The 144,179-nt window shown below is 39.0% G+C and overlaps 1 protein-coding gene across 1 annotated transcript; it reads left to right on the top strand.

The window, feature by feature from the left end:
* Positions 1 to 2,015: 2,015 nt before the first annotated feature.
* LOC145979561 (alpha-tocopherol transfer protein-like) lies at positions 2,016 to 114,078 on the top strand. Its single transcript, XM_083112534.1, has 7 exons — positions 2,016 to 2,084; positions 63,987 to 64,159; positions 66,982 to 67,141; positions 75,799 to 76,051; positions 80,403 to 80,513; positions 101,807 to 101,915; positions 113,820 to 114,078. The coding sequence occupies exons 2-7, from the start codon at positions 64,021 to 64,023 to the stop codon at positions 113,969 to 113,971; spliced, it is 924 nt and encodes a 307-aa protein (XP_082968660.1). The 5' UTR covers positions 2,016 to 2,084; positions 63,987 to 64,020; the 3' UTR covers positions 113,972 to 114,078.
* Positions 114,079 to 144,179: the final 30,101 nt, after the last annotated feature.

Consider the following 144,179-nt stretch of genomic DNA (forward strand, 5'->3'; position numbering starts at 1 on the left):
GGGGCGTTACACCCACACCCCCTATACGCCTTCATGGCGTGGTGCTAAGCACAGGGGAGCACTTTACTTTTACTTTTTACTTCTTTACGTTATTCTAAGTAGTCGTGTACATAAATCTTTAGAGGGGTCTCCCCGATGGTGCAGTGGTACCGCCGTCGCCTTGTAATGAATAGATCCCGGGTTCGATACTCAGTGGAGTCACATAGAGGTTCGGGTCCTACTTTAAACTTTAGGTCTAGTCCCGATTAACTTATCTTCCTTAGTACTGCCATTCAAAGCCGTATGTTCCCAATCTAATCTCGGCGGAAATAATTGATTACTTCACTTTTTGTGCTGCTTTTGGCTAATTTGCGAAGATGGGTGTGAGTGATGATGTGATGAAATTGATGAATGGACACTCACAAACATCCTCGAATCCGGGACCCTGGCGTCGTAGCGCAATGTGCTAACCACTCCATCACGTGGGCCGGCTTTCGGCGGAAATAAATAACCCTCATTGACCGATACTGGCAGTCACATGAAAGAGAGATGTGAAGAGGATAAGTATAAATTGCTGATTCTCCTTCCCGCTTGAACGTAGATAAAGCCAAGCTAATTTCACAGTGACCTCCATCCCTCTTTTCCAAGAACTCCGCAACTAACTGACCCAGCATTAGTGCGGCGAGGGTTAAAAACATCCACTACCACCAGTGTTGCCACAATTGAAGGGCACAAGTTCCCTTTCCAAGGGGCAAAATTTCCCTTTTTGGAGCAATTTTTCCCTTCACCTAAGCAAATTATATAATAATAATAATAATAATAATAATTAGTAGTAGTAGTAGCAGCATTATTAGTGGTGGTGGTGGAAGCAGTAGTAGTACGTAGTTAAGTATTCATTGAATTCGTTATTCGTTTGAATAAGTAACATTTTTAGGAAATTCACATTTCAGTTTCATCACTTCCTGACCAGATGTCCCAGGTTTGCATCCTGCTCAGGAATCCATTTAATTGTTAATCCTCATCGTTACTATGTATCCAAAGATGCATAAAATCACAATAAACTTAAAGGAGCAGAAACAAGTAGGAATAGCAAAATAAATAAATAACAAAAATGTGGATATGAAATTCGAAATTAACATAAACAGTAGTAATGTAGTCAGATGGCCTTACAATTTCCCTGCAATTGTGATATTTTTCATCAAAACTCCCTTTTCCCTTTTGGCTAAAATTTCGGTCCGAATTTCCCTGCAAAAGGGAAATTTCCCTTCATGTGGCAACACTGCCTACCACAATCTTCAAGCAAGATTTGGCAATGAATGGTTTATTTCCCACAGCGTTAACTAAGCAGTTCCCAGGAGGGTGGGTTTTTATCCAGTTTTATCCTAATCTGTCACAAGAAAGGGTGAACGAACTTTTAGAAAGTACAAATGTTGAGACGGGCTGTTGCACGCTTTTCTAGCCACTGAAAACCTTTGGTCGGCTCAGCCCTATTCATTATTCGATAATTTGGATGAGAGAAATCGAGTTGCCTGAAGAATATTTGAAATTACTGTTATTGTTTTAAGCCTACTTTAAACTCATAAGGTGAATCGGGACTGGACCTACAGTTTAAAGTTGGATCCACTGTGCCTCCACCGGCTATCAAGACCGTCCCACTTGAATATAAGACGACGAGGCTAGCACTAGGTTATCTGTGAGGCCCTGAATATTGTTTAAGACAATTCACGTAAAAACGTAAGTCAGGATAGCAATCTTTATGAGATGCAATGTGACGTACTTCCGCCTAATTTTACACGAATAAATTAAATGTTTCCCTGTATCTATGTGCGAAAGACTGCTTATGTGTGAAGATAACTGCTAACAAAGGATTGTGAAATGTTTTCTCTGTGTTTCGATGGTAGGGAATGTTGGGAAAGGCATAATTTTTAACACGAACTTACATATTTGTATATTATTCTCACGCATCAACCTTGAGACTGATAATATCTAATCATCATGGCCGCGGGGAGCGAGATTTTGAAATACCTTTAGGAAATGAAATATAAATGGCATCACACTCCATGTAGTGTTGCACTCTGTTCTCTGAGCTCTTATAAACATTTCAGGTAAGCTTGAAAATATTTTACTCTGGACTCTTCTGGAAGTAAACTAAGTGCAATAATAACTGTAAATATTTATATGTCATTATCATAAATTTTTTGTTGTTCTTTTTACTTCGCATTTCTAACACTTTTGAGTATGATTGATTTCGTTTAATTTACAAAGCTTTTCTGCCATTTTTGGTTATTCGTGAAGATGAGAATGTGCAATGGTTTGATTAAATCGATAAAGAGAAACCGGTTGGAAAAATGTTGTGTTTATATGGTATTTCATTTTTGTTAGACTCTTACATTGGAATTGCAAAAATCTGTTTATCAAAATATTTTATCATGCATTACCTAATCTATAGGGAGACAAATTTATGTTAAATAAAAACTGAGGAGAGCGGTAAATAAAATGTTAGATCAGCGGTGGAAAAAAAAATTGGCACACACTTTTTCATTATGAGAGAAAACAACATACAAAAGAGTTATAAATTGATAAACTACTTCATTTTTATATACTGTACACATACACAAGTACTTAGCTGTCCAACCAAAAAGAAAACATCAACACAAAATCACTTCATTTCTAAATTGCATATCTCAAGTGATTTATTCATTGTCTGTATTTAAAGGATATCCTTGCTGTCCAACAAATAAAATAATCACTACTGAACATACACAAACACATGTTGAAAATCACATGATGATAAACAAAATTCATTCATGACTGAACACAAATGACACCACTGTTTCCCTTGATGTGCGGGAACAAACTAATCTAATCGCTGCTACAGCTAGCAAGTTCAATGAAACTGGAAGTTGAGTAGACATTCGGGGGAAGAAAGGAATGCAGCTTGACAGGGAGCGAAGTTTTCGAACTGAGATTATGTGCATGGGAAATCCCAATTTGCAGCGTCTTCCTGATGTGATCGAAGATAAAACGTTCTTCAGCTTCAAGTGGTAGGAAACTTTAGGCAGACGTTTCGTTACAAATCGATAGTTTGCGCGCACAACCTCGATTGACGGTTTCTGCGTGTTTTCTACTCAATGTGATGATATTTCACGATTATTTCGCGAAAAGCGTTCATTTCGTGGAAAAGCACACATTTCGCATTACTTCGCGAATAAAACTCATGCATATTTCATCATTTGGGGTGTAGTTACGTGCAGAATGTTCAAAATTGCATGTTTTTTTTTGTTTCTTTACATTTCGCGATTTCGCACGTCGCGAAAATTCAATGTCCCTACTAATCTACCATACCCTCCCTCCCCCATGGTGGAAAGACAAGAAGGTGGATGCAACGCGGTCCTGGAAACTCTCCCTTCCGACGTATGACGTCATCTGCGTTGCAGGAGAGGGTCCCGTTCTTCTGTAGGCAGGAGAGCAGGGAAGCGTTCTTCGGTAAATAAAAACATTCCATTAGTTTTTTGAAAATATGGAGGGAATATTTAAGAAAGCATGTACCTTATAAAGTTAAAAATTAACCACAAAATATTTTCTAGAGTATAATTGTTTTAGTTAGTCGTTAACAGGGAACGGATTTATGTGTAGTAAAAATGTGCTAAATATGAAATTATATATTTAGTTACTTTCACGAGAATGCAAAAATGTACCTTTTTTAATAATCTAAGACACTACACGAGATACATGAAATACAGTACGCTTACATTGACCTTAATTGCAAAACACCACAAATTGTGTTTTCATTATCTGTTTCCAAAATAATAAACTAACTAACTAACTCCCTAGCCTTCTTAAACCCGAAGGTTCATGGCTGCAGCAACACAGGCCTTCCATCTTTCCCTATCTTGAGCCAGTTCTATATACTCTTTTCCATCCCTACTAATTTCCTTTAGGTCCATCTCAACGTTGTCCCTCCATCTTCGTCTTGGCCTTCCTACAGGTCTCTTACCATCAGGTTTCCCAACAAGAATCCTGTAAACTCCTCTTTCCTCTCCCATTCGTGCCACATGACCTGCCCACTTAAGTCTTCTTGATTTAATTATTCTAATAATATCTGGACATGAATACAAATTATGTAGTTCTAAATTATGTAACCTTCTCTACTCACCTGTCTCCTCGTCCCTTTTAGGTCCGAAGATTTTCCTAAGGATCTTATTTTCAAATACTCTCAATTTATGTTCCTCTTTCAATGTAAGGCACCAAGTTTCACATCCATATAATACTACAGGCAAAATTACTGTTTTGTATATTTTAACTTTTAGTTTCTTAGATATTAAACGAGAAGACAAACGTTTATGAACAGAGAAGTAACATGCATTTCCTGAATTAAGCCTACTTTTTATTTCCTCTTTAATATAATTTTCATTTGTTAATATTACTCCTAAATATTTGAATTTGGAAACTGGTTCAAACGAGTTGTTATCAATAATTAGATTTTGATTATTACCTAACACTTGGTTTCGGCCTGTAAGCATATATTTAGTTTTCTCTTTGTTAACTTCCAAACCTATCTCTTTAGCAGTTTTGAAAAATATTTTAGCATTATTCTTAATTGTATTCACATCATCCCCCAGTAGGTCTACATCATCTGCGTATGCTAACAACTGAGTCACACCATTTAATTTTAGACCTTCGTTAGTTTCTTTTACCTTCCTAACAGCATATTCTAAGGCAAAATTAAAGAGCAATGGAGATAATGCATCTCCTTGTTTTAACCCATCATGAATTGTAAATTTGTCAGACACATTAGTACCCACACGAATTTTACTTTCTGTTTCACTGGTGCATATTTTTATCATACTAAGAAGCTTCTTAGGTATTCCAAACTCTACTAATATATTATATAATTTATCTCTTTTGACTGAATCATATGCTTTTTTGAAATCAATGAATTGCTGATGGACATTTTGATTATATTCCCACTTTTTTTCAAGTGTCTGTCTGATGTGAAAATTTTGATCTGTAGTTGATCTGTTACGTTTAAATCCACATTGATAATCACCTATAATTTTATTAGCATATGGGGTTAGTCTTGTTAAAAGAATGTTAGATAATATTTTATATGTTGTTGAGAGTAGACAAATTCCACGGTAATTATTGCAAAATAAAATTACTAAATATTCGAACGTGAATTTTCTTCTGTTGTCTCTTAAGATGGATTTTTGTTGATTAAACCTGCGTTCAGTATCACAAGAAGAAATAAGAGTGTGTTTGAAATTTGTCGGTTATTCGCAAGAAAGTCACCCAAATCATTCAGTCACATGGGGACATGTAGTTATTGAGCGAATATGGAGTATATGTTGAGAAATGTTCTGAAATATTGAAATAATATGTAAGAATATATAAAATATGAGCCAAAACCTAATATATGTACAAATGTGGAAAATAATAACTGAATTTTTTGAGTCTTTTTGCTATGATGTGCAAAGATAATATAAAATATAACTGTTTTCAGCTTCATACATAAATATGTATTTACATGAAAATCCTTCATTAAATTCATCTTACTGTCAAAAGTATTCCTTACTAATTACATCTTAATATAAGTCGTCCTGTGCCTTCTATTAGCCATACTAAGACATTTCGGTGGTTTTGAGTGGTGCAAAGGCGACCTAGTTACCAAAGGATCCGGATTTGATTTCCTGTTTGCGGTGTAAGTAGTGACCCTTGCAAAGGACATCCAATTATCAAGCATTTTGCGGACTGGCGGGGCTCTGACGTATAGACTCACACGCAACTTATAGTGCGGGAGGCCTTAGAAAGAGCGTTTCGCGGGCTAACAGCAGACGTCGCTCGCACACTTTGCCGATACTCTCGAGTCGTCTGCTCCTCAGCTGAACAAACAGGCCGAGGTAGCAAGAGGCAGAGGTCACTCACCCTTCCAGAAGGGTGCAGCGAGCTAGCTGTGGCAACCGGGCTCGCTCATTCGGGGACCTGATTGGTTCTCGCAGACACACTCCCATATTGTCGTCTGCTGCAAGCCCGCGAAGCGATCTTCTTAAGGCCTCCTGCACTATAATCAACTGTGCGGTTGAGTGTTGTGTAACTTGTCCTGTGTGCGCAGTTCCCCTTCACACCTTCAGCATTTAATTAACTATGGTACGTTTAGTCTTCAGACTTCAGTGTAGTATTTGACTCGGCTGTACTTTTAGAAAGTGGGGTAGTTTAAAAACGAAGTTTTGTTCTTCGCTAAGGCCCTGTTTTAGTCTAAGGGTCTTTCCCCTTATTAAAGAACGGGTGCAAATAGTCAATGTGCTGACGCCAGGTCCAGGGTATGAGTATACCTTTGTGGGTGCAACTCATAATTCATCATCACCGTAGCCAATAGTGGCAGAAAAGCGATATGAAATTTTAAAGATGAAAAAACACATTTTAACCCTACGCTGACACAATTCTTACCAGCTCTCTTACATTTTAAAAGCATTTTTTCCCATTTCAGTGCTTCTCAACATCTCTGTCCTCACATCGTGGACTTCTTAGGCAGGAATACAAACATGCAGAGGAAGGGGGATAATTCATTCTTGCATTATCATTTTAACAAAGTTATTTAGGATAAGAGATTCAAGATTTAGTCCCTGTAGATATAAACACGGGCATGCTACTGTAAGCATGTTATGCGATTCGGAAGGCAAAGGTATTGGCAATTACATTAAAGGTCAGGAGTCAATCAGAGGCCCCGATTTCTTTTAGTCGTCACTTTCCTTTATTTTAGGTTAATTCCATCGTAGATTAAAATAATTAAGAAATAAATATTTGGAATACACTAGGCAAAGTCGAAGTGAAAAATTTTTTTTCATATAAAACAGTGCAAGTCAGTTTCGTAAGAAATTGTATGTTCGGCACCTCCGCGCTGGCGTAGTTGTAACGTTGCCGCCTTGTAATCAATGGGTTCCGGGTTCGATATCCCGTCGAGCCACATTGAGGGTGGTTCGGATACCACTTTAAACTGTAAGTCCAATTCCAATTAGCCAATCTGTGCATAAACTGAAACAGAAATTGTAGGAAACATAGCGTATCTGTTAATACTATAAAACATTTTTCATGTTGATCTCGAAAATTAGCATTTAGATCTGCTATTCTGTAATAAATTACATGAGCAATATTAATTTGAACAAAATAAGAAACTGTTATACGTAATATATTTATATTTATTTATGAGACTGAAAACAAGTAGAAGATACAGTCATTGCATTCAAAAATGTTGGGCAAATAAGGGGCAAATTTTGACTTTTGTCTTTAAAAAAATCCGAGAAATTATCGTAAGTAATTTTTTTTTCTGAGTACAGATTTCGAGACTTTGATGCGCAAGACACCTCGATTGAACTAACAAGGTCAGTCAAAGACTCTAAAACTATTTTCTAATACGTCGTTCGGATCATTGAGGCAACTCTTTTTCTGATTGAAGATGAGTTGAAGATTTGTATGATCTTAAATTTATCTGTAGCATTTTCAAAGTTCTCTACAACTTTGGCCATTTTTGAGGCTGCATTTTTATTTGGTCCCAAATGCACACATGCATACACGCACACGCACGCACACACACACACACACACACATACACACACATATATAGCTTGTTAGTGAGTGCGAGAGAAAGAGACAGAGAACAGAAAAATCATCCATGCCCGTTAGTGTCACCAACTACGTGCAACATTATACAGTCTTGTTATTGTACATGTAAACCTGAAACGAAAGCAAAAACTTTTTCGATGAGAGAAATTACGTGGTAAATGGAACGGTTTGATGTAATTCAGTAGCATGCGAAAAACCTCAAAAGATATTTTTATTCAAGAATTGAACCTCGTTCAGTCGTTGTGCAACCTGGAAAATTTTAATCCTGAAGTTTTCGTTTATTTCACTACCTATCCCCTACCTCATCCACTTATAAATTATCACTAGTTTTCTCTCATCTTCCAAATCGAAGGCAGTAATTCACTACTCTCAAATCTGGAAACTAAAGGCTACTACTCTTGACAGAAGAAGGTTCGTTGTCAAGGGGTTGATGGATTGTTGTTACGTACTTTTGCATTGGTGTCAGCCTTGAAACTGACAGGAAAATAATCCGCACTCGACATTTGTTCCTTTTGGTTTTCTGTAACGATTACTACAGCCAGAAATGAAGGGGGTGCGGTCCACTAGCGCACAAAAATGTGAAAGTTTGGGCTTGTGGTATATGAAAGTTGCCACGAGCGCACAACATCCAAAGCTGCGATGCCACAACTACTATTGTGTAATGGCTGGTCTTTGTAGAGGATCATTTAATTGCATAAAAAAGTCAAATATCAAGAAGTATTACAATGTTTATTATAACAAAGTTTCATGTTAGGTTAGGTTAGGTTCCATTCGTTAGACACTTTCGACTATGTCTCTGGGGTCTGCTGGTGTATCCGTCCTTTTGCGGCGATACGTTGCCCGTTTTCCGCGTTCTTTCAAGGGATCCCAGCCGGGGTCTCTTGAAAGGCAAACACAGTTGACACAACGTGGCAACATCGCCATGGATTTTGTGCGCCCGTGGTATACATTTTTAACCATAAGCGCACGCAGCCTTTTGTTTGTGCTCTTCCAGACTATAGACAAATGAAGGGCACATTTATGCATTTTCGCTTTCGCAATATATTTACAATCTCGAAATGAACGTAGAAAACATACACTTCTCTAATTCAGTGTAATACACAACAGAACAACCGGGAGCAGCGCTTGTCACCTTCTGAAATAGATCCTGTGTTGTCTTTTAGTCCCTCAAATGACGTCAGGGCTTTGACGTTCCGCTGAGAGCCATGAGCCTGCATCTACCTGTTAGTGTCTTTCCACCATGACCCTACCCTAACCAAACCTAACTCCAAATCCCATTGGCATCTTATTTTAAAATGCTGTACAGTTGTTGATTAATAGTGTATGAAACATACTCGTAAATAATAAGTTAATAGACACGTTTTTGAGAAAATTGCTACAAAAATTTCTATATACCGCCTTCAATTGTTTTTACCCTGACATATGCATGTAATATTTTGTATGAAAGAGCACTTCAAGACCTTTCCAACGCAGTCTGATACACTTCTGTAAGTGTTCTGATTGCCAAAATGTTGCAATTTAAAATTAACAAGATGCTGAAAAAAATAGCGAACTGTCATATTATGCACTCCTGTCATTTCAGGAAAAAAAAGATGTGGATCTTCAACTTTGTATATTTTCCTACCTCAGGTAGCACTTTCAGTATGCCAAATTCCAAATTAATCAAAACGTGTTAGGTTGAAAAGTATCTTTTCATTGGTTGATTTCACATGGAATTGCCAATTGTCTATATTCTCTAAATGTTTTTGAAATCTTGCCTGAAAATACACACCATTTTCATAGCTGGCTGTATGAAGTCTGCAGTAAACTTTACTCAACCTAATGAGGGCCCTCATTCATGAAATTATTAACTTTGCCCTTGTCCCTACCCCTTGGAAATCGAACAAATGATGATGTGAGACCATTTCTCCGGAAACATCCTTTGCTGAAAGAGCCTCTTTATGATTTTCCTGCCCGTTACGCCATCTTGGAGTTTGTATTTATGACCTCGTAAGCAATCTGTACCTGGTGCCTTTCTGCTTTGAGAGAGTGAATTGGTAGTGATATTCACTGTCGGTTAGTTCTTCATCTAGAATTTGTACGAGAGTACGCAATTAGGAACGTCATTTTCGGACTACATTTATATCTACATCATTTTCTCCCATTATTGTATTAAAATGACCTCCCTCTTAGATTCCCTTCGCTGTTGCATGGTCTCCTTTATCTCTTCCTTACTCCAATTTTTCCCTTTCTTTGTAATAGTGTAGCATATAATTTGCGGTCTGTCCCATACGTCAATCCTTTTATTTCGTTGCTGACATTGTACAAAAATCTATGTCCCGGTCATTATTTTTCCTGAATTTGAACTTTTCATTACATCATCCCCTCTTTGGTGATTTCTTTATGTCTCGCCCATCCTGTATCATATGTTTGGCCGCCCTCATCATGCAGTAATAATTAGGGAACGGATTTTTAGGTGCCAAGAGAGAGGGATTTAGGACTTTATAAATTGAATTTTAATATTTTTGAGGTGCTTAAAATAATGAACAGGCATAAATATTAATTAGTAATAATTTTATGAAATTACTGGTTTTTAGATTCAATTCGTATACAAAAGTTACTAATTTTAGTGCAATATTCTTTGATTATAGAAATGTAAAATTTGTCCAATGTAAGAACTTCATCATATTTTGAAGCACTGCACCAGCAATTTTCTCCGTGGTGAAGTTCTTCCAGTCGTCCGTGAGCAGGCACTTGTACAGTCACGGACACTTCTGGGTTGTAACAATCCCATTAACTTTCAATGTGATCGTTACAACCCAGAAGTGTTATAGAGAACTTTCTCTCCATGTCAGAGGATGTTATTGGTGCAAACTTCATAAATCCAAATGCTCCTGAATCCCAAGGGGGTTTGGGACTCCACTGGTAAGGTCGTTGCATTGTAACGAAGGGGTCGTAGGTTCGATATTCGTTGGAGACACATAGTTGTTCGGATCCCACTTTAAACTGTAGGTCAAGTACCGATTAGTCTATCTGAGTATAAAGTGTGCTAGAAAACTCAACCTCAAAACTCAAACCGCAGGCAGGTTTGCAGTAGTATTCTCTCTATGATGAACAGCATGTATACTACGGCAGTTGTAGTTTCCGGCGCAAACTCTCCTCTTTCAACTAAACTGTTGTGTCAATGGAGGAAAGAGGAGAAGTGATTGGTCACTTGAAGGTTTGCCTTTCGTACTAGTCACAACCGGGACTCGGAACAGCCAAACAACCAATTCCATATTCTTGGAATCTTCCTGCCCTCTCATTCTCTGTTAGAGGCCGGGATGAATGCCGGCCCTGTTTTACGCGTAACAACTCAATGATTCTCTAGCTAGAATTCCGTCCGAAAACAGCCCGCATTTTTTGTTTGGCATTCTACACCTACGGCCCCTTTCATTGCCTGGGACGTGCATCGTGTAACAAACGAGAACGCCTCATTCAGTCAGTTCGCTCCACATTTTTCAATTTCGTGATGCAAGCTGGAAGATGGCGGATATTTGGACAGACGTTGACATCCCTTGCTGTTGAATTATCTCTTTTGCCACTCGGATTCGTTCAAGGTGTCAAAGTTTAATTGTCTCAAACCTTTGTGGTGGAAATTAAGTGTCGTTCTTAATAGAATGGCTTAAAAAGCCTTTTCCAAGCCAAAATAGGACTTTTAGTCATGATAGGAATTTATAGGCCATTTAAGCATTTATACGAATTTATAGTTAATCTAGGAATTTTTAGTGCCTATAGAGTTTCAGTAGAGGGCTTCTGTGTACATGAAACGCAAATATCTCAAAATGGCACCCGTCTAGGATGTTGCAAGGATAAAGTATGGACCTAGATTATTTTCCATTAATAATATAATATATATTTTACAGCTTCTTCCCCTGAGTTAATAATTCCAACATTTGATTTAACATTGGTTCTGATATGTTTTCTTTTAAAATTTCGGAGAATTTTATGTACAATTCATCAGGCAAGTAGCGAGGGATAGGTTGGAGAGGCTGAAGCCTAGGGTGCCATTCAAAGCTCTTTTTTAAAAAAATATTAAGTCACACTTGAAATTTTCTTTTCCCCAAAGTATAGTATCAATACTGAGTTTTAAAAAATGTTGTTTAGACGCTAACACATGACAGAAATATCCTTGGATTCGGTAAATTGTTTTCAAATCTTGAAATACAGTTTAACCCATATTACTTGCAATGAGATTTTCTTTTATTGCTCATTTCAAAACTTGTAGGATGTAAATATCACAAACCATCGCATAAGAAGAACATATAGAAGGACGTACATAAAATGTTAGTGCGGGGGATAAGATCACATTACGATCCTGTTATGGGCGCTAAAATATCCAGCTAGACTGGCCTTCATCCTTCTATTGACGCCTCCGCACTGCTTAGGAGCTGAAGTCGCCTGTCATAGTCGCTTCGCCACCACCGTAGTCCAGAGTTACTACTAAATTGCTTTCAGTTCTCACATCCACAAGAACATCTGCTATGCTTTGCTTTAGGACTTTGGGAATTAGAAAATGGTTTATTACCATAGCACCGTTCTGTAGGTCCAGTCAGGATTAGCCTTTCTGTGCATAAAGTGGACTCAGAAGAACAAATCAAGCAAACAAACGATAGAACACTTGCAGTGTTGTATGTAAAAATTCCCTCCCTGTCCTCTCAGACCAAGAAGTCCAATAACGTCCTCTCATCCGCTTTCACCTACGAGTCTTTTGCCTTCCCTGGTATGAAAAATCCAGCCATCCTTCGATGTACCTCCTCGACAATGTCCACACACACACCTAGAATCATCATTCTAATTCTTGCATTGGGGTCCTATACAATTAGAATACTTGAGTCCGAATACTTTTCCTCTGCCTCGTGAAAAATTATTATTAAGCACTGAAAAAATATTGTCTCAGTGTTTAGATCCTGTTAGTAGATTATAAACAGCTTCGACATACAATTTTAACCTTACCCCTCCCCATTTCCCTAATACAAGGACAGTCTGCATACTTTATAGACGTTCCTCAGACAAAAAGAATCCAATCATGCTTGGAGTTCAGCAGCGTTTCTCTCCCTTCCCACTCCTCTTTGAAAAGTACCATCAGCCCTCCAACGTTAAGCCTCCCATTTGCTTTGGAGGGCTACTCAGGTTTACTGTAAGAAGAAAATATCGAACGACTGCACTTAGGCTACAACTATTTATCCATCCATATATATTATTAAGCACACAGTGCTTTTTACTTTATGAAAGAAAGGTTCCTGTACTCTTCAAATTGGTTTATTATTGTGTTTTTCTAAAGAACTCAAGGCCTTTGGAGGGAGGCTCAATGAAGGAGACGTTTAGCCATCCCTGTAATAAGCAAATATTGCCAACTCCTGTGTCTCCTTCTTTCCTTGCATGTTCTATCTAGATTTTGACCATTTCTTAGTTGCAGTATCTATTTGTTTGTGATTACTTCCTTTCTTCTTTATCATTTCTTTTTCCAAGTTTTCGCTCCCATTGTTATCTGTTTCTTCTTTAATTTTTCTCACTATCAATATTCTGCTACTTGCTTTTTTCCTCTGCCTCTCTATCTGATTTTCTCTTAAACTTCTCTTTTCTTCCTCTCGCGTTCTTATATTTTCAATATTTCTTCCTCTATCGCTTCATTCATTTGGACTCTCTCTATGTGTGTGTGTGTATGTGTGTCTCTCTTTCTCTCTCAATACACTATTCCTTGCCAAGGTCCGTTGACTTGTTTGCCGCCTGCTTTGGAAGGTCTGTTCATAACGACCCTTTTGATCAAGCCGAGGTGGTTGTAAAACTGTGACGTCATAGGGATGGCAGATCGCTGGGGAAAGTTGTTTCTCTGTTCTTTCCTTGCACTTGTATTCGTGTATTTCCAGTAATTTTTTTATGCGATTCATATTGTAGTGTCTGGGTGACAATAAATAATGTCTCACTGTGCTGCAAGAGCAAGTATATATTAAGAAAACGAAAAATACCCATATTGCTTACCTTATATTTCCGTCCGATGAGAAGTTCCGAGCAAATGCTACTAAAAGACAAATTTCAGGTTCCTATTTTTCTTTTTATACCAGTGTGTTACGAATGTAATTTAAAATCCGAATTAGTAAGAATTACAGCAAAGAAGAGCATGAAGAACGATATGTTAGTGACGATAACAGTGTTCTTGCAAGACTTGTGTAGTGGGGATTGCCAAATGCGGACTTTTTTTTTACGGAGTATATGATATGTCTACCATGCGGGAGACTCGGGTTCGATCCCCGGTGGGGGACAACCGGGATTTCTTGCACATGTTCAAGCATCTCCGTCGGCCAGCAAGCATAGTATAAAGTGGGTGGGTACCTGGAGGAAACTCCGGGGGATTAAAGCGACCAGGGGCATGGTGCTGATCACATCAGCCCCACCTTCGGCCGTGGTCAAGATAGTGTGGAGTCCTAACTTCACACCCCCTATACGCATTCATGGTGTTGTGTAAAGCACATGGGAGCACTTTAATTTTACTTACGGAGCATATGATCTTGAAATGATGAAGACGATACCTCCAGGTACGGAGCATATGGTCTTGAAATGATGAAGACGATACTTAAAGTACAGCACACTGAGAGCTTCATTAATAAATTTGACCTGAAAAATGGAAAGTGGTTATAAACCTCTATCCCCGAAATTCAGATAGTAAAATTTTGGAATGGAGATTTTCAATTTTTCGGAATCCGGATATTTTTTGGCCATCCTTAGTGTGAAGGCAAGATTGCTAGGAAAAATGTTCTGAGTAAGTGTTTGTCAGATCGAGAACAAACATCTTGATTAGTGTTATCATTCGTCTGTTCAATAAAAAAAATGGTAAATACAAAACAACGGAAAGTACTTCGTGTTTTGTCAAGGAAAAAAATATTTTCTTTCGAATTCTATATTTGAACCGCAGGATCCAAAAATTAAAAGGACAAATACCATGAATTGGATCCCGTGCTGCTCTTTTTCCAATTCTTTCCAGCAGTAACCGTGGGTAAATTTGTGATTTTGATTACTTATATTTTTTCTGTGCACCATCACATTCATGTATTCTGTGTAAGTTGTATTGCGATGCTCTTAAATATGTGTTTTGTTTTAAAAAAATCATACAACAGCGTTGAATGATATACAGTGTTTGAAATAGCAGACACTCTGAGAAGTCTCATCCTCGTAACGTTACACAGACCCTACCGGGGCTGTAAACACGGGCCTGGTAAAAAGGCGAGTTATGACCAGACTTTCAAGAGCGGGGGAAACTAGCGGTCTACGCACCTTGATTCCTTGCTATATTCATTCTCTGGCTTCTATATTTCTTTCTCATTTCTCTATTTTTCTCTCTTTCGCTTCCCTATATCTTTCTACTTTTTTCGCTTCCCCCTCTCTGTGTGTGTCTGAGGTTGTGTGTGCGTTTATCCTGTTTCATTATTTCCTTTTGTCTTTCATTTATGTTACCCTTGCCAATCCTACTCTTTATCTCTCTCTCTCTTTCTGTGTTTTTGCGTCGCTTCTCTAATTCTCATTCTTTCTCTCACTCTCTACCGCTTCTTTCATCTCTCATTTTCTATCTATTAAGCAGTTCTTCTTATCATGTCATGTAAACATGATGTCAACATGTCTAACTTAAGGAAGCAGCTGTTCGATTTTGATAACCTTTTGGAATTTTTTATTTTGCGGTTGTTCATGTAAGAACTATTTAGAATTATGTGGTATGTTCATAAATTATCGTGTAGTCATGTAGTTACACACTCATTTACTTTGTTAAAATTAAACATTATTATTATTTTTATCCCCGATAAGGTGACGGTATGGCGTACTATTCGTACTGCCAGAAAAATAGCACTCCATATATATCAATAAAAATATATAAATATATATATACACATGTGTGTGTTGGTGTGTGTGTGTGTGTCTTCCTCAGTGATAGAGTAGTTGTCTTGTAATCAAGAGGTCCCGGGTTCGATACTCGGTGGAGGCACGCAATTGTTGGGATCCCACTTAAAGCTGTAGGTCCAGTCCCGATTAGCCTTTTTGTGCATAAAGTAAACTAAAACACCAAATCAAAATTAATCAAATCAAATGTGTGTGCGTGCGCGCACGTGCGTGCGTGCGTGTGTGTGTGTGTGTGTGTATATATATATATATATATATGTATATATATATATATATATATATATATATATATATATATATATATATATATATATATATATATATATATATACATATACAGGGTGATTCTAAAGGTATAGTACAAACGAAAACCACAGATACCTCCCATGAAATAGAGACGAAAGTTCCTCTTCCACTTTGCCGAGAGATGCCTCCGTGAGGAGCTAGACAACGCCGAAAACGTGTGAAAATGAACTTCACACCTCTGTACAGCCAGTACCAGTGAAGATAGAAAGGCGGAACAAACGAAGTCAAAAGGAACACCAAAGTCGCCCATCCGAAAAACACTAGGCGGCAGCTGCGCAACGCATGCGCATGGGGTTCCACAAAGGAAATAGGAGTGTCCCGCAAGACAAGTGAAGGGAAAGGGTAGCGATCGACAACGATAGGGACAAAAGAAGCAATGAAGCATGAAATAACAATTGCACAGCGGGAAACAAACACATGCAGCGCGTGGGGAGTCCCCAAACACAGTGGGGAGACACCGCAGCGAGAACAAAGCACGGTTCAACAAAAGAGAAAGAGGACCGGACGGGGAATGGTACCTGTCAAGGAGACAACAAATGCGGGACGAGGGATTCCCCGTAGCAGCACCGAGGGGATGTCACACAGAAGTCGTGCGCCAGCAGGACAAACACAGCAACTACGGGCACATGAGGTTTATTGCCACGCAAAGGTGCACTTACAGATAGGAATAGTACGTAGTACGTAGTCGTACCCCGGACTGACGTTGTTACAAAAGTTGCTCAAATTGACGACCACCACATTCAATGCAGGCATTGCAGCGTCGCAGGAAATTCTGGCGAACCCTATCAAAAATCCCTGGCATGGTACACACCTCGGCCGATGCTGCAAGTATCCGAGCTACCAATGTTTCCTTGTCAGGCACCGGGGTCTCGTAGACGAGTGTTTTCACATGGCCCCACAAGGAGAAATCCATTGGTGTGAGGTCAGGCGAACGGGCGGGCCAGGGGACGGGGCCCTCTCTGCCGATCCAGCGCTGTGGGTAGGTATGGTGCAAAAGGGTTCGCACTGTGCCATCAAAATGTGCAGGCGCTCCATCCAATTGAAACCACATACGATGTCGCACGTTGAGGGGTACATGTTCTAGCAGCTCTGGAAGGAGTGATGCAAGAAAGGTGCGATAGAGGCGGCCATTTAAACGTGGTGGCAGCAGGTATGGACCGATAACCTGTTCATCGATGATACCTGCCCAGATATTCACTGCAAACTGGGTCTGATGGTGCACCTCGACTGCTGCATGTGGATTTTCATAATCCCACACATGGCTGTTTCGGCAATTGAAGATGCCCTCACGGGTGAATGTTGCCTCGTCCGTGAAAAGCACATGGCGCAAAAAACGGGGATCGTCGGTACAAAACTGCAACAGTCGTTGACAGAATTCCACACGTCGTGGGTAATCCCCAGCCTGCAACGCGTGGACTCGCTGTGGATGATAGGGATACAGCAGATCATCATGAAGGACACGCCACACTGTCGACTGTGATACTCCCACTGTACGACGTGCAATGCTACGGGTGCTAGTGGACGGTGTGTCGTCCACGCGAGTAAGTACGTCCTCCTCGACCGCCGCGGTGCGCACATGTCTTGGGTGACCGACATGATGGCATGCACGTAACACACCCGATTCACCAAGGGTACGGTGCACGTTCGAAAACAACCTGCTGTCGGGTTGTCGCCTCTCCGGATACCGTCCGCGATGAAGGCGTGCAGCTGCTCGGCCATTGCCATCTGCAAGGCCGTAGACAAAATGCATGTCCCTCAGTTGTACAAATGTGTAGCGTTCCATGGTACGGTGAGGATAGTGCCAATTATGGAATACTGTACTGCAGTGGACAGGTGGCACACACACACACACTGGTCACAACGGCTTCGAAACAACGTACTCAATTGTCGTACGTCAAGCACACCACCACCGCACCGGCTCTTTCACTGACACGCTCCCTGACGCTGCACTTCCAATCAGCCCACACGTCCGCACGGCGCTGTGGTACAATCAGCTGACGTTCCTGAGCCACCCGTGCCTGTGCTCTTCACTACCTGACCACTGCCGTCAGGTGGGGCCATGTACTCTGGGGCCTTGTCATCGTGGAACACATGTAGCGTCCTTCATTCTTGCCCCATTCACCCACAACACGTACTTCGTCCGTCTTGCTCGAGCCGACGGGGAGCACTACGTACGATCGTGTGGTGTTTGTGTACACCAATGTGGGGTAACCCAGCAGTTGGACAGACGTGCATACCCCCACGTAGCTTCATTACACGATTGTCCCACGCAGTTTATCTGTCCAGCCTTGATCGGCCCGGTCTCACACCCACGCGGCAGTGTGCGGCTGCGGTGGTGTCAGGCCACGCTTGGTTTCCGAGCGGAAGGCTGCGGCCGAGGAGGGACTCGAGTTGTTCCGCTGGGGTTGCGCTCGGAAGCAAGCAGCCGCGTCAGGTCTGGGAACGGTGGACCTGGTGATCGGGATGGAAACATTCCGACCTCGTCCATTAGTGTCGTTCACCGTACGGAGTGGTGGGGTCCGTACGACACTCCAGCAGCCTTTCGCCCGCTCCCACCCAGCGATGTGCCTCCGGCTTCATTTCTAAGAGGCTGATTGGGCCCCATTACGACGTTTGTTACAACGTCAATACGGGGTACGTGGTTCTATCTGTACGTGCATCTTTCATTAGCAATAACCTCCTGTGCCCGTAGTTGCTGTGTTTGTCCTGCTGGCGCACGACCTCTGTGTGACATCCCCTTGGTGCTGCTACGGGGAATCCCTCGTCCCGCATTTGTTGTCTCCTTGACAGGTACCATTCCCCGTCCGGTCCTCTTTCTCTTTTGTTGCACCGTGCTTTGTTCTTGCTGCGGTGTCTCCCCACTGTGTTTTGGGGACTCCCCTTGCGCTGCACCGCCAGCGCCGCCATTTCTGCCCCGAACCATGTACGCGTCTGTTGCCTGTCGAGTGTCACGGACCACTTTGCTTGCATTCTCGGTGTCTTTTTACATCCTCCGTCGTCCTCCCGTGGTTCTGCAACCCCGCACTACTTTTCTCGACTGCACTGCTTCAGTCATGGTGTTTGTTTCCCGCTGTGCAATTGTTACTTCATGCTTCATAGCTTCATTTGTACCTACCGTTGTCGATCGCTACCCTTTCCCTTCACTTGTCTTGCGGGACACTCCTATTTCCTTTGTGGAACCCCATGCGCATGCGTTGCGCAGCTGCCGCCTAGTGTTTTCGGATGGGCGACTTTGGTGTTCCTTTTGACTTCGTTTGTTCCGCCTTTCTATCTTCACTGGTACTGGCTGTACAGAGGTGTGAAGTTCATTTTCACACGTTTTCGGCGTTGTCTAGCTCCTCACGGAGGCATCTCTCGGCAAACTGGAAGGGGAACTTTCGTCTCTATTTCATGGGAGGTATCTGTGGTTTTCGTTTGTACTATACCTTTAGAATCACCCTGTATATGTATGTATGTATGTAGACGACCCTTTTCTCGTATTCGATCTTTGTCTAAGTACAGTATAAGAAATATTTATGATACTCCCAACTCCTGTGTGTATATAGCTAGTAAGTTCATTTCTTAAAACGAATCTATAACTTTGACTATAATGCAAGCAAATTTATCCCTACATATTTTAGGAAACTATTCCAAAGTTATCTGATGCAAAATTTAGAATACACAATACTGGAAGCAAACGAAAGAGCCGTTATTATTTACCCTCAATGGAACACAACAGCCAGTATTTTACGAAATAATGTTAGTCATGTGCGAAAAGTTTGGTACACGATATCTACAAATTCTTGTGTTAGAAACCAGTAAATTAATTTCGCATGATATGATATGCTATTACAAAATTAAAGGCTACATTAATTAGCTTATGGGAACCATTAAAGTTATTTTATTGTAGAGAAGAAGCCACAGGAAATTGTATTTTATGGGAATTTATTTATATGAAACAAATTTCTTTGGCAAACCATATGTATTAGTGCGCTGCATAGCTGCATGAGGTCAAAGGTTCGAAAACTGGCTCAGAATAGTTTGTTGTTTTTCTAAACTCATTATGATATCCGCCGGCCTCCTTGTGTAACATGAGGCAGTGTCCACGTCACAAACATATATTATCTCAATATTTTTTGTGTATATATATATATATATATATATATATATATATATATATATATATATATATATATATATACTTTTATATGTTAATAGTTGATTACCTAGTAATGTGGAACACGCCTCGTATATAAACTATACATCCTGGCGTAAGTTATAAGTTCCAAGAGTTTGTTCATTCTGCCAGCAAGCCGAGTTGGAAGTTGTTTTTATGTAGCAACAATGCAGGAAAGCTACCGTTATGGTGTAAGCACCAGGCAGCTACGATCTTACGAAAACGATGTCACGGGAAAAAAGACGAGAGATTAGGCTGCTGTCTTTCCCGTTCGATATCTGTCGTGTCGCTTGGCGGACAGTAATTAGACTTGTATCATAATAATCCATGATTCTTTGGCTGCAGGACATTATTTTAAGAATTTAGCTACGTGGACGCAAAATAAAGTTATGCCCGCGCAAAGAAACTGTATGTATTTTTTTACTTAACATTTTTCATGTTGCATTTTTTTTATCTTTCTTTGTTAGCATATCGCTAGGCCGTTGCATGGAGAAGAGGGGAGCTGAATGAAGCCATACTCTTTGGTCAAATTAAGTACAGTGTATAATGTTTAAATTCCATTGTATATTTAATAATCACAAAAGGGTAAAAGTAATAATTTGTACGTGTAACTAATTATGTTCCTCATTGATACTTTATTAATTTGTATTTTATGGTGATGTAATAAATATATAAAGATAGATGTATTAAAATCCATCGCGGCACTCAGGAATCAGATATAAGCAGCGAAGCTCGGTGACTCGCGGCCTTTTGTACTCGAAACCCTGATAAACGCAGAACTCGTATAACATTATTTTCTTTAATGACCTGAACTTCTGCTTTTGTATCCACTTCGATATTAGAAATTAGTTCATTCTGTGATCACCTTAGGACAGTTACTTAGCTCTTCTGGTCAGAAGGTGTATATTCTCTCTGTTCTATGCTCCTGGTCAGGAGATACAGTTGAGAGAATTGTGATTGTCCTGAGATATGCCGGTAATTTTGGGATCGGCCGGTAGACTGTTGGTAGACAACGTTTCTAACCCAGGTCAAGGTACACCGTTTCTTATTCCGTGGTCAGGGAAGAATCTTCAGTTCTCTGGTCAGAAGCTGGAGAAAGAAAAGGAAGTTGGATACTTAACTGGATATCGACGGAACCTAGTGGGAAGAAGGATTGCCCATTGCTTGTAGGATCTAGGTCAAGATCTATAAGTAGATTGAGAACCCAGAATTACAACGGACCTTTCATTGAGAACTGAAGCAGCCGGATTACCCAAACCCTGGGACGAGGACTTCCAAACTCCGAAGGGTTACTGAGTGTGAAGCCGAGGGTCAATAGACCAACCAAATAACGCTCCAGGGGAGAATCCTTGCACCTGGCGTAATGATTAGCACCAAGAGCGTCCGCAGACGGGAGCCAGGGGGACGTTTGCCCCTCTAAGATATCTACAAAGACTTCATATAATTTAAATTTTGAAATTGTTGCTTGAAAACATGGACGATGCGTGCCGTGAAAGACAGCAAATTAAGTGCCTTTGCAAATTGTCCAAATGTTGTTGATGCTTTACGATAATTCTTTTAACTAGGTAAAAGCATCACCCAACTTTTCTCCCACTTTAAACACTGCTTCCCCTCCCACTGAGAAAATAACGCACAGGCGGCCTTGGTAAGCACAGCGCGATACGGCGCCACAGGTCTCGAGTTCGAATTCCGGCCAGGGCATGGATGTTCATCAATTTCCTAATATCATCACTCATCCTCATAGTCGCGATTAGCCAAAAGTGGCAGAAAAGTGACGCTAAATGACAAAAAATTGAGAAAGCTTATGTCATTGAAAAGTGTTAAGACCTGTAGCAGAATAGTTAAACTTTTCATTACTCAAAATTGAAAATATGAAAGAATATTCTGAATACCAATTTCAATGGACAAATGGATAGGAAATAGCTCAAGTACGTTTCGAAGGCATATTTGTTTTTCCTGGGCACTTCACCTTGCCATTAGTCATTTGCATGCTATGAAGCGAAGTAATAAGTAAGGTTGCTACATTTTCTGTGTGAAATCTATACTTCGTAACCCCATTGAAATAGAACACTTTAAATGTGACGAAATGGGCCTTGGAGTAGTGAGAAAGGTCAACAAGACTTTAAAAACTGTTTCTACGTCATGAAATTTACGTAAAATACATATCGAGTAAATTACCTTTATATTTCTGGCTGTGAGGTAAGAATTTACTCCAATTAGACACCTCTGATTCACTTTACAAATCTAGATTGCTTTACATGTTCAAGGTTTATCTTTCTCTTGTACACAATTTCGTAAGCTGAGAATAGTTCACAGCTACGTAAACGTTACCCTTGAATTTCTTACTTAAGAATGCAATGCACGCAACAAAGAAGGAAAACCTGTGTGAATTATAATCGCTTGATAATTACTGTGATGAAACGAAATTTCGTGAAGTCATGTAGGCTGTTCATCTCTTGTTAGTTTTCTTTCCAGGCTCAATTTACATAATAAATTAGGCAACCCAATTCACTGTGGTGTTTTCTGTTCGTTGCTTGACTATGGGAATAATATTGCTATATCCAAGTAATATGGAACAGTTCAGATTCCAATGCAGAGCGGAAACTGTTTGTTTATTTACGTTTCGTTTATTTACGTCTAAAGAATAGTTTTTTTATGAGTTGTATGAGTTGTTGTTTTAAGTCCACTTTATGCACAGCAAGGATAAACGGGACTGGACCTACAGTTTAAAGTGGGATCCGAACCACTATGTGCCTCCACTGGGTATCGAACCCGGAACCCCTTGATTACAAGGCAACGACGCTACCACTGCGCCATCGGAGAGGCACAATAGTTTTTATACATTGGTCTATTGTTAGTATAATTAGAATACTTTGAATACGTCATACTTAGTATGGCGTATTAGAATAGTGTAATGGCTACCGTTTGACATTAGATAATCAAGGGGTCTCGAGTTAGATTCCTTAAGTAGACACATTGCTGAGTGGTTCTTATCGCAATTTATACAGGGTGATTTTTTTAAAACTCATGGTTTTCTTTGTCGTGTAAAATTTGTAAATGAAGTATTATTTCCATGCGGTTTGTGGCAAATGAATAAGGAAGGATGGGAGATTTATTGGAGTATGTTTACTGGTTTATATGCATCCAGGTAATATCGCCCACGCCTCAACAAAAACAGCAAATATTCACCAGTGTACCTTTCGCGTCTATTTGGTCTGGGGGTTTGGATGCAGTGCGGAGGTTTAAGTTTCCTCCTGTTGATAGCACCGTTGTCATTGTCAACAATAACCAGGAAACTGAGCTCTTATATTGTTGTGCTGGAAAGTTGTGTGCTTTTGCGTAATTTTTGTGCTGAAAAGTTGCGTTATTGTGATCAGGACACACAGTAAGAATGGTGTACTCCTTGCAGGAACGTGTGTTTATCGTGAAAAGTTTTTGGAAAAACTGATTCTGTTGTTGCTACGCAAAGGGCATTTAGAAACAAATTTGCCTCACGTTCTGCCCCAGACATGAACACAATATTGTTGCTAGTGAAGAAATTGGAAGAAACAGGATCGCTTCGGAGTGAGACAGGGAAGCATCGGACCCCGCGGGCAGGTGTGGAAGATGTCAGTGGTAGACTCTTGAGGTCGGCCAAGAAATCTGTCCGTCGTTTGTCACAAGAAACCGGCTATAGCTATTCAACATGTCAAAAGGCAGGGAAAACTGAGAAACTAAGGTCGTACAAAATTACAGCTGTTCAAGAATTGAAGGATCCAGATAAAGTTAAACGTGTAGATTACTGTAATTGGTTTTTAATGTTTACTGTGCGTAATCCTGATATTCTGAAAATAACGTAAACGTAAACCCCAACGTAAATAACTATAAACCCCATAGTGTAATCGAAATTCCGTTGCACTCACAGAAAGTTGGGGTATGGTGCGCTGTCTCAGCATCACGTATAGTGGGTCCAATCTTCTTCAATGAAACAGTGAACACAGAGCGGTACAGGGCAATATTCATGGAATTTGTTGAAAGTTTGGACGACATTGAACTCACACAGGGTTATTTTCAACAGGATGGTGCTACATGCCATACATCGCATGACAGTATGGCACTGATTGAAAGTTTCTTTGCGAATAGGGTTATTTCAAAGGGATTGTGGCCTCCGAGGTCTCCAGACTTAACTTCACTTGACTTCTTTCTGTGGGGCTTCCTAAAGGGATGTGTGTACAAAAACAACCCTACATCCCTGGAAATGTTGAAGCAGAACATTATCACTGAAATTGCGAACATTAGCGCAGAAACACTATGTCAGACAGCCCTTAACATGGAACGGCGTGTTCGACTTTGTTTACAGGAAGGAGGGCAACACTTTCAGCACCTTTTTTAAAGGTGAGATGTTATGTCATATGTCTGTGCCATAATTTTTATGTTTTATTTATGTTTGAGTGAATACAAAAAAAGAACTCATTTTCATTAATTCAGTTTAGCTAAAATCCAATACTTCAATATTATTGTAGGGTACACTGGTGATTATTTGCTGTTTTTGTTGAGGCGTGGGCGATATTACCCGGGATGCATATAAACCGGTAAACATACTCCAATAAATCTCCCATCCTTCCTTATTCATTTGCCACAAACCGCATGGGAATAATACTTAATTTACAAATTTTACACAACAAAGAAAACCATGAGTTTTAAAAAAATCACCCTGTACTTTAGGCTCACTCCGTCTTGCTTCGATGGACGTAGGGCTCACTGAAAGAGAATGCATTGACGTACATTCTGATCATTCTCAACGCATATTTTATAGAAGCAGAGAATTCCACTTTATGCTCATGTAGGATATTAAAAATCTTAAAAATATATTCTTAACTTTAACGTGAAATGATTTTTTTTGTATTTTCCTCTTTCAAAATACAGGGTGTTCATAAAGTCCCGGTACCATTATAGAAAAACATAGCTCGGAAACTACATACAACAGAACAATGCTGTTGATTTGAAAATGACCATAATCTGTTGATTTGAAAATGACCATAATTTTTCAACAATATGGGGCACCCCCTCATTGGTCAAAGGATGTTCGATTTCTTCTGGATAGACATTTCCCTGGCAGGTGGATAGGCCGTGATGGACCTATTCCTTGGCCACCGCGCTCTCCTGATATCACACCCTTGGATTTCTTCTTCTGGGGGTATGTCAAAATTATGTTTACCACACTCCTGTTCCAGATGTTGCTACTCTTAGAAGAAGAATAAAATAGAGTATCCTAACTGTTACTGAGGAGTGTATGGGCAGAAGTGGATTACCGCCTTGATGTTCTGAGAGCAAATAGAGGGGCGCACATTGAGGTGCATGGCATATAAACGTGGAGAGTTGTAGCTCATTTTGCTATCAACAGCATTGTTCTATCCCATGTAGTTTCCGAGCTATGTTTTTGTAATTATACCGGAGCTTTATTTTTTTATTTATTTTATTTTTATTTCAGAAATTGAACGCAACAGGTATATTACCCATTAATGGCGTTCATTATACAATAATTTTGTGATAACATTATTGAAATATTGCACAGATGAATGTAGTATATAGACAGAAAACATTTAACAAACATATAAATCTTAGGTTCTATCGTAATTTATGTAATTTTAGTATACTCCTTTTCAAAATTGCGGTCGGGCAAAATAAGTCCACACTGTTTTCACTTTTGATGGTATCATTAAATGTTTTACACATATTCCAAATTGGGGATATTGTCAGAGCGTTGGTTCTATTACGACGCAGGCTGAAGAGTTGCGTTCTTGGTCGTAATTTGCTTGAGGGGACGTAGAAGTCGAGCTGTGACAGGGCGAAAGGAGCTTCGATGAGATTATTTAAAATTTTGTGGAGGAAAATGAGCTGATGCATGATGCGTCTGTTGTTGAGAGTTGTTAGGTTATGAACACCCTGTGTATGATTTCATATGAATATAACTGAGCACCTACTAATTTCTCAACTTTTTAAATAATTCCTTTTTTTTTAAATAATATCGCTGTCTCCTGCTCACACAGGGTGCACTAACTGCCTCAGTGCCTGCTTCTTCAGCAGACTTGTGTCCACACTTTGACTTGAGTAATACTGCGCGGAGAAGGTGCTTATAAATCAATGTACGAAGTGACAGCATACATATGTAATTCACAAGACCATATATAAAGTTTATAGTAGGTGGAACCCAACGTTCTAGGCCTGTCCTTTGACCTACTTTTCGCCTTACGACATTTTACTATAAGGCTGTCTCCTCTTACGATATTTTTCTGTAAGGCGTAGTAGGTGGAACCGGCGATTCTAGAACGGTCCTTTGACCTACTTTTCGCGCGCAGTGTTGCCAACTCCTCACTCGAAAAAATCACCAAGGTTTTTGTTTTTGGGTCTAACCTAACCTAAAGCAAGAAACTGGCAACCTTGCTTGAGGTATTTTCTTGCAGTGTTGCCAACTCACTCGAAAAAATCACCAAGGTTTTTTTCTTGGTCTAAGCTAACCTAAAGCAAGGAGCTGGCAACCTTGCTTGAGGCTTGCCTTACAGTGCATAAAGCAAGGTTGCCAACCCACTGCTACTTTTGCCATAGCCTTTTACAAGAAAAAAAGAGAGAGGGAAGAGTTAAACAACCGACAGCTTACCCACAGCCTTTTTTGCTCTAACCTAACCTAAAGCAAGGAGCTGGCAACTTTGCTTGTGCAATCAACCCCGGTTGACCGCCCTCAAATAAAAATCAGCGTTGCCAACTCCTCACTCGAAAAAAAATCACCAAGGTTTTTTTTGGTCTAACCTAACCTAAAGCAAGGAGCTGGCAATTTTGCTTGAGGCTTGCCTTACAGCGCATAAAGCAATTTTTGCCAACCTACATATACTAAACAAGGAGAGCCGGCACTGCTGTAAAAGAGAGAGAGATGGGTGGATGGCAACGCAGTATGTGTGTGCGTGTGTGTGTATAATATGTAGCATTATTAACTAGAGTGTGTTGGCAATTTACTTACAACTAAAAAAAAAAATAGAGATGCCAACGTTGGTGTAAGATGAAGAGAGAGAGAGAGAGAGAGATTTATGGCTGGCAACAGTAATGAGCGAATGCGCCATATCGTAATTTTCCAACTCCGTATATTGTGATTTTTGTAAACCTCTCTCGGGGAAACGATGTGCCACACACACGCGCGCGCGCGCCTGTATTGTGACGCAAACAAACAAATAATAATTGTTGTTTTTTTAGGATACCTGGCCCCTATAACCTCGCGAGGGTGCGTGGTGCCCAACACAGTTCTAATGGCCACGGCTAACAAAGTCATGCCTCTGTAGAGTTTCACGTGTTTTTTTTTTCTCAAACTTCTATGAAACTCTACAGAGGACCTCCGTAATGCATGCAACGTGTACTAACGACTCTAGTATTATTTTGATGTTGTGATATTTTTTGGATATAGAGTTTTATTGTGAGATATAGATAAAAATAATTATGTTTATTATAATATTTTCTTGATGAAGATGGAGAATGTATGTGCGTGTGTTACAAATAAAGTTGCATGCTTTTTTTCTAGTGTGTGTGTATGTGTTTTCGATGTTTCGACACCATGTGAAACGATAAAAAAAGAAAGAATTTTATTGTTAATTTTCTTGTGTAAAAACAACAACAAATTTTTTTGTGCAAATTCTGATTGTCTCGTGCTATAGTGATGAAAAAAAAAAGATATTGTAACTGATAACTAATGAAATTGACATTTGTAACTGATCTGAACTAGTGAAATTCGTATTGTGCCATTGTAACTGATTGTGCTAGTACAAAAAATTTCTTATTTGTGCAAGAAAAGATGTTAAAAAAACTGTTAAAACTGCTCTGTGACCCTCTCGTTCTTCACGTCGTAGGCGAAGGACTTCTCTGCGACCAGGATGACGCTGCACAGAGTATCCTCGGGCAAGGCATCGTGGAACTCGCAGACGACCTTGATGTTGGTGCGATCGTTGACCACAACCTTCTTCCTCTTAGATGTATTGATGACGAACATCGGCCTGCGGATTTTGAATTCGCTGGGCGTGTAGTACATGTCCACGCTTCCCTCGGTCACGCGTTTGTAAGCCGTGTAAGCTTCGTAAAGTTTGAGGTAATCATCTTTGGTTATGTCCAGGTTGTAATTCTCGCGCGGGAACACTTCGTTGCGTCCATTCTTGAGATAAACGTTCTTGATCTTGCAGTCGTCGAATTTACTGGAATCTTTTTCCTGATTGTTATTGCGCCCGGTCTGAAAGAGCACTACGACGAAATCTGGCATGTCGAACTGTATGTTGTTGAACTGCGTCGTCACGTCGAATTCCATGTGACTTCCCGATGCCACCTTCTGTACGCACTGGTAACTGTGAAAGTGAATCGCCACCTGCGGACTTTTCAAGATCTCCGCTTTGTACTTGAGGGCGTAGTTTGTTTCGTATTCCACGATCGGCATTCTCAATTCCATGCTCCGGATGACGCACTTGGCTGCTTCGGGTAAAGTGTTGGCTATCGGCGTGGTGCCGTCCGGACCTAAAGTAGCGTATCGCATTAGTGCGTCGTTGTCGTTGGCCGCTCTTCGAAAGGTGACGCGCAGTCCTCCCTTCCACATGATCTCCTTGTAGTCGGAGAAGAATCCCGGCAGCAGACGCATGGGAAAGAGCACCGTGTGACTTCTCGTCGATATTTTGGTTCCGGCTTCGAATCCCCCGGCCTGGTAGTACGCTGCGTCCGTTTTGGATAATTTCAACGTTCCCACTGCCGTCGACGTGATGCCTGGATAATCTATTCTGTCGATGACGGTGTTGTGTTTCCTCACCTCCACCTGCGAGAACAGGTGAGGCACGAAGTTGTCCACGAGTATCAAGTTTGCTGCTGCGGGAAACGCGTCTCCGCTTTCTTTCTTCACCACGTCGAATTGAAGGTAGAGGTCCGCTCTGTGAGGATGAATGAACCCGTCGCCTACGTCCACGTCGTATTCGATCTCCCTGTTTGCCTCGTTGAGATTGGCGAACGTGCGACGGTTGGGAGGGAAAGATTGCAATTCGTAACTTTCGATTTGCTCCATTTTACATGTATGGTTATTTATTATACGTTGATCTCCACGATGGCCGTCGTAGTGGCACCTGCGAAATCCACCACGTCTCCTTTCTCGTTCGTCACCACCAACTCTATGTCGTCTATGCGGTTGCGACATACTGGAAAATAGATCGGCGAAGAGGGCGTGTAGATGATCGGTTCCATGAACTCGGAACTTGGTTTGAAAGTGGCTATGATTCCCGTCTGCTTGTGACTTCCTAACAATCCGTCCGAAGATTTCGTGATCATACCTTCGGCCACGTTACAGTGTACGTTCAGAGTCTCTATGGCCAAGAATTTAGGAATGTTGGTTGCTACGTGCTTGATGCCAGCTTCGAGTTTGGTGTCGTTCTCGAAACCTAAAAGTTCTCCCATGGTGCCCAGGTCCACGGTCTCCGTAGCGGATAGGATTTCCACTCTGTGCGTGACCGAATTTTGAGAAAGGTATGTGCCTTTGGGTAATTGAGCTTGCAAAGTGGAAAGATTGTATTGTCCTGGCGTGACGACGATGTGTTCGCTTCCGACGCTAATTTTGTTGTTGTGCTGCGTAACATTGGGTATGAGGTACATGCTGTAGAATGCACGCAGAGCCACGGATTTAGGATAGACGATGTCGTCGTGCAGCGTGAGTTTCAAGATTGAAGATTCGCTCGTGAGATGGAACACGCCCATCCTAGTGATGCTGTTTGAGGTTCCACAATGCTTTCTGGAAATCTTCGACCGTAGGGTTATTTATTTTAGAGAGAAACGCGAGCACGGAGAGGCAGAGATGACCGCAGTTCACGTCTCCGAAATCTTGAATGCGTTCGTCGTTGTAGTATATGGAGGTTTTGTTCGTTTTCAGGTAATGGACTAAATTTGTAGGTGGAACACCTCCGAAAGAATCGAAAACGAATGCTTTATCATTGTCGTTTTTGTGGTAACATATCCAATGCGTGCCTGGATTTTCTTGACCGTCCAAGTTGACTACTCCGCATTCTCTTCTTTTGACGCTTGAAGGTAACGAGTCGGACATGAAAACTCCTCTGAAGTGTTTGATTTGTAACGGTTCGATCAGAGATTCAATGTCTCGGTTGGTGAGTGCTTCTGTTTCTTTTTTCTAAACTTTTTCATCACACCCTTCCCCTTCTTCTCCATGGCCAGGTTGTGACGTTTCTGTTCTTCCAACTCGGCCTTGTTCTTCTTCGAGTCGATGACGGTTTTCGCGATGGCGGCACTTCCGCCGGCCAAACTTCCAACGGCCCCCAATGCTGCCAGGATGGCCGGGATGCTGAATATGAAACCTCCGATCTTTTGCTGTTTCCGCGAACGCTGCAATCTTTTCAATTGAGGTGTGCTGAGCAGTAATTTCATTCCATGTCCTTTCGACAAGCAAGAACGTTTCTTCTCGCGTTGTTTCTTGGTGAGTAACCCATCGAGGGCACCTAGATTTTTAAGATTGGAGTATGGTATCTGGTACACGACACCCTTGGGCTTCATGTTGATGCTCTATGTGTTATTTTCACGGTATGTTATTTATATATATATTCTAAGATTTTTTCTTGTGTAGTTTTTTACGGTATGTTATTTATATATTTTCAAGGCCTCGCAGTCGTTACACAAATTCTATTACGTGCTTCGTTTTCTTGCCAAGAAGTTCCTTTGTCCCCTTGTACACAATTCGAGTTTTGTTCTCGATTAAAATAGATAGCTTCTCGTCAGATAACATGTTAGCGTATCGATCTGGTAAAAATAGACTGTATTGTGCGTTGAGCAACAGGCGTACCTTGGGACCATACTGGGTAGAAACGATTGAACCGGAAGTTATCGTGTAAGGTTTGTCGACTTCCAATTCCTGAATTTTTACATACTCGACTGACAAATTTAGCATTTGTTTTAATGCTTGGAGATCACTTATTTTTTCAGTCGTCATATCAAAAAAATTTCAAAGTGTTAGAGAGAAATTTAATTGTTTTTTCACGATGCGTGTTATTTATATATACCGAAGATTATTTATTTATATATCAAGTTTTTTTGACACGTATATATATTATTATTTTTTTAACAGAGGAAGAAAGTCCGTGCTTCGGAAAACGCGATGATGTGCGTAATAACATCTTCCCTCTCCTGCATAGACTTGTACCAATCATCAGTATACCGTCTTCTTCCCTGCATTGCCACGTGCAATTCATCGAACCTATCGTTGAATTTCTCCCCTGCGGCCAAAAGCAGAATGTTGAGATCACCGCACCTCAGGCCACCGATCTCCCGAAGACGGTCCTTGAGAACCATTTCACAAGGGATGCGAAATTCCGGCGTTGTTCTTGCTATGATCACAAGTTTATTAACATCTCCGTTAACTACCTTTTTGAATATTTTAGATAGTAGTTCGTGCGGCAAATCAGTTATGCAAGCCATGTTGTTATTATTATTATTTTTTACGGTATGTTATTTATATACCCCAGCCCAATTTTTGTTTCGTGTTCATGGCGATGGTGGTGCCTAGTGCGGCGACCCGTTCACCCAGCGATGCGTCTCTGCTCACGAACCTTTCGAAAGCTGCGTGCTCTAACTTTCTGTCTGCTTCGTGACGTGCGTCCAGATCCGTCTGCGTGGTGTTGTAGGCGATGTCGTGATCTTTGCATGCGGCGTCCAACGGATTCACACCCTTGTCTCCTCTCTCCAATCTTTTCTCGAGTTTGGTACCCGGTCCGCAGTACTGGTAGCCAGGTAGATGCATCTCGAAAGGTAACTTGTTGATGATGTCGTTCACGAGTCCCTTTCCTTCGGCCACGTTCCAGAATTTCGGAGGCAGCGTGTTGATGATTTTCATCAGGTAACCTATGCCCTTGTCGTCGTTCACGATGAAGTTGGAAAGTTTCGTGCTGATCATGTCCACGATGCCAACCTTCTCGTTATAGAAATTACGGTTGCCTGCATTCTCTTCGCCGGCTATCACCAACAATCGGTCCACGAGTTTCCTAACGTCGTCCACCCAAACGAATTCTTTGGGTAACGTGTTGTAGCGTTTGACGAAGCTGCCTGTTTTGACCTGGTTCCAAATCGGTTTGATGAGATTCCTGTACTTCTCGCCGCTGCTCGATTTTACCCTATTCTGCGAGGCGTCGTTGTTCTGGTACAAGGCATCCGTTATGATCAGAATTTCCTTGTAACTCTGGTAATCTTCGTCGGTGTAATCTTTCGGCTGCTTTTTGGCAACGAGTTCCCACAGTCCCACCGTACCCGGATACCTGGTCCAACTATCCTTGTCGCCTAAATTGACTTTAATGTCGTTGCCTTCGAAGGTCACCTTCGATTTCCCAATCTTCCACACCACACCGCCGCCTTCGCTGGTTTCCATGCTAGGATACAATCCGAACACTTCATCCTTGTCGAATTTCCCCGTGCTCAGGTAGTCTCGTGCCAAAGGTCCCAACTCGATTTTATCCGAAGACGACGTGCTACCAATGGCTCGACGTCGTGCAGGTGCATCCTTCAGTTCGAACGGTGTCGAAGGAATGCTTGAAATGGGCGTGGGTACGGCGTAACTTTTAGCTGCGAGCGGTACGAGTTCATTAATCAAATTTTTATTTTGTTCCGTGACACTTTTAATTTCTTTACCTAGACTGCTGATGGCATCGATCACGGGTTGATCCTGACGTTTCTTCTCTTCGTAGAATCCGCGATTCTCGGATTTCCAACCTTTGAAGCGTTTCGCGAGGTAATCGCGAAGCTTGAGATTTTCGTCTTCGATTTTTCGTTTCGTCATGATGTTATTTATATACGTCGTTTCTCACAACGTTGCAACGTTTAGAAAGTCGTTGATTTTGTTTCTGTATTTTCCCTCGTTGGGTTTCCTCGTCATGTCGATCGTAGCGAATCCGAAATCGTCACCGTTCCAGCAAGAAGAGCAGCGTTCCGAAAATTGATTGTAGTTCATGTCTCCGCCTACGTAGTCATCGTACGCGTGCTTGAGGTTGGTGTGATCTTGACGAAACAAACATATGAAATTAGCGTTGTCGCGTACTAACTGTTTTGGAATTTTGGAAAACGTTTGAGCTAGGTAAAAGCAATCCATTCCTTTGTGACGACCTTGCGTGAAAAAGTTGCGAATTTCATTTTGATTTTCCAGGATGGCGTCGTCGAACACAACAACTGAATTTTCACGACAATCGTCGAGTGGTTTTATTTCCGAAGCGAACGTTGCAATATCCAGACCATCGTACAGTTTCATCAGTTGCTGGTATTTGGATTGCTCCAAACTTTTCGAGAACACGTACAGGTGCCTGTTCTTCCAATCTAGCCAATTCGGTGCGAGGAGAAAATTGTCCACGAGCAGTGTCGTTTTCCCACACCCCGAAGGACCTACGATCAGACAGCGGATGCTGTCGGGAAGCAACTCACCGTTCTTTTTTTTCGTTTGACTTTCCGGATCCGGTAGACGCTTCACCACGTTCCACGTACTTACAAGATCACTTCGTCCGCGTCGATCCAACTTTTTTCCGGAAGTCCCAGCCATTTGACAAACAGTTTGTCACCTTTCCTACGCAATATTTTCTCGATGAGGTACGTGTCGGGGTGTTTTGTTTTAGAGAGTTCCTCTTCGTAAAATCTTCCTTTCAAAATCTCGCCGCTACTATCTTTTATTATATACGTGTGTCGGTTTCCGGGTAGAACTCGAGCCACCGTAAAAAGTTCCGTGCTCCAATTTTTTGTGAATCCCTTCTCGAAGGTGCGTTTGAATTTGCTGATCCTCACCTGGTCTCCAATTTTGTATTTAGCTTTTTTTGTCGTGGGTGTGTACTTTGGACAGTAAACTGTAGAAATTAAACGCTGCTCGTCGGACTTGGTAACGTCAACTGGCTTCATGCCTATCGTTCTGTGTACCGCGTGATTATAGGTGTCGACGAGTTCCGGCAGGACGTCGACCCATTTGTAATTTCCCCGAAGCGTGAATCGCTTCCACATGTGTGTTTTCAAGGTTCGATTAAATCTTTCCACGATGCTGGCTTTGATGTGACTGAAGCTCGAATAATGTCGAATCTTGTGTTTTTGAATAAACTTTTGGAATACAGCGTTGTAAAATTCTTTACCGTTGTCCGTTTGCAGAAACCGTGGTCGTCTGCCACCGCTTTCGCGAAAAATTAATTTGAACGCTTCCGTGACGCACGTTCCCGTTTTCGCCTTCAAAGGTAGAGCCCATGCGAATTTCGAAAACGTGTCTATGACTGTGAGAAGGTACTTGTTGCCCTTGTTCAATTTATGCACGTTTTTCAAATTGCCGCTACTCATCTCCACGAGGTCACTTTGCCAGAGGTCGTCGATGCCCTTGGTTACCACAGCCAAACGTTCGTAGTTACGGCGTGCAGGTTTATGCAATTCTTCGACGATGGCTTGCCTTGACATTTTTTTTAGAGATTACGTTTCAAGAGAAGCACAAGCGTGATGGGATTCAAAGAGGGTGGCACTTCGCTCGTGTTTTGAATGATCAGCTTATCGCCGGCACTCACGTCGAAAACGGTGAGATCTTCGTCTTCGTGTATTTCATATATGTTGCGCGTTTCGTTCCAACGTGCCAGAGGAATGTTTCCTGCTTTCTGGACACCACGATTCGATATCAAAGTCATGGTGGGAACGCTAGCTTTTCTACCGTGAGACCAGTACGAAAATTCGTTTATGTGAATCGTGCCATCGAGGAGAAACTTGTAGTACGGATGATAAGGATGTAACATGTACAGTTTGTTACCTTCGACGAACGTGGAGATTCTCTGTTGATTGGGAACGCTGTTGATTTCGATGGCTTGCAGAGAATGCAGTTTAGCGAATTTAGTGTCGACGCCTACCCCCACACCCCCTATACGCCTTCATGGCGTGGTGCTATGCACAGGGGAACACTTTACCTTTTTACCTTTTGCCGAGCAGATTACTGTGAACTTGTCCGAGTTTATTTTCGATGGGTAGCAAATGCTCGACTATGGTATCCGTTACGGTAGAAAACGACGGTTTGATTTTCACTTCCACGTTCAACTGCTTGTAGCTTTCGTTGAGTTCTTGCAACTTGGCACCGAAAGAGACCAGCGTCGATTCATGCGTTGATTCCAGCACTCCAACTTGATCTCTGATGTTGACGACAATACTCTGAAGGTTCTCGACTTGATTCAATTTCGAACTTTTCTCGGTAAGATCGTTCACGATGCTTCGCATCTCGGTAAACTGCATGTGAAGATCGGCGACGCTCTGCGAAGTGGGCAGCATCGACACCAGCGAAGCAAGTTCGTCTCGAATCTGTTCCACGTTCGCCGTTTCCGTTTCCAATCGTTTCAGCATACGTGATATGTTCCTTTTCAAAGCATGTAATTCTTTGGAGGTGGGGAGATTGGCCACTTTACTCTCGAGATCGCTCAACGAATTTTTGATGTCGCTCGATTCGGATAGTGCCGTCACGGCCGTTTTCAATTTTTCCAAATCTTCGCTCGAAGGTACGCTCGTCCGTAACGATTCCAAGTCACCCTGTATGTTGTCCAGTACGTGATGAAAATGAGCGAGATTGGATTCGACGTTCAAATTTTCTAAATATTCGATCTTCTGCTGAACCGTGCTCAACGTGTCTTGAATGCTCGTCAACGCTCTTGCTTCAGCGTGAATATTTTTAATTTCTTCGTTGATCAACTCCAGAGACGCCTGAAGCGTAGCGATGGTGGTTTGAATGTGTTCGAAATCTTGATAGGCCTCCAATTGAATTTTTATGTTCGCGACGCTCTTGCCGATGACCTGCAGTTCGTCCGACGATGGTAGGTTCGTCATTGTATCTTCCAAAGTCTGAAACTTGGATTTAATTTCTTCCAACGTGCTGGTGAATTCTTCTTGTAATTTGGAAACGACGACATGCAAGCGTTCTACATCTATATCGTTCACGACGGTTTGAAGTTCAGAGAAATTCTTTTCTATTGCGGAAGTTCGTTCTTCGATTTCGAGTTTCAATTTTTCCAAATCTTCATTTTTCGATTGAAATTGCTGTAATTTGGCCAAATCATTTTGAAGCGAATCCACGCTCAACTGTATATTTTGAACGCTGTCGTAAGAAGGTACGTCGACATAATTTTTTATCAGCGTCTTCAGTTCGGAATCGATTTTCAGAATGGGGTCGAGACATTGCGTTTGGAGCGTAGCGATTTCCGACTCTAAACTTTTGTTTAAGGTCTCCTGCAAAGCGATCAAATCGGTCCTCAACTTTTTAATTCGGACGTCCAACATGAGAATCTCTTCTGCGTGGTCTACACGCTTGGTGTTGCCGAAAATGTCGTTAGGCATTTTTGGTTAACGGTTATTTATAATAGGATAGACGATTCGTAATTCTACGAAGAGAGGAATAAGTTTGTCGTAATCTCCGAGGAGTTCCATGTAAAGATAATCTCCTGCAGACACATCGTACGTAATGTTAGAAAGCATCTTGTCGTGCTTGATTCGAAAAATGTTCTTGCCGGTAGATATTTTGATTTCGCCTACGTTTTCCGGATTCACGGTGATTTGAAGTTTCCCACCGATCGGAATTTCGTAGAAATGTAAATTGTTATTAAAAACATAAAATATCTTGCCCACATCCTCATCCAATTTCGTCCAAATGCTGTTGAGGTGAATGATCAACAGACCGTTGAGTTTAGTTAATACGGAAGGTAGAAATTCATGATCTGTCGTCGTGTGGTGTACAGTCTCCATTGTTTGCTTTCGGAAACCAAAGAGATTCATGTTGGTTATTTAAGAAAAAATTGAGAACGTATCTAATATAAATAACACCACAAAAAAATGTGGAATTTTTAGTAACCATCTTTTTTTTTCTTAGCAAAAAATGGAGAAGAAGGAAGCGAAACGTGCATGCGACCAATGTGGGATATATATATCTATTTCTAACTTGAGAATACATCGGAAGAATGTGCATGGCGAAGGATCAAGTAAGAGAGAGCTCGATGTTGACGATCAAGCGCCACGAAAGAAGCAGAAGAGTGCCGGCGAAAATATTCGAAATATTTTAACCGAGGAGACTTTCCGATCTGAAGAAACATCTGATCCAAACAACTTTTTTCGCTCGGTCAAAAGCAAGTTAATTTCGTCTATCACCGAAGCTTTGTTGCAATGCTCGTTGAAAATCCACCTCATCGTTTCCGTCATTTACGAAAACGTAAAAAAAGAGCGAGAAACTTTCCATCATTACACTGGTGTAAAGAGCCTCCACACCGCCGACGTCGATGAGGTGGATGCCATTTGCAACCAGATGATTGACGCTTTGTTGAACAAGCACGAGACTTTCCAAGAACGCGGATCGGGTTGGACACTTTGCGGTTCGCCTCACACTTTAACTTTGAAGGTGGCACGATACAACCCGATGGGAGCATCCAGCTACATCAATTTGCCCCCGGAAATAGAAAGTAAAAAAGCCATCATCAACATTCAAAATGAAGATAACAGATGCTTTTTGTGGTGCATCATTGCCGATCATCACCCAGCCGATGATCACAAACATCGTTTATACCACTACAACAAGCCAGAATATCTCTCAGAATTTGAAAAACCTATGGCTGACATTAATTACCCCGTAAATCTACGAGACATTAGTAAATTTGAGGCACAGTACAAGACAGATAAAAACGAAAGTATAGCAGTACACATCTTCGGATTAGACAAAAACAACACCATCTACGTTCTCAGACACAGCAACATTAAAAGTAATCGCGTCATCAGATTACTCCTGATCGAAGATGATGATAATTATCATTACTGTCTAATCCAGAATCTTCCAAAATTAATAAGAAGTCAAATTACCACAGATCACCATAAAATTGGAGTATGCGACAGATGCCTGAGTATATTCTACGGTCAAGGGAAAAAAAATGCTGATGAAGAACTCCGAGATCATCATGAAATGTGCAGTAAACATTCGGCTACGACTATCAAAATGCCTTCTCGAGACATGACATTTTCCAACTACACCGCATTACTCTGGCATCCCGTGGTGATATGCGCCGACTTTGAAAGTTTCCAACTTCCACTCGCCACATGCGAACCGAATCCCAGCGTATCGAGCACCACCGAAATTCTACATCACGAAGCCTGCGCTTTTGGATTGATGGTCAACAACACAGGCAATGTTATTTTACATCGTGGCAATGATGCTCCACAAAAATTTGTTCAAACCTTGAAACAGATGGCCATACGATTCGCTCCTCTACTAAGAGAAGACAAAGCAATGGAGCCTCTTACCCAGGAAGAGAAGGAAGCATACGACCTTGCCTCTCAGTGTGATGCGTGCGAATGTAACTTCACCCTCGAAAATATCAAAGTTCGCCACCACAATCATCACACGGGAAAATATGTGGCCCCCCTGTGTAACAACTGCAATCTACAAATCAAAAAACCAAATTTTATTCCAGTATTCATTCACAATTTGGAGGGCTACGACGCCAAAATCTTCATAAAGGAGATGGGATGCGACGCTCAACCCATTAGCGTCATAGCTCGCACCAACGAGAAATTCATTTCATTCAGCAAGAAGGTGGATGATGGAAATGGCAATCACGTAGAAATTCGCTTCTTGGACTCCTACAACTTTCTGTCTTCGAGTTTGGCGACACTCGCGTCTCAACTCACCGACGATGATTTGGTCGCCACCAGGAAATGTTTCGCCGACCAACATTTAGCACTGTTGAGACGCAAGGGTGTTTACCCCTACGAATACATGACGGATGCTTCCAAATTCTCAGAAACATCGTTACCACCGAGAGAAGCATTCTACAGTCGTCTTAGCGACACCTGTTGCACCGAAGAGGACTACCGTCATGCTCAGCTCGTCTGGTCTACATTCTCTTGTCAAACCATGGGTGACTATCACGATCTGTATCTGAAACTGGATGTTACGCTATTGAGCGATCGTTTTCATCTCCATCGCTCGAGAGGAGTGGCAGCATATGGTTTGGACCCCGCTTTCAGCTACACCACACCGGGTTATTCTTGGCAGGCGATGTTAAAATCCACGAAGGTGAAGATAGAACTCATCAAAAACATCAATCAATTTTTGTTTGTCGAAGAAGCAAAACGTGGTGGAATCGTCCAGTGTCCCCTTCGATACGTCAAGGCCAACAATCGATATATCGGCGATTTCGATGCGGGGAAACCGACAAACTTCTTGGCATACTGGGACATGAACAACCTGTATGGTTATGCCATGTCCGAGCCTCTGCCCATCGGAGAATACGAATGGATGAGCAAGCAGGAACTTCAAGATTGTTTGGAATGGAGCGAAGATCATGAAAATGGATGTTTCCTGAAAGTAGATTTGGAATATCCTGCATCGCTTCATCGAGAACACCATGGATTTGCCATGGCACCTGTGATGGAAACGGCTCCGGAGAAAAAGCTGATGCTCACCTTCAAGAGCAAGGAGAATTACGTGGTGCATTATCGTCTCCTACAATTCTACCTCCAGCATGGATTGGTTTTGAAGTGCGTGCACTCGGGATTGAAGTTTAAACAGACCAGGTGGCTAGCACCCTATATCGACGGCAACACTCAACGTCGAGCATCAGCTTCTTCTTCCGCAGACAAAGACCTATACAAGTTGATGAACAACAGCATCTACGGCAAGAGCATGGAAGATGCGAGGAAAAGAAGAAATATCAACTTGGTCTCCGACCCGAAGAAAATAAACAAGCTCGTCGCTCAGCCCACGTACAAGAACTTCACGATACTGAGCGACACGTTGGTATTGATCGAACGTGCTCTCCGCCACATAACATTCGACAAACCAATCGCCGTGGGAGTCGCAATCCTCGAGTTGTCGAAGCTGGCCATGTACAAGTTTCACTACGACATCATGAAACCACGCTATGGAGAGGCGATCGAGGTGGCGTACACCGACACGGACAGCTTCGTGTACAACATCCACACCGATGATCTATACGAAGATCTAAAAAGCATGAGCCAGCATTTCGACTTCTCGAACTATCCCAAAGATCACGCTCTCTTCGACGACAGCCAGAAAATGACGATCGGGAAGATGAAGGATGAAGTTAACGGCCGCATCATCGCAGAGTTTGCTGGTCTTCGAGCGAAAATGTACGCCATCAAAATTCAGGATGAGACCGAAATAAAAAAGGCAAAGGGGGTGGGGCGTTCGAGCACAAACAAACTGACCGTAGAAGATTACAAGTCGTGCTTGTTCGACAAAAAAATCAAACGCATGACCGAACATCGGATCACGAGCACCATCGACCAGTTGCATACATCCACGATCAACAAAGTGGTGCTTGATCCCCACGACACCAAATTAAGGTTGCTGGACTGCAACATCCACACCCGAGAATGGGGATGCCATGACGAGGAAGAAACCTGCTCGCACCATTAGACTTCTTCATCAAAAAAGTACGTATTATTTCTTGCACCACTTTTTTTTTTTTAAAAAAAACAATTATTCGCACTTATTTTTGCATTCACATTTTTTTATATTTTTCTATTATTTTTTTAAAGAAAAACAATCATTCACACTTTTTTTATATTTTTCTATCGTTTTCACACTAATTTTTGCATTCACATTTTTTTTTATATTTTTCTATCATATTATGTACACTATTTTGAGGATATTTTTTTCTTTCAGATGCAGCACCCTACGCAAACTTTTTTACTTCTTACACTTTCTATTCTTAACCAAAATTTTTTCTTCTCTTCAATCATAAAACACACACATTACACACAGAGGTCCTCTGTAGAGTTTCATAGAAGTTTGAGAAAAAAAAAACACGTGAAACTCTACAGAGGCATGACTTTGTTAGCCGTGGCCATTAGAACTGTGTTGGGCACCACGCACCCTCGCGAGGTTATAGGGGCCAGGTATCCTAAAAAAAAAACAATTATTATTTGTTTGTTTGCGTCACAATACAGGCGCGCGCGCGCGTGTGTGTGGCACATCGTTTCCCCGAGAGAGGTTTACAAAAATCACAATATACGGAGTTGGAAAATTACGATATGGCGCATTCGCTCATTACTGTTGCCAGCCATAAATCTCTCTCTCTCTCTCTCTCTTCATCTTACACCAACGTTGGCATCTCTATTTTTTTTTTAGTTGTAAGTAAATTGCCAACACACTCTAGTTAATAATGCTACATATTATACACACACACGCACACACATACTGCGTTGCCATCCACCCATCTCTCTCTCTTTTACAGCAGTGCCGGCTCTCCTTGTTTAGTATATGTAGGTTGGCAAAAATTGCTTTATGCGCTGTAAGGCAAGCCTCAAGCAAAATTGCCAGCTCCTTGCTTTAGGTTAGGTTAGACCAAAAAAAACCTTGGTGATTTTTTTTCGAGTGAGGAGTTGGCAACGCTGATTTTTATTTGAGGGCGGTCAACCGGGGTTGATTGCACAAGCAAAGTTGCCAGCTCCTTGCTTTAGGTTAGGTTAGAGCAAAAAAGGCTGTGGGTAAGCTGTCGGTTGTTTAACTCTTCCCTCTCTCTTTTTTTCTTGTAAAAGGCTATGGCAAAAGTAGCAGTGGGTTGGCAACCTTGCTTTATGCACTGTAAGGCAAGACTCAAGCAAGGTTGCCAGCTCCTTGCTTTAGGTTAGCTTAGACCAAGAAAAAAAAACCTTGGTGATTTTTTCGAGTGAGGAGTTGGCAACACTGCAAGAAAATACCTCAAGCAAGGTTGCCAGTTCCTTGCTTTAGGTTAGGTTAGACCCAAAAACAAAAACCTTGGTGATTTTTTCGAGTGAGGAGTTGGCAACACTGCGCGCGAAAAGTAGGTCAAAGGACCGTTCTAGAATCGCCGGTTCCACCTACTACGCCTTACAGAAAAATATCGTAAGAGGAGACAGCCTTATAGTAAAATGTCGTAAGGCGAAAAGTAGGTCAAAGGACAGGCCTAGAACGTTGGGTTCCACCTACTGTTTATATATCTCTTCTAACCAAAAACTCAATATGCTGACCAAGGCAGCATTTAATTGATTTTAAAACATAAACTAAACGTTACGTTTCAACCTAATAGCAATGTCTTCTTCAGATTCTGAACCAAATACAAATAAAATAAGGTACAAAACAGTGTTGAAAGAACATAGGGATGATGTACGACTTAAGAGAGAATGAGAAATACCATATTTAGGCACACGAGAGAAACAGGACATGACATAGAGTGGGATGAGGTTAAGCAGATAGGAAGGGAGAAGAGAGAGATACTAGTGAGAAAATGGGAGGAGGCCAAGAAAATAGAGAAAAAAGGGAAAGAAGACACAATGAACTGAAATGGGGATCTGAAGATAAACAAAGAATGGGAGAAGGTGTTAGAAAGAGTGGAAAGGACAAGACCGAAGGAAGAGAGAAGAAGGAAAAGGATAGAAGAAAGAAAGGATAAGGAAAATGAGCGTAAGATAAGGAGTCCAACCACGTTCCAGATGAAAGGAAATGTTTATCTAAATCGCCTGTCAGGTGAAACAACAGTTGACAGGAGAAGGCCACCTACTGGAACACCTGGAAAGGAATGTTCCAGAAAAACAACTTTGTAAGAATCTTGTGTCTGGAGGGAAGTGAATTTTGTGTGTATATATATTCACCTTATTTTGTACTTTATTTCATTTGTATTTGGTACAGAGTCTGACGAAGACCTTGCTAGAAGGTTGAAACGTAACGTTTAGTTTATGTTTTAAAATCAATTAATTTCTGTCTTCGTCAGCTTATTGCGTTTTTGGTTATCATGGAAACAAGGCTTAATGGTGTTATCATCTCTTCTAAGTCCGAAAATATTCAAAAGAGAACTTTAGTCATAAAAAAATGCATTTAAGTCTTCAGCATCCACCTCATTACAGTTGAATGATGAGCTTTGAATCGTACTTCGGCATGCAAAATTAACTCTCCATTGGTACACGTGTTTCAGAGTAACCCTCCGTTGATGTACGTGTGAGCAGTAGCGTACGCAGGATTTTATCAAGGTGGGGGGGTTGGTTTATTTCTAAATCTTTCTCCAAATTCGCACTACCATTGTCTTTTTGTACTTTAATTAAATAATTATGGGCATAATTAATTAATAATACTTATAATTAATTATCTGAATTACTACTAATAATACTACTAATACCGCTACGACTATTAAGTAATAGAGATCTACATGTATATAGTATTTGTATTTATGAAAGCAATAGAACGAAATTACTTTCTAGTCATTCTATTTTCATCAAATTCTGGGAGCATTTTTTTGTTTCTTTGTTACGAAATAATTGTCTGGTCAACTAGGTGAGACATTTTAAGTGTGAAAAAATCAATAAAAAAAAGAAAATATATTAAAATAAATTGAAATAATCAAAGTATGAAACTCATCCAAGGAGCTGCGGTGGTGTGGTCGGTAGAGTGTCTGACAACCACGTAGGAGATCTGGGTTCGATTCCCGGAATTGGTTGGAATTTTTCCAGCTTCTTCCCCGCATGAATGTTCCCGATAATTCACATCTGGATTGTCTCGCTGATCTTACCAACAAACATTTTGCAATAGTTAAGCTTATTGTTGTTTGAATAATTGTCTAGTCAACAAGTTGAGACATTTTAAAGACACATTCAAACGTACCTCGGTAAACAATGGGAAGGCGGACTGGTGACTGCATTAGTAGTGTATATTAGGCGTTTCAACGCAGTACTTAGTAGGTATTGTCTTTTTTTATCAATTGAATATCACTTTTTGACATATTTTGACAATTTTTTGTCGATGTTTTAGCGTTTGACGATTTTTCAGTGCAATTTTCACCGCATCTCATTTTTTTTTTACTCGTACTTGGTAGGTATATTATGATCTTACGTGATACAACTTAACCTATCCTTTTTTTACGATTATTTAATTTTTTTACGATCCTAAGTGATATAACTTAACCTATCATTTTTTTTATTTATGCACTGTTTGAACGTCATCATTTGAGGATCATATTTTGTAGGTATTTTTTTTTTATCAATCGAATATAAGTTTTTGACATATTTTGACAATTTTTTGTCGATGTTATAGCGTTTAGCGATGTTTTAGTACAAATTTTCACTGCACTCATTTTTTCCATTTATACTTGGTAGGTATATTATGATCTTACGTGATACAACTTAACCTATCCTTTTTTTACGATTTTTTAATTTTTTTTACGATCCTAAGTGATATAACTTAACCTATTATTTTTTTATTTACGCACCGAACTAACCTACAAGGGACTCTGTTTGTTTTAATATTTTAGTATTATAAGGTTTTCACAAATTTTATATAACCTAAAATGTGTTGGATGTTGATTTTTAGTATGTGGCAATTTTTTATGAATTTTAAAACTGTTCCGTCACCCTCTCGTTCTTCACGTCGTAGGCGAAGGACTTCTCTGCAATCAGGATGACGCTGCATAGGGTATCCTCGGGCAAGGCATCGTGGAACTCGCAGACGACCTTGATGTTGGTTCGATCGTTGACCACAACCTTCTTCCTCTTAGATGTGTTGATGACGGTCATGGGTCTCCGGGCTTTGAATTCGCTGGGCGTGTAGTACATGTCCACGCTTCCCTCGGTTACGCGTTTGTAAGCCGTGTAAGCTTCGTAAAGTTTGAGGTAATCGTCTTTGGTCACGTCGAGGTTGTAATTCTCGCGCGGGAACACTTCGTTGCGTCCATTCTTCAGATAAACGTTCTTGATTTTGCAGTCGTCGAACTTGCTGGAATCTTTCTCCTGGTTGTTATCGCGCCCGGTCTGAAAAAGCACTACGACGAAATCTGGCATGTCGAACTGTATGTTGTTGAACTGCGTCGTCACGTCGAATTCCATGTGACTTCCCGACGCCATCTTCTGCACGCACTGGTAACCGTGAAAATGAATCAACACCTGCGGACTTTTCAAGATCTCCGCTTTGTACTTGAGGGCGTAGTTCGTTTCGTATTCCAACACCGGCATTCTCAATTCCATGCTCCGGATGACGCATTTCGCCGCTTCGGGTAAAGTGTTGGCTATCGGCGTGGTGCCGTCCGGACCCAAAGTAGCGTATCGCATCAATGCGTCGTTGTCGTTGGCCGCTCTTCGAAACGTAACGCGCAGTCCTCCCTTCCACATGATCTCCTTGTAGTCCGAGAAGAAACCCGGCAGCAGACGCATGGGAAAGAGCACCGTGTGACTTTTCGTCGATATTTTGGTCCCGGCTTCGAATCCCCCGGCCTGGTAGTACGCTGCGTCCGTTTTGGATAATTTCAACGTTCCCACTGCCGTCGACGTGATGCCTGGATAATCTATTCTGTCGATGACGGTGTTGTGTTTCCTCACCTCCACCTGCGAGAACAGGTGAGGCACGAAGTTGTCCACGAGTATCAAGTTTGCTGCTGCGGGAAACGCGTCTCCGCTTTCTTTCTTCACCACGTCGAATTGAAGGTAGAGGTCCGCTCTGTGAGGATGAATGAACCCGTCGCCTACGTCCACGTCGTATTCGATCTCCCTGTTCGCCTCGTTCAGATTGGCGAACGTGCGACGGTTGGGAGGGAAAGATTGCAATTCGTAACTTTCGATTTGCTCCATTTTTTTTTCACTATGTATGTTATTTATTATACGTTGATCTCCACGATGGCCGTCGTAGTGGCACCTGCGAAATCCACCACGTCTCCTTTCTCGTTCGTCACCACCAACTCTATGTCGTCTATGCGGTTGCGACATACTGGAAAATAGATCGGCGAAGAGGGCGTGTAGATGATCGGTTCCATGAACTCGGAACTTGGTTTGAAAGTGGCTATGATTCCCGTCTGCTTGTGACTTCCTAATAATCCGTCCGAAGATTTCGTGATCATGCCTTCCGCCACGTTGCAGTGTACGTTCAGAGTCTCTATGGCCAAGAATTTAGGAATGTTGGTTGCCACGTGCTTGATGCCAGCTTCGAGTTTTGTGTTGTTCTCGAAACCTAAAAGTTCTCCCATGGTGCCCAGGTCCACGGTCTCCGTAGCGGATAGGATTTCCACTCTGTGCGTGACCGAATTTTGAGAAAGATATGTGCCTTTGGGTAATTGAGCTTGCAAAGTGGAAAGATTGTATTGGCCTGGCGTGACGACGATGTGTTCGCTTCCGACGCTAATTTTGTTGTTGTGCTGGGTGACGTTAGGTATGAGGTACATGCTGTAGAATGCACGCAGAGCCACGGATTTAGGATAGACGATGTCGTCGTGCAGCGTGAGTTTCAAGATTGAAGATTCGCTCGTGAGATGGAACACGCCCATCCTAGTGATGCTGTTTGAGGTTCCACAATGCTTTCTGAAAATCCTCGATCGTAGGGTTATTTATTTTAGAGAGAAACGCGAGCACGGAGAGGCAGAGATGACCGCAGTTCACGTCTCCGAAATCTTGAATGCGTTCGTCGTTGTAGTATATGGAGGTTTTGTTCGTTTTCAGATAATGAACTAAATTTGTAGGTGGAACACCTCCGAAAGAATCGAAAACGAATGCTTTATCATCATTTTTGTGGTAACATATCCAATGCGTGCCAGGATTTTCTTGACCGTCCAAGTTGACTACTCCGCATTCTTTTTTTTTAGCGGTTGAAGGTAACGAGTCGGACATGAAAACTCCTCTGAAGTGTTTGATTTGTAACGGTTCGATCAGAGATTCAATGTCTCGGTTGGTGAGTGCTTCTGTTTCTTTTTTTTAAACTTTCTCATCACGCCCTTCCCCTTTTTCTTCTCCATGGCCAGGTTGTGACGTTTCTGTTCTTCCAATTCCGCCTTGTTCTTCTTCGAGTCGATGACGGTTTTCGCGATGGCGGCACTTCCGCCGGCCAAACTTCCAACGGCCCCCAATGCTGCCAGGATGGCCGGGATGCTGAATATGAAACCTCCGATTTTTTGCTGTTTCCGCGAACGCTGCAATCTTTTCAATTGAGGTGTGCTGAGCAGCAATTTCATTCCATGTCCTTTCGACAAGCAAGAACGTTTCTTCTCGCGTTGTTTCTTGGTGAGTAACCCATCGAGGGCACCTAGATTTTTAAGATTGGAGTATGGTATCTGGTACACGACACCCTTGGGCTTCATGTTGATGCTCTATGTGTTATTTTCACGGTATGTTATTTATATATATATTCTGAGATTTTTTTTGTGTAGTTTTTTACGGTATGTTATTTATATATTTTCAAGGCCTCGCAGTCGTTACACAAATTCTATTACGTGCTTCGTTTTCTTGCCAAGAAGTTCCTTTGTCCCCTTGTACACGATTCGAGTTTTGTTCTCGATTAAAATAGATAGCTTCTCGTCGGATAACATGTTAGCGTATCGATCTGGTAAAAATAGACTGTATTGTGCGTTGAGCAACAGACGTACCTTGGGACCATACTGGGTAGAAACGATTGAACCGGAAGTTATCGTGTAAGGTTTGTCGACTTCCAATTCCTGAATTTTTACATACTCGACTGACAAATTTAGCATTTGTTTTAATGCTTGGAGATCGCTCATTTTTTCAGTTGTCAGAGTGTTAGAGAGAAATTTAATTGCTTTTTTTTTTACGATGTGTGTTATTTATATATACCGAAGATTATTTTTTACGATGTGTGTTATTTATATATCAAGTTTTTTTTACGGTATGTTATTTATATACCCCACCCCAATTTTTGTTTCGTGTTCATGGCGATGGTGGTACCCAGTGCGGCGACCCGTTCACCCAGCGATGCGTCTCTGCTCACGAACCTTTCGAAAGCTGCGTGCTCTAATTTTCTGTCTGCTTCGTGACGTGCATCCAGATCCGTCTGCGTAGTGTTGTAAGCGATGTCGTGATCTTTGCATGCGGCGTCCAACGGATTCACACCCTTGTCTCCTCTCTCCAATCTTTTCTCGAGTTTGGTACCCGGCCCGCAGTACTGGTAGCCAGGTAGATGCATCTCGAAAGGTAACTTGTTGATGATGTCGTTCACGAGTCCCTTTCCTTCGGCCACGTTCCAAAATTTCGGAGGCAGCGTGTTGATGATTTTGATCAGGTAACCTATGCCCTTGTCGTCGTTCACGATGAAGTTGGAAAGTTTCGTGCTGATCATGTCCACGATGCCAACCTTCTCGTTGTAGAAATTACGGTTGCCTGCATTCTCTTCGCCGGCTATCACCAACAATCGGTCCACGAGTTTCCTGACGTCGTCCACCCAAACGAATTCTTTGGGTAACGTGTTGTAGCGTTTGACGCCGCTGCCTGTTTTGACCTGGTTCCAAATCGGTTTGATGAGATTCCTGTACTTCTCGCCGCTGCTCGATTTCACCCTATTCTGCGAGGCGTCGTTGTTCTGGTACAAGGCATCCGTCATGATCAGAATTTCCTTGTAACTTTGGTAATCTTCGTCGGTGTAATCTTTCGGCTGCTTTTTGGCGACGAGTTCCCACAGTCCCACCGTACCCGGATACCTGTTCCAACTATCCTTGTCGCCTAAATTGACTTTAATGTCGTTGCCTTCGAAGGTCACCTTCGATTTCCCAATCTTCCACACCACACCGCCGCCTTCGCTGGTTTCCATGCTGGGATACAATCCGAACACTTCATCCTTGTCGAATTTCCCCGTGCTCAGGTAGTCTCGTGCCAAAGGTCCCAACTCGATTTTATCCGAAGACGACGACGTGCTGCCTATGGCTCGACGTCGTGCCGGTGCATCCTTCAGTTCGAACGGCGTCGAAGGAATGCTCGAAATGGGTGTGGGTACGGCGTAACTTTTAGCTGCGAGCGGTACGAGTTCATTGATCAAATTTTTATTTTGTTCCGTGACACTTTTAATTTCTTTACCTAGACTGCTGATGGCATCGATCACGGGTTGATCCTGACGTTTCTTCTCTTCGTAGAATCCGCGATTCTCGGATTTCCAACCTTTGAAGCGTTTCGCGAGGTAATCGCGAAGCTTGAGATTTTCGTCTTCGATTTTTCGTTTCGTCATGACGTTATTTATATACGTCGTTTCTCACAACGTTGCAACGTTTAGAAAATCGTTGATTTTGTTTCTGTATTTTCCGTCGTTGGGTTTCCTCGTCATGTCGATCGTCGCGAATCCGAAATCGTCACCGTTCCAGCAAGTAGAGCAGCCTTCCGAAAATTGATTGTAGTTCATGTCTCCGCCTACGTAGTCATCGTACGCGTGCTTGAGGTTGGTGTGATCTTGACGAAACAAACATATGAAATTGGCGTTGTCGCGCACTAACTGTTTTGGAATTTTGGAAAACGTTTGAGCTAGGTAAAAACAATCCATTCCTTTGTGACGACCTTGCGTGAAAAAGTTGCGAATTTCATTTTGATTTTCCAGGATGGCGTCGTCGAACACAACGACTGAATTTTCACGACAATCGTCGAGCGGTTTTATTTCCGAGGCGAACGTTGCAATGTCCAGACCATCGTACAGTTTCATCAGTTGCTGGTATTTGGATTGCTCCAAACTTTTCGAGAACACGTACAGGTGCCTGTTCTTCCAATTTAACCAATTCGGTGCGAGGAGAAAATTGTCCACGAGCAGTGTCGTTTTCCCACACCCCGAAGGACCTACGATCAGACAGCGGATGCTGTCGGGAAGCAACTCGCCGTTCTTTTTCTTCGTTTGACTTTCCGGATCCGGTAGACGCTTCACCACGTTCCACGTACTCACAAGATCACTTCGTCCGCGTCGATCCAACTTTTTTCCGGAAGTCCCAGCCATTTGACAAACAGTTTGTCACCTTTCCTACGCAATACTTTCTCGATGAGGTACGTGTCGGGGTGTTTCGTTTTAGAGAGTTCCTCTTCGTAAAATCTTCCTTTCAAAATCTCGCCGCTACTATCTTTTATTATATACGTGTGTCGGTTTCCAGGTAGAACTCGAACCACCGTAAAAAGTTCCGTGCTCCAATTTTTTGTGAACCCCTTCTCGAAGGTGCGTTTGAATTTGCTGATCCTCACCTGGTCTCCAATTTTGTATTTAGCTTTTTTTGTCGTGGGTGTGTACTTTGGACAGTAAACTGTAGAAATTAAACGCTGCTCGTCAGATTTCGTAACGTCAGCTGGCTTCATGCCTATTGTTCTGTGTACTGTATCATTATAGGTGTCGACGAGTTCCGGCAGGATGTCGACCCATTTGTAATTTCCCAGAAGCGTGAATCGTTTCCACATGTGTGTTTTCAAGGTTCGATTGAATCTTTCCACGATGCTGGCTTTGATGTGACTGAAGCTCGAATAATGTCGAATCTTGTGTTTTTGAATAAACTTTTGGAATACGGCGTTGTAAAATTCTTTACCGTTGTCCGTTTGCAGAAACCGTGGTTGTCTGCCACCGCTTTCGCGAAAAATTAATTTGAATGCTTCCGTGACGCATGTTCCCGTTTTCGCCTTCAAAGGTAGAGCCCATGCGAATTTCGAAAACGTGTCTATGACGGTGAGAAGGTACTTGTTGCCCTTGTTCAATTTATGTACGTTTTTCAAATTGCCGCTACTCATCTCCACGAGGTCACTTTGCCAGAGGTCGTCGATGCCCTTGGTTACCACAGCCAAACGTTCGTAGTTACGGCGTGCAGGTTTATGCAATTCTTCGACGATGGCTTGCCTAGACATTTTTTTTAGAGATTACGTTTCAAGAGAAGCACAAGCGTGATGGGATTCAAAGAGGGTGGCACTTCGCTCGTGTTTTGAATGATCAGCTTATCGCCGGCACTCACGTCGAAAACGGTGAGATCTTCGTCTTCGTGTATTTCATATATGTTGCGCGTTTCGTTCCAACGTGCCAGAGGAATGTTTCCTGCTTTCTGGACACCACGATTCGATATCAAAGTCATGGTGGGAACGCTAGTTTTTCTACCGTGAGACCAGTACGAAAATTCGTTTATCTGAATCGTGCCATCGAGGAGAAACTTTTAGTACGGATGATAAGGATGCAACATGTACAGTTTGTTACCTTCGACGAACGTGGAGATTCTTTGTTGATTGGGTACGCTGTTGATTTCGATGGCTTGCAGAGAATGCAGTTTAGCGAATTTAGTGTCGACGCCGAGCAGATTACTGTGAACTTGTCCGAGTTTATTTTCGATGGGCAGCAAATGCTCGACTATGGTATCCGTTACGGCAGAAAACGACGGTTTGATTTTCACTTCCACGTTCAACTGCTTGTAGTTTTCGTTGAGTTCTTGCAACTTGGTACCGAAAGAAGCCAGCGTCGATTCCTGCGTGGATTCCAGCACTCCAACTTGATCTCTGATGTTGACGACAATGTTCTGAAGGTTCTCGACTTGATTCAATTTCGAGCTCTTCTCGGTAAGATCGTTCACGATGCTTCGCATCTCTGTAAACTGCGTGTGAAGGTCGGCGACGCTCTGCGAAGTGGGCAGCGTCGACACCAGCGAACTAATTTCGTCTCGAATCTGTTCCACGTTCGCCGTTTCCGTTTCTAGTCGTTTTAGCATTCGAGATATGTTTCTTTTCAAAGCGTGCAATTCTTTGGAGGTGGGGAGATTGGCCACTTTACTCTCGAGATCGCTCAATGAACTTTTGATGTCGCTCGAATCGGATAGTGCCGTCACCGCCGTTTTCAATTTTTCCAAATCTTCGCTCGAAGGTACGCTCGTCCGTAACGATTCCAAGTCACCCTGTATGTTGTCGAGTACGTGATGAAAATGAGCGAGATTGGATTCGACGTTCAAATTTTCTAAATATTCGATCTTCTGCTGAACCGTGCTCAACGTGTCTTGAATGCTCGTCAACGCTCTCGCTTCAGCGTGAATATTTTTAATTTCTTCGTTGATCAATTCTAAGGACGCCTGAAGCGTAGCGATGGTGGTTTGAATGTGTTCGAAATCTCGATAGGCCTCCAATTGAATTTTTATGTTCGCGACGCTTTTACCGATGACCTGCAGTTCGTCCGACGATGGTAGGTTTGTCATTGTATCTTCCAAAGTCTGCAACTTGGATTTAATTTCTTCCAACGTGCTGGTGAATTCTTCTTGTAATTTGGAAACGACGACGTGCAAGCGTTCTACATCAATATCGTTCACGACGGTTTGAAGTTCAGAGAAATTCTTTTCGATTGCGGAAGTTCGTTCTTCGATTTCGAGTTTCAATTTTTCCAAATCTTCATTTTTCGATTGAAATTGCTGTAATTTGGCCAAATCATTTTGAAGCGAATCCACGCTCAACTGTATATTTTGAACGTTGTCGTAAGAAGGTACGTCGACATAATTTTTTATGAGCGTTTTCAGTTCGGAATCGATTTTCAGAATCGTGTCGAGACATTGCGTTTGGAGCGTAGCGATTTCCGACTCTAAACTTTTGTTTAAGGTTTCCTGCAAAGCGATCAAATCGGTCCTTAACTTCTTAACTCGAATATCCAACATGAGAATCTCTTCTGCGTGGTCTACACGCTTGGTGTTGCCGAAAATGTCGTTAGGCATTTTTGGTTAACGGTTATTTATAATAGGATAGACGATTCGTAATTCTACAAAAAGAGGAATAAGTTTGTCGTAATCTCCGAGGAGTTCCACGTACAGGTAATCTCCTGCAGACACATCGTACGTAATGTTAGAAAGCATCTTGTCGTGCTTGATTCGAAAAATGTTCTTGCCGGTAGAAATTTTGATTTCGCCTGCGTTTTCCGGATTCACGGTGATTTGAAGTTTCCCGTCGATCGGAATTTCGTAGAAGTGTAAATTGTTATTAAAAACATAAAACATCTTGCCCACATCGTCATTCAGTTTCGTCCAAATGCTGTTGAGGTGAATGATCAACAGACCGTTGAGTTTAGGTAACACGGAAGGTAAGACTTCATGATCTGGTATGGTTTCCATAATGATCTGTTTTTTGAAACCGAACAAATTCATAGGCATGCTGGTTATTTATTCTCACAACGTTGCAACGTTTAGAAAGTCGTTGATTTTGTTTCTGTATTTTCCGTCGTTGGGTTTTCTCGTCACGTCGATCGTCGCGAATCCGAAATCGTCACTGTTCCAGCAAGAAGAGCAGCGTTCCGAAAATTGATTGATCAACAGACCGTTGAGTTTAGATAACATGGAAGGTAGAAATTCATGATCTGCCGTGCGGTGTACAGTCTCCATTGTTTGCTTTCGGAAACCAAAGTGATTCATTGTCCTTGCTAGTTATTTATTGTGTATGTGAGATAGTTAATTTTTTTTATTTTAGTTATAGTTATTTAAGTTTATTTTTTTTCATTTGCATTGCCTACAATTTTTACTAATTTCTAAACGATAGTGTCCCCAAGGCAACGTGTGGATTCCACAAGACAAAATACATCTTTTATCGTCATGCGGATCTAATGCTACTTTCCTAACTTTGTTTGTTGTAATCACGTGGTCTACACTTTGGATTCTTTGTTCTATGCTTAGTATCGTCGATTGTGAGTAAAGGCAATCGATGTAATCGTGGAAGGTGAGTTTGTTCTCCACCGTATTTTTGCCCACACCTTTTGCTTTCTTCGTGACGCTACTCTCTGTTCTCATGGCATACATCTTCGAACGCAAACCCGCGAACTCGACAATAATATCACCGTTACATTCATCTTTCAGTTTACCTAGGACTTTTTTGTTGAGGGATGGAATTCCAAATCTGTTGGGTTGAGGGTACGCAGAAGTATCGAAATACTCAAGCATGGAAGGATTTTTTATGTATTCGTATAGGTTGGGTGTTTGTATGCTGTAAATGAAGCTGTCGGTGTCCGTGTACAAAAGTGATATTTTATCATTGTAAAAGGGTTTCATCACGTCGTAATGAAATTCGAACATGTAAAGTTTCGACAAGTCGAGAACCGTTGCGCCAACGTAAATTGGTTTTCTGAATTTCATCAATTTTATATGTAGATTGAAAAGTGCTAAATTCTCGTTGTAAATTTTTCTCGACTTGAATCTAGGATCGGCTATCCACTTCCGACATTTATTCTTATCGGAAATTAATTTCACGTCTACGTGCTTTCTAACATTCTCCATGGTCTTTCCGTACACCGCATTGTTCATTAATTTAAAAAAATCCTTGTCTAAATCGGAAGTGGCAGCTGTTCTATGTTGTGTGTTAGTTTCTATGTAAGGTCTTAACCACGTGGAATGTTTAAACTTTAGTATTCTTCTAACATTTACTATCTGAACACCCTTCCCAATCAAAAACCGGAGATTCTTGTAGTGGACGACGTATCTCTGTTTAGGGTCCAATGTTAACAAAAGCTTGTCTTGAACCGAGTCGGGTGGACATTTGATTTCGGGAGTCGGAGGCAAATCCGAAAACGTGTCGTGCTGGTGGTCGGAGAATTGGAGATCTACCTCTGCGAAGAAACCACACTTGCTATCGTCGAAATGAATAATGTCTATCGAAGTGGGATCTATCCATTCGAATCCCCCGTAAGGAAGTTTCTGAACCATGGCATGTCCGTAGAGATTATTAACGTCGGCGTAGAAGATGTAAGTCGTTGCACGATTTGAATCGTAATCTTCTTTCATGTGTACGTTATTAGCTTTTGCATGTCTCTGTACGCATTGCACCATTCCACCCCGTATCCCTCTTTCGATGAATAGCAACATGTCAACGTCCGATATCAGTTCCAGCTTGACCTTTGTCTGGAATAACATTGCCGACCACGCTAATCCCGGTAGACTGTAGAAATACGCTGGATCTAATTTGTAAATATTCGTTGCCGTTTTCCTGAACGCTTGAAAAACATCCGCGAGTATCGTCACGTCTAATTTTAAGTAGGCATCGTGGTAGTCTCCGAGTGTCCTACATTCTAATTTCTCCCACATGAGTTGCGCGTGTTGGTATTCTTCGTCCGTGATTCCTTTCTCTCTGAGTCTGCTGTAAAATTCTCTTGGAAGTGGAAGAGCGTCGTCGTTAAATTTAGAACCATCACTGACATATTCGTAAGGATAAATCCCTTTACGTCTAACGAGTTCTATGTCTACGTTGGGAAAACTAGCTCTAGTTATTTTAAATTGATCGTCGGTGAGTTTGTTCGCTAAAGCATCCAGACTTGCAGAGAGAAATCTATACGAATCCAGGAAGCGCATCTCGATTGTATTTTTCGTTCCCGGAATCGACACTTGCTTGCTGAGACTAATGTAGCGTTCTTCATTCTCGGCCAAGACACCTATACGTTTCGGATCGTAGCCAAGATGTCTCACAAGGTGGTGAAAATCATATCCGCTTCCGTTGTGAAAGAATATGGGGATGAATTTAGGTTTCTGGATTTTAAGATTGCACGTGTTGCAAATTCCACCTATGTAGTTTCCGCTGAAATGATCGTGGTGGAATATTTTTTTGTTCTCATCAGTGAAACTTTGATCACATACCGGACACACCTCAGTGGAATTGTAATTTTGAAGTTCATTTTCAGTTAAAGGTGCCATCGGTTTTGATGTAAGCAGTACGCTACCAATTACCTCAACCTCCTCCACCATTTTTTCCAGGAAGTGTTCGATTACATTTGGCCCGCGGTATATATATGCTTCATTTATTTTATCACGTCGCACAACAACATAGCCGAAACTATTAGGTTGATGAAGCTGGTACGGCGTTGTGGAGGAAAGTTCGGGATCCGGTTCGCAGTAGGAGAGTGGTTTGAGGAACGCCTCGAAATCTGCGACGATGATTGCAGGATGTTCCAACAATGCCTTGTGCATTTTGAATTCTTCGACTTCGTTCGTTTCGGGCATCAACATTCTAGCCGGTCTGTTGTCGCCGCAGTAAATTTTATGTTCGGCAAGTTTCTCGATAGCAATTTGACGTCCGGTGTATTTTCGATAATCGAGTTGTTTTTGATCGTCGAACGTGGTTAGGCATCTCGGACAAACTTCGATGCAATGTTCATGCTTGGTAGTTTGACTTTTGACCAAACGTGATAGTGAACGAATTAGCGTGTAGTGATGAACATCCTCGTTTGAAATTAGAAGGAGATTAATCACACGAGCATCGTCATCGTCGATATCGCTTATCCTGACGGGATGCACGAGATATTTATCTGACGTGAAGGAATATACATTAATAGCGATGCGTTTTCCGGCACGATTTTCGAACTTTGTTATATCCGACAATGTCACCGGGTATTCGATGCCAGACATTACACTTTCAAACTCGGACTCGTATTGTTTGTAATTAGAAACCTGTTCTGGATGATTTGACCAATGAACAGGATGCAGTGCAGCCAATATACACCAGAGAAAACACTTGTTATCGCTGTTCTGTATATTTAACACAGCCCTCTTGTGTTGAATGTTCGGTGGAAGAGGAACGTAGCTGGATGCGCGAAGAGGCGAGAATCGGTTCACGTAAACAGTTAACGTGTGAGGACTTCCACACAGAGACCATCCCGACCCTTTAGCCTCGAAATCGTCATGTTTCTTAACCAGCTCGTTGGAAACTTTATAATAGAAGTTGTCTAAATTTTCGACGTCAGCAAAATAAAGAGTCTGGTTTTTTGTACGATGATAAAAAATACTCGTTGTGCCATCAACTTTCTCGTATTCGGAAAACAGAACAACGTATACTTTTATAGAGTTGTTTTCAAGTTTATCTTTTAAAATATTTAGTACAGATGTTTTTGTTTCGTCCAAGAAACTAAGGATGTCACGGCCTGGTTCTGACTTAAATGAGAAATCCTGGAGTTGGTCGTTGAATGCAGATCTAATTGGTTTGCGTTCATTGGATAATTTAATTTGCTTGGAAGTGGAAGCTTCCGTTTCTGAATTATCGATTTTCCTTTTCGATGCTTGTCAGGTCGATGGTTTGCAAATTTTGAGATGTTTACTAAAATTTGCAATGCTGATTATTTTTCCGCATCGAGCACAGGGCTTAGAAGGTAACGAACGATTAATTCTCGAACCTGTTTTGCTACATCTTGCCCTGTGTACCGATAAATTGTTCCTTGAGAATAGCTTCCCACAAGTAACACATTCAGTTTTATCATTTTTACGATTGAAACTGGTGGTGGATGCCATTGCTTTCTCCAAAATCACAGAAATCAAAAAGTCTAGTATATAGCGACACAATTTTCAGGTATGTTATTTTATATAGAATTTCTTGGAGTGATTACAAAACTCAAAAATTCAATCTACTGTAAATAGAATTTCAGGTATGTTATTTATATAGAATTTCTTGTGTGCGAATACAAAAACTCAAGAATTCAATCTACTGTAAATACAATTTTCAGGTATGTTATTTTATATAGAATTTCTTGGGGTAATTACAAAACTCAAAAAATGAATCTACTGTGAATATAATTTTCAGGTATGTTATTTTATATAGAATTTTCTCGGGGGCGAATACAAAACTCAAAATCCGAGACAGTCCAGTTTAACGTGTTCATATTTGAAAAAAAATTGCAAAATACCCCGACAACGTTTCAGCTACTAGGACCTCATTACCATGAGCCTAATCCTAGTAAGCCACATACACACCTGTTCTTCGTATCGCATATGCTAGTAAGTCAGATGACATATTGGGAGAATCACATTTCCCCCAATGATCCCACCACAACAAACGTCGCACATGCTAGAAGCGTCACATCAAGCTTCAGGTATGCATCGTGGTAATCACCGAAAGTTCGGCAACCCAACTCGACCCACATAGACTGAGCATGCTTGTACTCCTCGTCGGTAATACCTGAACCTCTCAACTGGCTGTAGAACTTATCCTGGGGAGGCAGCAACTCTTCTTCGAACTTGGAAGGGTCTGTGACGTATTCGTAGGGGTAGACCCCTTTACGTCTGATGAGTGCGACATCTAAGTTCGGGAAACTTGATGTAGTAATGGCTAGTTGGTCGTCTCTGAGCTTCCCAGCAAGAGCATCGAGGCTTGCCTGGAGGAACCTCAGAGAGTCGAGGAACCGAAGCTCGATGCTGTTGCTTGAGTTGGGGATCGGCACCCACTTGCTGATGCTAATATAACGCTCCTCGTTCTGCGCCAGGACATTGATTCTCGCATTGTCGTACCCTAGATGTGTAACCAAGTGATGGAAATCATATCCCGAGCCATTGTGAAAAAAGACCGGTATTTCATCAGACGGTTTCTTATACTTGCAGCATAGCACGGCATAGAATTTAGTGGAGTATGTAGCCAATGCATCGTTGAGGATGGATATTATCTTAGCTCGCTCGCTCTCCAGAAAACTACGCACATCGCAGAAGCTGTCTGATGTTATGTTAAAGTCTTCTAATAAATGCTCAAACGCAATTCGGTCTGCTTTCTTCGTCAGCTTGACGCATTTGGTAGGTGGCGATGCATCGAGGGAGGTTACTTCTACCTTTCGCTTGGAAGGTTGCGGTAGTGATGTTCCAGTGCTCTTGCAAGTAAGCTGGTGTCGCTTGAAGTAGTCAATAGAAAAATTGTTTCCACACTTAGAGCACAGTTTGGTCGCACATATTCGCTTTCCCGGCACACAAGTACGACAGTGCCTTTTGAAAATTTTTACTTGACACAGTAATTTGGCACGTAGGGCAATTTTTTTCAGAACGCATAATGCAGAGATTTTTTGGGGGTATGTTATTTAATACCAAATGCTGTGCAATGCAAAATATAATTGCTCACTTTTTTTAACTATTTTCTATGACCTTACTTTGGTTTTTTTTTTTTTTCGCCAAATTATATGCTTCTAGTCTCCTATACAATACAATATACGTACAGTATATTGTCAACGGTATTATATTTGAGCGAGCCGCTTGTTGCCTAAACACTACAGCTCACAGGTCGGGAAAATCTGACATGAAAGCAGATAATACGCTTATCCTTATTTATATATAATTTTCACGGGGCGTACAATATTGTCAGCGGTATTATATTTGAGCGAGCCGCTTGTCGCCTAAACACTACAGCTCACAGGTCGGGAAAATCTGACATGAAAGCAGATAATACGCTTATACCTTATTTATATATAATTTTCACGGGGCGTACAATATTGTCAACGGTATTATATTTGAGCGAGCCGCTTGTCACCTAAACACTACAGCTCACAGGTCGGGAAAATCTGACATGAAAACAGATAATACGCTTATACCTTATTTATATATAATTTTCACGGGGCGTACAATATTGTCAACAGTATTATATTTGAGCGCGTCGCTTGTCACCTAAACACTACAGCTCACAGGTCGGGAAAATCTGACATGAAAGCAGATAATACGCTTATACCTTATTTATATGTAATTTTCACGGGGCGTACAATATTGTCAACAGTATTATATTTGAGCGCGTCGCTTGTCGCCTAAACACTACAGCTCACAGGTCGGGAAAATCTGACATGAAAACAGATAATACGCTTATACCTTATTTATATGTAATTTTCACGGGCGTTCAATATTGTTAAGAGCGTTAGTTTTTGTAGAGCTCTCTTTTTTCCATCTTTCCTCTATACAGTAAAGCTGTAGAAGACACAATTAGCTAACCTAGCATACAAAATACTTTCCTAATTAATATGGATATTGTCACACATTCCTCTTATTTTATACTGTTGTAAATAGAAAAAATTATGTACGGTAAATGTTTTGTATATTATAGGAAAAAAATACAAAATATCCTCCAATTTTAATTCGAATTTTATCGAATTTTTACATATTTTCACGCCACCACATATTGTCCTATTTGCTTCTTTTACTTGCCTTGCTTAATTAACTCTCGCTAATTAGCATTTTTTTGGAAGAAGTCAACTAGAACAACATATGGCGGTATGAGAAATATGTAAATTAAAGAACATTTTAGCAATATATGGGCCCTAGCAATTAGCTTCGTCGACTAAGAGTACTCCTTCAAACATCTTCAGCTAGATCGTATTACTACGCGAGGACGTTTAAAATTTTTGGGTGTTGAAAAAGTTTGACCCTACTTTTTATTTCTATTGTTTGCTAATAGATGGCGCTAATAGTACCCCCTCCCCTCCCCTCTCCCCTCTTCTCCTCTACTGTATGACAAATAGCACAAACATAAAAATCAAGATTTTGGAGAGCAAAACATAAAATTTGCATGCATCTGATGTCGAACCGGGAACTTTTATCTTTCGGGGAGTCAACATTATTTTTTACTCAGTCGTCATATAACATGAACACACGCAAACATTCACATGTGCTTTTATTATTTTGTGTTCGGTAAGTACAAGTATATTCTTACATAAATTATTGTTTAATTTAATAAATTGTAAACTCAAAACCTGCTAAACTAACGCTCCTTCTATCTATTGAAAGCGAATGTTGCGTGCATGCGGAAATAACACAGAAAAAAAAAGCGGATGGAAGCAATTTAAAATCACTGGGGCAAGGTCAGTTTTACGAGAGCGTAAAAACATGTGCTTCCATTCAACTTCGAAAAATAAGAATGAATGTGTGCATACAGAACACATATGCTTTCTTTTCACAGTTATAAAATCATATAAATTGTGCATGAAGTAAGTTACGGGAAGGCTCTCTCTTTTATGTCTGTGTATATGTTGTACAATTAGGTACAAGTTGTTGTACAATTAGGTACAAATTGTTGTACAATTATTTCCCCCAGTTGCCCAGTTGGAGTTGGGGGCATAACACTGGTACTATTTGTAATCACAGTGCTTACTCATGTATTTTGTTTAATATTTTATTTCAAATTCACTGTCAGAAACTAGTGTTGTTAGTTTCTGCATGTAGGTTTATTTACTCTGTTGGTTGTCACTGTCAAGTTTTTAGTATTCGTACAGCATAAAAAACTATAACCCCCCTCTCAAAATATATACATTGTATACGCCAAGATGCTCAATAGCCTGGCAACACATCATGAAAAAACATGCCAAGAAGACCCAGTGGGTTTATAAGTCAGTGCTGCCAATTCCTATTTGTAGGTTAGCTTAGCCAGTAAAAGATCATATAGTAGAATTTTTGTAGAGTGGGTGTTTGCGAGTTCCACGATGCCTTGCCCGAGGATACCCTATGCAGCGTCATCCTGATTGCAGAGAAGTCCTTCGCCTACGACGTGAAGAACGAGAGGGTGACGGAACAGTTTTAAAATTCATAAAAAATTGCCACATACTAAAAATCAACATCCAACACATTTTAGGTTATATAAAATTTGTGAAAACCTTATAATACTAAAATATTAAAACAAACAGAGTCCCTTGTAGGTTAGTTCGGTGCGTAAATAAAAAAATAATAGGTTAAGTTATATCACTTAGGATCGTAAAAAAAATTAAAAAATCGTAAAAAAAGGATAGGTTAAGTTGTATCACGTAAGATCATAATATACCTACCAAGTATAAATGGAAAAAATGAGTGCAGTGAAAATTTGTACTAAAACATCGCTAAACGCTATAACATCGACAAAAAATTGTCAAAATATGTCAAAAACTTATATTCGATTGATAAAAAAAAAATACCTACAAAATATGATCCTCAAATGATGACGTTCAAACAGTGCATAAATAAAAAAAATGATAGGTTAAGTTATATCACTTAGGATCGTAAAAAAATTAAATAATCGTAAAAAAAGGATAGGTTAAGTTGTATCACGTAAGATCATAATATACCTACCAAGTACGAGTAAAAAAAAAATGAGATGCGGTGAAAATTGCACTGAAAAATCGTCAAACGCTAAAACATCGACAAAAAATTGTCAAAATATGTCAAAAAGTGATATTCAATTGATAAAAAAAGACAATACCTACTAAGTACTGCGTTGAAACGCCTAATATACACTACTTGCATTATTGTCCACCTAGCCTTTGTCTATACATTAGCCGCTTACAACGAACCAAGAACTTTCTTTAGTTAATTCTCATTGTTCACACACACACACACACACAAAACATGTTCATTGAACACTGGCTTACGTAGAGGGGTGGTTGATGGGGTTACAGCCCCTATCCAAATTTTGAGAAAATCAGAATTTTCAGATAAAATCCATTAAGAACTTTAAAAAATCAAAATATGTAAATGCGAAACCTCTTTTAAAGTGAGTCCCGATTACCATTTTGAAAACAATTTTAATAGACTCAAAAGCTCCAAATTTACGAAATATTTTATTACGCACCCTGCCCTCCAAATCGAAGTCATGTACTATCCACATTTACTATTCCAGCCCCTCCCGAAAAAAACAATCTTGCGTATACCAGTGTATTGAACATTGTTACAACTGAGATACAAAACAACTTTTTCCTCTTTTAAATCATTTTTATTTTCAAGAAGTCGTGTTTATTTTCAAGGCATTCACTCTGAAAGACGCGTGTGTTTGGAATGCAGTGCTTTTCTCCGTGCTGCATAGAAATAATAATTCAAATTATTATTATTAGTAGTAGTAGTAGTAGTAATACTAATAGTATTGTCACAGATCTTTGATTGTGATAAATTGGCCATTTTGATTTTTTTCCACAGCATTTTCCATAATATTTCACAAGTTTAAACCCCGTACCCTCCTCCTTTGCGTACGCCACTGCGTGTGAGCGTGGCGCGCACGTTTGAATTTCGTGTTTTTTTTGGCACTTTTTAGAATATCGTTTTACATTTATCACATTAAAAATAGTTTATAAATATATATTGCCTAACATCACTTACATGTTAAAATTTCTCTTATTTATTACATAATGACAACATGATCCTTTATTCCAATATTACTGATTACCTAATGTGAGATACATTTATTTATTATGGAAAATAACATTTTTTGTAATTCTATTTGGAATATACTTTTGATATAATTTGCACAAGATTAGGAATAAATTAAATATTATTCACGTGTTAAAGAGAGAGATGTACATTCTACTTCGTAGTTTCATCTTGCCCAGTATATTGAGGGAAAAGAACACGTAAAAATAGTCTCATCCTTACAAGGAGTTTGATCCGCGTTGCTACCATTTTCAATAACTCCTCAACAACATTATCATCTGTGACCTGACAATCAAACAACCTGGCCACATCTTCTCTTTTTGTAATCACTCGGTTCAGCAAGCAATGCTCGGAACTGCCTTTCTTCATTCGTAACGAAAATCAGGTTTCAAAGTTCATTTCAGCCAGGAATAATGACAGTAATAAGTCAAATAAAATAATTACTGAAGAATCAAGAGAGATAACAGTGATACAACATGAATTCAGTCCACACAGATATAAAATATGCCTGTAAAAAATAGTTACGCACTTGGTATACGTGTGAACGCGGCGCTCACAACACACGAACTGTCATCAAAATGACATGTCTGTGCAGACAGAGAACCGTAGGAGTGCACAGACCCTCTGATTAGGGAGGCACAAGCCTTGAAAGTTCAGTCGGGAAAGAAGAACCTCATTTTATCTCACTGCTTTGGTTTTATTGCATTGCTGAGTATATGTGTCTCTATCTATATACGTATGTGTATGTGTGTGTGTGTGTGTGTGTGTGTGTATATATATATATATATTATTTAAATACAGTACATAATCAATTCATCCGCCCCATAACAAACCAACAGCAAAAATTATATCAATTGTCTGTAAACGTGCGCGCTCCTTTTCCTCCAAACCAAACTGTTGTAGCAGCAACTGTTTGAAGTACTTAGTTGTACTTACTTCCCTCTGGTAGTTTACAAAAAAATGCGAGCGAAGCGTCATTCCGTGATGTGGTCCGGAATAGTTATTGTGTATCACTGAAAACAACACATTACTATAGCATAATATTTAGTTTACTTACTGAATTGTTCTTTCTTATTGAGTCATAATGGTAACTTCAACTACAAGAAAATTCCAAATATTACATGATATTATAAAATTCGAAAATGATGTTGAAAAATATGAAATACAGTGATTACCGTCTTCAAAAGTCTACCTTTTTTCAAATATAAGCCAAGTAGATAACTCGAAAGATATGAATAATTCGTAGTCTAGTAAAATAAATTCAGGTCGAAGATATTTTGCCGGTGGTGAAGCATGACATCTACCCTGGAAACACAACTGGCCAATAATTACGTGTCTTCTTAAAAGTTAATCAATTATGAATTGGGTTTGAGACTGTAGTTTGTTCAGCTAATATAAATATCGCATCACCATTTTGCTTTGTTTTTCAGGAAATATTCAATTGCGTTTCTCACTTAAGGAGCAATGTTTTTCGCAGAGTTTAATGAAAAAGAGGAGGCACGCCTCCGGAGTCTATTCAAAGAAGACCCGGAACAAATCCGGAAGGACATGGAGTATCTCGGGGACTGGTTGCAGAAGCAGCCCCACTTGCCACACGACATGGGTAAGAATAAACACGTAGATATTCACAGCAAAAGCAATTCATCCAAATTGCTCACTCTTTATTCTGAATAGTTCCTCAATTGTTTTATAATTGGGGCTTTCATGTCAAAGTGTCCCTGAGCCTCAATTCTTAAAATTAATTGCAAGACTGTGACTTTATCTTATCCTGTGAGTGAACAATCTAAAATTGTATTTTGCATAAAAAAATCAAGTACAGTAAAAAATCGTTAATCCGGACTAATGGGGCGATAAGTTCACTGGCTTAACAAAAGTCCGGATTAACTGAAATAACCTAATAGAACAGTAGAAACTGCATTAAAACTCCGTTTATAGCAAAAAGAAACACGTTTATTATGGTGTATTTAAAGGGCATAGGCCTAAATACAATATACAGAACAGTACAAAGTCTGCGGAAACAGAACTTCATTAGTGGTTGACTGCCTTTTCTTTGGGAAGTTCTCTTGTTGACTTCTAGCCACATTTAAAACCTTGCACTCTGCTTTTTTTTGTCTTATGCCTGTCCGGAGTAAGTGAAGTCCGGCTTATAGGGGTTCGGATTAACGAGGTTTTACTGTATTATACATAATAAAGGTAGAAAGTAGAAGCTTTTTCACATATTGTTTGTTTATTTTAACTTTTATTTTACTTGTATTTTGTATTGTGTCCCACACGCCACACGCCACACACACACACACAAATGTAGTAAACATTTCTCATTCAACTGTTACATTTCCCCCTCAACTCCACTAGAATATTCGAAGGTCAATTACGTTCTCTCTTTGTCTTAAATAATTTATTTTTCATCATTTGACAATTGAGGACTAAAAATGGTAAACGTTGTAAGTGCCAAAAGCGAAAGTGTTGGAAAATTGCATCGTTCCGCACTTCAGCCCGTAAGAACGTTCACACTAGTGACCTCTTTACATGCCCTTTAAACTACTTAGAGGGCTACCAACCACTTTTCACGTTTACCACATTATAAAGCAAGGCACATTTAACAGTTTAACGGCAAAAACTGTGTTTGAATTATTGTGACACTTACAGCGTTTACCAATTTAATATAATTAAAATAAATCTCTTATTAAGTGAAGAGGCAGTGTTTCGTCTGTCCCACTCGTGACCCAAAATTGTTCACTTATAGCTATAAAGCTGGGAAAGTATTTTAAGGGTAGTTGTGTTCAATCAACAGTGTTAAGTTTCATATTTAATTGCACAAAACTGTAAGACAAATGTCGCATAACTATCTGTAGAATAGTTACTTTAGTATAAAAAATGAAGTTAGCGTGTCCCACCCGTGAGAATGGAATGCTCCAATATTAGTTTATTAAGGTTTTATTTCGAGTTGGAAAGTCTACGTTTTTGCTCCTATGATCCGTAAACGATGCAAGGAACATTTCAATAGTGTCCTCATACGTAGCAAAATGTTATAACAGTGACGATTTTTTAATATCATTGGACATATTGTGAGAATAGTATTAGTACATGATACTCGATGTATACACAACTGCTAAAGTTTCTGAGATATTATACTATACCTTCATCAGGTTCTTATGATTGAGTTATGTGATTTTCTTAGCAGTTTTATTGCGATATAATGCTGCAAGCAGTGATGTGCCTCTACGCGTAAACAACGATAGTCTACATTCTACACGTAGACTATTTTATACACGTAGAGTACGTAATCTATGTTAACAACATGGCGAAAGGTGATAACTTAGCAAAGGGTGTCGTGGAATTAAAAGAAAATTATACTGCGTATCAGTTGCTGATGTGTAAAGATAACTTTTCATACTTTTTCTTCCAAATTCGAACAATTTCTCACCTAGGAAGGAACCTAATATAGGAAATATTCTAGTGTTTTATGGAAAGAAGACCACTCTTGCCTCACGACTGCCATGTGTTGTTGTTTTTTGCATACTATTTATCTTCTTCCATAGTTGATAATAGAAGAGAAGTGAAATTTTTTTGTAAATAGGATTCTTTTAATTTTGTTAGGAACCAATATAGTTGAAAATGTCATTTTCCCTTCATGAAACCCTTGAAACTTAATTTTAATGCACTTTAGATTGTTTACGTAGTCTATGTAAACTACAACCCAATGTAATCTACGCGAATATTACGTGTAGACAACGCATGTAGACGTAAACTTATAGTCTACTGCACATCACTGGCTGCAAGGCAAAGACTGCGTCAATATTCCGTATTGAGGGGTGCTATGGTATTTGTATTTCATACACCCACCGAAAAAAATATCATTTTTATATTTATTGTTCTTATAAATTATGACTTAGTTTCTAATTATTATTTGTAATAATAATATATATTTATTTGCAGTAAGATTTCACTTGGATTTATATTTGCATTATTTATTGTCCATTCTTATAACTATACGGAGCAATTACAAATATTGAAAGTGTAATGCAGTCGGTAAGTACGACTGGCCCTCAAGGGCTATTGTGCCACGGGCTAAGTTTATTTGCATATCCTTAACGAACTATTATCTTAATGCATCCAAATTGTTTAAAGGACAAAATCAAAACATTAGAGATGTTTAATTTGTGTCTCCCAGCTACACTTTGATCTTACTTGTTTAAAATTGTTGCCGCTGTGAAGGCTATATGTGTAATCAAGGGGTCCCGGGTTCGATACCTGGTGGAGGCACAAGTGGTTCGGATCCGACTTTAAACTGTAGGTCCAGTCCTGATTAGCCTTACTGTGCATAAAGTGGACTTAAAACACCAAATCAATCAATCAATCAATACAAGTGAAGAATCAAACAAATGTAACGTTTTTAAATTAGTAATTCAATTGATGCAATTCCAGATAACACCATGTTGTTAAACTTCCTTCGTGGCCGGAAATACAGCTTAGAGGATACCAAGGAGAGGATAGACAGATTTTACACTTACAAAGGAATGCTGCCAGAATTGAGTGCAAACTTGGATCCTCTATCACCTGACATGAAACGTTCAATGGACAATATGTAAGTACATAAGAAATAATCTATTTGTTTTTCACTATCGTACATCAGGTTCTAGCACGTATTTATGGAGCCATCCTTACATGTTCTCTAAGTGTAGCACACTTGTAGCACAAGCGTGATTCACGTGATTCACTTGCATGTGTACTATCATACAAACACGATATTTCATCCAAATTATTTTTTCTGTGGTGCTACATGCGATTTATTTGAGAGTTGTTCAACGACTGTTGTAGTTACCATGCTTTACATGAAATGATAATACCAAAATTAGTGATCACATAGGCCTACCGCTTTTTCAAGCTGACTTATGACGTCAGTTCAATTATATTTTGACATTAGAAATTTTATAGAAACCAGGATACCTTGTAATACAAAACTGAAAGCCATTAATTATTTTATTCAATAAACAATAACTTGAGCTACTTGTTCTAATAAGTTTTTGTTTTTCTGTATCACGATTATTTTGTTTTGTCTATGTCTGAAATGAACGCCATTAGAAAAGTATAGTTCTTTGCTTTAATGGATTAGTATTTAAAAAAAAATAAGTTCTGAATGGTTGTGATTAAAAATAACTTCCTTATCTCTATATGGAGATCAATATTCGTAAAATAAAATATTTTTGTGAACTGTTTTTCAGTTTCACATATATACCTGACACACAGAAAGATCGAGGCTGTATATATTACCTCAACATGCCGAGCAGATTGCGATTCACAAACGTCTCCCTTCATACAAAGTTGTGTTACGTAGACCATCCAAATTGCGTACAATGGCAATATTCGATTTCTGTGATTAAATAAGCAATACATACATAAGTTTTAATTCTCTGTTTTAAAGACAACAATTATGACTCTTGTAACTTTCTGTTATATTTATCTTTAACTTGACATTAAAGAATGATTTCAAATGTCCATAAGGCTTGTTTTTAATAAATTTTATTGAAATTTAGCTATTATGGATTAAAATAGTTGCAATTTCGAATCAAGAACACATATTTGAAATAAAATATCAACAATATAAGAAATTGCTTTCATCAAAGTCACAAACATAATAAATACGAAAGTTAATTAAATTGCAAATAAGTAATTAAGTCGACCATAAAAATATCCGAACTTTTCAAATGTGCATTACAAATTTATGAAAGAAATATTTGATAAAAAAACTAAATATTTCCGAATAATTAATACGATTCACCGGATCATATCACATATTTCTCAAGTGCAAAAAATTTTTAACGTTGCATGTAAAGCATGGTATCTTAAAACAGCCTTAAATGCGCATACGCTATTGAAAATTAAACGAATTTCTGTAACTACAGTTATTTATGTATACTAGGAGGAAATTACATGCTTCTCTATTAGATTCCAGTTCACATCCGGGTACGAGAGTAAAATTTATTTCCAAACTGCTACATGTAAACAATGTTATATACAGTAGATACCAATTTTACATGAAATAGAATATTCATGGCCATGCACATTTTGCTCACTTCTGCATCGGTATACTCTTCATTCTACTCGTTCTTTTTCGGTGTTACATATTCCGGATCTTTATGGGAATCATGTGTACTTACTAACATGTTCTCATCTTCGCTGTGGCGCAAATTCCCGGGAACTTTCTGAGACACGTTGTAATTTAGCAATCGAGGTTCGGCCGCCATTTTTGTTAACTTACCATACTTTACAAGAAGCACCTGGTGATACCATAACATAAAACACGTCTAGCTCTGTCATCTGTTGACGTAAAAACACTACGAATACTGTTCGACTCCATTTACGATGGAAAATAATCAAAATGTCACTTACCATGTTTTACTCCCGTGTCCTTCAATTAATATTTTTACGAACAAATACAAAAACATAGCATATTAGATGTATTGGAGAAGAGAATATATCCAGTAAGTACATTATCAACTAACTAAATAACTACCCTTCTTAAACGCGAAGTTTCATGGCTGCAGCAACACAGGCCTTCAATCTGTCCCTATCCTGAGCAAGATCTATACACTCTTTTAGATCCCTACCAATTTCATTTAGGTCCATCTCATCATTATTCCTCCCATCTTCCTCTTGGTATTCCTACTGGTCTCTTACCATCAGGTCTCCCAACAAGAATCCTGTAAACTCTTTTTTCCTCTTCCATTTGTGCCACAAGGCTTCTTGATTTAATTATTCTAATAATATCTGGATATGAATACAAATTATGTAGTTCTTAAGTATGTAACCTTCTACACTCAAATGTCTCCTCATCCCTTTTAGGTCCAAACATTTTCCTAAGGATCATATTTTGAAATACTCTCAATCTATGTTCCTCCTTCAACACTATCAACATTTGTATAATACTGTTCTACAGCGGCAAGGAAGTGAACATATATGCCACATAATATATATATTTTTATGTGCCTGTTTTCTACCACTTTTGACTAATCGCGGTAATGAATGACAATCAGATGATATTGGGGATGAGCTTTGACAGAGAACAATCGTTTCCAGTCGAGACTCGAAGCCCGGACCTTCAGTGTTGAAATCGAAAGCTGACCTCTTAACATACTCAGCACACTATCCAACGGCAAGTTTCAACTGCGTTTACTATGCAACTGCTGAATATTACATGGTTTCTAACCAAAACATGGCACAACATTAAAAGGGGTGCGAAGCGAAACTGGACATCCAGTTTTCCAAATCCAGTTCTGGCCTTAAAATTCATGCAGAGTATTTTCCCCCCATTACCCTTATTTAGCGTCGCTTTTCTCTCAGTTTAGGCTAATTGCGACAAAAAGAATGAGTGGCGATCAGAGGAAGTAGTAGGACACACGAAGAACACTTATCCCCTGGTCTGAACTCGAACCTGGGAATTTTGGGCGCCTCTGATTGCGCAGTGGTAACGTCTTCGCCTTGGAAGCAAGTGGTCCCGGGTTGGATACCTGGTGGATTACTTGTAGATCGAGTACCGTTAGGAATGGCCAGATCCGGATCCTGGCGGATCCGGTTGGTTCCGGATCCTAAAATTTTTCGGATCCGGAATTTTCAGATCCGGATCCGGTACTTGCGGATCCGGATCCAGAACTTTCGGATCCGGGTCCAGAATTTTCGGATCAGGATCCAGAATTTTCGGATCCGGATCCGTTTTGCCATCCCACATGCGCTTCTTTGGAAAGTAAGAATGTGCTTATAACATCTTTGGAAAGTAAGAATGTGCTTATAACATATTGTTACCTGCTAATATACATACGAGTATATATATAATATACATACATATATATATATATAGTGTGTGTGTGCGCGTGCGCGATTTGTAATTAATTAGTACACTTACAAGGGAGGTATAAGTCTCCCCCTCCGATTTCCATGAAACTTGGTAGGTGTATAGACGCCCCCCCCTCAAATGTCAAGATGAGGAGAAATTGAAGTGGGGATCTGACCCCGAAACCACGTAAATATGGCATAGGAAGGAACAGGGGTCATAGGGCCTCTCTATACACCTGTCAAATTTCATGGGAATCGGAGGGGGGCACAGGGGTCAGATGATCCCCACGTCAATTTGTCCTCATCTTGACATTTGAGGCCGGTTTTGCCACCTAAAACAGTTTTTTAGCCGAAACAAAAAAAAAAGACGTATTTCTTCTTTTGGGCCCCTCTATACACCTGCCAAGTTTCATGAAAATCGGAGGGGGACACAGGGGTCAGATCCTTATTTCAATTTGTCCTCATCTTGACAGTTGAGGGGATTTTGACCCCTAAAACAGTTTTTAGCTGAAACAAAAAAACACGTAATTCTTCCTTCGGGCCCCTCAATACACCTGCCACGTTTCATGGAAATCGGAGGGGAACACAGGGGTCAGATCCTTATTTCAATTTGTCCTCATCTTGACATTTGAGAGGAGGTTGCCCCCTAGAACAAATTTTTTGCCGAAACAAAATAATACGTATTTCTTCATTTGGGCCCGTTTATACACACACCTGCCAAGTATCATGGAAATCGGAGGGGGGCACAGGGGTCCGATCCTCACTTCAATTTGTCCTCATCTTGATATTTGAGGCGGTTTTGCCCCCTAAAACCTTTTTTAGCTGAAAAAAAAACACGTATTTCTTCTTTTGGGCCCCTCTATACACCTGCCAAGTTTCATGAAAATCGGAGGGGGACACAGGGGTCTGATCCTTATTTCAATTTGTCCTCATCTTGACATTTGAGGAGAGGTTGCCCCCTAGAACAAATTTTTTGCGAAACAAAATAATACGTATTTCTTCATTTGGGCCCGTTTATACACACACCTGCCAAGTATCATGGAAATCGGAGGGGGACACAGGGGTCCGATCCTCACTTCAATTTGTCCTCATCTTGACATTTGAGGCGGTTTTGCCCCCTAAAACAATTTTTTTAGCTGAAACAAAAAAACACGTATTTCTTCCATTGGGCCCCACTATATACCTGCCAAGTTTTATGGAAATCGGAGGGACACAGGGGGTCAGATCCTCACCTCAATTTGTCCTCATCTTGACATTTGAGGGGGTTTTGCCCCCTAAAACCGTTTTTTAGCTGAAACAAAAAAACACGTAATTCTTCCTTTGGGCCCCACTATATACCTGCCAAGTTTCATGGAAATCGGAGTGGGACACTCAGATAACCTCCCTTGTTAGTCTTACACTTTGTAATTATTTAACACTGCACATATTATAATGTTTTATTTTAATTTGTAAAACTAACTGTAGAACAATTGTATAATTTTTGTATAACATTTCTATCTTGTTATATGTGTTAAAGGTTTCATCCTGGAATGGAATGTCTCACATTTATGTGTGTTTTAATTTCCAATACATTCGAATGAATACATATTCGTTTCAATGGCATTTACAAAATCACCTCTGACATTTTTGCACGAGTGTGTTAGCCGATGCGTAGCAAAGTATTGTAGGAACAACACTTGAAAAAAATTCTTGTAGGACTAACTAACGAAAAATTTATTTGTAATCGAAGATCATAATACCTTTTAAGGTGTGGTAATATTATAATGGGATTGAGATCCGAAACTTTCGGATCCGGAACTCTCGGATCCGGATCCAGATCAGGAACTCTCGGATCCGGATCCAGATCAGGAACTCTCGGATCCGGATCCAGATCCGAAACTTTTGGATCCGGATTTTTCGGATCCGGATCCGTTTGGCCAGCCCTAGTACCGATCAGCCTATCTGAGCATAAAGTGGACATAAATCTAGAACTTAATAAATGAAAATCATCGAACTCGGGAAGGTTGGTAGCACAGTCGAAATTTGACCACTTAATAGTCTTTTAATTATATTTATGTTTTATAACATTATATATATATATATATATATATATATATATATATATATATATACACACACACACACACACACAGGGTGCTCGGAAATTTCCCTTACAAACTCCTAGGGCTAGTAGAGGGGACTCAGTAGACAATATTTGGAATAGGGACCCATGTCCGGAAATGTACAGTTTCCGTGCTACAATCATGACAATTTGTCGGATGTGCCTGTGTTGGTATGCAACCGGGTAGGCAGTACATGACGTCAGAAGATCACCTGATAACCTAAAGTGACATAATTTATTACAACCATGTCAAATGAGGTGTTACGTAAGGTACAGAAGTGAATGGCGTGTGACTCAGTCCATAATAGAAACCAATTTATTTGGTAACAATGCCAAGGGAACAAAAAAGAAACGTACTGTTCATTGATCAACACCTGTGTGGACAGTGGAACGCAACAATTTGTAGACGTCACGTGCCATCAGGTGATCTTCTGTCGTCAAATACTGCCTACCCGGTTGCATACCAACACAGGCACATCCGACACATTGTCATGGTTGTAGCACGGAAACGGTACGTTTCCGGACATAGGTTCCTATTCCAAATATTGTCTACTCAGTCCCCTCTACTAGCTCTAGGAGTATGTAAGGGGAATTTCCGAGCACCCTGTATATACACACATTAAAATGTATTGTATTTATGTAAGTAGCACTTTCCTTGCCACTCTCTTTCTCATGTTCTCACTAAAATTTGACTTCCTTCTCTCCTTTTCTCTACATATATATGCCTTACCCAGGAGTTGAACAACGGCTGTTAAATTTCTTGTACAGGAATGATTAGAGCTTACGTTCACTTATTACAGTGTATTTACAGGTATGTCAAAAGGATATGAATAGAATCTCGAGTCCAACGACCATACGTACTTTATGTTAATAGAATTCACGACAGGTGGAGTGTAAATGTTGAACGATATCATCTCAGCTTTCGTTAATACCGGGAAAGGTCGCTAGATGGCACTGGCCTTTCTTCATAAGAAACCGAAAGTTCTGAAGTTACGTCTCACCTGTCTGTTACTTAAATGATAAGATCAATTTCATTGTTAATTAAGCATCACTGTAATATGTTTTAGATCTGAGTCTAGCAAGTTTTTAGTTTTTCAAAGTATACGCAAAAGACGTTGTGTCGGCGTACGCAATGGGACAATTAGGTCAGACGTTGAGTTGACCGGGTTCCGCAATCTGCACACGAAAAATGATGCAATAGAATCTACAGAATATTACAATTTTATGCTTTTACGAAAGGTGATTGTTAAAAATTACTAATGTTTAAAGTATACACAGGTATCCTTAACACACCAATGCAAATATTTATATCAAAAGCATTAGGTGGAATGCCATTTAGGCAGTTGACAAAAGTGTTGCACAAAAGAGAAGAAAATAACTTTTGTTCCCGGTAGAAGATGGTGGACAAGGTGGTATGTAAATAGCGTCCAGAGGTAGAAATCATTTTGGTGTCACCGTTCGTGCAACATATGGATGTATATGGTGGTTCATCCTTCAACTATGAAGCCATGGAGAATATAGTGTAACGTTCGCGTGAGATATGGAACGTTAGCTGGACGACTGGAAATACGAGATGCAAAGGTATGGAAAGTCACTGTTTCTGAACTCCCCACCACGCCATGGAGGTAAGCTGGATTTGATCTTCAAGTGTCGCATGAGCTCATGATAACATACACGTTAGGTAGATCTACCTTATTCTCGGGTTGTATAGATATGCACAACAGAAGTTGACTTAGTATATTTGTTCGAGTTATAAATCCACCACATTTTGTTACACATATATCTAGAGTTGAAATACTTATCTGGTATTTTATTTTTTTGGCTTGGTAAGAAATAAACATTGTAACCTTAACATTTACTTCCATTTGTGAAACAACGTGTTAGAGTATGCGGAGGTGTTGTTACAAAAACATATCCTCAGGTGAAAGTAATTAAGTTGGTACTCTTGAAGTTTAAATATCAGCTGTTATTTACAAGATCAGATAGATTTTATTTCTTTTTCTTTTATGAAGAAAATAGTACAAGAAAACTCACACTGGACTTTGGTGGCAGGATTGTAATTTGTACATCATAGTAAATATGTTTACTAGTACTTCCGAGTACCATTTCATCCCATGAATATGCACAAAGGTTGCCCAGTAAAATGTCGCATGTATCAGTTTACTAACTATTGTTCTTTCCTTCCAGGAGGGGGAATTCTGGGTGTATACTGGTCATGATAACTATCCTTGTTAAGCTTATTGAACAAGGTTGCTTTGTAGCTCAAGGACAAAGGGGGAATTGAAACATCCTTGACCTACTTTTGCCCTTTTATTAAATCAGTACTTTTAAGCATTATTGCATTAAGATCAGTATGAAATAAGTAATTAAAACAGATCCGCCTATTAATGTGCGGATCAGGGACACAACGTCTTTTTCTTCTATACTTTGAAAAACGAATGACTTGTTAGACTCAGATCTAAAACATATTACAGTGATGCTTAATTAACAATGAAATTGATCTTATCATTTAAGTAACAGACAGGTGAGACGTAACTTCAGAACTTTCGGTTTTTTATGAAGAAAGGCCACTGCCATCTAGCGACCTTTTCCGTTATTAACGAAAGCAGAGATGACTTCGTTCAGCATTTACACTCCACCTGTCGTGAATTCTCTTAACATAAAGTACGTATGGTCGTTGGACTAGAGATTCTAATCTTATCCTTTTGACATACCTGTAAATACACTGTAATAAGTGAACGTAAGCTTTAACCATTCCTGTAGAAGAAATTTAACAGCCGTTGTTCAACTCCTGATACAGGCATATTATATAAATTAAAGATGAGTTGAAATTCTGAAATTGTGTTGTAAATGCACGAGGTTGGTCCAGAAAGTGTGCCACAGTACTACAGGGAAATTATACAAGTTATTTTGTGTGTGGTCATTTACACCCTGAGTTGAAATTAATGGATAATTGACCTAGAAAACTGCATTTTTCAAATTTTAATTTATTTTATTTTATTTATTATTTTTTAAACTTTTAATTTAGTTGTTTGAAATTCTATTGTTAGTACATTACTCTTCTGTAGCCCTCCAATCAGCGCTTTCAGCGTTACGAGTGGGACACGCGAAAGGCCGTTGGGGGTATTTTTGGGAAGTTTGGGTTACGTTTTGGAGCTTTCGTGACGTCATTGTGCAAGAGTCATCCTCCCTTCTGATGTACCGTCTCGATGCTGCAGATTCTAAAATGAATGTGAACATTGTGGAAATATTATTTGAAGTTGTAAAATAGCTTTCATTGAATTTGAAATACGTTTCTTTTTTTTTTTCAGGATCGCTTGTGTTCTTCCAGGTTACACTGCAGAGGGATACAGAGTGTTTATATTCTCCTTCAAAAATGTTGATCCTGAAAACTACGATTATGACGTAGTTGCAAGGAGAGGATTTTGCAGTTATGATGTTACGTTGGCATCCGATACTCTGCAGAGAGGATTGGTGATAATATTAGACTGCACTGAATTCAAATTAGGTCATGCTATGAAAATAACTATTCCACAAGTTAAGAAGGCTTTGACATTAGTCCAGGTAGGTTTATCTTGAAAATATGTTACATTTATACAACATCTAGGTGATGCTGAGGCAATATACATGTATATGTACACTCACCCACCCACCCAATCACCCACACACCCACACACGCTCAGTGGTACAGTGTAAAGTACTATTGTATTGCAGCCTGACTCTCATTAGTCGGTTTCTAACCATTTCTAGACGTCTGGGGAAAGGAGAGGTGTGCAAGTCACCTTTTTTAATACTTGTTTTTTTACTTGTAATTACTATAATCAATCCTTAATTTACCCTGTACTGTATTGTATTGCCATGCCATGGCATCTGGGACAAACATGTGCCATTTTTGGCTACCAATGAGCCTCGTATCAGTGTTCAGCCTGAACTGTCCACTATACGTTGAAAATTCAAGCACTTTAGTTTGAAGCTATTTCCAACAACTTTGCCCTCTTTATATTTTGCCCTGGAGTTGACTATGGGACCGGACTTTTGAATCACCCCACAAAAACAAGGAATTAAAACATCAGATTCATGTATGTTCGATCAAACAATATTGTATTTCATTTCTGGTAGACTTTTACTTTGAATATTAGGATTTTTCTGACAAAGTATATTATCATGTATTACCTAACCTACTCTAGCCTGCGCTAAACTTAATCTAACAGAACTTCGGATCCCATTGGCGTCCATTTTAAAATTTTACACTTATCGAGGAATAGTATATGTGTGACACATAATTTTACAAGAAATAAATTGAAGTACTGTTTTTGAGTAAATTGTTACGAAAATTTAATTTACACCACCTTCAATTGATTCTTGCCTTGCCATAAGCATGCTCTATCTCATGTAAAATAGCCAAAGAAGACGTTTCCTACGCCATATAAAACACTTCTCTAGGTGCAACCACGTGACAAATATTTGCAGTTGACACTGACATTTGTTTCTATCAGAGAGCTAGAAAAGAGTGTATGATACGGGTAGACTACATATGTGTGCATAATGCAAACAATTCAAATAGCCTACTATGGGCCTCGCAGTGGCAGTGTCGTCGCCTTGTAATCATGGAGTCCCGGGTTCAATACCTGGTGGAGGCACATAGTGGTTCCGAACCCACTTTAAACTCTGAGTCCAGTGACTTTCTGGGCATAAAGTGGACTTTAAACACCAAATCGATCAATCATTCAAATCAAAAAGCCTACGAAAAGCAACATATTTGTGTGGGGTTGATAGATGAGGGTTCACACCCATCTTGCAAAGTCCGTGACATTTCCAGGTATTTTATATACTGTGTAATGATTTGACATGCTAAAAAATAAGAGTTACACTTCAACCTTGTTAGTTAATCAAGTGGATCACGTTTGTTGAGCATTTTTTTTTAAACAAAGTAAAAATAAAATGAAAGAAACTTCTTATAAGCAATATTATCCAAAAAGGAAGATTGTTGGGAAGATAAAACGAAACGTGTTTCCGGTTACAAATTCTACCAAGCAAAAATCATTTAATTCCCCAAACGTTTACAGGTTTTGAAAGCTTTTTTAAAGAATCATTTCTTTCCAATGACCTCAGTCCTAGTCTTGTATTTCTGACTCCTCCAGTTGTCCAGGACTTTGGAATCAGTGCGAGCTCTGTAAATACGGTAAATTATCTGAAGGGAACGACTAAGTGACATCACCCAGGCAGTGTATCTGCTGGCATAATATTGTTTCTATGGCGTATTTTCGTTTTTAGAATCTTATTCGACAGTAAAAATAAATGCCAGTGGCAACCAAGAAGCTATTAAATAATTTTCAACGGCTCGTAGCATCTAAATGTTTGGCCTTGATGTCTTCTGCACACTGTGAAAGTTGTCTGTTGTACTGTCACACCACTGTGTATTTATGTTCAAGACAATTACAAGTAGAAAAGAAGAAAAGTTACAGTAAAACAAATTCAGATTGACAGAATTTCGTAAATAATAATGTACTTAATTTCTTGAGTGTTTAGACAAATAACAATATATGCTAAAAGTACTTCAAAGCCCCAAAAAGTAGGAACGATTTTGCCATGAAGTGGATTCTCCTATTTACATAATATAAATTAACCATAAGCCATTGAGTGGCACAATGGACATCAGTTGGAGAAAAACCCTGATGTTGGAGAAAGAAATCAAAGTTTTTTTATACTTCTGCTTAGTGTTTTTCTTGTATGTATGCATTGCATACATTAAAAAAAAACGAAATAATTCTGCTTAGTGGTGGCGAAAAGGGATCACAGACTTTGCGGTGCGGGTGGAGAGCTAAAAGCTCCTTATACTATGGTTGGTTTTGTATTGCAGTCATTGAGCAACCTTTCTTCCATAATGTAAAGAGTATAGAAAATTCCCCTCTATTCTAATTATGTGAAACATTTGAGACCCTGTAAAAGAAGAAACCATTCAATAAAAAAGGGGTTTCTATTTGTCGAGTGTCAAACAACTGTTTTTGACTAATAAAAAGTTCAGACAATTTTAAAAATGTACACAGTATTCTACAGAAAATCAGTAGTGGCGTAAGAGTCTTTCTTCCCTTATAGCAGAGCCGAGACGAAAAAGTCGGGACATGGATTAAAAGGAGTGGACTAGCTATTCCGGCTAAATCGGAACGTCTGATAGCCTTGCATCAATGGTTATAGCCAATATATATAGCCCAATATTGCAGACTGCAGACTTCTAGAGCCTGCCTCTGCCCAGAAACAACCTATTCATTTCTGCAAGGACAAAATCGAAATTAATGCAAAATTTGAAAAACCATCAAAGTAAATTTTGTAGGTTTTATAAGTTAAAACACCCACAAATTTGTCGGGTCCAGCACTCGCCATCCTTCCCCATCTCCCCAACAAGCTTCCGGTCAGCAGTTTCTCGGATTTTCACTTATGAAATATAGCAACTCTAATCATACCAAAAGTTGAACCCCCCTCTTACATGAACTAAATATACGCACATGTACGTATGTATGTATGTATGTATGCATGTATGTATGTATGTATGTGATGCGCATGCACTCCGGTACAGCAAGGCCAGCAGTGGTGACACACAGCCTAGTTACATATTAATTCTTTAACTTTTGGTTTTTCATTATTTCTTCCGGGTTGCCTTAACAGAATATCAACGTGCAAGCCTCAACGGTTCGTCCTTTTCCTTCCGATACGGGACCATGAACACTTTCTCGCGGCGTTTAGACAAAACATCTGCGTAACATCACCCTGGCCATCCTGTAGTCTGCAATGTCAGCATGAGCCCGAAAAATCAACAGGCGACCTTGAAGGAGGCAATGTGAGGGTGCGTTGTGTGGAGGCAAATTATGTCTTCCAACCGGTAAGGCTGAGAGAAAACCAGAGTCCCATCGGTTCAGTCTACTGATGTCCTCTGTGTTGCGAACTGGACGATTAACTGTCCAAGTTTACTGTATACTGTCAGCGATGTAGCATATCGACCAAGCTAGTTAAAATTTATATTCATAATTAAACTATAACATTTGAAAACACACTAGAAACACAAATTTATGATTGCTGACATACGGATGAAATATTCTATGTGAAGATAAACGTTTCCGAGCGTTCGGTCTATTAAGACAGCTAACATGTCTATGGACACATCCGCCGAATAGAGTTGGTAAAACTCACTGGCAGCGGTCGCGCTTCTTTCAAGAGCTTTGCGAAGTGAAAAGTTAATATTTTTCAGGCGGGAGAATTTCTATTTGTTTCCTTCAAAAACCTTAGTGTTGGCCTTCTTTACGATTTACTACGGAAAGAACTACGTGGTGCAAAAGTGGATTTGTGTGAAAATCTTGAAAATTGTTTCAATCATTCGCGATCGTCTCTTGCATTAAATACGTTTTACAACAGACCAACTGGAATTAAAAAAAAATAACAACTGCGCCAGGACATTCATCTTTCCCCTTACAGACAGTATCAGGTAGAGTGCTATTTTTTCAGTATAACGTACCATGTACAGTGGGATCCATGAGTATTACTATGCAAATTGTCCATGACTATTTTCATTATTTTTCTCTTACATTCTATGTGTTTTTAAGCGATGGATTTTTATGTATGCTGGTGCAGAAGTTGTGAACAGCCTGTTTTGAGTTTTCTTTAAATTCTTGAAGCTCTTATTGGGTCAAATAAAGTGCACGAACATGATGATGGACAATTTGCACGGTATTACTCATGGATCCCACTGTACGTGGAAGCAATGAATTCTTATTTTTTCGGGATTTGCTTCCCCGTTAGGAAAATGTCACCACACGCCACTGATGTATGTATGTATATGTACTATATATACATACGTACACGCACCCACACATACATACACACACATAGACACACATTAATGTCTGATATGAAATGTTTACAGGAAGGATATCCACATCAAGCGAAGAAAATATATGTGTTTGGGTTGCGTCCTGTTGCTGTGAAATTTGCCAACATCAGCCTACAGTTTCTGAAAGAGGAAATGAGGAAAAGGGTAAGTTGCTATTACGTAAAAAAATCTTTGCAATTGCTCACATAAACGACTTATTGATCTCTTATATAATTTCGTAATTAAAAATGTTTCTTTATTCACATGTGAATGAAAGAAACCAGTCCATTCCTGGACTACATTCTTATTGGTGTTTTTTTTTGCAACTCTGCGGTAACACTTGAAGAAGCTTTGAAATATCTTAAATGGAACAGTCCAAGAAGTTCGATCAAAATTTTATTTGCATATCTTCACCATTTTCTTCTCTGTAAGATGATTCTTGGCAGTAGGCGAATGAAACCCTTTGGTTTTAGGTTTCATTGAAGGGGGGTGGTGGATGTGGGATGCAAGGCTCTGTTGTTTGACATGCAAAATCATCATCATCATCATCATTAATAATAATAATAATAATAATAATAATAATAATAATATTAAAAGAGCAAGGTTTAATCGTCCCATGATTATATTTTGCAATTTATATTAAAAATACTGCACATATGTTTTGGTGGACATCTTAGCTGTTGTTAGAATTGTTGTGTAAATTAGGAAATTATAGTACACTAAATGCAAAGGGTTAGCCATTTTTAAGGTGTATTGGGTAACATGATGCCCTGTTTCTTAGGAAGTTCATTTTTGTTGTTTCTATTCTTGTGTGTTACAACAACATATCTAGTAGCCAATATTATAACAATTCCTAACATTGGTTGTTGGAAAATATAGAGCTAAACACAAAGTGCAGTTCAGCGAAACTAATTCACTAGAAAGGTGGTCGCCTTGTCTTTGTATCCCCTACCAAGTAATATTAGTCCTAGCGATAGCAGTATTATTAGGATTAGTAAGAGTAGTAGTAGTAGTAGTAGTAATAGTAGTGATAGAAGTAGGAGTAATAGTAGTAGTACAGTGCGTTCTGTTTGACCCTGGCCCTAGATAGCTCGTGACTGCAGACGGAGAGGCATGGCTCAGATGCCGTCATTTTCGATCTGCAACGTCCAGCTTACTTTTACGCACATATCACTAACAAGTAGACAATTACATTTGTACTGCATAACGGGATCTGACCTGTCTGATAAGAGTACTTCGAAGTGGTGGGCAAATGCATTCACACATTCCTGGCATCTCTTGATTAATTTTAATTGACACGCAAAACTTCCTCTTCCGCAAGTCTTTTAAGTTCGGTTCTTGTATTGTCTTTCAGTTCATCTATAGTGTGAGAATTGTCTCTACAAACTATCTTTTAGGGTTCCCCACAATTGGTTGTTTGATTGAGTTGGGTTTTTTAGTCTACCTTGGGCACAGTAAGGTTAATCGGAACTAAACCTAGGGTTTAAAGTGGCATGCGAACCACTATGTGCCTCCACTGGGTATCGAACCCGGGCCCCTTCATTACAAGGCGACTACGCTACCACTACACGATCGGGGAGGCTCTAGTGTTACCCACAAATAATAAATTGCCTACGAATGACTCGATATGACTCGGTTTTCATATAAGTGTCATACATAAAACTTCTTTGTTCTCACGTGAACTTTACAGCTATCATTTCAATGGTCTCACATTTCTTAAACGGGGAAAAATTACACTGCATGCTGCAACCAAAAGAACTGTACTTATATGCGTGCAACAACAATTACATCTGCAACGTGAGCTTCAGACAGTGTATTACTTTGTGGGCTCTTCCGGTGCCTAAAGAATCAACTCTTTCATTTCAATGTGATGGAGTTTTGTTTCACAGAATGATCAGGAATGAAAACACTGTACCTGCTGACAACTTGCGTCTACTGTCGGATTAAAAGTTATTGATAATCGAGTTTGGACTCCAATTAAAAGTTAAGCAGTAGATCTACATAAATTTAGCTTATTTAATTTTACGTTAATCTGCACACAGCGATGTTCGTTGCACTGTTAAAACTGCGGGCTGCCACTGCGAGTCAGTGCGAGCGGTGTTGCCACGGTCCACAAACACAAGGCTACAGTCTTGCAGGACAAGGCCCAACCTACAGCCAGTATACGCCTCTGTAGGGTCATGTCTTGTCTTATGTCTTGCCATCATACTTGTTGAGTGCACTTTCACAGCCTCAGCATCTAACGAGAATAAGATGTTAGTCGTCAGAGACACACGTTGATATCTTATCTATTGTAAGGACTTTGGCCTTGTATAATGTGACGGGTAGCCCAACAGCTGACGCACCCAAAATTTAAATCAACCAACAACGTTCTTCCATGGGCACCGGTAACAAATTAACAGCATTCATCGTTATTTAGTATTATATCTACTACTACTACTACTATTACTAATAATAATAATAAAAAGAAATGCATAATAATAATTATTAAATGTTAGTACATTTATATAACAATATATTATTGTTCAGTACTCAATACCACATTCCAAAAGTATAATTAAATATGATGAAGAACACATCCGGCTAGAAGCATTCGCTGTGCGTTCTACACATTATTTCATTCGTTTTATACGATTTCTGCGGTCAAAGTCAACAAGTGTAATATTGTGTGTCAAATTAAATAAAAGTGATTTCGCTACAATATATCTAGGAACACTTTCTTCCCAGATGTCTAGGTTATTTATAAATCAATGACAAACATGAAATTATTAGTAAAAATAGGAAAGTTTTCTTACTAATTCGTGATTAACTACTTAACAATTGCCCATATCGAAAAACCTAAGACAACCTTTCATATATGACACATCTTATGCTTCCAGTTAAGAAAAAGCATTGAAATCGGATAATGGGTTTCTGAGAAGGATGGCCAGAAAAATCCGGAATCCGGATTCCGAAAGTTTTGAAATCCGAATCCGGAAAATATACTATCCGGATTTCGGAGCGAGAAGAATTACAGAGGCAAAGCATGTTCTGGAAGAATAACGGATTACAGAGGGAAATGAATTTTGGATGGAAAACTGATTTTGATCCATATTTTCAATAACTGTCTCATATATACTCTAAACCAACCAATGTCAGACTGTCTTCCACGTAGCACACACCCTGTACTGGATTTAGCAGGCTAACGAGACTATTGCGTCTGGCCAGTACAATCCTACGTGCAGCTTTTTTGTGGTCTTGTGACCTGACCATGTGTGTATGTGATTGCCACTTCGTCTGCTTCATGTTATCACAATTCATCCTCATCTTCGCGATTAGCCAAAAGTGGAAGAAAAGCGAAGTTTATTTGTAATATGTCGTTCAACTAATAAAGTATGGGCTACGATAAATATCTTCTTAAGTTAAAGGGATAAGATAAAATATCCCCTGTACAGTCACGGACACGTCTGGGTTATAACAATTCCATTAACTTTCAATGGAATCGTTACAACCCAGAAGTGTCCATGACTGTACAGAGCGAAGTACATACTGAGCAATTGAAGGGCATCAGGAAAGGGACACATAAGTGAGAGAAGTAGGGAGGCCATATCAAGATTCACACAGGAAAGATAGATTGATTGAGTTGGTGTGTTGAGTCCACTTTATGCACAGCAAGGCTAATCGGGACTGGACCTACAGTTTAAAGGAATGATAGCCTAGAGGCTTTACACCAGGTGACGACATCGGTTACTTTCGAGAGAGAATTTTAACCAGAAGATTTGGTGAACAGATTTCCCGCGCACGCAGATGTGTCCATTAAACCACATATATAGGGGGGTAATACAAGCAGAGAAAAATGGTGGAAGGGAAAAATAAGACGTACAACTGCAATGGGAAAAGGTGACAGAAATACAAAGGAATTCTGGAGAGGGCGAGGGAATATCTGTGCGTGAAACTCAAACTTTATATCTGCCAACCCTAATTTGTCAGTATTTGGCTCCTACCCAGCCGTTCAAAATTTTCTGGCGCAGCGCATGAAAGAAGCCGACTGCGCTTAGTAATAGAGTAAGTACATTTCCTTTATTTTATGAAAAATTGCACTTCTTCACGTTTCCATTTTTGACCATAACATAATTGGTACAGGTTAACATAAAGTTGGTACATAAGATCGGTTCCGCAACAATCAGATGTAATCTGAATATTTTTTTGTACGTAGATAGGAGAGCAGCGGCGGCGCAAGTATTAATCATGTAGGTGTGCTGAGGGGGCATGGAAAGACATTTTGGGGGTGTGATGTTGAACGTAAAGAAACCATGCGTTCTTTGGCCATTACAACAAATACCAATGAACATTTAATAGGCTTTAATGAAAATATGTCAATGAAGCTGAAGACTACTACAGAGCGTTTCAACCTTAAAAATCAGTATGGGTTAAATGGAGCGCGGCGTTGCCAGATCAACAAACGGAGTCGCATCGAGTCGCTGTTAATCGCTAATGATTGCGACAAATTTACTTCCTTAATATCGTATAGGAAATCATCAAAATCCATGAATTTGATGCATTTTGCAAAAAAAAATAAAAAAAAATTTGCATGTAAATGTTTATATTTCGACGTAACTATTTACCATTTTACATTTGCATTATATGTGTAATACACGACGCAACTATTGTTACTTCTTTCGTTGAATGTTGTATCCTTTACATAAACAGAATTAAATAAATGCAAAAACAAACATTAAGATACATTTTTTACGGGAAATAAAGCACACTGCACTTCCTACGAACCTGGGCACCTGCTTGCAACTGAATTGTAACCTTGGTGGAATAAATAACTGCGCTGTGGAGCAACAATGCATTCTAAAAATAACTTCAAACAATGGTCAACACTTTTCTCGCTTGGTCTGCACGTGTATCGCGATAAACCGAAAAGTTTCTCGCTAACCATTTTTTTCGTGATTGATAGTGATTTTGAGTTATTTTACAATGCTGTACAGTGCTGCGTATATAATTATTTCTCAAATGTTTGTGTATTCTGATTAATTTTAAGTTTGAGATGTGTAGAAATGTTGCAGGAATTCTCATGTAACCTAGTTTTTCCAAATATTCCTAAGTGTGTGCGTAAAGATTGATGCACTTTGTGGTGTTTGCTTATAACGGGTATAATTTTAAAAGCTCCACCACATTCTTCTCGTTAAAAAAAAAAGTTTTGCGTCAATGTGTTCCTGACGCTCGGCTCTAGACGTCGAATAAAGTAAATCCGGCAACGCTGTTTACCCTAGTGGGAGAACCTTGTAACTCAAGGGAGAAGGCCACGGCTACGGGCGAGGTTTTCTCCCGAGAGAACAGGAGTTGCAGCTGAGGTATTCGTACGATAAGGAGCTTCCTTCTCCTTCCTTGAACGCTGGTGAGGGTGATCGGATTCGCGTCGCCACATGAATTGGACTGTGCCGTTTGACTGATGGCTGGACATGGAATAACTAGGTATACTAATTTAACTCATATCGGTTTATGTTAAAGTTAATTGACCAGTCATTTTTAGTTCATTATGATTTTCAGGAATAGTTTTGAATTATCCACTTAGTGAATTGAATCTTAGTTCGTTTATTCCATGCCAGGCACAGTACAGTTCAAAATTCGTCAGCTTGATTCTTGAGAATATCGTCGATAAAATAACGTAGTTTCCGATCACCTAAACCATGCAAATGCCATTGTATTTATTTAATATGTGTGTTCATCGTCATAATTTTTAACGGTACGTAAATGGTTAAAGGAATTATTTATTACTCATGTGGGTTTTATTATATTTTACGGATAGCTATATTTATGAAGTGATATATATTGGCAGTTGTTGGGGAAAAGTTGCTAATTGTACGGGGAATAGTTTGTTAAAATAAATGGCAAAAAAATTGAAGTTCGACGTTTCTGATTGTTCTTTCGTCGATTAAGCATTCCATCCCATTTTGGTGCATGTTGAGATTGGTTCAGTATCCGTGGCTAGACGACCTCGAACTCTGAAACCAATATATAATCGCGACTACTAAATAAAACTGGAAGTATACAGTATGTTGGGGATTGGATGCTCGAGATCCACGTTAATTTGTGAGTCGGCATAAGGGCCCCAAAATTTGTTATATCTGTGGTCATAGCTTGGAATGAATGATGATTTTACCACAGAGGTAATAAATGGTGGAATTGAGTAAAAGGAGAAAAGGGTTACGGGTTTGAGTATCCTTACAGGTCTAGTAGCTTTTGACAATTAACTTTTTTTCTTTTGCTCTAATTTTGGCCAATGCTGATGTGAAGTGGTCGTGGACTTAGTGGAATAAGAAAACCTATTTAGTATTTTTTTTTGCTTCCAAAATTTTATCACTATATTCGAATAACGCGACCACGTCACAACTTACAGCTATGTGTGAGCATTAACCTGTTAAGAATGTTACATCAATAATACTAGCTCAGGAATGTTATGCCCCCACCCCCTTTCTCTATAGGAGGTTATGTGAATGTGCTGATTGGTTGACTAAGGGGAATTTCCCGATTAGTAAATTGAGGTTATAAATATAAAGGTTTTGCTAATATGGAATGCTAAAGCTCAGTACTTCGCTCCCTCAGGGATTCGAATCCTGTTAGGTTAAACAGCATAACAATTTTACAGCAAGAATTCTCATATTTACTGACGATCTTTTTAAGAGACTTAATAATGAGTTAAAACCTGTGTTGTGATGCCACTATAAACTATATACAAAATATGCAGTCCCTAGAATGAGATGGATGAGGCTTATGAACCTCGACCTATACAGGTGTATAATCTGGCAATGAATGGATGTTTCTTTTTATTAAGCATAGCAGTGTGTTTTCGCTTATTTTAATATCAGGCAACAATGTTAGAAAGTGTGTGCATGGCCCCAAGAATACAATTTAAAACCACTAATGTGATATGAAACCCCTTCGCTTGTGTGTATTTGAATATGAATGTGAGGTACTTTGAACAATTGAGGTGAACAATCACAAATAAGCTTGCAACGGTATTGGAAGGGGGTCACGAGTTCAAACTTCAGACGATTTCTGTTAATCTGCTAAGGCCCAGGGTGTACGGATATCAGATCGAAAATTTGTAAAAAAGAAGAGGCAATTTTGGCTAATGGCAACGATGAGGATGAATAATTATAATTATGATGAAATTGATGTGTGGCACTTAGAAAACAAAACTTCAAAGTGTATTACACCAACAGCTACAATTGTCCCCCCCTTCCCCCACACAAGGCAGTTAACAGAGGTGTACTTTTGTTGGTTTACGACTTTGAGGGCTTAAGTTACTATGTTCACCTGTTGCTGTACATATTAAAAAAAGAAATGACCTGAGCAATAAAATATAACAATACCGATTCTGGCCTTTTGTCGGATGACGTAGTGATAACGTTGTTGCAATCACACCTCTGATGGTGTATAAACTTAAAAGTTTTGCATAACATGAAATACTGTTAATGGAAATGTGTTGTTTCTAATATTCTATATAGAAAGCAGATAACAAGAAAAAGAAGAAAATAAATGTTGCAGGCAGATACGAAGCTTCAACCCAAACACATATATGATCAGACAGAATTTTAACGATGCGTTTATAACTAACATATTATTATTCAAAATTCAAATAGTGCAGTGGGAAACAACTAACTAACTAACTAACTAACTAACTCTCTAGACTTATTAAACCCGAAGAGAGCAAATACAAGCACAAGTGTAAATAATTAAATAAGTTACAAGGGGCTGAGACATGGTTCGAATCTTTTGATCTAGGTATGGATGCAGACAGACACTAAGTTTTGTGTGTGGACACAATTGATAATGGAAAAATCCCCTTAAACACAAGAACATAGTGGTAATGTTGATCTTGCCTTGTTCCCGTCTATAACATAGTGGTTACATTAGTAATATTGTAGTAGTATTGTATTGTATTAGTAATATTAGTTTATTAATATCGATATCGTTTACCGAAACGTTGAAACGTTGATATAGGAACGATAGAACGTACTGTCATCCTCATCTTCACGATTAGTCAAACGTAGCTGTTGGTACAATACACTTTGATGTTTTGTTTTCTAAGTGCCACACATCAATTTCATCATAATTATCATTATTCATCCTCATCGTTGCCATTAGCCAAAATTGCCTCTTCTTTTTTACAAATTTTCGATCTGATATCCGTATACCCTGGGCCTTAGCAGATTAACAGAAATCGTCTAAAGTTTGAACTCATGACCCCCTCCCAATACCGTTGCAAGCTTATTTGTGATTGTTCTCCTCAATTATTCAAAGTACCTCACATTCATATTCAAATACACACAAGTGAAGGGGTTTCATATCACATTAGTGATTTTAAATTGTATTCTTGGGGTCATGCACACACTTTCTAACATTGTTGCCTGATATTAAAATAAGCGAAAATACACTGCTATGCTTAATAAAAAGAAACATTCATTCATTGCTAGATTATACACCTGTATAGGTCTAGGTTCATAAGCCCCATCCATCTCATTCTAGGGACTGCATATTTTGTATATAGTTTATAGTGGCATCACAACACAGGTTGTAACTCATTATTAAGTCTGTTAAAAAAATCGTCAGTATATATGAGAATCCTTGCTGTAAAATTTTTATGCTGTTTAACCTAACAGGATTCGAATCCCTGAGGGAGCGAAGTACTGAGCTTTAGCATTCCATATTAGCAAAACCTTTATATTTATAACCTCAATTTACTAATCGGGAAATTCTCCTTAGTCAACCAATCAGCACATTCACATAACCTCCTATAGAGAAAGGGGGTGGGGGCATAACATTCCTGAGCTAGTATTATTGATGTAACATTCTTAACAGGTTAATGCCTACACATAGCTGTAAGTGCATCAATCTTTACGCACACACTTAGGAATATTTGGAAAAACTAGGTTACATGACAATTCCTGCTACATTTCTACACATTTCAAACATAAAACTAATCAGAATACACACACATTTGAGAAATAATTATATACACTGCACTGTACAGCATTGTAAAATAACTCAAGATCACTATCAATATATCTATTTCCCTTAAAAAATGTAATAATTGTAAATATATGCTTAAAATATACTGATATAGGCTCAGAAGTAAATTTTGTCCCCTATAGTTGAGCTTTGATAAAAAAACATAATAATTTTTATACTATAATAATAGTAAAAATTAGATTTTTTTTATCTTTCCCCCATTAGAAAATTAGCTGAAATCAGGGTAAAATAATTAAATAGCAAATAAATGTTTGCAGACGTATCATTATATCTACTATATAAATTTTCTCGGGGAAAAATACAAAACGCACAATCAAGTCAAAATTCAATGTGTGAAAAACGACTTGAACCACCTTCAAAATAAAATAATTGTAGCTATTACGATAAAATTTTCAGCTATGTTATTTATACAGAATTTCCGGAGACAACAAGTAACATCTGATCACATCAAAACTCAAGCTCATCGATTAGTGTGTATACTTAGTCCGTTACTATTTTTGGTTTTGGTATTTTTATATAATTTTTTGGGGGCTCAAATAAAAAACTATATACTTAATAAAACTAGATACTTAAAAAAAACTGGAAAAACCCACAGGTGTCTGTCAAGTAATCCGGAAGTAGACCGGAAGTAAACCGGGAGTGGACCGGAAGTGAACCGGAAATATACCGGAAGTAAATATGTGTGGGTGTAGGTGTGGGTGGGTGTTACGTAAAAATTGGGTGTCATAGGGGAAATTATCTAAATCTTAGAATTTTTATACTATAAAATTGAAATTTAAGCTCTTGCGTAAAACAAATTTTCAGTTTTTTACACTTAGAAAATCAGCTAAAATCATGATTTTCAGTTAAATTACACTAAGAGAGCTCACAATAAAATTTTTAGATTTAGGGGAGGTGTTTGCTCATGCCCCGTTTCTAACTACTTATATATAGAGGGTGTCGCAAAACTCTTTAAACAACGCTTGGGTGCTGGTAGATATCATAAAAACAAGTAACTTTTCCCTATAAAGTTTAACTCGAATGCGCTTAGTTTCTGCGCTATAAACACTTAAAATATATCCTGTACGTATGCAACCCAATACAGCAAACGCTTGCTCTGACATATCTACCAGGGGCGCGTGGCAGGGTTGCCACTAGCGTTCCTCGTTAAGAAAGACGACTTGAAAACAATAACTTGGGAGTCTTGCCTGAGCAAAATCCAAAACTTTAATGATACTTGCGATGTTGTAAGTAGCATTGACAGTATTTATAAACTGACAAGACAAATAATGGGCAGACTGAAATTCAAGATTACTCATTCTAAAATATCTCCATAATTGATTGATTGATTTGGTTTATTTTAATTCACTTTTCTGCAACCTTTGGCTAATCGCGAAGATGAGTATGATATGATGAAATAACAAATGACACCAATGTCTAGGCCAGGATTTAAACCCGAGATATCTGGCGCCGTAGCGAGCTGTGCTAACCACATCACCACGGAGTGTTTCGTGTATCATGCGATATCAACAATTGCAAGGGAGACGTGAGATATGGGAAATCCACGAACGAACAAATGTAAACATGATGTGTTTGCTGCCTCGTCTCGAACACGCAGACTGTAATGTTATTACAATTTATTTATTAGAAAATTATTCGTATCTGTGCTAGCGTAATTGCTAATCGTGTTCGTCTCATAAGGAAATAATTCCAATGCTCTTTTAATTTAATGATTCATTCATTCATTCATTTGCATTATTTTACTTGTTTTTTGTGCCACTTTTGGCTAATTTGTAAAGATGGGGATGAGTGATGATATGATGAAATTGATGAATGGACACTCACAAACATCCATGCCCAGGCCAAGATTCAAACCCGGAACCCCTGGCGTCGTAGCGCTATGTGCTAACCACTGTGTTACGGGGGGCGGTTCTGCGTGTTCGAAACAAGGCAGCAAACACATCATGTTTACATTTGTTCGTTCCTGGATTTCCATATCTCACGTTTCCCTTGCAATTGTTGATATCGCATGATACACGAAACACTCCGTGGTGATGTGGTTAGCACAGCTCGCTACGGCGCCAGATATCTCGGGTTTAAATCCTGGCCTAGACATTGGTGTCATTTCTTACTTCATCATATCATACTCATCTTCGCGATTAGCCAAAGGTTGCAGAAAAGTGAATTAAAATAAACCAAATCAATCAATCAATTATGGAGATATTTTAGAATGAGTAATCTTGAATTTCAGTCTGCCCATTATTTGTCTTGTCAGTTTATAAATACTGTCAATGCTTCTTACAACGTTGCAAGTATCATAAATGTTTTGGATTTTGCTCAGGCAAGACTCCCAAGTTGTTGTTTACAAGTCGTCTTTCTTAACGAGGAACGCTATTGGCAACCCTGCCACGCGCCCCTTGTAGTTATGTCAGAGCAAGCGTTTGCTCTGTTGGGTTGCGTATGTACAGGATAGGTTTTAAGCGTTTATAGCGCAGAAACTAAGCGCTTTCGAGGTAAACGTTATAGGGAAAAGCTATTTCTTGCGGGAAACAATAATATCAAATGGGGCTCGTAAATCGGAGGTATGGGGTGGGTCGAAAAATATCGACAAATGGGGCATCTGGAGCAAAGTCATATTTTTTTTAATGGAACGATATACAATAACATGCATAATATAAAAGAGCACACGCAGAGAAACACAACGCCGTTGGTCTCATGCATCTACTGCACATAGGAACGAAGATATGGCCATGTGAAAATAAGTAAACAAACTAACAAGTAGCCCACTAGACCGTCAGTACCACGGCATGTAAGACTTCTCAGACTTCTCAGGTGCCTGACAGAACTGCCTTTACGCAGAGCAAGTTTTGATAGCAGGTCCACGAGATCGTGTTAGTTCATAGCAAGCAGTCGTAGTGGTAAGAGCGAAGATTATGGTGTTCACAAACATACAAGAAGCGGACATGATGCTGATTTATGGGGAATGCCGAAAAAATGCCTCAGAAGCCTACCGTGTGTACGCAGAGAGATATCCGGACAGACGACAGCCATCTCGACGTCTGTTTGGTAAGTTATTTATTAAATTACGAGACACCGGACGTGTAACACCACGAGCACGTGTGCGGAACAAGCCAACTACAGGTGAGGCAGGTGCAACAAATGTTCTCGCCGCTGTTGCTGTGAATCCGCACGTTAGCTCCCGTGAAATTGCCAGGGATGCTGGGATGAGTCAGCGAAGTGTATTGCGCATTCTGCACACACACAAGTTTCACCCATATCATATCTCCCTCCATCAGGAACTTCACGGGAATGATTTTGTGGACCGTGTCCGGTTTTGCACATGGATGTTACGACACGACACACCCGATTTGTCACGTATCCTCTTCACTGACGAGGCAACTTTTACCAATCAAGGAAATGTCAACCTAAGGAACATGCACTATTGTTCGGTGACAAATCCACATTGGCTTCGCCAAGTGGAACGCCAGCGCCCATGGAGTGTGAACGTGTGGTGTGGTATAGTGGGTGAACATCTCATTGGCCCTTTTTTTATACAAGGGACACTGAATGCTGACCGATACATACAGTTTTTACAACATGAACTGCCTGTACTATTGGAGGACATACCACTTCAGACATGGAGGGAAATGTGGTACCAACATGACGGGTGCCCAGCTCACAGTGCAAGACGCGCTACAGCATGTGTGGAAAATACATTTCCAAATCGTTGGATTGGACGTGGAGGGCCTGTCAAATGGCCGGCTCGTTCCCCAGATTTGCAACCGTTAGACTTTTTCCTGTGGGGAAAGCTGAAGGACATTGTCTACCGGGATGTGCCAACAACTCCAGAGGATATGCAACACCGCATTACTGCGGCCTGTAGGGATATTCCCTACGAGATGCTACATTCTGTGCAACGATCTTTGCGTGGGCGCCTCTTTGCCTGTATCGCAGCTGACGGCCACCACTTTGAACACACACTTTGACAGGTTTTCGCTTCTTACGCAGTGGTTCTTCGACATACTGTCATGGTCATTTTCATTATGCCGTAACACTGTCAAATACTTGGTGCTGACGATGTCTACTGTATTTTTTCTTCCTTTAACACGTTCTGTCTTCATCTTGTCCAATGACTTCCGACATCTCATACTTGTACATGCGTGGTACTGACGGTCAAGTGGGCCACTTGTTAGTTTGTTTACATATTTTCATATGGCCATATCTTCGTTCTTATGTGCAGTAGATGCATGAGACCAACGGCGTTGTGTTTCTCTGCGTGTGCTCTTTTATATTATGCATGTTATTGTATATCGTTCCATTAAAAAAAATATGATTTTGCTCCAGATGCCCCATTTGTCGATATTTTTCGACCCACCCCATACCTCCGATTTACGAGCCCCATTTGATATTATTGTTTCCCGCAAACCTCACATCGCTACTGTTTCTGGTTTTTTCGCTATTTCAGGTGGTACTTTTAGGTGCCTCACGCGGTATATATATATATATATATATATATATATATATATATATATATATATATATATATATATATATGTGTGTGTGTGTGTGTGTGTGTGTGTGTGTGTGTGTGTGTGTGTGTAACTCTCGTCGTAAGCTAATTAATTCACTCAGGCGAGGAATATTATAACTAGAAACATCATAGATCCCGTAGAAAAAGAACTGGGGAAGTTGTTCAAGCGGTTTGATATTTATGGCTTTTGAAGAATTTAGTAGAAAAGAATTAAGATTTTTGCAAAATTGCATAATTATGAAAAACTAAATATGCTGACCAAGGCAGTAATTTATTTGATTAAAAACATAAACTAAACGTAACGTTTCAAACTTCTAGAAAGGTCTTCATCAGACTCTGTGTCAAGTACAAAAGTAACAAGATACACAAAAAGGGCAATATACGAGGGGATATCGTAAAGTTTTGACAATCACCCTGTTCTAAGCTAGCTACAATTGGTGTTTTATATTGAGGGACTTAGGACTTCTCTACATAGTAACCATCCATAGCCACACATTTCTCCCATCGTTTCTTGACCTTCCGAAGGCCCTGGTTGTAGAACTCCCTGGATTGCGACGAAAACCATTGCTCAACCTCCATAATGACGCCATCTTTGGTGTCAAATCGCCGACCCCGCAGCGGTTTTTTTCATTTCAGGGAATAAGAAAAAGTCACTTGGTCCAAGATCGGGAGAATATGGTGGATGCGGCAAGATTTCATAGCCACATTGCCTTGCCTTCTCGATCGCAACTTGCGAAGATTGAGTGGGTGCATTATCGGCCAGAAGACGAACGCCTTAATTGAGCGTTTTTCTTTCAGAGCACGTCGCAACTTGTCCAGAAGTGTGCAGTAGTAGTCGCCAGTGATGGTCTGACCCTTCGCAAGGTAGTCCGTGAATACGACCCCGCGACAATACCAGAAAACTGAGAGCATAACCTTCCCTGCCGACTTCTGCACCTTTGCCTTCTTGGGTGGGGGGAATGGGAGTGATTCCAATCCTTGCTCATGGTTTTGGTTTCTGGATCGTACTGGTAGACCCAACATTCGTCCATGGTTACCAGACGACCAAAGAAATCATCTTCATCCTGCTCCAAAAGGGTCAACATCCGCCTCGTAAGTTCGCACCGTGTGTGTTTTTGAAAAGGAGTCAGCAAGCGTGGAACCCAGCGCGCAGACCCCTTTGTCATGTGCAATTATTCGTGAATTATTTTTGACACACTACCATAACTAAACCCCGTTTCGTTCATTATTGTTTGGATGGTTGCACGTCGATCTTCGAGAATAAGACACTCCACTTTCTTCACATTGACAGCATCGTCTGTGCATGACGGTCTCCCACTTCTTGGCTCGTCTGTCAGTGACATGTGTCCAGTTTGGAAATTCCTTTTCCACCTTGCAATATTCTCATATGATGGGCAGTCATCACGATAGACAGCTTTCATTTCATCATGGATCTGCCGGGCATTATTCCCCTTCAAATGCAGGAACTTTATCACACTTTGGGCTTCAATTTTATCCATCTCACACTCATGCGATTTCTGAAAAAACAAAAAAACACAATCACTTGGTTTTTGCACCATTAGCTACATAGGGTTTCGTAAGTTTACTGACAAAAATTGACGCTTATAGCTAAAAAACTTCATGGTGATTGTCAAAACTTTACGATACCCCCTCGTATATACACACAAACATTACTCCGTCCAGACTATGTTTAGCCTTTTAGGTGAAAGTACAGTTGGCAAATGATAGCAACCTGCTAGAAGTTCCTAACAACTTTCTAATAGTCTGGAGGGAGTAATGTTTGTGTGTATATATAATGCCCTTTTTGTGTTTCTTGTTAGTTTTATATTTGATACAGAGTCTGATGAAGACCTTGCTAGAAGGTTGAAACGTTACGTTTAGTTTATGTTTTTAATAAAATAAATTACTGCCTTGGTCAGCATATTTAGTTTTTCATAATCATGGAAACAAGGCTTAATGGTGTTTTGCATAATTATGAAAAATTCAGATCACATGAATTTATGACAGGTTATATAATGCCGTCAGTAAATAGAGCATAAAAACCCTACAGGATAATGATTCCACTGTTTGAAATTTTTGACTTTTCATTTTGTAAATTTTGTAACATCTGGCAACGCAGCGGTGCAATACTACTGCAACAACACTGATCACAAATGCCCTCCGAAATCCGGATTTTATCCGAATCAAAATTGAAAGTATACGTATAAAAGTTTGAATGTTTGTAAATGCTCGTGCCTAGGTTGACTTTTGCCCAGTAGCCGGGGAAGCTAACGGTTGTTTTCTCTCAACGGCTTCCATGTTTGAAAGGTAACAGTAGGGCCTTGCCCCCGTGGTTGGGGGTGGGTCGTTTGTCGGAGGTATAAATACCGGATTCCGACTTGTTACAGCGTTTGATATTCTCATATCCTCAGACACAGATTCTCAGGGTTTCAGATCAGAAAGTGGCCGTCCCTCAAAGGATTAAGACAGTTTTATGGATGCATCGAGACACACAGGAGCCTCTGCGTGAAAATCTGCGGGGGCGGATTAGCGCTATGCTAAATAGTGCGCTTGTAGAGTGAAGTCTTGATAAGTGTAATTCTCTGTGTGATGGGGCAAAACGCAACTTAGAGCATGTGCTATTGGATCTGTAATGGTTGGTTGGTTGATTTGTTGTTTTAAGTCCACTTTATGCACAGTAAGGCTAATTGGGACTGGACCTACAGTTTATAGTGGGATCCGAACCACTTGTGCTTCCACTGGGTATCGAACCCGGGACCCCTTGATTACAAGGCGACGACGCTACAGGGATCTGTAATGGATAAATGTATATACGGAGTAGGGGGGTAGGGAGACCGGGGCATAGCGATCCCCTGGGGCAAAGTAATTCCTCGAAGAAAATGTACTTTACGGTGCTGCTTCCAGGCAGGAAACATGTCAACTGCAGAGCAGCCATCGTGAGTGTGTTGTAGCCGATGAGTGTTGCGGAACGTGGGCTGTGAACAACAAGTGGCGACAAAAAAAATGTTTTTGGCACGTCTGAACTAAGGTAAGCAGTTTACAATATCGTGTATTGGTAATTGAGTTATTGACCGAGTCTGCTGGTTGAAGATTGTTGTGAGAGGGCAAAATATGGACGCTATACACATTTGAATACTTTTGTTCTCGGAGTGTTCTTTAACCGTGAGACTGGCTGTTGATATCAACACTGGTGTGGGGCAAAGCGATCCCTGAAAAGGAAGGATGGATCAAGTGCAATGGATGCAAACAATGGACACACGAAATATGTGGAGGAAGATGATAGTTCTTACACTTGTGACTTTTGCCTCGAAAATTAGGCTAAGTACACTTTTAAATTACCAACTTGTATTTCGTTAAAACAAATTTTTCGTTGTTTTTATTTTTTTCATATGAACCTGTTTCATATTTTCTCCTATGAATGACACTTGTTCTCTTCAACGTGTTCGTAACTTACTTTTAATACATTTACTTTTTATTAATAACATTTATTAATTCTATACTTAAAATTGTATTTGATAATAACATTTTGAAAAGGGATCACTTTGCTTACCTTACTTTTTGCCAAATTACTTCTTAAATACACAATGAAATAACTTGAAACATACGTATATCAATGTAAAAACAAATGTTGTGGTATGAATTGTGTTAAGTTTCAATGTATTCGTCGCCGTACAGTGTTCTGTAGGAAGGGTCAAAGCTTATGGAGATCACGCTGACCCGGTCTCACCTATGTGTAAATAAAGTGTACATACAAGAGAACTCCGTGAGACGTTATTTGTGCCAACACACTTCCAATTGTATTTAGTTCAATTATTGTTGTTGTAATGTGGAGAAAAATTATTATTTCCTATGCGACATCTTTCTTTAACTGATGTTCTTTCTTTGCCGGAAGACCTCTGTAAGCCTTTATAGTGCATTTTTTATGAGAACCAACCTCTATTTTCTCCCCCTGAATGACGGGCGTTTTCCTATTAAGGTTCAATTTAGCATCTCCTCCATTTCCTTTAAGCGCCTCATCGAAATTTGTCGCATTTCCGGGTTACGTCAATTGCCTTTGTTCGTCTGTAGCAAATTTCCTCGATTTTGCGATTTTATGCTCTCCAACCTTCCAGTTGTTCCAAGGCTTCATGTCTTCCTAAGACTCTGGTAAAAGTACCAGCTGGCGACGCACTCGATGAAGAAGTTGACATATAACCAAGTTCAACACTTTGGAGTGGTCCGCACTATCCACAAGATTACAATGTAACCCATATGTTTTCCAGCAATATATTTCAAGTGCCATTCCACAGCTCCTGGAATATTTATTGTTCCTCAGCGTCTGTACTTCCCTTTATTTGACCTTAGCAGAGGCATGTTGCTTTCTGAAGGCAGCACAAAATTGTTCGAAGGCCTTATTAACAGCAAACATTGCTTTAGCGTTTTCATCCATGAGAGAGAGAGAGAGAGAGCAATATCTTCAATGTATATACCATAGTGACATCCAGGTACGTTATCAGTTCTTTTACACACCTCTGAGCGAGAGAGGTATTAATCTCCCCAGTGAATTCAGAAAGCATGACAAAGGATTTCTAAAACCAATTTGTATAGAAATTGTCTCCATCCTTCATACTTGCCATTCGTAGATCTCTTTCGCGGCTTTGTCATTTTCCTTATTCATTGTTGTTCTTTCCATATATTTATATATTTTCCTCTTTTTATCTCTTTATCTTCCATCCTTATTTTTTTTGTTCTACGCGTTGATTAGCTTCCTTTTTCCCTCTCAACTTTCAATGTTACTGTTTCCAAATTTTTCAGAGATTAGACTCTTCTCCCTAGATTAGCTTTACAAAGCAGACATCTATCTTAATTCTTCAACCGTGTACTGAGTTTTGACAATGAAAAAGAAAACGCTCAAAGCAAGTGAAAACTTCTTTTTTACCCTAGAGCACTAGCGTGTTCCAATATTACAGTGTAACTAACTCTACGTAAATTTTACGTACATGAAGGAATCTATTTTCAAGACAACCTCTACATCATGAAAACAAAATGACGATTCTTTGTGAACATTATTTTGTTTATTTTCCTTATATTGGAGTTCTATTTTTCATTTTAAAATGTATAAACTTGGTTTTATTAAATATAGAATATTTTAAGAGAATGTCATGTTTGACAATCCTGTACGTACATTAAGAATGAATGCAAAAAATTCAAACAATGAAAAACAAACAATAATAATATTCATAAAGCTGTAAATAAGGAACGAATGTAATTTTGAAGTCTTACAAGAAAATTGTGCATGGTTTTGAACTTTTGTTTCCAAAATGTAACTATCCAAATCAAATATACAAATGTCAAAATTACGTGAAAGATTTTTGTCATTTTACTAGAGCTACGTAAAATTGGCGTACAGTGCACAACATACAAACCGAATCAAGACGATCAGCGCTTGAACCCTCCTTATCACAGTGCTGCCTTACGTCCGACAGACTGCTTGAGGCACTGCTAGGTGGTGAGGGGTGGAAGATAGGGAAGGGAATTAAGGGCACACAACACGTAAATTTTACGTACACTAGTGTTCTAGGATTAAACCGTTGCATTGCATTATCAGTGCTCACCTCAGGCATGATAGGAATCTTAACACATTGGATGAAATATATTAAGAATCCACATTACCTGTCAGTCATCAACAAGAAATACGTTCACTGATACCCGCTCCATATAATTTATACTTAAAAAGAAAACACGCAATTAAAAGAGAAAACATTTTTATCTTGCAAACATTCCTTCAATTACACTACAGAAACCACACGTGTCAGTCAGATTGCATCATATTCTGTAATAAACAACAAGCATCTCCGAATAACCATAAGGAAACTTACAGGTTAATCAATAAATCATTCAACATAATTACAGAACTGCAACATAGCAAAATTGACATCATAATGTGAAGAATAGTATTGCGTTCACATTTATCGTTTTATATGTTGTATTATTGAATTACGTACTTGGGAATAAAAAAATAAATATGTGGTCGAAACAACTACTTTCCATAACACTGTTCTACAAATTTTCACTTTTTTCTGTTACAGAAAGGAAATTACTTACTGAAATTGACCTTCTGAACACGAATATGCACTTCATTTTCTACGATTGGCTCTTAATTTGAATTTACGGCTTTATTCATATTATCCATAAGCAACACATTAGCTCTTATTTTCAAGATAAGCTTAATTCATGTTACGTAACAATTAATCATAAGCAATATGGACATAACTTGATAAATACATTAAAAGCGCAAGAAAATGGGGGCAAAGGGAGGCACTTGCCTCTTCTCCGTCTCCCCGAGATATCTGTGAAGAATTAAAACAATTGAAATTTTGATCTTTTCGCGTAAAAACATACATGAGAGGGGCTCCTTCGGTTAAATGGTTACTGAATCTTCGACAATAATGTTTTTCAGTTGTGTAGAAGACAGTAGCCTTTCTTTACTGAAATAGATCCCTTGGACAGCAAAGAACTTAGAAGAAAAAGTAATTAAGTAACACTATGTTGAATTCCCATCCCACCCAGTCTACTCGTAATATTTCAGAATATTCTCCACGAGTTGTTCATAGTTCTCTGCTCTCCTATTCCCCACAAAACTATGACACACTTGTCGAAATGTATTCCGTGCAGTTCACTCGCCGTCACCGAAGAATGACTTTCATGTTTTCATAAGTTTCCTTAATGTCAAAAACATGACAACAGGAATTGAAGTTAGAACATTCCTCAGTCTATGCAAAGAAGCCTTTGTCATGGCTTTGGTTTGGTTTGAGTTGGTGTTTTAAGTCCACTTTATGCACAGTAAGGCTAATCGGGACTGGACCTACAGTTTAAAGTGGGATCCGAACCACTTGTGACTCCACCGGGTATCGAACCCGGGACCCCTTGATTACAAGGCAATGACGCTACCACTGCGCCATGGGGAGACCCTCCTTTGTCATGGCATACAGTCAGGCCCCATTTTGTCATCCACCAGGTGATTCCATTGTTGCAGCCATAAGGCCAAAAAATTGTCTTTATTTTAGGAACGTTCAAAGTCTCTGATTAGGTTATTTAATTCGGCCTGTGATTTACGGGATTCTTATTTGGAAACCTTTTGGTAACAGACCTATAGGAAGGCAAAGACGAAGATGGAGGGATAACGTTGAGATTGGCCTAAAGGAAATTGGTAATGGATGGAAAATATTGGATTAATCTTTCCCAGGATAGGGACAGATGGAAGGTTTGTATTGCTGCAGCCATAAACCTTCGGGTTTAAGAAGGCCAGAGAGTTAGTTATCTTGTGAGATTCGATAGCAGCCAAAGGTGGTGAAATACTTCCCTGGATACATGACATGTCGAAACGGAGTGCTGTTGTTGGGATGCTACGTTGCTAAACAGCCACCAGTGTTGCCACGTCATTGAATATATTGCATATACAAAATATAACAATACTCTGGAAACACTGCACAACTGAATGTATACTGCAGGCCAATTTTGAGGTGGATCTGGAACAGCAAAGGATGGCTTGATATGGTGGAATAAGACATGCCAGACCGTCAGCAGTATTGCAATATATACTCGAGTTAATCTGAGTCGCTTTAATGTGGACCCCCTCTCGCCAACCTACTCCACTCTGTTACACCAAAACGAGGGCCAATCGAACTTTCGTAATGTCATTTCCGTGTTCAGCATCCTCGGAGTAGTAAAGAATGGGTACTTTCATTTCTGGAATAAAATGTGTGAACAGTGTAATTAATAGAGTTTATGGACAGGAGTCATTTACTTCAGGTCCCTGATAATATTCTCTTCATTATTCTTGATAGTACAAAGCATGGTCAGGAAAACACTCTGTATTATTTATAATTAGCTCCCGTTTTGTTTCTATTTCTTTAAATAATTCATTATGGATTATTTTTATTTGCAGGTTGAGTTACTAGTGGAGAGTAATGTCGAGGAGATGTACAAAGTGATTCCACAAAAAATGCTTCCTAAGGAATATGGTGGATCCGCTGGTCCAAGTTTTGAAATCAATGGTAAGCTCTCGTAAAGGAATATTGAGCATCGTTTGCACAACTATGGAATTTTAAAAAATGTGAAATAAAAAATTAATATATGTGTATATATACATATATATTTTTTGCGAATGAAATTAACAATTCGTAAACACAGATACTTTAAACCAAGGAAGTATACTGTAATCTTCAAAGATCATCGTCATTTCACATTTTTCGAAAAGTTAAAATAAATGATAGCTGTAATCATGTTTAGGCGTGTATGGCTGGCTCATTCTCAGGAAAGGGGTATAAAAGGGGAGATGATTTCACAAAAAAATTAAAATTGTCAGAAATTTGCAAAATAATGAAATAATGTGTTCTTAACCCTTTGACGACCGAGCGTGTTTTGCCGGTAAACGCACGAAGGACAGGTACATTTTCAGCGGGAATTTTAAATTTCCGCATGCTTTTATATAAAATTGTATATCTCTGGAACTAAGAAAGCTGGAGTTACAAATTATACCTCGTTTTGTTCAGTATAGATGTGACTATAGGCCTGTGATATAAAAATAAAATTCTCCGTTATCGGGTAGAAGAAGAAGAAGAAGAAAAACTTTTTTTTTTTTTTACGAAATTTGAATTTCGGCGGGCCCCATGCGGCGACGCCGCGACGTAAATGTGCAAAATTATTATTTTAGTGCGTTCGCTCCCTTGGTAAGGTGCCGTTACAAATCCTACAAGTGAGAAAATAACGATAATATTAAAAAAAAATGTAACGAGATTTTCGGAAGGCTGCTCCACCCCCAATATAACCCAAATGAAATTAAACCTTACTGGTTGTTTCTCACACATACCTCAAGACTTATGCAGAACTAAAAGATATGTATATCCGAACAAAAACAGTCACAGTATGTCCCAAAAGTCAGATACTACACGCAAAAGTATCGTCACGTATAGGTTACAGACGGTCGTTGACGTAAATACCGGCTGTCACCTATAGGTGACGGGCGGTCGTTTAAGGGTTAAAGAACTTAATCAAATGCTAACCTTGGCTAAGATCATTTGCTCCTAGTTAAAATAGAAAAACTGTAAATTCGGCTGTCCACAGAGTGGAGATAATTGTCTATGAAGAGAAATTTCATCTCCATAGAGTGAATTTTGAAGTCCATGGAATGGATTTCTGTGCTATTTCTCTTTTAAGCAACCAAACACTTTTAGTCCAGTAAAAGTAGGCAAAATGTCATCAAAGAATGGAAAAAATTCCAACAGAGATAAAAATTGGTAGATATCACCAGTATGGTATTTCAAACAACATACTAAAAGTCCCCGACAATCCGAGTTGTGCACTGTCCGCCATATTGGAAAATGGCGGATGAACGGTGACGTTTGATCATAATTGCTTTATTAACTAAAAATGGTGAAGGTTGAACCGAAAATGTGTTCAGACATAAATTAAAGAAAATAAAATTTCCAATAACTGTAAGAAGATAAATTTTTGTGATTTAACCAACCTATCTAATAATGTTAAAAATAAATTTAACCAATATAATCCAATAATGTAAAAAATAAATTTAACTCTGTGGAAACTTTTCCCATTATTTTGTAATCAAATTTTCCTGGTGTTGATTGAAGTTTTACACTTTTGTTTCGCGACTTGTAACGAATAATATATATTACTGACCAAGCTTCTTCCAATCCGCTTCCCCTCATCATGTATCCTATCGCTCCCATGTACGACATAAGCATGTGGAATCCACCTAGACGAAGGACAACTGACGACACATCTCCGTTGTCTACAGAAGCCACAACAATTTCAGAGGCTTTCAGATATAGAGGTTTGTCGAAAGTAACAATACATATACTTTGACCATGTTTCATGCATTCTTCAACTGCGAACATAAGGGATGAGTATATGGCATCTGGACTTGTCGGCAACAGCGTTATAAATGGTAATATACTTACTTCAGAAATGTGATATTCATTGCTACCTTCAGTGGCAAGCTCCATATAAATACTCCAACTTGGACTTGGTGACAAGGTAAGGTGATTTCCACACATCTATACAAAATCAAGAAGTGATGCAACATGCACTGATGGTGCTACCTGTTTGGTGTATTCAATTTCTTTCATCTTGATTTTCTCCAGGCCACGGACAGCAGGCACAACGTATGTGCGTAATGGAACATTACTAAATTTGGCAAGGTAACATTCTGGTGGTTGCTTCTTCAATCGAACAATTTATTTTCTGTGATGAACTTGCAGGAGTAGTGCACATAATGCTCCCCGTATTGTGGAAAGTTCCTAGTCCGTCCAAGGTCCGAACATTGACGTCTGCATTATCAAAAACAAACTGATTCAATGATTCCTTGTCAACAACAATTTCTTCATCACTTAACATTGCAGAACTAAGATACAATACGGCTTCATTGTAGGATGCACATAAAATCATGCTTGATAACATATCAATAATATTTCTTGAACCAAAATATCTATGTGGATGAACTGCAAGTCCAATCTGAACCATTGAATTGAATGACCGTGGTGTTACTGCTGATATAATAGCATGCTCAATACACGCACATTTTCTTTTGATGGAGTCTTCATTTCCTTTTATTCGTTTCATAATCACACCCTCTGTAAAGACCCTTAATGTCTCTGGAACCATATCATCAGCTGTCTTCAAGCATTAATGTGGATTTGGATACATATCTTAAGCATATGTTTCAGATCGTATTATTCCCGAATTATTGCGGCAGCAGTTCTAACAATTCTAAGTCTTTCGTTCTTTGGATCTTCTTCTTTCTGTGTGCACCAACTTTTGGATAATATTTTATATCCTGTATCATGGAAACATACTGTAGTGGTTTGCCCTTTACGTGTTGTTATTATCATGTCTTCTCCATAGTGATCACATAGGCGTATCCTAAGAGTTTTTTTCTGAGACATCAGTATCTTGTGGAAGATATTCCTTCATCTTCGTCATAAGTTGATTCATCGAGTACTGACACTCGTCGTTATCATTATCAAGGTAGCAACATAACTGCAGAAATGCTATAGAAATACACTCATCTTCAGGCCTACCACGTTTTCCCGATGTAGGTGAGGATGTGTAAAATTTAGTAAAACAAGGATGGTGATACCTAGCCTCAACTGCAACTACATAGATCAATAACGGTACGAATTCGATCAAGCACTGTCCTTCCCCAATCATCATTTCTCTTGATGGCAGCAGCTTCAATGATTTGATCCTTGAATGTTAAGGATCGAACTTCAAATATTTTAACTCGTCTGTTCACATTTTTTTCGTTTCTGCTTGAAAATCACAAACTTCACTGCAAAACAAGCAATCACATTTGAAGTCAAATATATGTACTGCTGATCGAAGGAGTATTGAATTTTGTTGCGAACGATTGCTTGCAGCAGTAATACTACTCTCACGAGTATAGTCTTTACGGCACTTACTATGTAACCTCACATTCGTCTCCTTTTCCAATTTCTCAAATATTCCATCTATTCGACGTACACTGCTGCTCTTTATAGCATTTAAGCCTTTTATCACAACCACAGTGTCGCTTTCACTCAACGTTTGTTCACAAATAATACAATATTGGGTTATATCCATTGTTGCCTTGCCGAAAAGGTTATTCAGTTTGTTTTCCGATGATCACATACATTACTTCCAAGTTCCACAACGGGCAGCACCTGTAAAGAAATTACATATATTATTAACAGTGAAATGGTTGGTTAAATCACAAACATTTATCTTATTATATTTATTTGAAATTTTATTTTCTTTAATTTATGTCTGAACACATTTTCGGCTCAGCCTTCACCATTTTTAGTTAATCAAGCAATTACGATCAAACGTCACAGTTCATCCGCCATTTTCCAATATGGTGGACAGTGCACAACTCGGATTGTCGGGGACTTTTAGTATGTTGTTTGAAATACCATACTGGTGATATCTACCAATTTTTATCTCTGTTTGAATTTTTTCCATTCTTTTTTCTAATTTGCCTGGACTATTTTCCGTGAATTTTTTGGTGAAAATTAGACTTGAACTTTATTTCTTCTTGATCATAAAAGTTTTCTTCCAAGTGAAAGATCTAACTTTCTTATGGTTTTCGTGTTATTACTTGCAGCATAGCAGCTTTCTTCTTTGTAGAACCTCATTTTTTAAAACATTTCATTATGTAGTCTTTGATGACTTCACCAAACTATACACTTATATACGAGGGCTTAATTTTTTTCAACCTCCGATAGGGCATGAAATCAAAACAACAGTGAATAGCAAAATGGTTTTATTGACAAAAGTTACATACACGTATAATCTACTTTTCAACGTAATCACCAAGAAGATTCAGACATTTATCGTACCGATGCACCAGCTTTCCAATACCCTCTGCAAAAAAAAAAAAAAAGGTGCCGCCTGTCTGTTGAGGCAGGTCTGCACGGTGTCCTGAACGTTTGTGCTCCCGAAATAACGTAAACAACTGCAGTAAATTAACATTCTAATGGTCAAACTACTATTGTAAGGTGAGATTAATATCTGAGAAGTGCATTTGCAAATAACACGCCTTCGGTTTATTACTTTGTGCCTTGTATTGTACTATTTTCTAATTCACCGTTCAGTATGGCACCGAAGAAATCTGGAAAGAACCAGGGATCACCGAACAGCGTAAGCAGTGTTTCCAACTTCAACAACGTAGAATTTGTGAAACGTGTTTGTGAAGAAGTGAAGATTGCTGTGCAGGCACCTGAAATGATGAAAATTATGGTGGACTCGATAGTCGAGGCAGTGACAAAATCAGTGCTTCAAAGTCTGGAGGAAACACTAAACTTTAACGTTGAAGAAATGCACAGCATGAAGGATGAACTGAAGAAGAAGGATGAGCAACTCCGAGGGCTCAGGGACAAATTGGACGACTTAGAGCAGTACCAGAGGAGGAACTCCATCCGGATATTCGGTATTCCCGAAACTTCCAACGAGAATACCGATAACAAAGCAACCGCCTTGTTTGAAGAGCAACTGGGCATCAAAATCCAGCATGGTGATATTTGCAGAAGCCACAGGGTAGGAGGACAGAAGAACGGAGGTAAGCCAAGAGCCATTCTTGTTAAATTTACTAGTTACCGTGCGAGAGCAAGTGTGTTTCGAAATAAAAGGAAACTGAAGGGTTCTAATATCACCATCACAGAAGATCTCTGCCGCGCACGTCTCGAGCTTCTGAAACTGGCTACGAGCAAATACCATTACAAGAACTGTTGGACCCAAGATGGGAATATCGTGATAAACATTGGAAACGTGAAGCACTTCATCACTTGCAGAAAGCAATTAGATGAACTTTGAACGCTTACCGGGAAGATATGAGTGATCTGTACTTTATCATTTTTTTAAATCTCTTTTACCTTTCATAACATAACATTTAAATTTCACATTACTCTTATAATTTTTATTTATCGGGAACACATTTAGTCTTAAGTTGTAGCTTCTAAATGTTTGAGTTCCTCTTTTCTTTGATATATACGTGTTTTGCTTCTTTTATTATTGTTTACTACTTTCAATATTTTAATCGCAACTGCATAATTTTACAGTTTAGTTTCGTAAATGTGAGATACGTTCTTGTACATAAGCAAAGTTTAATTGTTAGTAAATCAAAAAAACATATTCATAAGTTTCTAATGATCAAAAGTACCGTAAAAAGCAGAAAACTTTTATTTGTAATTGTATTTGTAACCTTTATGCATCTGCGGATAAATGTAGTGAGTTTGCAACCTCTCTCTGCTCTGCAACCCTCCAGAAGTTACTTCTACCGTTATGCCTCTAACAGAACCTACCACCCCCCTTGAAATGAACTCCACTGCTCTAGGGCATGTCCTCCGTCGCCCTCTCGCCGATGACAAAAGAACCGGCTGCTCCCTGGGTCTCAAAATAGCAAATGTAAACGTGAGGTCATTATTCCCCAAACTTCAGGAAATATGCATCGAAATTACAGAGAAACAGATTGACATTCTTGTCATAACAGAAACGTGGTTAACTTGCAATATAACGGATAATGCATTGAAAATTCCAGGTTATGACTTAATACGCTCTGATCGCCATTACAGCATGGGTGGGGGTGTCTGCATATACGCACGGGAGGGACTAAAACTGCATCCGTTGTCTTTCGAAATCGAAGGAGAGTTTGACGTTGAGTACCTTGCAGCTACGGTTGAAATAAAAAAGGAACGTCTCGGTATTTGTGCCGTATACAGGCCTAAGCGTATTCCATATACACAGTTGTCAATTTTAGAAGATATATTGACCGAAATGTATCCCTTAGTTAATGACCTTGTTATAGCTGGAGATTTTAACATTAATTTCTTACATCCAGACTGTGCTGACGTCGTTTACATTCAAAATTTGTTTAATCAATTTCAATTAACGCAAATAATCAATAAACCGACCAGAATAACCTCCACGACTAAGTCATTAATTGATCTGACGTTTGTCAGCAACATGCAAAATGTAATCCAACATGGTGTCGGTGAGCCAGTCAGCAATAGCGATCATAGAATGACCCACGTTGTACTTGCGTATACCAAACCAGAAAGCGTGAACAGAATTATATACCACAGAAAATACGGTGATATTGATTATGATAAATTCGTGAAGGATGCAGAAAAAATTAACTGGGGAAAAATATATAACACCGATAACTTGAATATGAAAGTAGAGTATTTCAATGTCAACTTACTTGATCTCTTTGACAAGCACGCGCCAGTCCGTAAAACACGAGTTCGTAACAAACGTATGCCGTGGATTACATCGAATGTGAAGCTGTTGATGAAACTAAGGGACAATGCGTTTCGTAAATTCAAGCGAATCGGAACTGAATCTGCATGGAAAGAATACAAAGAATTGAGAAATTTCACGACATCCGTTATTCGGCAAGAAAAAAAGTGTTATTTTGAGCATAACATCAATAAAACACCAAGACAACCAAAGCATTTATGGAAGCAGCTGAAATCTGTAGGCATTGGCTCAAATAAAAATGATCTCCCCTCCACGTTTGACAATGCGAACGAGATAAATGAACACTTTATTAATTCAATTGATAGTCTAAATATCGACCAACGTCTGATATCTCAAGAATGTTTAAAATTTAGTAACCAAAAGTTTAATAATATGCTTCCCGAATTTGCTTTTGAAAAAGTGGATGGCTATACTGTAAGAAAATGTTTGTACGAAATCAAGTCTACTGCTATTGGTGCAGATGGAATATCAACTAAAATGCTGAAGTTATCGCTACCTTTTATTTTGCCTATTATCACACATATTATTAACTTTTCGCTCGAGAAATCCGTATTTCCCAGGAAATGGAAAGAAGCTTTGATAACACCACTCCCTAAGACGACCCGACCAACTAATGTAAACGACCTTCGACCTATTAGTGTTCTGCCTGTGTGTTCAAAACTACTAGAAAAAATAATCTATAAACAGACATTTAGCTTCATTGCCCAAAACAATATTCTTCCACCCTCACAGTCAGGATTTCGGCCGGCACACAGCACTGCTACGGCTTTGCTGAAAGTCACAAATGACATCCTCCAGGCTATGGATAAGAAATTCCTCACTGCATTAATATTATTGGACCTGTCCAAAGCATTTGATACGGTACAACATAAATTACTGCTCAGTAAACTGAAATATTACAGTTTTTCACAATCTACCCTTAACTGGTATTTTTCATATCTAAGTAACCGAAATCAACGTGTAAAACTGTCGCCTACTTTATTATCTAATAAATTATATATTTCATCTGGTGTTCCACAAGGATCTATACTAGGTCCCTTATTGTTTACGATTTATATTGCAGACCTACCCTCAGTTGTCAAATACTGTAACGTACATTCATATGCTGATGACACTCAACTAACCAAATCATTCAATCCAACAGAAATTGCTAGAAGTATTAAATACATAAGTAATGATTTGGGTGCGATAAAAACATGGTGTGATGCAAATGGCCTTAAAATTAATGCTAATAAGTCATGTTATACATTTATTGGAACTCGAAATGCTATTGGTTCGGTCGAGCACACTAATACAACAATTACAATAAATGATGATGTCATACCTAGAGCTCAAGTAGTTAAAAGTCTTGGACTGATATTTGACACTCGTCTATCATGGAATGAGCATATTAGCCGCCAAATCAATAAATCATTTGGAACACTTAGATTCTTGTTTAAATTTAACAAACTATTATCTTCAGAAATCAAGCAGCGATTAGTTGAAACACTTATATATCCATTTCTCGACTATTGTGACGTAGTGTACTCTGGTAGAATAAATAAAACTTTACAAGCAAAGATTCAAAAATGCCAAAATGCGTGCATGCGGTTCATATTTTGCATCCCGAGACGTGAACATATTTTACCTTCCATAAATAATAAGAATATCCTCAATATGTACCGTAGGCGGCTACTGCATACATATTGCCTTATACATAAAATTATTACATCTGGCAAGCCGTCGTATCTGGCAGACATGTTGATCCCTCGCACCAGTATTCACAGCCACCATACAAGAAATAATTTCAAATTTAACCTTCCACTCTGCAACACACAGGCATATCAGTCGTCGTTTTCATATTCTGCTGCAAAAATATGGAGTGCCCTACCTAAGACCATGTCGAGCATATCTAAAATAGAATCTTTCCGAAATGAAGTAAAGAATTTTCTTTTGGCAGAGCAGAGATTGTGTTCAAATACTATGATGTAACTTGTATGTTTATGTTATGTATTTTGTCTACATGTTTTTATTTTTACTTATTTTTCATTCATTTTATTTTATTTTTATGTAGTTGTCTTTTCACAATTTTTGTATCATTTTATTCATACATTTATTACAATTATTTTATCAATAGATTTTGTAACTAAATCATACAGTTTATTGTACACTGTATTAATACTGTAATAACATATGTATAAGAAATGTAAATTTAAATGTAATCGATGACACGGGTTAGGTGGCAGAACAGCCTCAGGCTGAACCTCGCCCACGTAAATAAAGAATTTGAATTTGAATTTGAATTTGAAAACTCCTCCTCATTGGTGTGGAAGCGCCGTCCTCCCAACAACCACTTCTTCATCGCCGGTGGAAGTCAAAGGTGGAAGTCACTCAATCCTAGGACTGGGCTGTAGTGATCAAACATTTTCCAGTGGAATCATTGAAGATGGTCTTGGGTTGACCACACCCGATGCGAACTGAGAAACAAATATATTGATTTCAGCCGTCAGTATCTCTCCACTTGACTTTCAATTGTTGGCATACAAAATGTTTATATTCGTTTCTTATAAGAATAAATGTTCATATTCATAAAGTGTGAAGTGTAAACAATGGAAGAGAGCATGTTGTAAAGTCCAGTATAGCATCCACATGGAAGGAAATGAGAGAACTACTTTACGATCGAAAATTTAAATATATAGTTTTCCCCTTATCCATCAATTTATTTCAGTTTCTTAAGAAAATATAAAACAGTTTTCAGTTTGAAACACATTATAAAATTTTTTAAGCTACCACAAATTTGGCAGGTTATATTTTTTTTTTAAAAAAATATTGCTTATTATTTATTGGCTATTTTATTTTGTGAACAAGAAAATAAATACATTGTTTCTAATCTAAAACAACTCACTTGAAAAGGATAACTGGCTCTAAAATTAGAAATATTTTTATTGATTAGGATTTAACAAATGATAGAACCACCTCGGTTCACGGAGTGGACATCCACGAAGGGAACAAAATGTTTTATTTTTTTGTATTACTCCATGGAAATAAAAATTAGGCAGACATACATTTTCAAATAAGTTCTGTACATAATGTTAATCAATGAATTCATAATTAATGATTTGCAAAATTTCTCACCTTGAGAAGGTTGTCCACAGAGTATACATGTGATCTCCACAAAGGTTGGATATCAGAATATCTCATACAATGCTACTGTTCCATGAAATCGCAATGGCTTCCATTCCCTCCAGTTTCCTGATGTGAGGTGAACAGTGTTGCACTTTGTGGATTTTTTTAGGAACTTTTTGCCAGTGTCCTCGAAGTGGACAATTTCCCCTGGGACTTTATATTTTCATATTTTACTTAACTAAGATTTTCATGCAATTATTTTGTGATGTTCATGGGAGGTTCTAAAGTGATTAGAAGTCAATTGCAATATATTAAAGCTCAACTTATATAAAGGAAAACCTATTAAAATCATTTACATCCACGGAGCGTAAAATCTACATATTCTGCGTAAAATTTTGACAAGAGGAAAGATTGTTCCTGGACGAAATAAAGGTGATGAATTTTACAACCATTGACTTAATTTACTTCTACTAAAAAGATGTGTAAACTTTTTAAAAAAACATTTTTATGATTGCTGGACAAGGTTTCTATCTATTTTTTTAGAATGACCCGTATGATATCTACTATGGTTTCTTATGTACTCGTTTCATATTTTCACATATTTATTCACTTATTATGAACTCAACATATTACCAGCTAGGTAAATATTTTTATTACTATGTATAATATTATTATGCATATTACAAATGAAGAGAACACATTATTTGCGTGATAGCTGCGTTTTAGTCCAGCTGATAGGTGAAATCAATGGACGTTTACTGATACAAACATGTAATTTTTATTATTGTTTTTTCAAACGAATGATAAGTAATTTTGTATACATGGCCACTTCAGATTTGGTTTCAATCAAATGTAGGTGCTGCATACGAAATAGTTTCTTCATAAGTTTTTCTGAGAACACTGCGAATTTAAAGCTTTCCTAAAATCTCTTGCAGATGTAAGGGAGAATTCACACGAACCAAGAAGCGGCACATGTCGATGGGAACGAGCCACTCACGAGCAACGTTTTACAGTGTGGTATTTAAGAAATTTTCAGTGTGGGGGAATTCTACTGACTGTCTAGGGACAGCATGAGATAATGACTATATGCCATATATCATTTCCCCCATGGATTGAATTTATCAAGCAGAGGGGGGACACAAGTACCCAGAGGGGGAATCCCCCCATTCCCCCTACAAATAACACCCTGGTTTTACGCCATAGTGGCATGACAGACCGCTCAAGCCTGCGTTCAGTTGGTGAAATCTTCAACGGACAAGTGTTGTCTATTCAATTCAATTCTCTCTAATATTTAGGAAAAGTTCTTCAATGTTGCCACGTAATGGTTGCGAAGAAAATGTGGTTCACTTATTATCGATCTCTTCCGCAGGTAAAGTGTCTATGATCAGCACCATATTTCGAATATACTTTGTCTACTTAATGTTCCTTGGTAGAGGCTAGACTCATTTCACAGACACTAGAACTTTTCAACTTAGTTAAAAAGTTCTTCAGAAAGAGAATAACCAGCAATGCCCTCGTCAAATTTAAGCAGCGTGCAGAATTGATTGTGTGACAGACATTATTTCAGTTAATGTAAACCAATGCACTAATAAAGATTAGTAATACATTCACGCAATATAATAACGCGTCTATTTTCGAGGGGGGAGATATTTGGCAATTTTGTGTGTATCGAATTATATGAGAAATGCTCTGTGCTGATTTGCTATGTTTTAACTCTCGTATAAGTTCTTCGATCAAACTTTTAAATTTTGAAATGGCATAGCTCATATTACTGTGTTCTCATTACATTACCCTTTCCACAGCATTTTAAAGCACACGCATTCCGCATTCGAACAAGTATTCGATAAATACAACAAAGTGTACAATTGGATATTTTTCAAACTAGCTTCAAATCACATGCCACTTGTGAATAAGTCTGTGTGCATCGAACACTGCAATTGAACTAATACACGATTCTCATGTGAGGTGTACTACGGCCTTCAGTTCGTATTTCATGTACAGAAGCATTTCATATTTTGTAAGATGCCCTTTATTCTTTGCAGAGCGTTGGAACAAGGAACTCATATCAAGAAGAAAGTTCCTAACAGAGATGGGAAAGAAGAAATCAGATGAGTCAAGAAGACCAGGGAAACCAAAAGAGGCCAGTGAGATTCTGGGAATTGAGGGCTCCTTCAGGCAACTCGCTGTGGACTAGCTACGTGGATGAACTAAATTATTTCCACGATGTTTAGCAGCAATGAGAACAATGTTAACTGTCGATCTTCTCAAATCATGAATATCGCTACATTTTTTATATATATATATTAATTATTAGTGTAAATGTAAATACGTATTCAACCAATAATATATGCATCAATCAAATCCAATTGTATTTATTTTCATTTATTCCCTTAAACTTAACATGAAGCATTTATCATACCTTGTGGCGCATATTGTATCTACCAACTTCAAATGACAGCGGAAAGACGGTGAGTGCTTGTAGTAACTGCACATGGTTATGAAATTAAAATATACACATTTACTACAGTGTGTAATATGAACAATACAGATATTAGTGCAGTTTGAAAATAACGTCCTCTAAATGTCCTCCTTCTGCTTGGATGCACTGTTCGAGGCGATGCGGGAAGTCTTTCATGACGTGTTTCTCAACATGTCCTGTGTAATAGCGCGTGTTTCACGTCTACTGACGGATCACAACATTACTCGTGGCTCTCCACTGTCTACCCACCTCAGAATACTGTTTGTTTCTGGAACAGGTGCATGGCAATCTTCATTGTTCCGCAGCAGTGCCCTCTGTTTCATGATGGCTTCCAACGCTGCAATCAGCATCTGCACCGGCCAACGCTCCATGGTACACTAATTGCCTGACCCCGAACTCTCCACGGATGTAGATATGCCACACATGCGCACGTACATATCAACAGAGTTGCCAACTCAAATTGATAGATAGAATATGCGCCACCCTGAATTTGCATTTCTTATTTTTATAATGTAGTAAGATGATATTGATTCCAAGCCAGAATTTGGAGACACCACACACACACACACACAAAAAAATACACATCGTTTGGCTCCAATTTCCCAAGTATATCTCCAATGCTGTAGTGATAACGGTGTCGTAATTTGATCAAAGGTGATGATTAACCTTTCGTTAATAGGGTGCCGATTGATACGTACGTACACTTAACATTGCAAAGTCTATTAGTCGAATATCGTTGAATTTGGCAGTGTAACCATCAGCAAAAATGTGTGTACATTTGGGTAAAAAAACGTTATCATAAATTTCTACTGCGTATAGTGCAGTCCCTTGATTGTATTTTTAATTACTCTTTGCAACTTATTTTGTCACGTTTGAGATTCAGATTTGAAAATTTAAAAGTTATCATCTAAGCCTTACAAAATTTTACACACTGTTCCAATGAATGCTAAAGTGGTTCCGGCGAGAGGAAACCCAGACTTTCCGCCTCCAGTTCAAGGGGCGAAAAGCGGTGTTGCTACCGGTTGCTACCCGCCTGATTTTTGTCCAGTCGTACAAGACACCTCTTCCTGTCAACAAACCCCCTTAACTAGCATTTCAAGGAGAGGCAGGGAATCAGAGACCAATTCGCTTGCTACTTGGCGGCAACCATTAGGCTTCGCTGTGCTGGCTTTGATGAGGGTGCCACCTGTTTCGAAATTGACCCAAAACGAAAAATTTGTCAACGCAGGATACCACGAGAACTCCCCCTTCCCCACGGAAACTGGACAAAGCCGATTGGTTCAGATGTTCATGTGACCGTGACCGTATTTTCTACGGAAAATACAAAAATAGAATTCCCAAGTCCGTTCTCTACCCGGAAACACTTTAGATAACCATTTCACAGTTTTTGAAACAAGTTATTGCAATTTTACAATGTGTTTACCGTGTTACATTCTATAAAATGGTCTAAAAATTGACGATGGAGGTTTACCTTGCAATATTATTTGGTGCTCTCAGCTGGTGCATTCTTACTTCCGATTTTACTCCACGGTGTTCTAGGTCTCTTAATTTCTTCTTCATAGTCTCTGAGTAGTTTCTATGCTATGGAATACATTTTATTAAAGTTCTCTGAACTCTCTCTTGTTTCTAAAAAATATCTCTTTTAGGATACGGACATGTTTACAGCACTGACCAGTTCAGTTTTAAGGGCCAAAGATAATGTTGCACTGCATGAAAAAAACTTACTGAAATATTTATCTTGCAGTAGTAAATGTTAAAGTCTGTAAAGTTTCTACAATTAGTGAATACCATTTCACAAATCACGCTACGCATTGATACTTCTCTGTACATCTTGTGTCACACAACTTAAGATATTATGGTGTCTCATATCCAGGCATTCTTGCACTGAATTTTGTAAAACCAAATTCCTTTGAGAGGACTCGAGGGAAAGAAATTTAACAGATTTCACAATCTCAATGCAGTTTCTTATTGTAGAAATTTCACATGAATTGGCTACAGCTAGATTTTAAGTATAAGCTACACAGTGCACTAAAAATACATTTGGATACTTCTCTGAGATTATCTGCCTTGCTTCCTAAAATCTACTATTACATCACCATCATCATATCAGTAACCAACAATTTTTTTTTTCCAAATCCACACGCAACCCAGAGAAAGTAGAAGTAATAGCTAAACCTAAGACAGATACAGTTACATTTCCAATAGTAATAATTCGGAAAGAAAGTTTTCCATGTCCATCTAGACTTTGGGAAATGATTCATCGACTTTTGGTATTATTTCACATTGCAAAGAGATAGAACTTGAGGAATGCTTAATCCTTCGTTGGTCGTTCACACGCTCTAGTTCCGGGTGTGTGGTTTTAGCGTTTCCATTTATTAATTATTGTCTTGTCAACATCCTCCCTCTGTCTATGTGAGTTACTGACCTTTCTCTTCTACACCCGGAGTTTGTTTTCATTGTTAGTCAGATGTTCAAACCACTAAGGGAGGTTCGTTAAACTCTCCGGTCTTTGAGAACGTGCGCGACTATCGGCGTGACTAATTTTACTGAAAATTCGGTCTGCCATTCTGTGCCCGGACTAGCAAAGAGTACCTTTTCCTTTGTTTATTTGTCTGTTCTTGATTTCTATTAAACTGTGATACTGGTACAATAGCTGAACAGTTGGTGTAATAAGATGGACATAATGGAAGAGGTACGAATAAAACAGCAATACCCGGAAATTCCAAGGGCAAGTGACTCAATGAACGGATCATTGCATCCGACCAGTAACATTTGTGAGAGTGCCTTGAAAAGTGATAAAGATTTTAAATCACCAGTTAATTTACTTACCAAAGAAAATATTTTTTTTCAATTACCTAACACAATGTGGTAGTGGTAACGACATCGTATTGTAATCAAATGATCCCGGATTCGATACCAGGCGGAGGCACATAGTTGTTATACTAACTTAACATTGTAGACCCAGTCCCTATTAGCATTTCTGTTCACAAAGTGGAATTAAAACAGAAACTAAAAAAAAAAAAATTCTAATTTAAGGTCGCATATGTAACATTTAAATTGTTATTATTTGAAATAGACTATTACTAATTTTGTCCTGCGTATTGAATGTATTAACTAAAATGTACACTTCAAAGTTTTATAGAATCTCAATTGTTTGCAAAAAACACTTAATCGTAGTAATTGAGGGTTTGCGTTTTAGACCTCTAATCGAACATATTTTAAGAACCGGGTCTCAGGTACCTTGGGCGACCATCGATGTAATTTTTCTCGTGCGACCCCAAGAAGGAAATTCTTGAATGGCAGCACACCATATCGGGAACTTATAATGATATGCTAATATTCGTGGTACAAGTTCAGAAATAACTGCTTCGGGCAGAAATATCATGTAAGATTCTAGAATTTGCGAATTCTCAGGAGTTTTATGTAAAATTTCCACAGAAATTCAGAAATAGTATATCACGAAATTCCACATATTTCCCATCTAAGGTGTCTGGAATTGCCGACCGTATCCCGCCCTATAGGTCTCTCATTTAGGACAATAAAATAAATCGACCGAAATTATTACGAAAAGGTCATTGGCGAGAAAATGTAATCTGGATAATTTTACTGAACCAAAGAAGGGGGTTGAACCCATTGAACCCTAGCTTAACCCTAGACTACATAACCTATTATGAGAAACGAAAACACATAACTCTGAGTTTTAGAACTCACTTTTATGTTTTTTTTAAATAATCTAATTAAAAGCCATTATTTTGAAATTCAGATCAGAAAGAGTTAGTTGGAGGGCTGTATTTCTCGATCACGCTGATTTATTATATATTGAAGTAGGTCATGAAAAATAAGTAATGCGTAATTTTGAGACCCCGAAACAAAATACCCCTCACCTATAGAAAAAGTTGAAATTCAAGGTCATACCCTTCATTTTTCATGAAAGTGAAATATGGGGTAAGTTTGGAGTGCAAGCAAAAGCATGCCACACTTTCGTTCTTGTATACTCTTATTCTATGATTGTTTGCTTATAAATATTCAATTATTTTGATGGGTCATTGATGATTTCCAGTGCTATCCGGCAACAAAAAGTGTCCAAAATGCAGTTTTGCCTATTTTCGGCCATTATTATCTTGGTTAAGCAACAGCGCTCAAAAAATTGTCTGTTTGGCATTGAACCTCACTAATAGTACATTACTTGAACATTGATGCTGTTGGCAAATGTAATACATTAGATACTTAAAAATGTCAAAATTGCAGTCTAAATAAGGCTTATAATCTCAAAAAAGCATTGGGTGTAAAACATCATTACAACCCGGAAGTGTCCGTGACTCTACTTTGGCGTAGCGTAGGTTTCGGAAAAGTGTAACCGGTCAGTGACTGTCAAAACCTACTCCTTGATGAAGATTAGAATGATGACATTATTATCATTATTATTATTATTAGTAGTAGTATTACTATTATTATTGCCTCTTAAGCAGTATATGAATATATGAGTTATAATTTTTGGATGCATTGGCACATATGGCTTTTTGCATTCTTCAAATTATACTGGAAAATATCTCTTAATTAAAAAAGCGTATATTAAGTCCCTTGCGAATGATTAAAAGCGTACGACTTTAAAGGGAACTGCCTATACTAGAACATACACAACACGTTAGAAAGTGCAAAGGTTACTAAAACATCCTGTAACGGGAACTGCCTATACTAGAACATACACAACACGTTGAAAGTGTAAGGGATACTAAAAACATCCTGTAAAGGGAACTGCCTATACTACAGAGCATTCCCTGACATTCGCTACGAGACTCGGCGGCAAGCGGCCCGGCATCAGCGCTTGCTTTCCCAGTGAACGGGTCCTCGACAGTCGCTAGAGTCGGCTATTAAAATTACAGTTTTCATATTGTGTACTAACCTTGATTACAGAAGGTGCTGAAAATGATGCCCCTCTGCTGCAACACATTCCTGGCATCTCCGAAGGAAATTGACACGTGCAAGTTCGTCTACTGTAATTCTCCCGATTTCTCGTACAATACTCTCTTTTAAGTCACGGATGGTGTGCGGATTGTCTTTGTATACTTTATTTTTTAGATTTCGCCATTTTTCTTTCCACTTTTATTCAGAACTGACCCTGTTGTTCAAAACTTTTTTACGATGTATAATATAGTGGTCCTATGTGGAACGGGAACACCAGGGAATTTCGTTGCAAAACGTCGTCGCACTTCTGCACAATTCCTCTTTCCGAAGTAACACTCGAAAAGATAAATCCTTTGTTGTAATGTAATCTTTTGTGGTACAGTCATGTTCAAAAAATCTGTCGGATGGATTTTTTCTAAGTCCAACGTCTTACGAAATTATGTTCCAATCAGAGTGAAGTTCGATTCGGAGGAGCAGGAGGCGTGACTCACGGTCTTGTCCGCAGGAAGTTCAACCAATGCAGCATTTCCAAATATGAGATAACGTCCCCATTGGTTAAATATTGTTTCAATAATGCGAATCGGCAGAAAGATTGCGCAAAAGTTTACTTTGTCGTTTTAATGCTTTTAATCGTTTCAAATTAGTATTAAATTGTCCCAATTATAGTTCATGAGCTTAATATAATGTATTCATGTATGTGTTTGACAATCATATACCACTCATTAGAACAATTTTCACATTGTTTTCACTACGTGAGATGACATTTCATTTACATTTACGATAAAATAGTGGTTTGGGTGTAATAACAGTTTTCATTAATTAATTTAGAGATGCATTTTTATTTGTTGAGTTAATGATTAGGTTAATTCGTTATTTCTCGCGAAAAGAGAGAACCACAGCTGAAAGAAAATACACAAATTGTATTATTGAGGTCAAGAGTTCGTTTTAACATCACCATCACATTTTGCACACATAGGCTAATCACGGCTCGGGATACATTTAAATTGGAATCTGAAACATTATACGACCTGACTGGAACTCGGAAAAGGACACACTGATTACAAGACGTCGATACATTACCACTTGGTCTGGCGAACGCCAATAATAATGAGGGGTTGTGGGAGTGGGAGAGGGGTGACAGAAAGTAGAAAATAAATAGTATTTTTGGGGGTATTTAATGTTATGTTTATACACATACAAACCTAATAAAATATTTATTTTGGTACATGTGTGTGGGGGCGGGGAAGGGGGAAAGGAGAGGGACAGAAAGATATTGGGTGAGATGGGACGAAGAGGTGATTGTGGAAAATGTTTTATTTGACATTCAGTAATAAAAACAATCAAATCAATGATGATTATCTTATAAATACCATATTTAATGTGAATTTGTTTTAAAAATGAGGAGGGGAGCTGTTTGTTTTACGTTCAGTGCAGGACAACAAGTGGAGACACATAGTGGTTCGTATCTCACTTTAAACTGTAGGTCCAGGCCCCATTAGCCTATCTGTGTATAACGTGGATTTAGAATTCAGTAGAAAATATCGTCGATCTAGTATTTTGGATTTTAGATGCGTTGAGACCACTAAAATTTCCAATTCTTACAATAAGAAACCTATCCTCATATTACCATTTTGAAAGAGAGAGAGTTAATTGTATAATCTTTCGTTGTTAGTTTCAAAGAAGACTAATTCAAATAGTAACAATGGGAACGAATAAAGTTTACGAAAAGTTTTTTGCCACCGTGCGGATTTGAACCTACGACCATTACAGTGACAACCCAGTGCGATAACCACTACCCCACGAGTTCGTTTCTTCTTACGGCATGATTATGAGTTAAGACCAATTCGTTCAATATGCATTGCTGCTTCTCAGTTGGAGGAATCACTGAAGGAAAATGGCGACCAACAAGTCGAATTAGTGTTGCCGTTGCTGAGGAGCGACCAGCTGCTTTCGGCGAAAATTCTTCTCTTTGATGATGAGCAACCACTTTCTCAATGACAGCGACACGAAAGTCAAGGGCACTCTTCCGTCCTCCATGTTTTCTGTAGAGTACGAAGGCATTCCACACAGCTAGTTATAAGAGGTGGAATTTTTTTTTATATAATATTTTTTACCTTGCTTTCATGGCAATGGATTGTTTGCAATGTACTGATCTACCCTATCAACACCTCCCATTGTATCATTATATGCAAACATGATCACAGGCTTCACAACATATTTGTTCCTTTGTCTGCATGTTTCCATTTCCGCACTGTGGAAACTGGATAACATCGAGACATCTCTTTTGTCTTTCCACTTTAGTGGAAGAAGTTTACCTCGTTGGAAAGCTACAGTCTCTCCTTTCTTCAGTTTTATCCTTTGAAAAGATGGAGGCATATTCTTTCTTGTGGGACGCACAGTGCCATACACATCTGTTCTATTAGATATCAAAATGTCGGCAAGCTGGGGAGAACTGTAGTAGTTGTCTACAGTTAGGCAGTATCCCATATTCAGCAGGGGTTTCATGAGTGTCATGACAACTTGTGATGACATGGGTAAATCTTTATAGTCCTCATGAAATTTAGTGCCAGCGCCTGTGTATATTGTTAAGGACCAGACATATCCAGTTGCCGATTCACACAGCATGAATGACTTGATGCCAAATCTGGCTCGTTTCATAGGTATATATTGGACCCATCCCAACCGTCCTTTGTATAACATCAGACTTTCATCAATTGTCACATCTCGTTCTGGAGTACAAGCAGATTTAAATTTGGTAGGTAAGTGATCCAAAATTGGCCATATTTTATTCAGTTTTGGTTGAGGATGACTCTCAGCGTCATATAAATGCAGATTTTTCTTCAAATTCACAAATCTACGAAACGGCAAAATTTGTCGAAAAATTGGTGTAGCTAAAATTGGATTCTTAGTCCAGTAAATTTGATAGGTAGGTTTCTTTACAATACTCTGTAACAGTATGAGTGAAATAAAAATATACATTTCGTCCATTGTTGTGTCTTTCCATTCTCGTGCCAGTGTCTGCCTTGCATATCTGTTAGTTTGTCACCAAAATTCCTACAAAATCATCATCAATAAACTGACAAAAGTAGTGCATAACATCCTGAATATGTAGCTCGAAATTCACTTCGGGTTTGCCTGTGAAAGAAAGCGTGGTTGGGCAGTTTGGAGTTGTCCAGAAGTTATCAATTTCACACCACTGTCTGTCACTTGGAAAGTCAGTTTCCGATGAATCTGACACATCACTTTCTTCTGAACTTTCTTCATGACTTCCTTCGGAGCTATCTGAACCACTAAACTCAATATCAAGCTCTTCTTCACTCTCCATTTTCACAAAAGAAGAAGAATACCGCCAAGAAACACGGAAGAAAACAAAGGCACCCGAACTGACTTTTTCACACCTACGCTGTAGACGAAAATAAACGTCAAAAGAAGGAGATTAGTGACATCTACAGGAAAGACAAAAGAAAAAAACGTCAACAGCACTATTAGTGACATCTACCGGAAAAAACAAGTAAACAACAACTTCAACAGCACTATCTAGCGGAAACATGCAGAAACATAGAAAACAAGTATAATCGTTCTTTTAAAATGTGTACGGATAAAAAGAAGTTATACTCGGGATATTATATTTTCGTGGAAATTAAAAACCCGAGTATACTTGGGCTTTTATGTTAAAAGGTTAAATAAAATGTCTCAGTAACGCAGCGAGATCTAACTGACGTCTAGGGAGACACGTTCGCATGTCATTGCACACGATTTTAATGGGATACATCCACGAAGAGCTGCGAATTATGAAGGGTTGTGTCGAACAATTACAGCTACTTACATTGAATGAAAATTCCTCCACAGTGATAATGCTAATGTTTCTGTTCATGGTGAAGTTAATAAACAGAATATGCGACACATGTCATGTGATAACCAACTTTGGACAGAAACTGTCTCATAACGTTCCCATAGTAGTAGTATAAAATACAATATTACTGGGACACTTATAGCTTAGAAAAGAAGAGCTCATATGATTAAACAGCCCGATTTGCCCACACTTAAAAATATGCCAAGATGCCTACAAGCCCCAATTCTTCAAGTGTGATATGCTCTTAATTCTAAGAATCTTGAATCCTAGTGTAGAAAAGAAGAGTTCATATGCCCCGATTTGCCCACACTTAAAATTATGTTAAGTACCCATATGATTTTATTGTTTATAGTGTGTTATTCTGTCAAAATCCCAAGAATCTTGAATTCTAGTGTAGAAATGAAGAACTCCCCTCAGAGACAGATTTGCCCATGTGTGTAAAAGCTACATCTCTCAGTTTGTTGTCCATAAACTTGTCAAAAATATGCCCCTTCTTGATTTTGTTTTGGCTACACTTAAAAACTAAGGCAAAATGCTTATATTCTCATCCTCTACAACTTACAGATCAATACAATAGGACAAGGGCAGGCAAGGAAATTGGTTTCATGTTTTTTCTAATCTTTGATCAGTTTCATGTCCCGGCCAGCAATAAATTATGCACGCCTGGGAGATTTTATATGCTTGCATGCATGAGATAAAATCTACACTGTGCCCTTTCAGGGAAAATTGCCATGCCATCATGCTATTAACTCCAATTTACTGGAAGAGTATAAAACTTCACTCTTGCATGTTATCATATATGCATGAATTGGATTCAGGTTTTGCCTTGTTCTGATAATATATACCCGAGTGAGACTTACAGAATATTCATTGCACAGTTCAAAGTCCAACTTTGAATTGTATTTAGCTGATATAGAGCTCATAACTCCTGGGTTCTGATATTCAATGTGTATTGCATGTGGGCATAGTCTCATGGCTTATATGCTTTGTAATCAAGAGGCTTCTGTGTTTGAGGCCTGATAAAATGTGAGGCCTCCCCTGATGGCAAAGTGTTAATATTGTTGCCTTGTAAACAAAAGCTCTGGGTTTGAGTCCTGGTAAAATGTGAGGTCTCCTCTGATGGCAAAGTGTTAATATTGTTGCCTTGTAAACAAGAGCTCTGGGTTTGAGTCCTGGTAAAATGTGAGGTCTCCTCTGATGGCAAAGTGTTAATATTGTTGCCTTGTAAACAAGAGCTCTGGGTTTGAGTCCTGATAAAATATGTAAGATTGAAATACATGTGGCAAAATAATATCTCCACACGTTAGATTTTGAGAATATTCACTGCTAGCTGATATACAGCTGAGGTTTGAAACCTGGTAAAGTGTGTTGTACAACAGCATAAAAGAGCAAAACTATTTTATATTGGGGATCACCAGAGCCTAGTTATTGCTGTTGTTTGGGTATAAAAACACCAGCTCAGCCACTAACTGCTGTTATAATTGTTTTGGCATATTGTCCATAGTTCTGTTTTTTTGGACCAGGAAATTTTATATAAATAAACAAAAAAAATGCCAAATCAAAAATATTGGAAACAATGCAAAAAAAAAATATCTAGTTCTAATTGGTGTAGGCATCGCCATATTTGTGACCCTAAGAAATGCAGAAAGGCTACAAAAATGTGTCCAAGATGCCATAAAATATTAAGCAAGGCTTATTACAAATGGCATAAGTGTATTTGTTATGAACAGTCATCAACATTGCCCCCACAACCATCTACATCTGGTCTGAAAAGGAAGCATGAAGCACCTGTTAATGCTAGAGCAGCAAAGCAGCCACGCTATGCACCACCTATCCATAGCAGTTTTAATGGCCAATTAATGGATTACCGGTTTGTATCAGAGCCAAGATGTGACATTAAGAATTTTTTGAACAGTATAAATCCTGATGTGCAGGCAATTCTAAATGCACAAAATGGCTCTTATAAGCTGTCCCTCAAATTGTTTACACAATATAAGAAGCCAAATGGCACAAAATTTACACAGCCCCACATAACAGAAACTGTACCGGTATATTCAAATGCAAATTCAGACAAAATAATAAGCAGTTTGATAGATCAATTGAATATTAAACACTCTGAATTTGCTGGAAAAGAGTCTGGATGGAGCCTATGCGGATCTCCACACAAGCTCTATGTTAATATTTCTGAATTCAGCCCATTACAAGGATCTACATATTTGCCATTACCTGCCAATATTAAAAACAAACAAGCCGTGGTTAATATAAAAAATAATGATGAGAAATGTTTTCTGTGGTGTATTTTAGCTGCTTTGTATCCAGTTTCAAGGCATCCTGAGCGAATAAGTTATTATAAACAACATGAAAATGATTTTGATGAAGCAATGGAGGGTTTAGAATATCCAATGTCTGTTCAGAATATTGATAAATTTGAAAAAAAGGCCAGGGATATCAATGGCAAACAATTATCTATTAATGTATTTGTTTGTTCTACTGCCCGTGGCAATTGCTTGATAGCACCTCTCAGAATCAGTACATTTGATGATGATTCTGCTGTTCCGATTGATCTGCTCTTAATTGAAGGGGATGATACACACCATTATACTCTGATACATAATCTTGAAGCTTTAGTCAGAAAACAACTAGACAAATCCAATACAATATTCAAGTTGTGTAGAAGATGTTTAACTGTATTTGATGGTCAAAAAATGGTGAATGGGGTTCGGGAAGTGAATACAGAAATTGCTAAAAACAAGTTAATTGAGCATCTGAAATACTGTGGCAACCATAAACCTGTTCATATGGTGATGCCTAATCCAAGTAAAAATGCCAAATTCAAAAAATTTGAAGCCTTGTTGGAACACCCAGCATATATAGTCTGTGATTTTGAATCAAATCTCAAACCTCTTGCATTCTGTAGCCCAGATCCTGAGGAATCTTCAATTACATCATACCAGTTACATGAACCTTCTAGTTTTTATTATGTTGTTGTACAGGATGGTGTTGTTAGTAAAGAAAATTTATACATGGGAGCAGATGCCATCAAAAAATTTGCAGATAGAATGGAAAATGAGTGCCGTAGCATAGCATCTAATGTCTTATTAAAATCAAAACCTATGTTGCCTTTAACAGAGAAACAGATTGAAGATTTCAACAATGCAGAAAAATGCCCGGTATGTGATTCTGAATTTTCAGATACAAATATCAAGATTCATCACCATTCTCATACAGATGGTAAATTCTTAATGGCCCTGTGTAATAGCTGTAATATTAAGATCCAGAGACCAAAATTTGTCCCTATATTTTGCCATGGTGCATCCAATTATGATTTTCATCATTTGATCAGGTACGAGGGGTTTGACAAGCAGAATTTAAATATTTTAGCTGAAAATAATGAGAAATATATTGCCATTAGCAAAATAATTAAAGTTAATGGTGTTCCTATTCACTTAAAATTTCTTGATTCATACAGAATTCTGTCTGCTAGCCTGGCTACACTGGCCACTCAATTATCTGATGATCAATTCAAAATCACATGTGCTTTGTTTCCAAATCAGGACCTGAAATTAATTACGCGGAAGGGTGTATATCCATATGATTATGTTACAGATTTTTCTAAATTTGATGAGTGTTCTCTGCCACCACAACAAGAGTTTTACAGCAAAATCAGAGCATCTGGAATCACTGATGATGATTATCACCATGCCCAGTTGATGTGGAACAATTTAAAATGCCAGACATTTGGTGATTATCACAAGGCATATTTAAAACTTGATGTCACTCTCTTAGCTGATATACTTCAGGCATTTAGAAAATCTTCCATGCAAAATTATAAGCTGGATAAAATGTATTTCTACAGTGCTCCGGGCCTAGCATGGTCTGCAATGTTTTTAAACACTAAAATGCAATTGGATCTGATCCAGGATCAAGATATGTATCTGTTTATGGAACAATGTATAAGAGGAGGGATGGTGCAATGTTCTCAGAGATATGCCAGAGCAAATAACAAATATATTCCTGATTATGATCCAGCACTGCCATCAAATTATATACTGTATGTAGATGCCAACAGCCTCTATGGTTATGCTATGATGAAAAAACTGCCATATGCATTGCTTGAGTGGGTTGAAGATTTCAATATTGAAGATCTTAAGGATTTTGATGACAGTAACTATGGCCTGTTCTTAGAGGTTGATCTGACAATTCATGATGATTTACACAACACATTTTCTGATCTGCCCCCAATTCCTGAGGTTGAGTGCTCACCTGGCTCTAAACAAAAGAAATTGATGATGACTCTAGAGCCTAAACAGGGTTATGTCTTATATTACAAAAACCTCCAGTTTCTGATGCATCATGGTGTTCAAGTAACCAAAATTGGCAAATTTTGAGGTTCAGGCACTCAAGATGGTTGAAACCATATATTGATACAAACACAGAGCTTCGAACATCTGCAATGAGCCAATTTGATAAGACCTTGTTTAAATTGATGGTCAATTCAGTGTATGGCAAAACAATTGAAAATGTCAGGAAACATATTGATGTTAAAATAATTACTGACCCCAGCCGGAGAAAAAAATTGATAGCAAAGCCCAACTTCAATTACAGAAGAATTTATGATGAAAATATGGCACTTGTCAACATGAAAAAAACAAAGATTAAGTTTGATAAGCCTATTTATGTAGGGGCTGTGATATTGGAATTGGCCAAATTACACATGTTAAAATTGTTTTATAATGTGTTGAAGCCTTTTTATAAGGATCGTGTAAAACTGATGTACATGGACACAGATAGTTTTGTTCTTGATATTCAAACAGAAGATGTTTATCAAGATATAGCACAGCCTGAATTGTTTAAATATTTTGATACCACTGAACATTCAAAAATTATACACCACAACAAAAAGGTGCCTGGCAAGTTAAAAGATGAGACACTTGGTGATGTTATTGTGACATTTGCTGGGTTAAGGGCCAAGATGTACAGTTTTGAAACATGTAGTGGCGCTGTTGCCAAAAAGGCCAAGGGTATTGGCAGAGTGACTGTAGTCAAAGAGCTTGAATTTGAAGATTACAAAAATTGCCTCAAATCATGTAGCACAATCAGAACATCAGAATCCAGAATTCAGAGTGTGGATCACTTGTTGACTACAAATATTGTAAGAAAAGTGGCTCTGGACCCACATGATGATAAGAGATGCATTATATCATGTGGCATACATACTCTACCATGGGGTCATTGTGATTTGAAAAGTGGTAATCAATGCCCAATTACAGAGCATGATTTGAAATAAATAAACATGCCTATGAACTTATTTGGGTTCAAAAAACAGGCTATTATGGACCTGTCAACACCACAACCTTCTTCTGATATGATATCTAAACTAAGTGCTTTGTTAATTATTCATCTGAACAGCATACTTACAGATGTTGATGATGAAACAGGTAAAACATTGTACATATTTAACAATAATTTAAATCATTACCAATTACCTGTAGGTGGTCAATTGCAATTTATTACAACCCCTGAGGGTAATGTCAAGATTTCAGTAGAGAGAAATATTTATAGGATTAAGCACTCAAACATGATTTCTGGCACTGTATATACTGTTTCTGCTGGTGACTGCTTATATATTGAGGTCCCTGGATCCTATGACAAGCTTATACCTTTTTTTATAGAATTAAGAATCAGATATTCAATAATAAATAACCACTAAAACAAAATGCCTAATGATATATTTGGCCATACAAGACATGAAGATCACAGTGATGAGATTCTGATGCTTGATGTCTGAGTCAAGAAATTAAGAAGTGATTTACAAGCTTTGCAAACCACACTCAATGCCAGTCTTCAACTAGAAATTACAAATTTACAATCACAATGCATGGACCCTCTTCTTAAAATTGATTCTGAACTCAAATTGCTGCTTCAAAAATATACGGACTTGGCCACATTAGATAATTTTCAAAGTTTAGAAGAGGCTGTAGCAGCTCTTCAAGCCAAATTTAAGACCCAGGCCACCAACTCTGAGCAATTGAAACAGCAATTGGAAGAGCAGATAAATAATGTCCAGACACAGCTCCAAACAATTGTCAAAAGCATAAAATCACAAGAAGATTTTGATCTAGTGATTTCCACTCTAAAGGAACAGATTCAAACACTCCAGATACCTAATCTGGACCCCTTGAACAATGCCATAGCCGAGGTTAAAGAAAAAATTGAGACACTTGAAAATTTTATGAACAACTTGCCATCTTCTGATGCTTTGAGTGCAATAACTCGGAGTGTTGCCAACATTAAGCTGCAACTTGAAACATATGAAGATTTTGGAAAAATTCAAAGTACCATAACCCATCTTGAGGGTACAATAGCAGCAGTGCAAAGTGATTTGACAAATGTACAAGAATCTCTAGAATCCCGCCTGCCTGGTATTGTAGACACACTTGTCAGTGTCCAGCAACAGATCACAAAGCTTGAAAACCTCAACACTGAATCTGAGCTATCTCATTTTCACCACTTGATCGATGATATCCAAACAAAACTTGAAATTTTACAACAATCAACACCCACTCAGGCAGATATAGCCCTGCTCCACAATGCTATGCAAAATGTGGCTGATGCTTCTGAATTAAATAATGTGAAATTGGCACTTGAATCTTTGCAAAATACTGTAACAAATCTGCCTACATCACAGGAACTTAAAAATATTAAGAGAGCTGTGAATCGCATTTTGAAATCAGAAGATATCAAGAATATCCAGACAGAGATCAAACAACTTACTCAGACAGTGGCCACTCTACCAACTAATCAACATATTAATGAACTGCATGCCCTGTTTGAGGATATCAGAAGACAGGTCCATAATCTTACTGCTCAAAATTCAAAATTGGCAGTTATTGAAAATTTGCAACAAATTGTAGCTAATATCAAGCAACATCTAGGGACCATGGAATCCAATCAAGCAAATGCTCTGTCTGTTTTTGCCATCCAGCTACAAGAGATTGTGCAACAATACAAGAAACTTGTTGTGGACATGAAAATGAAGCCAGGCCATGATGATGTTGTTAGGACCATCAATGAGCATCTTGAATCTGTAACAAGCAGATTGCTTACAGCAGGAAAAGAAATATCCGGCATAATTGAGAATCCAAAACATAAAGTAATTCTTGAATTGTACAGCATCCCCAACAAAGAATATGATTCACCATTTACACCAGGTGGCAAAATATATATGCTGTCCCCTGCACAATTTTATTACCAGTTTTTTGTTGGGGGCACACTGAGACCAATCAAGATCAAATATTGGCTTCAACCACAGGCACACCACTACCCTACCTTATAAATAACAAATGCTGACAACAAACCAAAAATCACCAGTGTAGAGTTAGAGGATTTTACAGATCCCAATACATAGAAACATCTTATGCTGAAGATGATGGCTCTCTGGAATTTCATATACAAATAGGAGACAAATTATATTTAGAAAATCCTGTAGTATCAACTGCTGAACACCCCATAGTTGCAATATTCTTGTTTTCATATTATGTCTAGACAAATTATTGTTGATGAATTACACAGACAAGCCAGACATAATTATAAGAGACTGCCAGTAGTCACAAAAGGCATAGATGATTTATGGCAGAGCGACTTGATTGAGATGGCAAGTGGACAGCTGAAAAACTTAGACAAAATCAACAAGGGCTACAAGTATCTACTTACTGTAATAGACACATTTTCAAAATTTGCCTGGGCTGTGCCACTCAAATCCAAGACTGGAAAATGTGTTACAGAAGCCTTCAGGACAATCATCAATCAGAGTGGAAGATCACCTCGCTATTTGCAAACAGATAATGGCAAAGAATTTTATAATTCTGTGTTCCAACAATTTATTAAAAGCCAGTCAATACAACATTATTCGAGTTACAGTGATCTCAAGGCCTCAATTGTAGAGAGATTCAACAAAACTCTAAAAAATCTTATGTATAAACAATTTACACTTCAAGGTAATTATAAACGGCTTAATATTCTTCCAGAACTTCTACATAAATATAACAACTCGGTCCATTCCACAATCAACATGAAACCCTCTGAAGTAACTTCATCTGATGAGCAAAAATTGATCAGGACTGTTTATTATCCTAGATACCAGCCAACAACAAGAAAAGCCAAATACAAGGTGGGTGATCAAGTAAGAATCAGCAAATATAAGCACTTATTCAAAAGAGGCTTTACAAGAAACTGGAGCTGATACGGTCTAGGTATGGCTACAAGGCTTAGTCTTCACGGCAAGAAGAAGAAAAATCATAAGCAGATATATTCTGTGTAATGTTTGTTATATCATGGTTCAATGTATTTGAATGCTTCGGACATAACGTCCAGTGTATATTAAATGTATTAATTGTTCACCGTCTGGTTATTAATCCTCATTACCAAGTCCTTCACCCCGAACCATATCAATTTGGCGCTGTGGACAGTGAATAGAAAATTTGAAGGATTCTAATCGTATCCTCTGGATGACTTTATCGGCACGGGATTATAACAAGTAAGATTTCTGTAGCAAATCAACAAGACGGTCTTACATGTAACGTTTAAGTTTGCTAATTTTCTACATGCAAGTTTCAGTTACACATCGTAACTTTCATACATGCCAGTGATTTCTATCAGTTAATGTAATTTGAAGTTTCGATAACATGGCTCTCAACATTACATTCAGCGAATTTGCTGAAGAAAATGAAGATATCGAGAGTTATTTCATGCGTTTTGATCAACTCTGTCTCGCCCAGAATGTGGCAAATGAAAGAAAAGCAGCAGTTCTCTTAGCAGTCATAGGTCCTAAGGCTTTTCAAGTACTTCGCAATATTACGGCTCCAGAAATGCCATGTAATCTAACATATGCTGTCATTCACGACAAAATGGTTCAGCACTTCAGGCCCAAAACCAACAAGTTTACAGAGAGGTTCAAGTTTCGAAATTGTATCCAATCTCAAGGAGAATCAGTTACTCAATTCGTAGTGAAAATCAAACAACAAGCAGCCAAATGTGCGTATGAGCAGTATTTAGATGAGGCACTTGTTGAACAATTTCTTGTTGGTGTACAATCTGACAGTACTCGAAAAAGATTATTATCTGAAAGTGATCTTTCCTTTGCTAAATGTCAAGAAATTGCTTTGCATTGTGAGTTATTAGGACGAGAAGTTAAATTATTCTCGAATAAGTACAATGCAGATTCTGTGACTTTTGCCACCAGCTCAAGAAATTTGACGCGGATGAATCCAGATCGCCGCACAGGCGCTTCAAAGAGTTCACGCTCGGGCGAAACGAGGCAGAAGAGCTACAATCAACCTCAGAACACAACTGCTACCAAGCAAAATCCTCACTCCCAGTGCGGCAACTGCACAAAGAATCACCCACAAGGTCTATGTCCGGCAAGAAACGCAATCTGTAGCTACTGCAAACGACAAGGCCATTGGAATATACGATGCAGAAAGAAGCAAAAAGATAGAGCCGTGAATAGAACGTCCAGTTCAACCTCACGGAGCACAACACCCGATGAGTTGTCTACGTTCAGCTTCAACCATCTCAACACTTGTGCGCTCAGTCATCGTTCCACACTGATTACTTCTACTCAACACATTTTGGAGCACCAAATCAGTTCGGATAGCTTCATAATAAATCTCCAAATCAATAAGTGTATTGTTGAATGTGAAGTAGATACTGGGTCTGCTGTTACTCTTTTCAACGAGAAGTATTTTGATCAGTTGTTTCCACACTATGTTAAATGTAATTCTAGCCTACGATTACGAGGTGTAAACGAAGGATATGTTCGTGTTACAGCACAAACATCCGTCAAACTATACTTAGACAATAGGGATTATACTTTACCTGTTTTTCTCTGTCAGGAGAAACTTTTATATCCATTGATCGGTCGTACATGGTTGGACATTATTCAACCATCTTGGAGGCGATTATTAGTTACGGCCATTGTTCTTTCAACTAACACAGTACAAGGTACTATTACTAACGCTGGTGCCGACGACCTAAGGCGAGAAATTTCTTCTAGATACGAGAAAATCTTTGATGGTGATTTGTCCAAGCCAATTACACCTTATTTGGTCGATATACCACTGAGATCCAACTCTGCACCAATATTTCGTAGACATTACGAAGTTCCTTACGGTATTCGAGACCGTGTTCAGGATTCTATTCAAAATCTAGTGAAAGTAGGGTTATGGGAACCGGTCGGATATTCTGATTGGGCCTCACCACTTGTCGTTGTTACCAAGAAAGATGGCTCACTTCGTCTCTGCACTGACTTCTCAGGAACGGTGAATAAAATGACTGAAAACGTCAAGTTTCCCATTGCTAGAGTCGAGGATATTTTCTCTAAGTTGGCCAGGTGTAAATACTTTACGGTAATTGACCTTCAAATGGCTTACGGACAGTTGGAACTTTCTGAAGCTGCCAAACGCATCACTGTCGTCAACACACCTTGGGGCTTATATAAACCTCACAGACTACCTTTTGGCATAAACATAAGTGGAGATCTGTTTCAAATGGTCCTAGCGAAGATTCTAGATGACATTCCCGGAGTTTCTTTCTACTTTGATGACGTCATCATCGGAGGTGAAACATTGCAAGAATGCTTCACACGCACGTGTGATGTCCTGAATCGTCTGGCCAAACACAATGTCAAAGCGAGCGCCAGCAAAAGCCAATTCCTAACCTCATCTATCGAGTACCTAGGATACAAGATTGACGTCGCTGGTATACGGCCGTCAGACAAGAACTTGGAGGCCATCCTAAATTCTCCCCCCACCCCAAGACAAATCACAATTACGTTCCTTCATCGGGATGATCAACTTTCATCGAAAGTTTGTACCAAACTTAGCTTCGAAACTTCACTTTTTACTTTCTTTACTCAAGAAAAACGTCTCTTGGAAATGGGACGATAACTGTCAACACGAGTTCGACAGCATCATGGCGGAACTTCGACAGATAAATCCTATTGTGCCTTTCGACCCAACAAAGCCAGTTGTACTTATCACTGATGGCTCTCCCTTCGGCTGTGGCGCACAATTGTGTCATCGAGTTGATAACGGTCTACAGACCATCGCCTGCTCTTCTACCACCTTCAGTGAGACGGAGCGCAGATACTCCCAGGTTGAGAGAGAAGCTCTAGCCATAGTTCACGGTATCAAGCGATTTCACAAATTTTTACTCGGATCCAAGTTCGAGATTGTTACAGACGCACGTGCTGTAAAGTTTATATTTTCTCCGGATCGAGCCATTTCAAAACATTCATCCAATAGATTGATGAGATGGGCTCTACTTTTATCTTCATACCAATATAATATAATTCATTCCAGCAAGGTAGAAGTAGCTGACATGCTAAGCAGGTTGCCTACGCAAACACGTGACACAATACCAGCTGGAGAAGAAGAACTTCATGCATATTTCGGGTCCATTGAAGACGCTGTAGCTCCTCTTTCTCGAGACTCAATACAGAACGCCACTTCAGAAGACCCACTGCTCTCATTAGTTGTCTCCTGTGTAGTAAATGGTTGGCCAGATCAACACGACACGTCTACCGAACGGAAGAAGCTCGCACCTTTCTTCGAAAGAAGAGCTCACCTAACGTACGAGCAGGGAACGCTCATGTGGTCGGGTAGACTTATCATTCCCACAGTTAAACGGAATGAAGTTCTTAGAGCTTTACACGATGGACACATTGGTTCAACTCGTATGAAAGAGTTGTGTCTTTCCAGATTTTGGTGGCCAGGCATGTCAGCAGAGATTACGGATTTTGTAGCGAGCTGCAATACATGCCGAGCAAACGCTCCTAAGGTCCGAAACGGACCCGATTCTTCATGGCCTCTCGCTTCGTATGTGAACGAGAGATGGCATATAGACCATTTTTTCTTTGCAGGGCGTAAGTTCCTACTGATAGTAGACGCCTTAAGCAAGTGGACAGAAGTATGGCCTCTACACACATTGGACACAAAGGAAACGATCCGCTGGCTTATGCAATCTTACGCCACGCTAGGGATACCAAATACTATCGTATCCGACAACGGCCCAACGTTCACTTCTCTCGAATTTCGTAACTTCTGCCTTAAGAATGGCATCAAACATGTTACTTCACCACCTTATCACAGTCCTAGCAACGGCTTAGCCGAACGATACGTTCGTACTGTCAAAACCGCTCTTGTCAAGCTTATAACTGACAAACCCAATCTCAGCACGCTTGAACTTGATATGGGGATCGCCAACCTTCTTTTCATCCTTCGGAACACGCGACTGGGTGGAAAAGGAAGCCTGCCGGCACTTTTGGTCTTGAAATACCGACCAAGATTTTGGTGGGAACCAAACAATCTGCCTCTGTCGAGTGAATCTCCGTTCAAGCCGAGGAAGTCAGCAAAATTTCAGAACGATTCTTCATCGAGATATGGTACTTTCACCATCAACTCAGCAGTTTGGGTTCAATCACCTAAGCACGGTACTCCAAATTACATCCCAGGAGTTGTCATTCGTCGAATTGGGGATAGTATCCTCTACGAGATAATGTTGGAAGATGGAATCAAACGAGTGGTACATCCCAGGTGGTTGAAGAGACGTGTTTCACGTGACACTGCAGATGACGACGACTTCAACGTTACAATACCAAATAGAAATTCAACAAACCCCGGTGGAACAGTACCAGAACCTATCCCAGGCAGAGCCGGATACCCAGGACCAGGTCCTAGCACACCTCACTCATCTCCGAGAAGGTCTACCAGGGTTCGCCGCCCACCAGATCGATACGGTCATCAGCATATCTGATTTTTTTTTTATGGGACACCTGGAGGGATGATACGGTCTAGGTATGGCTACAAGGCTTAGTCTTCACGGCAAGAAGAAGAAAAATCATAAGCAGATATATTCTGTGTAATGTTTGTTATATCATGGTTCAATGTATTTGAATGCTTCGGACATAACGTCCAGTGTATATTAAATGTATTAATTGTTCACCGTCTGGTTATTAATCCTCATTACCAAGTCCTTCACCCCGAACCATATCAGGAGCACTGAATTATTTACAGTGGTTCAAGTTAAACCTGGGACCCTTAACACATATATAATAAAATACCACCGAGGAGAAATTCTCAAAGGCCGGTTCTATGAAGAAGAACTCAACAAAACTAAACAGCCTGACACATATCTCATAGAAAAAATCATCCGCAGAAAAGGCAACAAATTATTTGTCAAATGGCTAGGACTTCCAGAACACAGCTGGATCGATGCAGACAAAGTGATAATATGAGCACCTGGGATGTTATAAAGAGGCTGCCAGAACCTGAACAGCAGATTAAGAGAAATGGCAAGTTGCTGCCTGAAAATATTAGATGTCTTATTGTTGGGCCATCGGCTTGTGGTAAAACTACACTAATGATTGATAATTTTTTATTGGCACCCAACAGGTTAGACTGGAAAAATATGCACTTGTATGTCTTCTCTAAGAGCTTGGAATAATTAAAATATCAGCAGCTGATGAAGCTATATGATGGATTGGATATAGCCACTTTTGAACCAGATGTTAAGCCACTCCATGAATGTCTTGACAACTCTGTTGTTGTGTTTGATGACATTATACTGGATAATCAAAACAAGGTTAGAAATTTCTTTACACAGGGCCGACACAAAAACATTGATTGCTTCTACATGGCACAGACTTTTTCTAAAATACCGAAGCAGCTGATCCGAGACAACAGCAATTTTATATGTGTGTTTCATCAAGATCATACCAACCTCAAACACATACATGATGAATATGTAGGTGGGGACTTGAGCTACAATGATTTTTCCAAGTTTTGCAGTAGGTGCTGGAACCAGGACAGTTATGGGTTTGTCACAATTGATATGACAAGAAAACCCAATAGTGGTAAATATAGAAATAAAATTAACAATTTTCTAGACATTGAAACATATATAAATAACCATGAAAAGGCCAATCATTAATGATCTTAAATTAAGAGATTATCTTGTAAAAAGATTTAAGGGATGGAAATCACAGAACCGAGGAATTTATGAACAACACAAACAAACAGAACAGCCTATTATTGATGCTATTAGTGAATTAGGTAAAAATATCAAAACTGTTACAGAGCAAAATCAAAATTTGATCACAGAGCTTGTACCTGTAGCTGCAAGGAACATATTAGATTATCCAATCACCCCACTTTCTAGTATTCATACACCTAGTCCTGTTGATCCTCGAAGAATTGAAGCTACTCAGAATCCTATTGAATTGGGTCTTCTTGCTCAAAAATATTTAAGCACACCTAAAGACAACAAAGATGAGGTTTTTGGCTTATATGCTGACACAGAGCGTGATGGTAGCATCATACATAGAATTGGCAATTTCAGAGTAACATTTATGGGAGATGATATAATTGTATATTCAGAATCTCATCTTGGAGAAAAGGGTGGTTTTGTTAAATATCCCGGCACACCTGGATTGTGGGAACTGATGACTAGGAAGAGACCTGGCAACTATACAGATCAAGATTATGAGCATTACAAAGAAATATTAATAAAATCAGATGCTCTATACCAGAACAATGATCCCACACAAAAAAGAGTCAAGTCTAGCAGTGGAGCAAAATATAACAATTTAATCAAGCCCATATGGTCACAGATCAAGACTGGCAGTGGAATCAAAGAATACAACACCCTGCCTAAAGAATTTGTGTGGGTTGATGATGTCAGGAAACTTGTAGATAGGTTATTGGTGATAGCTGGGGAGGAAAATGCTGGCAACCACAATTTTTACAATGAAAAGGTTGGAATTATGGACATGATAAGCACAAAATTGTCTAATTTTATAGTGAATGACACTAAGGGGATTGGATATCTTATAAAAATTATTAATACTCTACCACCTAAATTTTGGAATATTTCTGAGGGCCGGGGGTTGGTTAATGACATTATAAACAAGCTGCCATTTGAACTACACATTCCAGGCTATCAGTATTGTGGTCCCGGTACAAAATTGGACCATAGATTAAACAGAGGGGACCCTGGAGTTAATCCCCTAGATGCTGCTTGTAGAGACCATGACATAGCATACAACACACATTCTGATCTTGACAAGAGACATGTTGCAGACAAGAAATTAGAAGAGGCTGCATTTGGTAGATTTGTAAGCAAAGATGCTTCTTTGAGAGGGAGAATAGCAGCATTGGGAACCACCATAGCTATGAACACCAAACAAAAACGGGGGGGGGGAGGGGTTGTGAATATATATATAATAAACCTAGAATGAAGGCCAAGGGTGTTATGTATCAAATACCTTATGCAGGTCTTAAATCTCTTAAAACTATTGATAGCCTTTTAACCAAAAAGCAGCGCAAGAAAAAATTCTTGTATTGCCAAGGGCCATGGTATGAAATTGTTGCTTAGTACCCCCAATTAAAAAAATTACAACAATCTAGAAAAAAATCACATGTGGGGGGTTTCATATTTACTATCCCAGCCATCTTAGCAGCACTTGTGGCTGTTGGGAGCTTGGCTGGGGGATCAGCTGCCATAGCAAAAACAGTAATAGATGCCAAGAAAAATAGGGCAGAATTAGATGAATTGAAACGCCATAACCTGGCCATGGAAAAACAAGGCAAAGGTGTTAAGAGAGCCATGAATAAGTTTAAAAAAAACAAGAGCCGCTTACAAACCAAGATATTGAAGCTTTAATCAAGCCACTGGGCATCAAAAATTTTAGAGGTGTGTACATGTCTGATTCTTTACCAGAACAACCTCTCAACAAAGAGTGTGGCATTGTTAATTTCGATAAGTACAAAAATCAGGGCACTCACTGGATTTGTTATCTTAAATATTTAAACAATGAGGCATTTGTGTTTGATTCATTTGGAGGTGTTCCACCTGAAAATTTAGTAAAATATCTAAAATCAACTAATCTTTATTACAATAATGCCCGTGTTCAAAACTTCAAAGATGTTAATTGTGGACATTTGTGTTTATCTGTTCTTAGATATATGTCTCAAATAAATTAACCATCAATTGAAAATTTTCAAAAGGTCCTGTGGTATTTAAAACATCATGGGGGTATTCCATCTCACCAGCCAAAATTCAATATTGAAACTCAAATTGCATGATGATATAGTGTATCCCAAAACAATAGCTCTCAGAGCATTTTATGGCATGTACTTGATCCCTAATATTACGCACCACAACAACAAAATTGCAGTAGGGGATCAAAAAATTGTCATCACTCCAGGACAATATAATCTGTCCACTCTAAATGCTCAATTACCCAGAGGTATAGTCTTAACTCAAAATTCTGTCACTCACAGAGTAGAGATTGTATCTGCTACAGAAACAGTGGATCTGGGTACTATAGGAGAGCTGTTAGGCTTTGAGAACAACACAAAACTTGAACCAGCCATCAAACACACTGCTATTAATATACCTAAATTCTTAGCCATAGAGACTCTGAATATTCACTTTAATGTGGCTGAGGGTATGATCACCAAATCAAATGGCATAGGCACTCACAAACAAACTGGCATTATTGCAACATTCAAACCTAACTCTGAATTTATGGAGCCCATCATCTACACTCCATCCCCAACATTATATTTTCCTGTGTGACATAATAGAATAGATTATATTGAGTTGATGGTCACTAATGAAAAAGAAGAATTAGTTGATTTTGCTGGAGCGACAACAACTGCAATCATAGAAATTAATATTTAAATAAAAATACATACAAAAAAAAATAGAAAATATTGAGAGTTATGAGCTACAATCATTCCCCCCAAACAGGAGGACATTTGCAAATTTAAATCAACCCAACACAGAGATTGAGGTTGATCTTGATGTAGGGGATGGCTTTATACACCCCCACAGAGCAGATCTATACATCAAATTTGATGTTGTAAAGCTCGATGGAACAGATTATCCGGCAAATTCAAATATAAGATTGGTAGACAATTTTGTGCCGCATCTGTTCTCTGAAATTGAGACCAGAAAGCATGGTGTTGTTATAAACAGAGTGGATTATCCCGACATTACCTCCACAGCTTTGGCCACACTAAAATTATCCAAAACCGAGGCTTCTTACTACAAAATAGGTAGATTTGAGGCTGGTGATAAAATTATATCTAAGAGCCACACAGTGCTGTTCCCCATGCGCCTGTTGCCAGGATTCATGCGCCTGTTGCCAGGATTCTTCTCAGATTACAAAGATATTATGTGGAAGGGTGGTTTAAGAATCACATTTAGAAGAGCTGCCAATGATAATAATGCTTTGATGAGGTACAGTACATTAAACTCTACAGGGGAAGCTCTGCCCAATACCCTACCTGATGAGGGCAAGTGCCTTATTCAGACTATAGAGCTAAGAATCCCGGTTGTTGAATATGAAGCCAGTTATGCTCTTAAATACAAAGCAGATATAATAAAATATCCACAGATTCCTTTACAATTTTATACATATCAATGTGTACAGAAGCCTGCCGCTGGTACTTATTATGAGTTTGATGCTACAAATTCATTCTCCAGTATACAATATGACATGCCGGATTTTGTGGTGGTACTGTTTCAGACTGGAAGACACAATAATCAGGAAAAAAATTCAAGTAGATTTGATAACTGCAACATCAAGAACATATATCTTAAAAATGGCAGAAATGAGATATTTCCTAGAGAAAATTATAATTTAGACATGTCCAAGGATGATTTTCTTAAATTATATGAAGCGTTTACAGCATACAAAAGGGTCACTACTGGCAATACTGACATGTATTACACACCAGATGAATTCAAAGCACAGAGACCCATGTTTGTCATCAACACTTCAAAAAGAAAACAAGTTGTGGTTAATGACAGGACAAACATTAAAATTATCTGTGAATTCCACGATACACTCCCTGATGACACTATATGTAGTGTTATTCTTATAGGTGAAAAATCATATGTTTATGATGTAAGAAATGAGAGAGTCACAGAGCAATTCTAGAAGATTTCTGCATATTGCACAAGTTGAGCCTGGTGTATAATTAAACTTAAACCGGAAGTAAATATGTGTGTGTGTGTGTGTGTGTGTGTGTGTGTGTGTGTGTGAGGGGTGTGTGTGGGTGTGTATGTGGGTGGGTGTGGGTGAGGGTGGCTTAGTTTTAGGTGTGGTTAAAAAAAATATCAAGAGGGGCATATTTTTGACAGGATTATGGACAACAATCTGACAGAAGTGCCTTTTGTAAGTGTGGACAAATCAATCTGAGGGGGCTCATCATTTCACAGGAACTTCCCGAGGGCATTTTTACAAAAATCTTGGATTAGACGGAGTACCACACTTGAGCAAAAAGCTCATATGGGCATGTTGAGCAAGTTTTAAATGTAGCCAAATCTGCCTGAGGGGGGTTCATCATTTCACAGGAACTTCCCGAGGGCATTTTTACAAAAATCTTGGATTAGACGGAGTACCACACTTGAGCAAAAAGTTCATATGGGCATGTTGAGCAAGTTTTAAGTGTAGCCAAATCTGCCTGAGGGGGGTTCATCATTTATCGCGCCAATAGTATATACTTTTATACTACTCATAGTGTTTTGGTGTACCGCCCTATTGATAAAGAAACTGTAAAAAGTACCTTTTTCCGTAAGCAAGGATGATAAAACCTCTTCATTTAACAAATCCAAGTAGCCCTAAGCATTTAAGGTTCCGTCGAAGGAAAATGGCCTAACCAATCGTTTTCCACAAAGCATGCCACACCATTAACTTACCAGCACTAACCATTCAGCTGTGAACTGTCTAAAATGGGTTTTCAGATAAAAAGCGTCGAACACTGTAATTGTTCGAGACAACCATTCGTAATGCTCAGCACTTCGTGGATGTATGCCATTAAAAGCGTGTGCAATTGCATGCGAACTTCTCTCCCTAGACGTCACTTTGATCTTGATGCGTTACTGACGCGCTAAACACATTTTAATGTTAATTTCTGACATCTTGAAATGGAGCAAAATGGTACAAGAATTCAGTCATAACTTTTTACTGGTTAATGATGCGTCGAAAAAACCTTCACCATTGCATTTCTCATGAAATTCTAGCCTGATTTGATATATCATACGTATCAACCCGTTCCTATATAAAATTATGAATTTGAATTCAAGATGGTGGACTTCAAGATGGCAGCTAGAGACCAGACATGCTCTGACCACTGGGCCCCTTGACCACATTTATATCGGTGACTTCAGAACTGCCGTAAACCATCGCATTTCAGAACTGCTGGGGTACTTTTAGGTGCCGTATACATACTCGTGTGTGTGTGTGTGTGTGTGTATATATATATATATATATATATATATATATATATATGTGTGTGTGTGTGTGTGTGTGTGTGTGTGTGTGTGTGTGTGTATGACCGGGCGATTATGCCACTTGGAGGTAAGTACACATGAAAAATTGTATTTCTTAATTTTTGTGTCGCTATTCTTCAAATCTGGGTCAATTACATCGATGAAGATGAGCGATGATTAAATAGGATACAATTTTTGAAAGGATAATACATACAACTAACTAAGAACTCAAATCCGAAACATTATGTAGCGACATACTGAGTTTACCACTTGCTGATTTGATTATTGTGATAGATTGGAATCTACTTTTAATACTGATTCTGAAAGAGAGTTTTCACAGTAAGAGAGTTTCTACTCATCTCTGCGTCATACCAACTGAATTGTAATTCAACGTAAATGAGATATTCGTGGTTCACGGTTTGAATCCAGGCTTGGAGATGTGTTCTCCTTTGTTAATGGGTCTTCCTTTCATTGAAGACATTCAATTATCATCATTGTCGCGATTCACGTAGAGATGAAAAAGGAGCAACGTTGAATAAGACGACAGAGAGAAAACTTTCGGCCACTATGTTCACTCCCTCCGCGTATGATATACAAGAGAAAAGACGAAAATTTCGATGGACAGTTTGCCTACTTTTTCATTACCGTCGATGATAGAGCCATTCTTATCATGATAGACAATCCATCAGTTATTCTACAACCACAATCACAGATATCGAACTTACTCTGTCATGAATATTACGTGCATAAACGAAAGTATTCCTTTCCAAAGGTATTTTCTTGTTGTCTCTTTTATTTAAACTATAATGAAAATCATCACCTTTGAACAGTTTTCCTCTAGATTCCTTTGTCAAGTCCTTCCCTTTTGCAATTCTATATTCAAGCATTTCTGCTCCGTGTTTTACGTCCAGGCACCCCGGGGGAAGATTCGTGTGGTCACAATTTCCTTTATACGAGATTCAAATACATTGGAGATATGGAATTATTATACAAAGATTATTAATGAAAAGCTAAGATGTAATATTCTAGTCACGAAGTTTTCCAAAGTCCCTGGGTACGCCAAGAAAAGAAAGAAGGAAACTTTCCACAATGAAACTCCCAGACTCTCACTCAAGTAACGTTCCTTATTTCATAGGCTACAGAAACAGTTTAACATCTCAAACAAATATCTTCAGCTCTTTTTCAATATGTATGATCAACTTACAGAAAATTGTGCACAAGTAATTCTATTGTGGAACTGATCTATGTATAATCTTGGTACAATTTTTGTTTTGTTTTGTGTACCACTAGTCTCCCGTTGAGGTGTGGTTTCTTTCAAGTTTAAAATAGCTTCCGCTGTATTGGAAATTTCCTAGAAATTAATCAATAAAAATATGCAGGTTTTCAAATTTATTTTCATATTGTAGTCATTTGGAGAAATCGATTTGTCTGCACTACTAGATATTTCTGCCCTATCCGGGATGTAGCATGTGCCCGAACGATAATCTGATTTCACTTCACAAGGAACTTTGCGGCTGATGATTTGCATTCATGTATTGTAATTGCATTGTTCACATACACGTGATTAGTGTTTCCATTTCAGCGAAAGATAGAGAAGTTACGAAGTGATTTGTTGTGATGGCAACCGAAGACAGGGACACATAAGTAATCGTGATTTCATATTATTGATATTAAGACTATGCGTAACACTCGTGGTCGAAATGAGAAACTAAGGTCTTCGTTGTATTCACACCTCTTCAATTCGCCTGGCCAATTTCGGAGCACTTCATTGGACAAGCCCTGAGAGCATGGATATTAATTTCTGTCTGTTCTACCTTGTTGCAT

This window comes from Lepisma saccharinum, chromosome 26, assembly GCF_977018435.1.
Source record: "Lepisma saccharinum chromosome 26, izLepSacc3.1, whole genome shotgun sequence".
Taxonomy (NCBI): domain Eukaryota; kingdom Metazoa; phylum Arthropoda; class Insecta; order Zygentoma; family Lepismatidae; genus Lepisma; species Lepisma saccharinum.

Bases quoted from the DNA above. Each gene is read 5' to 3' on its own strand.
- LOC145979561 (XM_083112534.1), top strand. From the start codon at position 64,021: ATGTTTTTCGCAGAGTTTAATGAAAAAGAGGAGGCACGCCTCCGGAGT. The intron at 67,142-75,798 runs GTAAGTACATAA...TTTTTTTTTCAG, and splicing joins AAACGTTCAATGGACAATAT to GATCGCTTGTGTTCTTCCAG. The intron at 76,052-80,402 runs GTAGGTTTATCT...AAATGTTTACAG, and splicing joins AGGCTTTGACATTAGTCCAG to GAAGGATATCCACATCAAGC.